Source organism: Dryobates pubescens, chromosome 13 (genome assembly GCF_014839835.1).
Source record: "Dryobates pubescens isolate bDryPub1 chromosome 13, bDryPub1.pri, whole genome shotgun sequence".
NCBI lineage: Eukaryota > Metazoa > Chordata > Aves > Piciformes > Picidae > Dryobates > Dryobates pubescens.
Window position 1 is genome coordinate 3249274 of NC_071624.1, and position 144179 is coordinate 3393452.

The following is a 144179-nucleotide window of genomic DNA, read 5'->3' on the forward strand; positions in this document are numbered from 1 at the left end:
TTGCACAATTTTGTCCCTCTGACATAACAAACACAAAAGAAGCCCTTCAGTCACAGGGAAGTTAGGCCAACTCCAAGCATGCCTGGGAATCCCTCATTGGCAACGGTTTCTCGTTCTAGGGCCTCTGGGGCTTTGTTTTCACTCCTTAAAAGGCACATTTATTTCAGTTTCATCTAGAAGCTCCTCACAGCCTTGCGCTGAAATTCCCATCTCAGATTGGTTATGCCATGCAAATGTACTGACTTATGTATGGAAAAATTTCCTGAGAGATGCTGCACATTGTGATTTTTAGAGCACATCTACAACACATCGTGATCTTTTAGAGCACACATACCAAAAACCCCAAATGTGTGAAAAGCAAGTGTTTCTGGGAGAAGACCATTCCATAGGACACCAGTGAGAAGTCATTAATCTTTTCTTTCTGTATTTATTAAAGGCTTGCCATAGTGTTGCTTCACCACGGTATATATGTTGAAGATGGTTGCTGAAGAAACTGGATTTGTTTTAATTTATTTAGCGAGGTACCAGGCTTTTAGGTGCTTAAATGGAGAGCAAATTTGTTACGTGCAATAGGGAACTGCTGGTTAAAAGATGTAACATACTGTTTCTGAACATCAGCAAGGTAGACTTTAACTACTGCTTGTTCTCCAAGGAACACTGGTAGCTCTCAATTCTTCTTGACATTTGAAAGAGAATTAAACAGATCTATTTACTTTTTGACTAAACAGTTGTTTTGCATAGAAATGTTGGTTTGTGTAGGAATTTAATTAAATTTGTTGAGAGTGATTCATAATTTTATATTTATTTTTTTTCATTTGGGGTTTTGTTGTATCTTTTAAAGGCCAGGAAGCCATCTGGAGTTGGGATAGCATTGCATGTGGTGGTTTGCCTCTCTTGTCATCACCCTTCAGGGCTAATCCGTCTGAGAAGACCTCTGCTTATAGAATATTGTAAAAGTCACAAGTGGTTTGTGGCTTGGGGCTGGGTTTTTGGTGGGGGTTTGGTTTGGGTTTGTTTTTCATACACTAGAGTAGCATTTAAGGTGTGCCATGTGGCCCTTTTAATTTTTATTTGATTTTTAAAGCAGGTGGGAGGAAGGGGATAAAGAAACTGCTTTGCAGCCTACAGCTGAGAAAGCAATGCCATCCTCGGCTAATTCACAGCATACACATTTGCAGAAGGAACCATTCCTGGATTTTGCTGTGAGACACAGCACTCGAACATCTCTGGTGTGTTGTCTTGTTGAGGATGACATAGCCTTTCCCAGAACTTGAGATAGAATTGGCAAGTTCAGCTTGGCTGTTTAGGCTGGTGTGCAGGGTCTGTGACAGCAAGGAGTGTGACAATATCTTTGTATTTGTAGCCAAGAAGGTAAGTCACTTGTGTATTCCATTCAGACTTCTTGTGAGGCTCAACAAATCACTCAAGTCTGTGCTGTAGGTTCCCACTGGCAAAAATGGAAGAAGTGGCATTTACCTCCAGATGAAGAAACACCTCTCCTCAATTGCCAGCACGATGTTGCAAAGTAAAGAAGTTTCCACCTGAAAGGAGAATACTGGCATTTTGGTCACATCAATCTACTTACTTCCCAATATCCAGCTGTAGTGTTAAAATGGTAGGTTAATTTGGGCTGGGTGGGTTCGTACTTTCTTCTGAGCTGTTGTTTAAGCCTGAAGAATTCAAAAGGCATCAAATGGCCTGGTTATAGCAGTGGAGTTTAAAGATTTTGTTTGTAACAGTGGGTAGCAATGTGACCTTTGGAAAGGATGTAGCTTTATGCAGGTGTAGACAAGAAATGTGAGCAACAACTTCGGTATAAAACAGCTTCAGTTCAGATGGTCTCCTGTTAATCATTTTTCTTCAAGTCCACTTTAATCAGATCTACACATTTCCATCAGGAAAAAATAATTTCTTAAACCAACTGTGCTTCTCAAGGCCTTCACAGGATCTTCAGGGGGAAAAGATATGGAGACTGCTTTTAAGAACAACTGGAATTTTGTATGTGTAGTGTGTATATTGCATACTGTCATTCTGTTTTTCCTTTTGAGTGCATGACTAAAAGATGAGTTTGCTTTCTTCGCCTTGTATCGTTTGATTTGTGACAAATGGTGACAACTGCTGCTGTTACTACTCCTGCTTGTCCTGTTTTGATTTCCAAAGGAAGAGCCCCCATGGATTTGCCTCTCATCAGTGGAGCCGCTTCCTTTCCCTTCTATACTTGTACTGGGTTTACTGACAGTGGTGTATTGATTGCTAAGTCGTTCACATCCCAGTGAATGCCTATGTGGAGCCTGCTCATATATCTAATATAAGAGAGCCCAATATTCCTCTCTAATCTAGACCTATTGAAATCAGATCATTAAACATTACAGACTCTTAATAATTAGTGTGTCAGGCTGTGATCATAGCTTTATTCTTTAGAAATTATTTCAAGTCCAAATGTTTCAAGTATGTAATCAGTATTTCCATTACTGCAATACATTGTGAAAGAGTAGTAATATAATTATGTTTGAGTTGGCTTTCAAATCTAAAACTGAAATCCTGTGCTCAGATAATGCATTCCAGTTTGGGGCAAATTTTCTTACAATTATTTTAAGAATAACTTTTCTGGCATAATGCTGCTGAGAGATGAGGGGGCAGAGCTGTGCTGGTGGAAAGCAAGTGTTAGAATAGAATAGAATAGAATAAACCAGGTTGGAAGAGACCTTCAAGATCATCGCGTCCAACCCATCAACCAATCCAACACCACCTAAACAACTAACCCACGGCACCAAGCACCCCATCAAGTCTCCTCCTGAACACCTCCAATGACAGCGACTCCACCACCTCCCCAGGCAGCCCATTCCAATGGGCAGTCACTAGGAGGTGGCAATGCTGCATTGCTCTTGGACCTCACAGTTTGCATCTGGCTGTGGGGGTTTTATAGACAGATGTGCCTCATTCTGGCTTGGCTCATGAGAGAAAAGTCACTCAAAACTCCAGGTAGTGATGTTATTACCTGACCCAAATACCACACTGAATATAGCTTCCAGTGCAAAACTGGTTTCTTTGAGGCACATCTGTCTGCCGCTGATTGTTGGTTGGTATAGTCTGAGCATCTGGTTAGTAGTGAAACGATTTCTGTAACTGAAATATCTTTGCAAATCAGACCCAGTAAGGTGGTCATAAAATCTTCACTGATCAAATGGACATAGGAGCTGCTGATCTTTCATTTTTTGGCAGATATAAAACTAGATTTGTTGTTCCTTTAACAAACTGTTTTAGCTGGTGTGGATGTGAAAGCTTCCTCTGGTGTCCTCTGTGGGAGCAGCAGGCATAACCTCATGGCCACATGAGGTCACTTACTCAGGGAGCACAGATAAATGCCAATTAGTTCAGGGGCTGAGGAGCCATCAGAGCTAGATTTGCTGATGTGTCCATGGGGACATTGGGGACTTTCATATCAACCTGAGAGCACAGACAGAGCAAACATGGTCTCAGGAATATGCAGTACCAAGCAGATCTCTGAAGCAGATTTCAATGGCTTTGTAGTGCAACTAATTCTTGACTTTTTAAGTTTGGATTCTGGGGACTTGCTGAGAGTACCCAGAACCACTGAGGTCTGGGGGGAAGTGAGGAACTTGATGGTGGCTCATTCCTGTTTGTGAATCCTGCCTAAGGTATTCTCCATATCCTAACTGAAGGGCTTTGCCCTGTGAGCATTCTGTGGATGCATGTTTGTGATCTGACCACCTGCACAGCACAGGGAAAGCAGCTCATTCTAGTTTTTGAAGTCATCTTTTTACCTCCTTTGTATAAGAAGCATTGAGTTTGCTTGATCTATCACACATGGATCTGAGTGAGTTGCTCAGAATACTCTGGAGTGTGGCAATGTTATAGACCAGGCTCTGAATTCTTCCTGTTGAAACCATTTAACATGGCTGGGGGAATGAACACAAGAATGGATGACGTAGCTCAGCTACAAGTAATCCCTAGGGACAGGGGGAAAAAAGAATAAATCTGGATTCTAGTCCCCTTACCATACATACATTGGAGCAAAACTGGAACATCTCCCTATAGTGTTGTGGCTTGGATCTTAGGAAGAGGAGTGAGGACAAATTTTCCCATCCTGTGTTCTGTTTGGCTAAATAAAAGAACTCCTAATATTAATGGCTGAGATGAAGTCTGTTTAGCCTGTTCCCTGTGAAACAGCAAGGAATTCGTCCTCCATATTGAACTGTTGCATATGAGGAAAAGGTGCAAGCTGCTAGGCTTGGTATAATCAGCTCCAGACACTATTTCCATCCTTCACCTACATTTAGGGATTCCATACAGGTAAGTAGTCTTGTGTGTACACGGACCTTAATGTCACCCACTGCCGATTTGGGTAGTCACCATGCTGCTCTCCCAATGGGTTGCTGCACTATGATGGGAATGGAGAGGGACATCTCAAGGTGTGGATTCCACTGGTATGCTTAAACTTCAACTACTGTTTGATCTGATGCTGTGCTACACAGGTGGCTCACGTACTTTGTGAGCTGCACTTGTGTTGTTCCTTGTAAGGAGAGGTGCTGGGTTGTAAATTAGGAGTAGAAAGTTTGTAACAAAATTCAGGCATTCTAGAAGGGAATTTGAATGTGATCTGCAATGGTTATGGCCAGGATAGCCTTTGGAAGCCCCTTTCCCCAGCAAACTGCACACCCATGCAAGTTAATTTTAAAATAAATAAGGTGTTTAATATTGGAGACCACAAACAGCACTGAAACAGGCACAGGCATCACAAACGTGCAATGCGCCCATGGTTCTGCATGTAATATTCGCTCTCTGTTGCAGCTCTGTGGGATACTCTTGTTTCCTTGCGAGGAAAAAAGAAAACTCTGAAACAACGTTTCTGAAACAGTTCCCTGCTCTTAACAGCTGAGAAACTTCTAGCTGCTCTGTGCAAGTGGGATGAGTGAGTGTGTATCTGCTACATATAGTACACCTGAGCTATGGTGGGTCTGCAACTACTGGTGCCGCACACAGACTGGGATCCTGTCAGCATGAATGGACCTAAGCTTTAGCATTTCAGGTGTAGCTGGGTACCAACAAGGCACCCACACCGAATCTTTAATCGTCTCTACGTGCTTGACTTTCCGCAGTCAACCTCCTGGAGCTGGTGTCTCCTCCTCTGTCATAGTGATCAAGCAGGCTGTGGGCAATGAAGCTGCTTTCTGAGTGCAGTGTCTCACACTTTCGGCAGACGAGGATTTCACATTTCGGACACATTTTCCCGGAGTGTGGCTGCCTTAACGAGCATATTTCCTCCCTCACTGGCTTCAGCTTTTTGGATCCTTTCCTGTATAAGCATCTCCTCTTGTCTTCAGAAAGCTGACTTCTCCCCTGAGGGCTAGAACAGTCCAAAAGAAGGGTGACAAGTTTAACCTGTACACTTCCTAGGTGAATAAGATTGGCAGAAGTGATTAGTATGTGATCTATGAGTCCTTCCCGAGGCTCTACCTGTGACAGCCTCGGTGCACTGTGTGGTCACCTGCAGAAAACAGAGGAGTCTTGGCTCTATTGCTGTGATGGCAGGGGCAAGGCATTAGTAGAGAGTTGTTACTGTTTTAACAAAAATGTAAATGAAATCATGAGTCAGCTAGCTAGGGAAGAGTTTTCTGCTCACTTCTTTAATGTGCTCTGTGTATGTAAATTACAAACTTCTGACCTAGCAGGTTCTTGCACTTGCTTGCACTAATAAGTATGCTGGCTAGTAGATAAGCCCTATATTGCCCTGTCCTTGAAAAGAAATGAAAGAGCTAAAAGAAAAGCACTCTTGATTGAATTACATACCATTATATTTTATATGAAATAGTACTTCAAAACTAAGACACTAACCTACAGAATCACAGAATATTAGGAGTTGGAAGAGACCTTAAAAGATCATGTGGTCCAACCCCGCTGCTAGAGCAGGATCACTTAGAGGTGGTCACACAGGAATGCATCCACACAGGTTTTGAATGTCTCTAGAGAAGGGGACTCCACAACCTCTCTGGGCAGCCTGTTCCAGTGTTCTGTCACCCCCAAAGTGAAAAAGGTTTTCTTTATGTTTACATGGAACTTCCTATGCTCCAGCTCACACCTGTTGTCCCTTGGTTTAGTTAGACATGAGGTGTTAGATAATAGGTTGGACTTGGTGATCTCTGAGGTCTTTTCCAACTTTGTTGATTCTATGACTGTCCTGTCATTGGACATCACTGAGAATAGCTTGGCTCTGTCCTCCTGACACTCACCCTTTGCATATTTTTGAACATTTATGAGGTCAGCCCTCTGTCTCCTCCAAGCTAAAGAGACCCAGCTCCCCCAGTCTCCCCTCATGAGGAAGGTGTTCCACTCCCTTAATAATCTTTGTGGCGCTGTGCTGGACTCTTTCAAGCAGTTCCCTGAGGTCCTCCTTGAACTGAGGGGCCCAGAGCTGGACACAATATTCCAGATGCAGCCTCACCAGGACAGAGTAGATGGGGAGGAGAACCTCTCTAAACCTACTGCCCACACCTCATCCAATACCCCTTATAAGAGCTTGCAAATCAGGGCTGAACAGTGGACATTATCTGATTTAGCTACCTCACTGAACATTCTGTAGGCCCTGATGATGAGAATGTTTTTGAAAGCCACTGCCATGAAATATGTATGTGGAAATGTATCCAGTAACGTCCAAGGACTGACTCCCTTTCTATTAGTGTGAGAGTGCCATGGGAGGAGGATATTATATTAGTGGTTTTGGGTTTTCTAGATCAAACTGGGGAAAATCCATGTTCATCACTTAGAAATAAGGATCAAGGCCTTGCCCTTGTCTGCCTCCTGAATGCATACTTCAGTTCTTCAGCACCACAGCAAGGTAAAGCCCAAAGCAAAGCCTGTGGTTCTAGTTCTGCAGTTGGATCAGTCTGAGGGAAGAATCTGGCTCTCAGGGTCATTCCTGGCTAGTGTATTTTAATCTTGTGTTGAGCTTGTAACCAGCTGCTGTGGCTATCAAGCTTAATGTAGTTAGCTGAGTAATTGCTGAGACTTGCATGCACTTCCTGCTAAGACGGTAATTTTGTGGTAATTATCAAAGACAGACTCTTTTAGGAGATCTGTGTAGAAAACAGCTCTTGTAATGGATGAGGAAAGACACTTTTTAGAAACTACTCCTGATTTTAGCCTGATGCATACACTAAGTTTACCTCACGCTAGAGAAGAATAATATCAAGTACAAAGAGCCAAGAAGAGAATTTCAAATCCCATAAGAACAATGACAATAACTTAGAGCCAATAGGTGCACAAAGCAGTAAGCTCAAACACATTTCCCCCCCCCCCCCTTTTTGGTTATTTTGGTTGGGGGAAAAAAAAGGATACTTTTTCATTGATTTTTTTTTAAGTACTAAGCATAAAGGCATTATTATAGGAACATAAGCAATAATTATGCTCTAATTCAAGGAACTTAGTAGCACTGACTTTGTTAACAGTGATTTTGTCTGCTGCCTATCAATTGCCACTGTCTATTATACTGTAGAGAATACAGAATTAACCAGGTTGGAAAAGACCTTTGAGATCATCAAGTCCAACCTATCACCTAACACCATCTAATCAACTAAACCATGGCACCAAGTGCCTCTTCCAGTCTCTTTTTAAACACTTCCAGAGATGGTGAGCAGGAATATTGGTGGAACAAAACCTTCCAGCAATCTTACTCCTAGAAACAGTGTCCTAGGTTGTCACAACCAGCAGGACTTGTGTATATGTGGAGGAACAGAGCTGCTGCCCCTCCACGTCTCTCTTGCTGGGTGGGAGGGAGCATAGAGAAATGGTTGTAAGACAAGCATAGAGACACACAAGCTTTGGAGATCTTCGTTTTGTACCTACTTCTGCCAGCGGCTTGCTAGTTTTAGGCCAGGTTGTTAAATTAGACTGTAACTGTTTCCGTGCTTGTGAAACAGTTAACAGAGCAGGGGTAACAGAAGAGTTGTCTGTGGCTCTGGGAAAGGTACTCCAGCAATACTCACAAAATTTCTTGGTTACCAATGTATATAAAGTAAAATCTTGGATGTACTTACAGTTTATTCTTAGGAGACCCAGAGAAGAGGCTCAATCCAGAAAATCTCTTCCTAAACAGTCGCTCTCGCTTTTTTCGGCTGTGCTTCCCATTGCCAATGCTTTCTCCTGTGAGTTCCTTCTTTCCTTTGTGCCAGCTCATTTTGTCTGCCATAAAACCAGCACCTGCTTAGATGAGAGCAGAAGTCTGAGTAGCTTTTTGAAAGTCTCTCCCTTGTTGCATTGCACCTAGTGAAGTCTGGGCTGGGTACTCTACAAACCTGGTTATGTGGAAGGTCCAGTCGAGGTCAGTGAACAGCTTCTTTTCCATCAGATGAAGCAATTACCTGCTTTGAAAAATCCTACAGACATGAGGTGACTGGATATTCTTACTCAACCACTATTCCATGAAATTGTAGAAAGCAGACTTGGGCATGAAGGGTAATAAAAATATCCCTCTGTGCGCTCTCCTTCATGATCAGGCTAGCTGCTGAAAACCAAGAGGGGAGGCGGCTCCTCCGGTAAAAGCGAAGAACCAGCAACCAATGAAACAGTTTTGCGCAGAGAACAGAAGTGGTGAAACAAATGTGAGATGGAATAAACACTGCAAGTGGAAAACCAGAACCCTGAAAAGATGAAGATCCAACTGGGAATTTTAGTTAAGGATTGGAAATCATTTCCTTTTTGTTTTTTTTTTCCCCTTCATTAGTCTGCGCTTCCGTGTTGTGTTGCTTTGTCTCCAAGAATTATCCCTTTGGCCTCTCTGATTGAATTAGTCTCTCTGCTCTACATTTGATACTTGATAATTGCATTAACTTTTGGTTGCTTGGCTCGGAGGCTCACGTTCGGCCCTCCGTATGATTGGAAGCACTTGTCTTTTCCTACTTGGTCAAAATATTTTCTACAAGTCATCTAGGACAAGTCACACAGTTTGTAGGCTGAAAACCCAAACTGACAACTATTTTTGAGCTGCACACTTTTCTGATTTCCCTGCTCGTCTCTTTCTCCGCTTACCCAGCCTTTTGAGAACAGTTCTCCTTCACTAGTAGGATAGACACAGGCAGTAGGGACTCACTGTTATGGTGTTATAATTATTAACCAAAATTATACTTTGACACACATTAAGAAGGAACTATAAATAGGAACAGAGTGACGCACTGCTAGCTTGCTAACAGAACCTAGGTAAGTTACATCTGTTTCTCCCACAGAAATGGGAGAAAAGATTATGAAAGGAATTGCAAAGAGTTTGTAGACCTGTAAGAGGAAACTGTCACTGAAAAAATGTTGTGCTGTAAGGAATGAATAAAAACTGCATGAAAGAAAATTATCTCAAAATTATCAACTTCCATTTAATTTGTTGTAAAACAATCTGCAAGGTCAAGACCAATCTGCAAGGTCAAGACCATTCTGCAAGGTCAAGACCCATTTGGTGCGCACAGTGGTGCAGAGGTGAAGCTTTGCAGAACAGACCAATCCATGGCTAATAAAATCAGCCACTGGGGATGGAGGAACCTACCTCACCTCTGAGAAGCAAGCTTCAAATGCTTCTGACATCGGGACCTTTCAATACTGATTCAACTTCTCTAAAAGATTAACAGAGGAAAAGGTAACACTGAAAGCACAGATCTAAATGTGTGAAAATTGGTGACAAAGCATTGAAGATCTAGGGAAGAGGTCTTTTCTAAAGCCTTTTAGTAATTTAAAACAATAACAAAACAAACAAACTCTCCCAACATATTGTATGATATTTATCTCCTTTCAAAGGTGAAGTTGTCTGGCTATCTTGAGTTTCCAATATGATTAATTCTAATGATGTAGAAAGAATCCCTCCTATAATTTAACTGTATGTTTAAACGTGTTGCCAGATCAGGAGGTTTGAATAACGGACATCTGAATAATTGATTTCTTTGCCTTGCTTTTCTTCTCTCCTTAAATTGTGTGAGTCTTGACCACCAGTGCTCTAAATGCTTAGTGCTTCATCTTTCTTACTTAGCAACAGCAAGGGGGGGTGGGGGTGGTGGGGGTGGTTGGGGAGAGTTGGGGTTGCTTGTTTGTAAACAATGCTAGTGGCTAGCCCTGAGATTTACTTCATTATGTGGTCAGTGTAAATCTATAGACTGTGTATGACTCTTTAGAATGGGAATCCTATGTGTAGATCTGGGAGAAAATACACTACCATCAGAGAAGCTCATCTAACAGCAGTGAACAGCATATTCAGGAACCTCAGTCTTGTACCTGTAGATTTTCTCTAGTTAATTATAAGTACAGTCTAGTATCTGCAGGACTTCAGATGTCAAAACTGCTTTGTGCTGGTTCTTACTGTTGACTGATTTCATTCTTGCACTACCTGACAAGTTCCTTTGTAACTGCCATTATGATTTCAGGGTAAAGTATGAATTGTGGGTGGGGTAAAACAAAACACACACAAACCCCACAAACAACAAAGACCCAAACACACACACATGCATAAAAGCCTCCAAAATTCCACAAAAACCCCCAAACCAGAACAAACGCCCCCACACCCACAAACAAACAAACTGCCACAAAACCCAACAACCAAAAAACCCAACCCAACAATCAAGCAAACGGAACCCCCAAAACCACACCACCACCCAAACAATGATTTACAAATGAGACTGTTAGTTTTCCCTACCCAGGTCTGGCAGGATGCAGGAAACTCTTTTACAGAAATGGAGCATGCCTACAGCCAACCCTGCATTTGCAGCAGCACACAGCATCTCTGACCCAGCAGATACCCTCTGAGGCAAAAGAACCAAACAGAGCAAGAGGCAAAATCTTTGTGGAAGGAACTGTCATGCAAACACACAGAGCAAAAGATGCCAGACAGGAAATGAGGTCTGAAGAGAAGAAATTACATGACTAGCAACTTGGGAAAGATTTCTGTGTCCCCAGGATGCAGCTTTTCTGATCCAGTTTCGTGTCTTAATTAAATAAAACAGAAGATGTTTGAACTAATTCTTATTAATTTTGCCACCACGGGGTGTCTCTGCACTTCTTCTTACACCATAGGCTCTGGCAGACCTTCACGGCAAGCTGAAATGCCAAGGGGAATGTAGGGCTAAAGGAAAATGCCTCCTATCTTAGCTGTGGATTTTATTCACGACCATGAGCCTTCTGGGGTTGGAATGGTGATGCCTTCTTTAGTTGGAAGAAAATTCTTCTTCAGCAAGCAAAGACAGTCTAATGATGCTATTTAATTTGGTTTTGAGAGTTCTCCTCTGTCAGATTAAAAAAAGCTATGGCCATGTGATGTGCATTCATTGTGCACTCTGTTTGCAGCATTGGAAGCATTATCCCTTACACTGGCACACCTCTGCTGCAGTAGGCAATGTCTGTCTGCCATCTTACCTTGGTGCTTGTGTGAGCTGTTCACAGGATCACAGGATGTTAGGGGTTGGACATTGAGTTCAACCCCCCTGCCAAAGCAGGACCATAGAATTTAGTGCAGGTCACACAGGAATGCATCCAGGTGGGTCTTGAAATTCTCCAGAGGAGGAGACTCCACAACCTCTCTGGGGAGTCTGTTCCAGATTTTTCAGTTCTCCTTCAGTCAGGATAAAGCTGTCATGAAGTCAGCATCAACACTGCATTGTGTACTCTGGGTAGGTTTTGTATTAAAAGTGTTTTGTGTTGAGTTTGGGATTTTCCAGAGTGTTTTGTGGGGGTTTTGTTTAGTTGGTGTTTTCATTTGTTTGCTGGCTGGTTGGTCTTTCTCAGGTTCTGTTTGGGTTTTGGTGTGTGGTGTTTTGTGGATGGTTTGATTTTTGTTGGGGGGGTTGGTTGGGGTTTTTTTGAGTTTTAGTCTATCACTGAGTTGCTTTTTCCACCTTCCATATGGTAGAGTCATGAAGTGATACCCCAGAAAGGCAAGACAGTCAAGATAGTGGGTCCTTCTGTTGCAGGAGCTCCTGGCCACACCAGCCACGCATGACTTTTCACTCCCTCAGTATTAAAATATGGTTTGAGTTTGAGAATGAAGAAGATAACATACCTGGCAGCAGGTGGTCACAATATTTGGCTTAAGACTATGTGTGGGTGTTGGTGTGGCTGTATGCTGTAGGATTATTGTACAAACATCTTTATTTAGGGTATCTGAAAGGTAAACTGCCCTCAGAAGAAAAGAGCTGTGGAAGAATTCCTGATAAGAAGTGCTGAGATAAATGGTCTGTGGATGGGTAAAGCTAGTCAGAAATGTCCTGATTGTCATCAGAGCACATCAAGCTGGTTGAAATGCTAGCTTCTCATAGAGAAAAGGAAGTTTGAAGTGGCTTTTGCTTCCATCAGGAAGTTTCCCAGGGCCAGGCTGTTATGAGTGCAATATATGAGCAAGCCCTTAATGATGTGGTCAGATGAGGAAATCTAATGTTTGAAGTGCTGCTCTATTTATTCATGCAAATAATTAGCTTCATAGAAGAGACAGAATCACCCTCCCATGGCAGTAAGTATGATGAGTCTCTAACACAGTGAGCAAGCTCTCAGGCAGATGTGGGAGAAGTAAGAGGGGCTCCTGTGACTAAGATACTTTGAGGTGTTTCACCACTCCCAAGGAGGTGGCTCCCTTTCAGGGCTGATAACTGAAGGCTTGCATCTCAATCAGCATCCGGGCCTGCATTTGAGCAATAAATGTGTGTCCTCACATGTAGGCACCTTTGCCTATTGCTTTGAAGAACAACTCCTTTTGTGTGTGTGTGTCTTCCATATGCAGAAAACACAGATTTGATCTGATGGCACCAATGCAATTTATCCCCAACAGGTACCCCGAGATCTGAAGTTGAGATTCTTATAAAAGCTCCTCTGTTTTCTGGGTAAGCCCTTGCCTTACTTGGGTAGATCCCTGGTAAACATTTGTGCTAGATACCACTAAAATTGATGGAAAGTTAGTGAAGGCAGTGGAGTATCCTTTTGTAAGTAAAACGGAACAAGCTATCAATATCAGCAATGATGAGCTGCCACTTCTTGAAAAACCTCTGTCTAGCCTTCTTTCTTGGCCTCTGTTTAGAGTATGTGATGGCCCTAGTTCAAGTGCAAAGGAGTGTGTTCTGCTTCAGAAGAAATTTTGTTCTGTACAGGGCAGGAAGTGTCTCAGAGAAGTGCTAATAGGCATTCAAGGAGGAGTTGAATGTCTGGCCCTAGGCTGACCGTGAGGCAAAGGTTGCAAGCGGTCAAACCCAGAAGCATGGATGCTTGGCAATGGCTGTATTTCATCTGAGACACACAATCATGTAAGAAGCAATAGCTGACCTAGTAGCTGGTCTGCCTTTGATTTGCTTTGTGTTATGGGCAGGAATTACATTCCTGACAACTTGCTTTCATTCATGAGTGCTCACCTGTGGTGGCACAGACTGCACTGCAATATCTCTCCTGATTTTCCAATTATATTTTTCCCCCTTCCTAGAGAGGAGAGGGAGAAGGGAGAAAGAAGGCGGTCACAGAAACACACAAAGGTTTTTATCTAGGTAACCGCCCCAAGCCTCCTGGCTGGAAGGAGCCCAGCTCTGGTGACCACACCCCGGGCAGGCGTTTCTTGCTCCACGGGTGGAGGCGGGATGCGGGCAGGAGCGAGAAGCTCCCTTGGCGTGAGTCGCTCTAGGACTTTCTCCTGCCTGGCGTGAGGGTAGGGAGGGGGTACCTCTGTGCCTTCCCCTCCTTGCTAGGCTGTGATGTGAGGCACAGGCATGCTCAGTAGCCGGTGCCTACCCCTCCTATCTCAGCAACAGTGCCTACAGCACTAGGAGACTGCTTGCAGCAGAGCCGAGCGGAAAGCCATCTTTGCTGGAGAGGGAGGGAAGGCAGCCGCCCCTGAGCCGCTCGGCACCCGCTCGCCCCTCACCATGTGAGTACCGGCGCGGCCCGGTCCCGCAGACCCCGCTCCCCGCCCGGCCCCGCACAGAGATGCGTGCGGGACGCCGGAGGCCACCGTGGGGAAGGGAGAGTTGCTCTGCGGAGTTGGGAGGAGCCCCGCCGTTACCCTGTTGCTTCGGTACCCGAGGGGGATTCACTTTCGCGGTCCGGTGCCGGTCCGGTGCCTATGGGATGGGCAGAGGGATGAGCAGGTGGGGTGAAGGGATGGACACGAGAATAAGATGTCTGAAGGTGATGTGGCTTTTGTGGATGGCACCCGAGCGGCTGCAGGCTCTGAGCAAGGCTTTCCAGGGCGTGGGGCTTGGCGTGTGTAATTCAACCAGCCCGAGTCTGTAGCAAGCGGCATCAAAGTCTGAACCTTCTGCTGCTGCTATGAACCTGCGAGCGCTTCGGTGGGGCTCTCCCTGCTGTTTATCCGGCTGCCAGGCAGCACTGGAGAGCGTTGTTGACACGTTTCTCTAATACTCAAAAGGAAATGCTGAGCCAAGATCCTCAACAGGTTCAAGTCAGGATTGTTTGATAGCCTGAGTCACTCAGCGCTGCTGATCCACAGCTGATGGGTCCTGTTTATTTTCAGTGCTTAATGAAATGTTCTCTCTCAAGCACTAGCTGTCTGATCAATTCAGCCTTACCATCTCCAGTACCAATGGCTTCCTGTCAGCAGTGCTTGATAATAATCTTCCTTCTTCTTTGCATCTCTTCAAATCTCTCTTCCAACTCTTTACATTCAGAATTAATGAAAGCGTTAACATCCTCTGCTAGGCAGTGATGAAACCCCTAGAGTCAGCTCTGACACCAGAAGTGTGCTGAGGTAAGTAGAAATTGTTCAGACCCCTGTTCATTCACAAAAGGATTCAGGCAGCTAAATGCATACTTTCCTGTCATCTGAAGTCATTGCTCATTCCCAGTGACTCCTAAGGGACAGCCAGAGAAGATGTCAAACACCACATGTGAGAGACTGTTTGGAAGCAAATATCTGCTGATATTGAGTGGTCTTGGGAGCGCTTGGTTGATTCAGAGAAATGAAGCAAGGACAGAGTCCTGGCAATCTGTGACTAAATTACTTCTAAAACGTTTCCAATAACCGTGAGGGATTTTCAAAACAGTATTTACAATCACATATTCTGAAATGCTGGCTCTTTCCTTCGTTGCTATTTCCTGTATAGTATCCCAGACAACAAGCTTTTGTCCATGTTGTCTAAAATGTTTCCAAAGCAAGGAACTCTTTGAAAGTCAAAATAATTGCTATCTAAAAGAAGCCAGTTTGTTGTGTCTGTTGCCTAGCTGTGTTTGTCAGGAGCCAGATGATGACATCAAATACTTCCCTTTGTATGTGAGCTGCTCTTCAGTGATTGATATAAGAGATTTCTGCTGCAATCTAAGCTCTTTAGACACAAAGCAATAACTTGGATGATGTTTGACTTGACCTGTGTGTATTGCAGTCTTGGTGTCTGTGAGAGGATTTGTAAAAGAAGCAGGATGGGTGATGCTAATATAACTTGGTCATACTTCTGTAGAGGACTTGCATCAGACTTCTGACAATAACTAGAAGAAAAAGGAAAGCAATTTTTGTCTGTTTTGGCAACATAGACTTTCAGTTTGATAATCAAAACAAAGCCAAGACAAATAAGCAGTTTGTCATTGGCAGTATCAGCTGGCTTCTGGTTCACTGCCAGATGTAATGAAAACTTTTTTTTTCTGAACATCTGCATGAATATCATGTCCCAGTAGCTTTTGAGTTACTGATGAACAGCAGAGATAAATGTGTATTAGCTACTGACTTGTAGCAGCAGCTATGGCTGTAGCTCACTCTACAATAAGAACTAATTACTACTGAGCACATGTTGTAGTTTGAGCTGGGTGCCCCCCTGGTGCATTCACTTCCTGTGTCCAGAAGTCCAGCCCAGAGGGATGGACACAGGAAATTGTGTATTTCCTACCATAATTCTTTGCACCACTATAAGATCCAGTGCGGAGTCTGGCACTTCCTCTTTCCTTCCCTCTCCGAGACTTGGTAACTGGGGGAGAGATCTCCCGGCCATGGCCTGATTGGGCCCAAGGCCACAGGGGGATGGGCAGTCTCAGGCCTGGCCAGCTGAGACTAGCCCAGCAGAGGGAGGGGGAAGAAGGAGCCCTGGGGGTTTTGCATGCACCCTCAGGTGGGGATGGGATCTTTCTTTGTCACTGCGCTTTGGGTTTTCTGTAACATTCACTGCTTTCTATTTAAACTTTCATCACTTTTGCAATCCGTTTGTCTGAGTCGTTATTTCTGCCTGTGGTGGGGAGGGGACCTGCCCCAACCCATTACATTTTGGCGCGCCAAAGAGAATTCCAGTGAAAGTGAGACACATTGATGGCAGAAATAACGACTCAGGCAAACGGATTGCAAAAGTGATGAAAGTTTAAATAGAAAGCGGTGAATGTTACAGAAAACCCAAAGCGCAGTGACAAAGAAAGATCCCATCCCCACCTGAGGGTGCATCCAAAACCCCCAGGGCTCCTTCTTCCCCCTCCCTCTGCTGGGCTAGTCTCAGCTGGCCAGGCCTGAGACTGCCCATCCCCCTGTGGCCTTGGGCCCAATCAGGCCCATGGCCGGGAGATCTCTCCCCCAGTTACCAAGTCTCGGAGAGGGAAGGAAAGAGAAAGTGCCAGGCTCCGCACTGGATCTTATAGTGGTGCAAAGAATTATGGTAGGAAATACACAATTTCCTGTGTCCATCCCTCTGGGCTGGACTTCTGGACACAGGAAGTGAATGCACCAGGGGGGCACCCAGCTCAAACTACAACAGCACCAAATACATTGTGGATACTTCTGCAGCTACTGCTATGGAGTATTGCAGACACAGGCTCTTCTCATGTGCACATACAGACAAGAATCAATAAAGAGCTTCACTAGATCAGATGGCAGCTCCATCTACCCTGGTTCTCTGTTCCCTACAGCAGCTTGCAGGGAATGCTCAGAGAAGATGACATGGTATTCCCAGAACACTTTTCCTGTTTCCAATGATTTAAGGCTCAGGGAGTGTCTGAACCTGAGGAGATGTCTGCATTTCATGACTCCCAGCAGGTTTTGGTGTTCTTTCAGGAAGGGTTCAGCTGTTCTATTTGCAGTGTCCTGTGGGCAAGGAGCTCCATAGCTGGACCATTCAGGGTGTGAAAGCTGATTCCCCATTGGTTTTCATCTAGCAGGGGCTGTAAAATCTTACTTTTGTATTGAAAATCAGAGAACAGCATTCCTTGTTCACCACCTTCTCTGTGATTCATGATTGTGTGTCACCTCAGGTAGCAATCTCTCCCAGTGGTCTCTGTTGCAGTGAGTACAATCCAGATAAGATACACTCAGGTAACAGACATCTTTTCCCTTGGTGCAGGCAGAGGATAGGAAACTGTGGCATAAGGTTGAATGAAAGGAGAAGACTATAAGGATCTAAAACCAGAACGGAGAAGGCTTGGACCATGCCAGTGCACCTGGGAAGATTGTTCCAGATGTAAGGAAGAGCATACAAACTTATTTAGGAGGAGCAGTGAAGGGGCATGAGAAGAAAATGGCACTCATAGGCTGAGGTGCTTATAGGCTTCGTTCCTTTCTGCAAAACAGACTGAACAGCAGCAGGTGAAGTGCATGGGTTTGTGTCTCTTACAATGGTCACATCTCACTAGGTCTATGTAATAGAGCCTTAGAAGCAGCCAACAAGGATACATATAATAAAAGCTCATGGCATCTGTTGTTTACAGATAGGTCAGTGACCAGACAGCAGGGTGCCTTTGATTACATTAACCCAATACAAATGTGATCTATTGCGGGCTACAACTTTTGTGAGATGAGCAGAGCACCTGTCTCCCCCTGGGGCAGAACTGCCTCACTGTATCTCATTCCTTGGCTAGCAGTTAGAGCTTTCAAAAAGCAACCAAACAAAACCCCAACAAAAAAACCCAACCACCAAACAAACTAAATCCTTCTGCCTGTTTTAGAGCAGCAAGGAGTGTGTCCTGGAGGGGATGGATGGGATTCACACGGTTCCACCAATTGTCATGAGTCTGTTCTGCTGAATGTCTATTCAGTTTTTCTGAAAAGAGTAGCATGACTATGATCTCCTGCTGTTAGTAGAGCAGTACTTAGCCCTCCTTTTGTGGGTGTAATTTTATGGAACTCGGCAAAATCTCCCTACCCTGCCCTTCTGCTATCCTGCTTCACAGAGATAAACAGATTTAGTGCTCTTCTTTACACAGTGCTGACCCACTGCTTTTAGGGAATTTAGTGGCTTACGAAAGTGCACACAGCCACAGCACATCCTAGGAAGCTAGAACCAGCATGGAATGGAGGGGTAAATTTTTAAAGTGGTACAGCTATTCCATGCTGGTAAATGTCAGTGTTCCCTTAGAAACACATTTGAAAAGAGCTCTGGAAATCCACAGTGGCAGGAAGATCTGAGTCCACTGAAACTTTCCAGGGTTTTACATCTGGTAGCCAGCTGCCTCCGACCCACAGAAGCTAGATTCTGTCTTTGCATTTTCTGATGTTTTTTTTTCTCTCTCTACAGTTATCCAGAGGGACTGATGGTTTGAGGGTCTTGTAATATTGCTTCACGCAAGCATAGCTCTGTGGGAATGAGTTCTTATTCAAGCAATGTAGTGGAGCTTGTAGTGAAATCAACCATGCTGTACTCAGTAGAGCAAGCAAGGCTGTGTGCATGAGAGGAGGATGCTGAGAAGGGGAAAGGACCCCATTTTCAATATGTTTCTGTTCTGACCTTTGCTGCTTCTAAGCCTCACAGCTCTAAGAGCTTTAAAGTAATGGCATTAGAAGTGGAGGCTTTTCTTGACACATCAGCAGAGTGATGATGTGTTTTGTTCATTGTTTGCTTCCCTTGACTTGCTTTTTTTGTGGCATCATGCAGACAGGAATCTTCTTCAGGTATTGCATTAGAAATGTTTCCAGCTCACATTGTTATTACTGATACACTCACTTGCCATTTGAAATAAGGCTGGCCCAAGTTGGTCATTTGGATATTTGGATGCTGAGTGTTTGAAAGTGTAGAGATAAACCTAAGTGTTGTCTTGAGGATCTCAGTCAAGAAAATAATCCCCAAATGGGAACAACTGGCAATTAAATGTCACAAGTGCAGATAAAGTGAATATTTGTCATGATAAACATTTTTTGAAACAGGCCAATATGAGGTAGATGAAACCCAAATATCTTTAGTTAGGTGGTCCCTTTCCTTGTGATTTATCACTCATCCATTCTGCTGTGCATCAGCCACAACTTTTCAATCCTGTTAACTGCCAGGTGTTTGACATGAACAGTTCCAGATGTGGAGACGGGACACTTTAAGTGGCTGAAGTGGAAGCTGAATAGATGTGCCAAAGGAGCATTTCCCTTTTTTAGATGATATTTACATAATTAATGTCCTCCTGAAAAATCAATGATTAGGCTGTATAGCACCAGGCAAACCTGTGTTTGTGCGCATGTGTGTGTACAGAATGCTCCCAGGGTGAACAGGCATGGCTGAAGAAAGGAGAGCAATGCTTTAAACCCATTCTCTTTCCCTTCCACTGCCTTTCTGCCATCATTTATAGGATGCAGAAGGCCTGGAAGATTCTCACTGACTGCTTTAGTCAAATGTTCATGGTGCTCAGGAATGAGCAGTACAGACTGTCCCAAATAAGTTCAAATTGACTGAGCTGCTCATTTGAAGCAATTACAAATTAGAGAATATCCTCTCACCTACGTCATTCAGTACTCTCTGCTGTCATTATTCGTAGCCATTACCAGCAATTAACTAGGCTGGTGTTTTTTAATGATGCAATTCCTATTTCCCTGATGTCTGTACTTGAGCCTTCTAAACTCCTTTCCATTTTCCACTGAACAACCACCAAATGATTGCAAGGTGTTGTCTGGGGTTTTTTATGTAACTGCCCAGTAATGACACCCTTATGTTTTTCTGTGTAAAGTGGTAACTCATCGAAATAGATCTGTCTGTGCATTTGCAAGGAAGTGTTTGTCAGCTGCAATTATGTTGAAACTTCTCTACTGGGTGAAATAATTATAACGGAGGTTCCTGACCAAATGATCTGAATTACTTGATCACATCAGGTGCAAAATTCAGTGCAAAACATGCAGAAAATTTAATCTATTTCAGATTAAATGAGTAGGAAATTTAATTAATTGTTAATTTACACCTGCTGGACCAAATATCCCAGGGTCAAGAGAGAAAACTTCAGAAAATAGAAATTCTTCTGTGATGACCTATTAGAAGATCAAACTCATTGTTTCAGGAATTGTGATTTTGTTTGGGTTTTGGTTTGCTTTCAAGGTACCTTCTCATTTATTGCAGCGCTCTTGAAATGCAAGCCGCTAAACATATCGGACTCAGGTGCAACAGAGTAGTAGTTTGCTCGTGTTTTGGAAGCACCAAAGGGTTGACAGTTTGTGCATGTGAGGAGACAGGGCTGGGAACTTCACTGGATTTTTTTTTATTATTACTATGAAACTGTCTATACCACAGTATCACAGTATCACAGTATAACTAAGGTTGGAAGAGACCCCAAGGATCATCAAGTCCAACCTGTCCCAACAGACCTCACAACTAGACCATGGCACCAAGTGCCACATCCAATCTCCCCTTGAACACCTCCAGGGACGGTGACTCCACCACCTCCCTGGGCAGCACATTCCAATGACGAACGACTCGCTCAGTGAAGAACTTTTTCCTCACCTCGAGTCTAAACCTCCCCTGGCACAGCTTGAGACTGTGTCCCCTTGTTCTGTGTGTACATGTGTACCACGCAGAATTGAGACAGCCTCTGCAAAAAGCTGGAGACAGAGACAGAACTGATGGGTGGGGGGAGTATGCCAGAGGCTGTGATGTGTCCCACTTCATGAAACAGTGTTCTTGTGACGGAGTAGGAAAGGAAGTCTCCAGATTTTACAGAACTCCTTACAGAGTCTACGAAAGGGCTGAAGAGCAGAAATAATGGTAAGTGTTGTACTGAACTCTTGTTGGTGCCTGATACTGGATAGATGCTGATTTTCTTTTAAGGTGTTTGCACCAGATCCAGAGGGGAATTTATATATTGAACTTTCACAATTTTAATTGGAAAAGGAAATTGCAATATTGAACAGTATCAAAAATGCAGTCATTGTAGGGAAAAGGTTTTGCTTATTTCCTGTTCTGGGTGTGGGAAAATGTGTTACATTGCAAACTTATCAAAACACTTCCTTGCAGTGAAGCTGCAAAAATGGCTTTAAATAGCTTGAGAGCTTGAGGCTGGTGAGAGGCCTTGAGCACAAGCCCTATGAGGAGAGGCTGAGGGAGCTGGGATTGTTTAGCCTGGAGAAGAGAAGGATCAGAGGCGACCTCATTGCCCTCTACAACTACCTGAAAGGTGCTTGTAGACAGGAAGGGGTTGGTCTCTTCTCCCAGGCAACCAGCACCAGAACAAGGGGACACAGTCTCAAGTTGTGTCAGGGGAGGTTTAGACTCGAGGTGAGGAAAAAGTTCTTCACTGAGCGAGTCATTCGTCATTGGAATGGGCTGCCCGGGGAGGTGGTGGAGTCGCCGTCCCTGGAGGTGTTCAAGGGGAGATTGGACGTGGCACTTGGTGCCATGGTCTAGTTGTGAGGTCTGTTGGAACAGGTTGGACTTGATGATCCTTGGGGTCTCTTCCAACCTTAGTTGCTGTGATACTGTGATACTGTGAAGGACTGTGGTGCATGTGTTCTGGAGAGAAGGTTTTTGAAGTGTTTTTGGAGATATTGAAAAATCTGGCTGGATGACCTCCTGAGCCATTTAATATTGTGAGCCTTGCTTTGAACAGAGGGTTGGACTAGATGTCCAAAAGGTCCTTCCAACCTCAGCACTTCTGTGATTCTGTTTCAAAAGGCCACTCAACATTAAATCTGCTGGAATTAACTAAACAATCATTTTGCTTTCTCCCAAACACTTAGAATTTGAGCTTTTATCTATGATAATTGGTAGCACTTTCATCTTCAACCTGTTGGTATTGAATGCTGCATAAACACCTGTAAGAGAAGGGGAAACATAGTATTTGGGAAAGGCGATAATGTGGGAGTTTAAAAAAATATTAAACATGCAGATCACTGGAACACAATATTAAATTTGGCTTGAATGCAAAAGTTCATAATCCTCCCACAGAGAGCAAATCCCAGATTCCCTGCAAGCAGCATTCTTACCTTTCATATTCAGTGCAATCTTCTCTAGATTGGTGCATGTTCCCATCTCTACACTACATCTTGCAATAGCTTGGTAGCTGGAAAAAGCTGTTCTGTTCCCCTGTAAATGTTGTCTTGGTAGTGCAGAGTGCACATTTTAATAAAATCATACATGCCTATATCAAGTTAGAGTGTCCAGATCCCTAACAGAGGAGAAGCAAATCACATGGTCACGTGCAGCAGACTGGAAGAAAGAGGAACTGCTGGTAGTAGGCAAAGGTTACTAGGGAGCAGTGTGCTGACCAAGACAGGAGTTGTGACCTGCTGCTGTAGAGCTGTGGCTTTTGCAGCTCAGTTGGTAACTTCCAGAAATGGGGAGTTTAATCCCTGGTTTATGTAGCAAGGAGGTGGCTGTTGAGTTAGCACAAAGAACTGTGTAGCCTCAGAGCACAGCTGCAGAGATGGAGAGGTATGGGAGCATTATGGGGAATATCAGCAGAAAGTCTTTCTTATATCCATACTGCCAGCAAGGACCTCTTGGTTTTGGGCTGTCAGAAGCAGGCCAGGCCCTTAGACCAGCATCCTCCCTGACTCTCCAGATCTCTTTCCTCAGTCTAGATTTCACATACCTCTGGAGAAGAGGTGAGGAGCAAGCTTTCCCAGTGAGCCCTGTGAACTGCAATTCTTGCTGGAATTAATCTCCCAGCCTTTGAAGTGAGCGACACACCTACAGTACTTGGCTCTACTGAAACACACATACAAGAGCAAGTGTGGATCTGTGAAGAAAAGGATTTGGGAACTGGCTCTGTAGGCTTCTCAGCCTGGAGTGCTGGCTGAAGTGCTGGCTCTGGGAGCTGGGGGTTGTTGTAATGCACTAGCTGCCCTTTTAGATACAGGTCCTGAGTCAGGCAATATGTCAGCATTTGAGAAATATATGGGTCCTGGTAAAGCCTACCTAGAAACTATCAAAATCAGTAATTATCCCTAAACCCACTTGTTATCTGCTTCAGGAGGTTAATGTTTAGAAATTACATTTGTTCATTTGAATTCACATACAAAAGTAGCTGCTCTTTATTATGCTAGCAAATCTGCCCCTTCTCAGAGCCTTAATTACAGTGTGCTGCAGTAAGGCAAAGGGCACTGCTGCTTGAAAGCATAAACCTGATCTGCCTTTATCCACCAGCTGCTGGCACAGACTATCACATGGTAGTGTTTTCTCCATTATTTTGTAGTTTAGAGGGGAATTCTAAGACCAGACATTTCTTATTGCTCTTGAGGATCCTGAACAACAGTGAAAATAAGACAAAAGTCTATTTTCCTTTCTCTCTCACACACATACGTTCTTTTAGGTTGATCTATGGGAAAGCTTCCTGAACGGCAGTTGGGGTGGCTGGTAGCTCTGACAGAGAATGGTTTCCCCTTCTCTTTCCTTCATATATCTCCAGTAGTATCCATTTCCAGTGTGTGCACAGAGAGAATAGCTGCACCCAACAGTTGTCACCCGTGGTGATAGTTCAAGTGGGCATAGGGGAAATGAAAGCAAAGAAACAAAGAACTTCAATCAATAGCAGCAAAACTGAAGTTGTCATCTAACCCTGAAAGGCACAGAGCACTTTGCACTATCAGCCAGCAGTCAAACTAATTGGCATAGTGTTTTGTGCTGCTGAACAGGCTGAGCATGATCCAATCTTACAAAACAGTTACCACGAGATAATTGGGCATGTCTGTCAGTACAAATGTAAAGATTCCTAAGTAGGCATCAGTCTGAACATCGATAAACAAATTCTGTCAGAATGACCTTGCATCCTTTGTGTAGGCTGAGAGCGGTGGATGCTGCAGGCCTGATTTGCTAGGACTGGTTGTGTACAGATACAGCTTTGTTTGTTTACTGTCAGTGCACTGAGTGACAAAACAGTTCTTCCAGAAGGTTTTGGGTATCTGGTTGTTTCCTACACTTCAAAGGCTGACTGGGATTTGATAATGACTTATAGTCCATTTGCTCAAGAATCTCAAGGCAAAATTCTCTGAGCTGGTGTCAGTGCTGTGGTTGAGAGCCTTTCTGCTGATTGGGATCTCTGGAGAGCTCAGCTTGAGAGTGGGTGCTGCCAGGATGAATCAGCAGATATCTTCCTGGAAGCAGTCAACAGTCTGGATATCCCAAGTGTTTAGTAGAGATCCTACTAGGCTGTAAAGTCTGCTTCTGAAATATTTGACGGCTTCTTTCCAGCAAGGAGCTGTACAGTCATTCCCTGACAGCTGTGATATTGTCTCCCACACACATATGAAGATGACACAGTGACATTTTTCAGCAACTTTGTTTATTAGATGATATAAATACAAAAACATTTCAAGTCACTTAACATTTTTTTTTAATGCTTTTCTCTGTGCATTAAACATTTTAGGGAGACCAGGAGAAGGGAATGGAAAGCCAAAATAGGTGTCTTGGCATGTTGGCACTCAGCTTCACATTTCTCATTTTGGTTCTGAATCGTTTCATGTACATGAAGCAATATGTTTTCTTGTATTTCATCTTCATAGTTGATGCATGGTTGCAGCAGCAATGTTAAGACCCTTGCATTAGCATATTCATTGCCCTTATGACAATCAGTTTTGTGTGGTTACCACTAGGGGAGGATGAGAAGATTTCATTGTACGTATGAATAATCTCCTAACAGAAGTCACAGTTGCTCTTCTTGTTTAACCCCCAGCTGGCAAAGCCAACTATGAACTATGCAAGTTGATATTTTTCTTGTTTCTGACTCTCAGCCCTTTGCTGAGGATCTCCTCCACCACCACAGTTTAAGAAATAAAGCCCCTTTTTAGTCCTGAACCTCCTTTCTCAGCCCTTCCTATTGTATGACCAGTCTGGATGGTCAAACTTGTCATGCTGAAAGAAGACACATCAGCTTAGATTAAAACATAAGCATTACTGAACCAGACACTCTCTATATTTGAGTGGAGGAAAGAGCTTGACAAGTCAGATAACATATTTGGATGATTCAGGAGTGAGACTGCACCATGGAGAAAGGAGCATTGTACCCAGAGAGGAGAGCTCTTCTGCTCTTCTTTCAGAAATGCCCTTATTCCTGGGCACTGCCAGTCAACAAATGGTGCTGAGATTTCCAACCTCTGCTTCATGTAACTAGTACAAGAATTGCAGAAACCTTAAGTTTGATTGCACTGAATTATTGTTAGTATTGAAGTCCCTTAGAAGTGCTTACCCAGCAAAGGGAAAAGGAAACCAAAATACTATAGAAGTTAGATTCAAAATCATCAGAGATATCATGGCTACTGGCTCCACAGTAGGCTCAGCTCAGCAGTAAATACTGTGTACAAGGTACTTTCCCTCTGAGAAGCTGCAGTAGCATTCCATCTAACTTGAAAGAAAGCATTTAAAAGAGTAAGGAAAAAAATGTAGTTCAGAAGCATGAATTAAGCACCACACACTTTGCTGAGTGAAACCAAAACATCCCCAAACAGCATAAAACATGGACTAAAACTTAACCAGTGAATAATACTACACTTTTTGGTTGGTTGGTTGGCTGGTTTTTTATTTGGTGATGGTGCTTGTCTCTGGGTTTGTTCTAGCATTGCTTCTCTTTGGGATTGAATCTGGTTTACAGTGAAGGCAGCTCTTCCCACATGCTGGACTAGAGTGATTGTGCTTCAGTGTGTAGATATATGCAAAACTCCCCTAGCTGGAAGAATTTTTCTCAAAGGCTTATGTTTATTTTTAAAGTCTTTGTTTTGAAACTCGTTGTGTAGGTTGCTTATGGGATCAGGCACATAAATAGCCAAGGAATGTGCTTCATAAAGAATTCTTCATATCTTAAAAAAACCCCCATCATCTGGGATTTGGAACAAAAAAAGAGAAACTCCTTGTATTTGAAGGGCCACGGGGTATTGTGATTAAGAGACAGGGGAGAGCACATGGAGAAGAGGAAGCAAATATAGGTGTTTACACTTACAGCTTGCTGTGTGGAGCCAGCATTCAGTCTCTTGACAGCACAGTCACATAACAGTCTCCAGCAGCCAGGTGTCTTGGGTGGTGACTCACACACTGAATACAGTATTCTGTTGCTTTCACTGTGGTCCCTTTTCAACCTGCAGATGGTCTACCTCAAAATGTGCCTTTTCCCTGCAACTTCTCAGTGGTGAATGTGACTTGCCTGCCTGTATTCGAGACTTTTCCCTTCTTGAGGTGACTTGATTACAGATTCGACAAGCAGCAAATCTGTTCATGCTGACAGAAGGCAGGATTGTAGTAATTCCCTTGTGCTGTCAAACAACAAAGGGAATCCTTTGCTTTGAGCTCAAATTATCTTTAATTTGGTCCAAGTAGAATAACCTGTGTTTATTCTTCTTGGTTGTCTCTTCAAGAGAATAAACTAGGCAAACTTAGCTTCATTCTTCTGTAATAGTAAAGACAGGTTGTAGGCTGAGGTCAGAAGAAAATTTAGGTTGTGGGAAATTCAGGTGAGGGTCTTGACTCTTCCTTATGCCAAAGAGAACTTTCGAATTTTCAGAAAGCCTTTGCATTTGCTGTTCTGACAAGCTCCAACCCTGTAAATCTTTCTTTCAGGAGCAGTAAAGAAAAAGGCGAATTGTCTTTTACTTTAATCTCAATTGTCAGCACCACGGATGCCTCAGCATCTGCAAAAATGCCATGCACTTGTGAAGTGGTGCGATCATTGACCAAGCTGAACAGCCTAATACTGTCTCATAATGGAGACTTGAAATTTTAAACAAAGCTTTCTCTCTCCCAAATTCTTTTAATTAGCTAGTAGAATTCTAAGTGTTCTTTGTATTTACATGCATACACAGAGGTGGTCATGCTAAGCCATCTTTCCCTTTTTCCTAGTTAAAGAGCTTTTGGGACAAAGGCTAAATGGCTTTTTACTGAACATGTTACACTGGGAGTGCAGTGAGGAGAAACAGGATCTGTCCTGCTAAAAAATGAGGCAACATGACAAATCTCCCTAGGCAGTATTCATACTGAAACTATTAACTGCGCAACACCATAGCTTCTACTGCTAACCCATGTCTGTCAATGAGCCCTATAGCAGAGCTGGATCAGGGACCATGTGTCTTTGGGATGGAAGAGATTGCTTCTGTTTTGTTTTCACTACGGCTACAGAGAGACTGAATGAAGAAGATACAAGGATAGAGAGCTATGCAACCCACTGCTACATTAGACATCACACTGCTTTGCTATTGCTCCTCTTGTCTTTAAAGTGGAACAAAGGAAAGATACTGTAGTTGGCTTTTCTTTCCCTTAGAAATCAATCAAACCTACCAACCAAATCCCACCACAAACCAAAACAAAAAACCCAACCAAAAAGTCTCAAGGACTTTGTTTAGTTATCTTTCATTTCTAGACTTCTGTCCAAGTAATGGAGGTTGTTTGGAACTAGGAATTCCTTATAATTACTGTATAACCAAAATAAAGTTTTTCTCAAGAAGTCTTTACTTTAAGACAATGTAGTATATTTTGTATTTCCTATTACAACATCGGTTTTATATAGAAATTGCTCTTGGGCATATTCAGATGAATTCTCAGGACACTTAATTCAAGGATCCAAAAGACAGGTAAGTTGACCTTACAAAGGTTATGAGAGAAGATAGTAATACTCTGTGAGAAGTGTGAGATTTCTAGGTGAGAATATATTCAGCACAGGACCAAACACCTCTGCCTAGGAGCATGCAGATTTTGTGTTCAAATTGCCAGTGTTTTTAATGACGGCTGCTTTGGGCAAATGTGTGTAGTGTGCCCAATTTACATAGAATACATAGAATACATAGAATAAACCAGGTTGGAAGAGACCTTCAAGATCATCGCGTCCAACCCATCAACCAATCCAACACCGCCCAAACAACTAACTCACGGCACCAAGCACCCCGTCAAGTCCTCTCCTAAAAACCTCCAGTGATGGCGACTCCACCACCTCCCCAGGCAGCCCATTCCAATGTGCAATCACTCTTTCTGTATAGAACTTTTTTCTAACATCCAGCCTGAACCTCCCCTGGCGCAGCCTGAGACTGTGTCCTCTTGTTCTGGTACTGCTTGCCTGGGAGAAGAGACCAACATCCGTCTCTCTACAACCTCCCTTCAGGTAGTTGTAGAGAGTAATAAGGTCACCCCTGAGTCTCCTCTTGATGTTTCCATGATGCTGTGCAAAAGCTGTTTTGCATGTGAGCATTATGACACAAAGCTTGTTCTACTTGACAACTTCTTAAAACAAAACCCTGTCAGGCTGGTATTTTTTGCATACATGTGCATTAGATAGGTTGTTTGGGGGTAGGCAATTTGCTTGGTTTCTTTTTCAGACTCCCTAAAATGGAGAAGTTGTTTGACAAATTGAATGTTAGAATTCAGACTCTTGGGTTTGGGGCCTCATGTCCAGTCTGCTGAGGTGGCTGTTGTCCCAGTTCAGGTAATCCAGCTTGAAGAGTCATTTCTTCCCAGTAGTACTTTGCTTTATGCATGATGTGTCATTGGTGCTTCTCTGTGGAGATATCCTTTAGAGCAAGTTTAATGACACCAAAACAGTAGCAACTACTTAAAGTAATTTGTCTCTAGCATCAGAGAAACAGAGAGTACTTTCCATAGAGGGACAGTGTGTGGCTGTTGACTGCAGAGGAAGTAGCCCTGCTCATAAAAGCTAAAGGCTGTGAGCTGTATCATACCATACTAGGTAGAAGAGAATGCATTCATCACCTTTCTCATTCCTTCTTGTCTGCACTCTGTAATACACATAGAAGTAAAGCAAATGTATTCTTGGAATATAGCAGCAGTCCTGTATTAGCCATATGCAGTTGGCTGAAATCAAGAGGATTGTGTGAGTGGTGCCTAGGTTCTGGTTCTCTCACATCCGGTACTCCAGGGCAGAGCAACAACAGGGATCAGACAAGCAGGAAGCGATTTGAAAGTAAAGTGAATGTGCAAGGTTGGAAACCTTGAAGATGAGGGAAATAGATTTTCCTCTAAAAACACCTGTCTGCAAGACAGAGCTTTTTAAGTGAATTTCACTTAAACAAATGGTTCCAATAGGCTAAACCAAATCACAATACCCCTGTGTCTCAGAGATGGTGGTACTGGCAACCTCAGCACTGCACAGATTTACACTATATAAATATTGACAAGTGCACCAAAGAAGAATTAAAATCTTGTTGGAAAACTAAACCAGATACATTCATTGTGGATTTATTTATTATTTTTTTCTGCAGAATTAGCAACTAGCAGTAGGAATCAGGAGGGAAGATAGAACATCCTGATTTCAACTGAGTAGTGTAAGCAGATGAAAATGATTTACGCGGTTCTCTTACGTGCTTGAGCTTTACAGTATCACAGTATAACTAAGGTTGGAAGAGACCCCAAGGATCATTGAGTCCAACCTGTCTCCACAGACCTCACGACTAGACCATGGCACCAAGTGCCATGTCCAATCTCAAACACCTCCAGGGACGGTGACTCCACCACCTCCCTGGGCAGCCCATTCCAATGACGAACGACTCGCTCAGTGAAGAACTTTCTCCTCACTTCGAGTCTAAACCTCCCCTGGCACAGCTTGAGACTGTGTCCCCTAAATGAATGCCTTCCCTTTGCTGATGTTCTCCAAATTTGTCTCACAGAACTGAATTAGTGAAGGATTGTATCTCCTTCATAATGCTCAAAACCTGGACATTTTAAAAGCAGTTAAGATTTCTGTCCTCTTCATGAATGTTTCATCTCCCAAAGGACTAGGAAATAAAGCAGCCTGCAACAATCCTTACTCACTCGGGAGGTGGCTTCATGGTGTTGGCTTTTGCTGTCCATGGTTCTTCGTAACCCCTGCAAGCGTGCTTGGTATTTGGTGATACATATGTGGTTATGTGGTGAACAAAATAGATGCTGGTAGAAGGAAATCGATTCTGGTTCAGTGAGGAACACATAAAATCAGTTACTGGGGTAAAACATAACCATCTCTGCCTTGCTCTTTATTTTTATTTTTTCTTTCCTTCCCCCCCCCCCCGCCCCTTGTCTCTTTTCTTATCTTTGATCTATGACTAACTCTGACTACCCTTGACTGTCTTTTCTCTCCTGTAACTACTCTCACTTCTAATTTGAAATCTGATTTCTTAAATGTTAATAAATGGGGGGGGGGGGGGAAGTAGTCATGCTGTGACACATGAAGGGAACAGAAGCTGTGGACTGGGGAAAATATGCTCTCTTCTCTCACTAGAAAAGATCTTTGAAGAGAGAAGATAAATTCCCTATGGAACGATCAAAGCACATGAATTTAATGGATTATGACAAGGTGAAAAAAGAAAATACCTGGAGAAAATAGTAGGTTCAAACATAAAAGAAGGAAATAGGAAAGGGTGCCTTTTTGTTGGAGATAAAGGCTAGTTAGATGGCTAGCTAAGTACTTCAGATTACATGTTGTAGCTAAAGGGCTGTTAGCAAGAATAGGGATTTCTTTCCTCTTGCCTGGCACAGCCTCCACTACAGTTGAGGTAGCCTTGGTGCTGCAGTCCTGAATTCCTGCTCTGTTGCAGTGCTCTGTGCTGGTGACTACAACCTAACACACCTTGTAGCACAACCAGACCCTCTCAAACTGATGCAAGACTGAGGTAATTGTAACAACTCTTGAAGTTACTTTAATAGTCTGATTAGGTCCTGCTAGGGTAAAAACATAAGGAGTTGATCAAAGAACAAAAGGCAGAAATCCTGCTAGTGAACTAGGAAACGTTCATGGGTGGAGAACTCTGGGAAAACTTTTGTTCAGGTTATTGTTATCAAAGATCATCTGTACTGCTATAGGTATCTATGTACCTTCTTCATTGCTGCAGGGTTTGATTCCTCACAATCACACAGAAACAGAGAGCTGCAGCTATGACACAAAGACAGATCTTCAGAGATATCCCTCTCTGTGGCATACACATCAGTGGGAATCAGATATTTGAAATGCCTCTCAGGAAGCTGAGATCAAGTGACATTGTACAAGGCTATGTGGGATTTCTGTGGCTGAGCAGAAGCCACACCTCACTTCTCTCCCCACCAAGCAGAACTCGGAGAGGACGTTGTCAGTGCCTCAGAGGCACCAGGAGGTTCACCTGCACTAATTAAAAAGTAAGCATTGACTCTACTGAGAGATACTCAACTATCTGTAGGTGTTGCTGTTTGCCCCTCTGGTTTATTGCTCTGTATGTTTGTGCAGTTGCATCTTCACAAACGTGCTGTTGTTTCCTGGACTGACAGTGATGTCTGCATTGAGTGAGAACCCAAAGTTTGCTGCCTGCCTTTCTTGACAACACTCACTTGCCCTCTCTCTTGGGTCAGTTGCTCATCACCTTTCTTAAGAAACAACCTGCCCCTCTTGTCTTTCTGTCTACAGAAGACTGGAGGCAAGAAAAGTTTGCATATGTGGAACACCTCTGTGTTGATGATCTGATGAAGAGCTAGTCAACACTGGAGTGTGTTTAGAAGTGCAAGCCCTGCCTGAGACCGTATGCTATGAAAGAGGTGTTGTTACCAGTGAGGGAGGAATAAAGGCCCTGGTAAATCCTGGTCTCCCAGACCTCTTTCGTCATTAATGTCACTTGGGCTTTGTGTGTGCTCCTTTGCTGTGTGATTTATTTTTTGATGTATTTTTCTTAACTTCCGGGAAGTGGCTGAACTGCATCACTTCAAGCTCACAGGCAACTTCAAACTAAATATACATGTATGTATAAACTTAACTAAAAATAAAATTGTAAACCATTCTTTTTGTTAGACAGCTTCACTTTAAACTAGAAATTATTTTTCTTTGTTTTACAGCAGCTGCATGAGCTATAGTGTCTCCTTGTACGTCCCCATGATGCAAGAGAACTATGAAGAGGAATAGATTCGAGTGGGTTCACAGTCCATGCAGAGCAGTGCAACATGAGTACAAAATTCAGTTACTAATAGCAAAACACTTCCAGTATCTGTTCTTTTAAAGTCTTGTTTAGTTGGGTGTCTCAGGGAAACAAAAAGTGGTGGGAACTGGACACAGCAAGATTCGCTGGCTAGACCAAAATGTTTTGATTAGAAATGTTAATACTGTATACATCTAAAAGTGAAAAGACCTTGACTTTGATAATTGATATGTAGAATTCTTGATAACAGGATATCAATTCTTGATAACAAACTCTAGACAGTAGTTGAAGCGCAGCTGCCACTGAGTGACTTACGCAGTATGTCTAGTACTGCTACAGTTTTGGGGCCTTTGCCAGCTCTGTGTGAGGTTCATGGTTCTCCCACCTTTTCTAGGAGAATGAGTCTGTAACAGTCCTTGTTGTGTCATGAGAAAATTGTACACTTTTATGTTGTGCCTGGCACCACAGTAGGATCTTTTGGTTTAGTATCTAAGATAGATATTTGGAGTTGAGGAACTTAATAAACCAGGTTGTTGAAGAGAGGCTTTTTTCTTTTTTACCACCCATCTTAGTTGAGCAGCTAAGTCACTGGTGCTAAAATTTCAGTTTTCAACCTTTACTTTAGAATGTGTCACTTCCACAAAGCAGTAATCACAGTGTTGCCTCTCTGGCACATGCTATTCTGTCAGGCCCAGTGCAAATGACCTCCTCTGAGCAGTAAATGGGAGTGCGACTCTCAGAGACCATCTGTGGGTACAGAAGTGCAGTGTCTCCTTCTCTTCCACTTCTTCCTGATTCTTAAAGCTAGGTATGGCTTTTCCTTCATATACTCTCAAATTTACCACCAATCATTTCCATTGTGGTGCTGATGTGTGAAATATAACAACGTAAAAACCTTGCTCCAGTAGGGTACTACTATGAGACTATGCTGGCAACACACACAATTAGCCACATTAAAAGAGAAGAAATTAATAGCTGAGAAGAAAATGTATGAAATTAGTGAGGAACAAAAACCTCAATTTTCATTTGGAAAAGGAAATAGAGAATGATTCATTATGAAACCATGTGCTCCAAAGGAGGAAGATTTGAATTATTAAAAATGTACCTAAACAGGTCCTGACACCTTCATCTCTTTTATTTTCACTGCCATGGATTTTCTTCACATGCAGTGAGAGAATTTACACTATGGGAAGCGTTAATGGTTTCACACTTCCTACCCATTTTTAGCTGCCTAATTTATGGAAAGCCATTACTAGGTGAGTCATTGCTTTCACAGTATTAGTGTGGCTGAGATAGAGCGCTGAGTGTTCCTTTAATTTCAATATTTGCTTGAAAGGAACAACAGATTCACATTAAAACTGTTAGTGTTTGCTATTACAGTGGAGTTCAGAGTCCTGCTCTACTTGATCATGTACAAATACTGAGAGAGATGCTCCCTGTCTCTATAAGCCAACAAGCTAAACAAACATGAAAGACAGAGACTTCATTGTAGATGCTCTGTCAGAGTGTCTCCTTGTTCAGAATTTGTGCCTAATTGGATGGGAGTTAAAGATTTGCAAAGATTACAAAGAGAAGTAATACAAGGAGTCTCAATGTAAAGACCAGTCCATCCTGCAACAGCTATCGCAGAAGCATGTTTAAGTTCTTGGTAATCTTTGAGATTTTGGTGATGCATTCACAAGTTACAAAACATAGCAGCCAAGCCTGAGGATCAGGGTTTTCCCCTAACAGTAAATGAATCATGGGGGGGAAGACATTTGGGCTGTCTGTGTCATGAAATGCAATGTGTAAAATACTCTAGCATTAAAGAAGGTGTCAATTTCATAGCCAATGCACCTACATAGAATAAACCAGGTTGGAAGAGACCTTCAAGATCATCGCGTCCAACCCATCAACCAATCCAACACCGCCCAAGCAACTAACCCACAGCACCAAGCACCCCATCAAGTCTTCTCCTAAAAACCTCCAGTGATGGTGACTCCACCACCTCCCCAGGCAGCCCATTCCAATGGGCAATCACTCTTTCTGTATAGAACTTTTTTCTAACATCCAGCCTGTATCTCCCCTGGTGCAGCCTGAGACTGTGTCCTCTTGTTCTGGTACTGCTTGCCTGGGAGAAGAGACCAACATCCATCTGTCTACAACCTCCCTTCAGGTAGTTGTAGAGAGTAATAAGGTCACCCCTCAGTCTCCTCTTCTCCAGGCTAAGCAACCCCAGCTCCCTCAGCCTCTCCTCGTAGGGCTTATGTTCCAAACCCCTCACCAACTTTGTTGCTCTTCTCTGGACTCGTTCCAGCAAGTCAACCTCCTTCCTAAAGTGAGGGGCCCAGAACTGGACACAGTACTCAAGGTGCGGCCTAACCAGTGCAGTGTACAGGGGCAGAATGACCTCCCTGCTCCTGCTGGCCACACTGTTCCTGATGCAGGCCAGGATGCCATTGGCCCTCTTAGCTGCCTGGGCACACTGCAGGCTCATGTTCAGTCTACCGTCGACCAGCACCCCCAGGTCCCTCTCAGCCTGACTGCTCTCGAGCCACTCTGACCCCAGCCTGTAGCTCTGCATGGGGTTGCTGTGGCCAATGTGCAGAACCCGGCACTTGGATGTGTTAAATCTCATGCCGTTGGACTCTGCCCATCTGTCCAGCCTGTCGAGGTCCCTCTGCAGAGCCTCTCTACCCTCCAGCAGATCAACTCCTGCGCCCAGCTTGGTGTCGTCAGCAAATTTACTGATGATGGACTCGATGCCCTCGTCCAGATCATCAATAAAGATGTTAAAGAGCAAGGGGCCCAGTACTGATCCCTGGGGCACACCACTGGTGACTGGCTGCCAGCTGGATGTGGCACCATTCACCACCACTCTCTGGGCTCGGCCCTCCAGCCAGTTCCTAACCCATCTCAGTGTGCTCCCATCCAAGCCATGGGCTGACAGCTTGGCCAGGAGTTTGCTATGGGGAACGGTGTCAAAGGCCTTGCTGAGGTCCAGGTAGACTACATCCACAGGCCTCCCCACATCCACCAGGCGGGTCACCTGATCATAGAAGGAGTAACAAAGAATTCAGGAAGATTTCTTCAGTGAATAGCCTTCATCAGGCAGTAACATAAAATTTACAGCAAATCCTGAACTGATTGTTTTAACTGATCTATTCTATAAAACTCTTGTTGCAAAAGGCATGTGTTACCTGTTATGAGTCTTTCACCCAGTTAGAAGCTCTTAAACATGTACTTGGTTTTATTGCTATTATTTATTCATTTCTTTTCTGGTAAAGTTTTTCTGAGGTGTTTGTTTCAGCTCTATGTAGTGACCCATGTCTCTGGTACATACCAAGTAGTGCAACTATCCACCTGTAGTCTTGTTCAGAAGTCTACAGTTCAACTGAATCGGTGGGGACCTGCAGCTGGATTAACTATGGACTACTGTCCTTAAGAAATTACAAATTTTGGGTGCTATCTGTAGATAATAATGAAATGAAGCATCTCTCTCTCTGTGTCTCTTTCTCTCTTTGTTTTCCACTGGAAAGACTGTGGGGGATGAAACTAGAGAACTGATGTTACAAGTAATTTATTGCTCAGGGTTCTTTTTCTCTCCCTGGCTTCTTTCTAGTCTGTCAGCTTATTTTTTTTTTTCTCACACCAATTACTCTGAATAAATTACAAAACTCTTCATAACAGTGCTTAAAGAGAGGTATGTTTGCTGTATAAACTCTGAGGCAGATTTTCAGCTGCTACAAAGTGAACCAACTTTGAGGCCACAAGGTTTTTTTGGTTGGCTTTATGTTTGGTCATGTTTTTCAGCTAAAGATCATTTATATATGAGCTATACACTTTCTTGCAGTGCTACAGGCTGGGGTCAGAGTGGCTGGGGAGCAGCCAGGTAGAGAGGGACCTGGGGCTACTGGTCGATGGTAGGCTGAACATGAGCCTGCAGTGTGCCCAGGCAGCCAAGAGGGCCAATGGCATCCTGGCCTCCATCAAGAACAGGGTGGCCAGCAGGAGCAGGGAGGTCATTGTGCCCCTGCACACTGCACTGGTTAGGCTGCACCTCGAGTCCTGTGTCCAGTTCTGGGCCCCTCAATTTAGAAAGGCTGTTGACTTGCTGGAATGAGTCCAGAGAAGGGCAATGAAGTTGGTGAGGGGTTTGGAACATAAGCCCTATGAGGAGAGACTGAGGGTGCTGGGGTTGCTTAGCCTGGAGAAGAGGAGACTCAGGGGTGACCTTATCACTCTCTACAACTACCTGAAGGGAGGTTGTAGACAGATGGATGTTGGTCTCTTCTCCCAGGCAGCCAATACCAAAACAAGAGGACACAGTCTCAGGCTGCGCCAGGGGAGGTTTAGGTTGGGTGTTAGGAAGAAGTTCTATACAGAGAGAGTGATTGCCCACTGGAATGGGCTGCCTGGGGAGGTGGTGGAGTCGCCATCACTGGAGGTGTTCAGGAGGAGACTTGATGGGGTGCTTGGTGCCATGGGTTAGTTGTTTAGGTGGGTTGGATTGGTTGATGGGTTGGATGCGATGATCTTGAAGGTCTCTTTTAACCTGGTTTATTCTAAGAGCATTGGCTCAAAAAGGTACAGTAATTCTCTTGTTCACTGAGCAACATGAGTCTTATTTTTTCCCTGTGTTTTTTTAAATGCTTGAAAGATATTTAAAAACAAAAGGAAAATGTAGAATAAGGAATGAAATGGATAAAGCTGGGAGACAGTGTGGTACTGGTGGCTTCTTAAACGCTGTTAGTGAAACAAATTAGATCCTGTAAGTCAGCTGGTGTATTTACATGTTGTCACATGCACCCACATGTGCACCCTTTTGAAAGAGGTGTTAGAAAAGAAATCTCAAATGACCTTTAAAACCTATCACCATACTGAACACATGAGAATGGTTAATGAGTAACATAAGCAAGTACAATAAAACATTCTTGAACTGCTCTCTTGCAGTATGAGTCTGTGATGGAGATAGAAGTCCACTGGAATTGACTTTTATAGAAGATTCAAAGTACTTTGAGTATTTAGAATTGAAGTGTTTCATAACCTGGTATTGTGGTAAAGACCTCATAGTTGGGAAGTCAGCAGTTAGGTAGAGAAGAAGCACAAGTTATTGTTGCCAGCTGAGGAGCAGTTTGGAAAAGAATATCTGGAGCTATTGGTTACTGTGGTTGGCTGTACGCAGGGGTGGTTTGGACCTCACCACATCTGCAAATGTTCTGATGCTCACTAAGGTGAGCAAAAGGTGGATAAAAGCTAGTGGATGGATAAAAGCTAGTGGATGTGGCAAGAACTGGGCATACTACAAGTCAGCAAATCTTGCAAGATGGAAGGGAAGGCAGGTTGGAGGTATTTTTTTGTAACTGATTAGTGATGCATCGATTTTGGATGTGAAGCCAGACTTCACTGGTTTACTTCCTCATAGATGAGTACATAATATAGTCTGCAAAGGTTGCTTTTTAATTAATCACATCAGAAACCAGGGAATAAATTGAGTCATTTGGAATATTGCTGATGTTTTAGACCAGTAAAAGGTATAAGACTCAGTCTCAGTAAATCACATTATGGACCCTACCATGCAAAGGCAGAAATTGTACACAGTGAAGAAATATGATAATATACAATGAATATTTGTTCTTTACATAAATAAGCCAGTGGATGGAGTATTTCTCCTGCTTTGGTGCATTTCATTTCCAAGACCACTAATGTACAAATGATAAAAATAAAGCAAACAATTGCTAACACACTTCTATTGGCACCTGCACTGAAACTTATGCTTCATTCTGTAATGTGTACCACAGAGAAACTGGCAAGTCCAATACACATCTTGAAAGTAAGAATTGTCAAGTCAATAAAAGCATTGGTGTAATCAGACCTTCCTCTTCTTCCTTTGACTCAATATGTTCATACAAGATTAGATGTTCTGGAAAGTGTCTGTGTTTAATGCCTACTTTATTTGCTGCATCTTTTAACTGAATCAAGCAAAAATGTTCTTTACTTTCAGACATTGGCAATTGTCTCCAATAGCCCCACAGGACATCTAACGTGGTAAGATGGAGGTATACTCTACTATTAAAAGCCCCTTGGACACTGCCTGATATATTGTGGCATTGTGACAGTAATATTTCACTATAATTGCTTTCTTAAGATGAGTGCTGTAATTGCTGTTATTTTTTCTGTATGAGTTAAACCAAATATGTGTGATTCATGCATATTCACTGGATGGAATTCTGCATTTACACAACTGGAAAGCTCTTCAGATTACATGCAATTCATCAAGGCATTTCCCACAAGCAAAGTACACGTTAGGTTGTCCACCTTTTCTTTACAACAGTAGGAGAGTAATCGTACTGAATTGAAAAAGACATCTCTGAACTACTTGCACAAGCCATTGGGTAGGTAAGTACATAATATCTCTAGACTCATTAGTAAAACTGTTAGTGCAAGACCGAAGGATGAGTTGAAGGGGTTTAAAACAGGCAGTGAGACAACTCTGCTTTGAACTGACTAGGTCCCTTCACAGGTTAAAATGTACTTTGCAAAAGATTTTTGTAAGCAATTCCTGCAGAGTCAGTGAAGTCTCTACCAAACTTAGCAATGAAAATTACTTCTGTAACTTCTGGACTAAATTGCTCTATAGAAGTTCATTGCATCTGTAGAAGTTCAGCCAATCTAGGACTTCATGGATAAAATAAAAAGCTTGCTGTTAAGGTTTTCATGTAGGCACCAAGATTCTTCACATTCACAACTTGCAACTCTTTCTTTTCTAGAAATTATAGTCCCTCAGGTGATTCATGATTGAGGAATCTATGCTTACAGATATGTTTTAGCCAGTCCTTACTTAGAGGCCTTGATATTGCAAAGCAGGCTTGCCAGGACTTATGGCTCTGTCTGGTGCCCCAGGAGCTTTGCCTGACTTGGAAGTGCTAAATGAACCACCAAATTGTCTGATACAAATATCGCTGGGGGCAAAATCTGACAAGACTGAGGCAGACAGACCTTTTCAAATCTGAAGTTAGTCGTGCTTGGAGTTAAGGGAACGGTCAAGATGAACTCCTGAGGCCTTTTCCAGATAAATTTTGGTTTCCATTATTTTATCATGGAAAACATAAAAGCAAAACCTCAGTCAAAAGGATGGCTACTGCTGGAAACACAGTCCTGTCAATATCTGTTGCTTACATCGGGAACTGGCTGAACTTGTGTGGTTAAGCCTCACCTCCCTTTTTCTTAGTTCCCCAAATTTTTAACTATCAGTCATTGTCACAAATAAAATTTAATGTAATTATCAGCTAGTTTACTTTAGGGGAATACCTTATTGGGAGTGGAATGCTTAATGCCATGTGTCAGCTGTGCATTTGACATACAGCAGTCTTCTTTCTAGGCTGACATTTCTATCTGTGAGAATTATAAGCCATGAATTTTAATTGTATCCTCTTAAAACACTTATAATTCATTAAGTTTTACTGCATTCAATGACCATGTTGATTATCTGGAACCACAATGATTCTGGGGCTGCTCATTGTCAGGTCACTAATCTCTATCCTGCACTCAGCCTATCAGCCCCAGGAGAGTGACTCATTCTCTGCCAGCCTCCTGTTGCTTAGTAGCTGTTTATAATGTAAAAGCGAGTTGGGAAAGTATTGGTGAGGTAAGAGGAAAAGGACTGCAGGCAAAGTGTTCCTGGCTGACTAAAAGGAATTTGTGAATGAGGGTGTTATTTGGCCTTCTAATTGGTGAGAAAATCATCTGTTGCGTCACATATATGAGGTGCATGAATTTACATGTTCTGCCCCTCTCTGTTCTCTGCAGTATCTAGGGAAGTTAGTGAGCCTGTGGGTCTTTAGTGCATGCATTTATTTACAGTTGTGGTATTACTTTCTCTTTTAATATATCTCTTTGTTACCTAGGGAACTGGTTACAGCCCTGAGCATTTCTTCCTGTTTGGTGCGTCATCATTCTCCCTATGCCAGACACAAGGCTCCCAACAGCATTAGAAGAACTGTACAGCTGAAACCTGTTGTGCCAGGCCTACATTACTGCACTGGCACCAGCATGACTCAAATCAAAAAGGATACAGGAGACAGAGGAGGTTAGGCTAGATATTAGGAAAGGGTTATCAAACTGGAATGGTCTGCCCAGGGCAGTGGTGGAGTCACCATCCCTGGGGGTGTTCCAGTGGAGTGTAAACCTGACACTTAGGGACATGGTTTAGTGCTGAGTCAGGGGTTGGACTGGATGATCTTCAAGGTGTCTCTTCTAACCAAATGTAGTCTGTGATTCTGTGTTTCTATCAATGAATGGAATCTTGCTGTAGGTAGGCTGAATTTGTGCTGGACAGGTGGATTTAATTCCCAGTATTTAGTTTGGACAGCTGCAGGAAGTTATTTAACATTTTTATGGAAACAAATTGCATGAATTGCATTTGCTTCTAAATCAAAGCATTTATATGTACCCCAAGCACAGTAGCAGGAAGCAATACTTTGCCCTTCAAGGGATGCAACACACATGGAAAGATGAGAGAGCTTGAGGTGTAGCTTTGAGGGCAGGAAATGTTAGCCATGAGAATGCTTGATGATCTAACTTTTCTCTTTGTTAATACAAACAGGACTTTCTGGTTGAGTGTAAATGGTTTGCTTTGTCCCAAATGTGATTCTCACCAATTGCTTCTTCTCAATTTGATAGTATAAGGACAATTCAGAGTTTGCTTAAGTCTTTGACTTTTAAAGCTTAACAGGTTTTAATTTCAAAGATTCTTCCTCAAGCCTAATGACTTTGTGTTTCCAAAAGTCGGAGATGAATAGAATAGAATAGAATAGAATAGAATAGAATAGAATAAACTGGGTTGGAAGAGACCTTCAAGATCATCATGTCCAACCCATCAACCAATCCAACCCACCTAAACAACTAACCCATGGCACCAAGCACCCCATCAAGTCTCCTCCTGAACACCTCCAATGATGATGACTCCACCACCTCCCTGGGCAGCCCATTCCAATGGGCAATCACTCTCTCTGTATAGAACTTCTTCCTCACATCTAATCTAAACCTCCCCTGGTGCAGCCTGAGACTGTGTCCTCTTGTTCTGGTACTGGCTGCCTGGGAGAAGAGACCAACATCCATCTGTCTACAACCTCCCTTCAGGTAGTTGTAGAGAGTGTTAAGGTCACCTCTGAGTCTCCTCTTCTCCAGGCTGAGCAACCCCAGCTCCCTCAGTCTCTCCTCACAGGGCTGTGTTCCAAACCCCTCACCAACTTCGTTGCCCTTCTCTGGACTCGTTCCAGCAAGTCAACCTCCTTCCTAAACTGAGGGGCCCAGAACTGGACACAGGACTCGAGGTGTGGCCTAACCAGTGCAGTGTACAGGGGCAGAATGACCTCCCTGCTCCTGCTGGCCACACTGTTCCTCATGGAGGCCAGGATGCCATTGGCCCTCTTGGCTGCCTGGGCACACTACAGGCTCATGTTCAGCCTACCATCGACCAGCACCCCCAGGTCCCTCTCTGCCTGGCTGCTCTCCAGCCACTCTGACCCCAGCCTGTAGCTCTGCATGGGGTTGCTGTGGCCAATGTGCAGAACCCGGCACTTGGATGTGTTAAATCTCATGTCCTTGGACTCTGCCCATCTGTCCAGCCTGTCGAGGTCCCTCTGCAGAGCCTCTCCACCCTCCAGCAGATCAACTCCTGCCCCCAGCTTGGTGTCATCAGCAAATTTACTGATGATGGACTCAATGCCCTTGTCCAGATCATCAATAAAGATGTTAAAGAGCACAGGGCCCAGCACTGATCCCTGGGGCACACCACTAGTGCCTGGCTGCCAGCTGGATGTGGCACCATTCACCACCACTCTCTGGGCTCGGCCCTCCAGCCAGTTCCTAACCCAATGCAGTGTGCTCCCATCCAAGCCATGGGCTGACAGCTTGGCCAGGAGTTTGCTATGGGGGATGGTGTCAAAGGCCTTGCTGAGGTCCAGGTAGACTACATCCACAGGCCTCCCCACATCCACCAGACGGGTCACCTGATCATAGAAGGAGATCAGGTTGGTCAGGCAGGACCTGCCCTTCCTGAATCCATGCTGGCTGGGCCTGATCCCTTGGCCATCCTCTAAGTGCTGTGTGATTGCACTCAGGATGACCTGTTCCATAATCTTGCCTGGCACTGAGGTCAGGCTGACAGGTCTATAATTCCCTGGCTCATCCAACCGACCCTTCTTCTGGATGCGCACAACATTGGCCAGCTTCCAGTCCTCTGGGACCTCTCCAGTGAGCCAGGACTGCTGGAAAATGATGGATAGTGGCTTGGCCAGCTCATCAGCCAGCTCATCTGCCAGCTCTCTCAGCACCCTGAACAAGTGGTTACTCTTGAAGCATTGCAAAAATAGTAAACTTCCAAGTTCCACATGAATGCTAAGGAAAACAGTAATACTCACTCAGCAGGCATGGGGGAGAATGTTTCCGTTTATCTACGTAACCCCAAGGGCTGCTTATAATGATGCAACTCATAAGAGATTTCCAGCCAAGCATCTGAGCATTTTAATAGCAAAAGGAAGTCCCTAGAGTGTACAAGACTAAAAGATAGAACCAAGACATACTGGTGTTTTACTGAATTCATAGAAGTTTATGGATTTATTTGGGGGGGGGCGGAATGAGGGTCAGTTTCTGGACTGCAGCAGTTTTTGAATGTAAATGTGTGCACAACATTGATTCAAACACCTCTGCTCAATCAAAAAACCAGATGCCACAGTTCAACCTCAGCACCGATCCACAGAGTATGTCTGCAAGCTTCTGAAATCACTAGGGTATCTGGAAACATGATTTAAATGTAGATCACTGTGTAAAACAAAGATGGTCGTTAAATAGATTATCAGAGTTTTGAGAGAAAGACAGATGGCAAGCTAAAGAAGGAAGCACAGTCTAATGGGAAACTACAGAGCTGTCAGTGGTCCCATGAGGATGAGGAGTCTGAGGAGTTTAAGAGTGTTGGCTGTGATAATATAGACAAATCTTATCTATGCATTTAAAGTGCTCACCACATATTTCAGTATGGTTTGTATAATTTTCTGCTAGGCAGTATTTAATGAATTCACATTAGTTTTGCCAAGTTATTTATTTGGTATAGTAGTCATAAAGATCTTATTTAGAAGGTCTTTAAAACTGGTTTTGTTGTATTCAAAATGTTCTGGAGCTTGGGGCTCTTTCATTCAATGAGACTTTGAAAAGAGAGGTTTGCTTTTATTGCTTTAATAAGAGGAGCCGGGCAGAGAGGGACCTGGGGCTACTGGTTGACAGCCAGCTGAACATGAATCAGCAGTGTGCCCAGGTGGCCAAGAAGGCCAATGGCATCCTGGCCTGTATCAAGAATAGTGTGGCCAGCAGGAGCAGGGAGGTCATTCTGCCCCTGTACTCAGCACTGCCAAACCTTGTGTCCAGTTCTGGGCCCCTCAATTCAATAAAGACGTTGAGTTGCTGGAATGTGTCCAGAGAAGGGCAACAAAGCTGGTGAGGGGCCCAGAGCACAAGCCCTATGAAGGGTAGCTGAGGGATCTGGTGTTATTTAGCCTGGAGAAGAGGAGGCTCAGGGGAGACCTTATTGCCTACTTGAAGGGTGGTTGTAGCCAGGTGGGTGTTGGTCTCCCGGGCAACCAGCAACAGAGCAAGAGGACACAGTATCAAGATGCACAGGGGGAAGTTTAGGCTTGATCTTAGTAAGAAGTTCTTCACAGACAGAGAGATTGCCCATTGGAATGGGCTGCCCAGGGGGTGGGGGCATCAACATCCCTGGAGGTGTTTAAGAAAAGACTGAATGAGGCACTTGGTTCCATGATCTAGTTGATTAGTCAGGTTTGGGTGATTGGTTGGACTTCATGATCTCGGAGGTCACTTCCAACCTGGTTGATTCTGTGATTCTGTGATTTGGCTAAGTGGAATCAAGTTTCAGTGATAGATGGATGTTGAAAACGGGGAGAAAATGTGTTCTGTGTGAATCATGACATTGTGGGAAGGTGGAGCATCTGTGATAAGGACAGTCACTTCCAGATGGTGGCTGCTTCATGGGAGGTCTTCAAGAGCTGAACATGACATTTTGTGAGAAGTAAGGTTGAACGTTTAGCTTTCTGTGCAGGTACTGATGCTGTTCCATCAACATTTCCACATACTGTGTGACTGCTGTTTAAGTAACAAATAGGTGGAATAAAATGTTCACTGTAGTTCTCTTGGCCAAGTAGTTAGAGAAGATTTAAGCTTAATAAGCCTCCTGATAATTGAGCTTTAGTATAAGTAAGAATAGTAATTATGCTACAAAGTTCAGCTGTGATGAAACTGCCACTGAATAGATTGCTATGGCAAGGCTACAAGAACATTTCATTGCTGATGGAAATATGACTTTCTTTCAACTGTCTCATCGTGGCTGGGATTTTTTTAATTAAAAAAAAAAAAAAAAAGAAGTGTTAACAGTTGACCTCCTTTTAAAGTGTAACAAGAATACTGGGAAGTGGAGGGGGAGAAGAGGAGGCTCAGGGGAGACCTTATTGCTGTCTACAACTACCTGAAGTGAGGCTGTAACTAGGTAAGGGTTGGTCTCTTCTCCCAGGCAACCAGCACCACAACAAGAGGACACAGTCTCAAGCTGTACCAGGGGAGATTTAGGCTGGATGTTAGGAAGAAGCTCTTCATAGAAAGAGTTGTTAGCCATTGGAATGGGCTGCCCAGGGAGGTGGTGGAGTCACTGTCACTGGAGGTGTTTAAGAGGAGACTGGATGAGGCACTTGGTGCCATTGTTTAGTTGATTAGATGGTGTTGGATGATAGGTTGGACCCATTGGAATGGGCTGCCTGGGGAGGTGGTGGAGTCGCCATCACTGGAGGTTTTCAGGAGAAGACTTGATGGGGTGCTTGGTGCCGTGGGTTAGTTGTTTGGGTGGTGTTGGATTGGTTGATGGGTTGGACGCGATGATCTTGAAGGTCTCTTCCAACCTGGTTTATTCTATGTATTCTATGTATTCTATGTATTGTTTAGTTGATTAGATGGTGTTGGATGATAGGTTGGACTTGATGTTCTTGAAGGTCTTTTCCAACCTGGTCTGGTCTATTCTATTCTATTCTATTCTATTCTATTCTATTCTATTCTATTCTATTCTATTCTATTCTATTCTATTCCATTCCATTCCGTTCCGTTCCGTTCCGTTCCGTTCTGTTCTATTCTATGTAATTTAGAGACAAATGGAAGCCAACAATCCTTCTAAGTTTCAGTTTGGGCCTCTCAAAAGACAAGTGAAAATATCAGTGTTCCAAATAATGTTGCTTAAAGGTAGGGAAAGCATATCAATCTTACCATTCCTATGACAGTCTTCAGAGTTAACTGACTGCATCCAGCCACAAATTACAGCAGTTTCTTCTGCACCAGTACATGAGTCAGTGAGCTGGGGATGACTGAGTCAAGCTCTACCCTGATCCTTCCCTCCCACTCGCTGCCCAGCTGCTGCCTGTTTCCTCCTTCGGGTATAGCCCATGATTCTGGAAGCCTACACAGAAAGTTATAAAGCATGAGACATAGCTGGAGTCTAACCATAATGTACCACATCAGCATGAACTTCAAAGTACACCAGCTTCTGCTCAGAAATAGAACTCGGCACTCTGCTTAAAGCTGGCCATTTCCACCAAACCTTAGCCATTGGTCTAGAGGTTTAAAATAGAGCTTTGTGGATCTGTAATATTAACCAAACAATGATTTGTACCACCATTGGCTAGTTCAAATGTACTCTGGCTTTAGAATTTTTGAAACATTTCTCTAGCAAACTATTTAGTATTTATGCCTTTCTCCTACAGTTTCCAAGACAGATTGTGTTTCTTATTTTTCTTCCAGTATGGAGAGGAAAACAACAGCAATGATACTGACTGTTTTTGTTGCTTTACTCTTGAGTTGTGTCAGACATATCTCACAAAGGCACTGGCTGAAACTTCATTCTGTTAGGTTTCCCCTCTCCCACAGCCTGGTGTGTTTCAATGATTTTTCTGCTTTATTCCAGTGTTGTTTCAGTTTGCAGTCAGTTTTCTTTCCCTAATTTCAGACAGGTAATTTAGCTTTGTGCTTTCCAGGATTTGATTTCTCTGTTGAATCTTCCTGGGTTTTTGTTTGCTGGTTTGGAGGGGGTTGTGCCAATAAAAGTACTTCCCTAATTATAAACTAAATTTCCCTTAATAAAGTTGTCTAGAAAGAAAAACGTGACTCTTCCTGTGATGGTGAGCCTTTGTGTTATTTTTTCCAGGTGTTTAAGGTAACCTCAGTGTGCAAGACAAAGCTGTAATAGCTGGAGAAAGGCTACTACCTATGTACTTTACAAAGCTGAGAACTCTTAGGGATGTGGTTGGAAGACCTCATCACTTCAAATGGGGTTGATTAAGATAAAAAACATAGAGGGTTGATGGAGTATAAGGCACTTTAAAAACCAAAATTCTAGTTTTTGGGGGTTTTTGTGATGATGTGCTCACTTACACTATTTGAAATTTGCAATCCATGCTGAGCACCAGATTTAATTTATATTCAACTAACTTGACATAGTAACCATTTTGTGACAAAAGAAGATCACAGAATTGAACTTTCTTCCATTTTTATTGCCCTAAGCCCACACCATAACCTGGACCCTTAAGGTTAACACATTGAGAAATGTCAAAAAAAACCAAACAACAAACCACAACCAAAAAAAAAAAAAAAACCCCAAAAAATGCAACAACAAAAATAAGCAGTTGATATTCTGTTAGCTAATGAAGTGAGATCAACATAAGAGCCTGAAACTTGCTAATTCTGAAACCTTGCAACAAGTAATAGGAGATACAGAAAACACTAATTAGGAACTAATTAGGAACTAGAGAGAATACTTCCTTTAAAAAATTTACTTTAGTACAATGTTTTGGTATTTTTCTGTGTAGGCATTGCACTGAAGATGTTTTCTACTGATTAATTATTATGAATATGGATGGATTTTCCACAAGTATTTACTAAACTGTAATTTCTATCTGAAAGGCACCTGATTCAAATTAAGAATACATAGAATACATAGAATAAACCAGGTTGGAAGAGACCTTCAAGATCATTGCGTCCAACCCATCAACCAATCCAACACCACCCAAACAACTAACCCACGGCACCAAGCACCCCATCAAGTCTTCTCCTGAACACCTCCAATGACGGTGACTCCACCACCTCCCCGGGCAGCCCATTCCAATGGGCAATCACTCTCTCTGTATAGAACTTCTTCCTAACATCCAACCTAAACCTCCCCTGGCGCAGCCTGAGACTGTGAATTTAAAGAACAAAATGTCTCCTTTTTTCCCCCACAATGTAATGTTAATGTCAATATAAATATTAAGAGAAAGGGAATTTTATAATACATGACATTTGTATTTGCTTTCAGTCTTTAATTAAACCTTATTTAGTATAAAGATTACAGTTAATTTCAAATCAACAAATAATGACAATTAACCCTTTTCTAAGAAAAGAAGAAAGAGAAAGAAAACAACAAGGACAAAACAAAACCAAAGAAACCCCATGCAAAACAACAATCAGAAAACCCCACAACAAGAAGAGGGGATTAAAACTGGCTAAAGCCACTGCCAAGTCTGAGGAAATGAGCTCCAAAGGAGTTGTTTAGTTGTCTCAGTTCAGTCTCTATGAATATATAGATTTGCAGCTGTGAAAAAAGTTTAGATGTAATTTGATTAGCGATTACCCAGGTCTATAGCTAATTTAATGGAGAGATTTTTTAGGGGCTAAGCTCCCTGCTGACCTCAGCAGGGCAGTGGCGATTCTCTGCTCTGGTGTGCCTGGTAGGGTGCAGTGGATCTGCCCCACAAGCAGTTCCTTTGAGTGCTCAGTAGGACGAGGCTCTTCCTTCCTTCTTGCAGTTGTTCCCAGAGAGACTCAATTTTCTGCTTTGCACCTCTGGGAAGAGATGGAGAGCCCTCATCTCTGCCACTGCTTTTAGAGAAGAAAGTGGAAAAAATGAAAACCTGAAAAAGTGTTAGAACCCAGATTTGGTCTACTCTGAGTCAACACAATTCCTAACTGTAATGCAAGCAGCAATTGAGCTCTTTTAAGTGGATCAGGTACATTACAGGTTAAAATGGTGACTTCCTAGTAGGTTGCCTACTTCATTAGTTCCATACATTTTTGTTAAACCTTCTTTTTGCCCAGTGAAAAGTGAAGTTGAGACTGGTCAGTTGTCATCTACAAGATGTAGTAGAATTAGTTTATATGTGCAGGTGCTTTATTAGGTAGGTGATCATTAACCACTAATGCATGTTAGGCAGCTGGGCTCTATAGTGTAGTTCTGGGGTTTTAATTTGTGAACATGGAATATGTACACTAACACCCTGAGTCACCTAAACCTTAATCATCCCCCAGGCAAATCCACAGATGACTCTGCAAAGCCTGGTCAGTGCTGAACACGTGAACCCCTTCATTGTGTTGACTTTATCTTGAGCCACAGCCTTTGCAAAAGATGACAGCAAGGGGAAAGAATAATAATAATTTAAAAAAATCTGTAGTGTTGACATTTCAGAAAAGGAAATTTGCCTCATGTTACTTTTCTGACTAAGAGAAAGCCCACCTGAGTCACTGCAACTGATGGCTGTGAAGACTGCGGTTTAGAGAAGTTATGGAAATAATGCAACTCTTTCTGGCAAATTCTCATGTTTGTCACAGAAATCATCTGGCTGAACTAATTGGCTTGATTCAAAAATTCAGGTGCTTTGAGCCTTGGAAGTTACACTCTTTTGGCTTAAAGAGAAGATACTGTAGAAGATAAATCAGTCAATCATTGCTAGCATAACAAATGATAATAGTATTAAAGGTAGTGTCTTAAGGTTCCTCAATTTTTCCTCTGTATGCATATATAGCACACCAGATGGTCAATGCAGTCATAATAAACTGGTGGGAATATTTAATTAAATGTGTTCCCAAGACATTAAATGTAGAGCATTATTCTCTGGTGGATGATTAGAGTAAATATTTTGTAACAAGGCAGAGTCCTTGTAGAATATTGCTTGTAGTACATCTAAATCACATTTGAGAACAAAAATGTGTGGAAAGCACAATTTTCCTCAGAAAATTAAGACATATTAAACGATAATTCCTTTTATATACTCAACATTACTCATTATTACCCAATTCTTGCAAATAGCATGAGAAATTGTTTCCAAATACCAGAACAAAAGGACACAGTCTCAGGCTGCGTCAGGGGAGGTTTAGGCTGGAGGTTAGGAGGAAGTTTTACACAGAGAGAGTGATTGCCCATTGGAATGGGCTGCCTGAGGAGGTGGTGGGGTTGCCGTCGCTGGGGGTGTTCAGGGTGAGGCTTGACAGGATGCTTGGTTGCATGGTTTAGTTGATTGGGTAGTGTTGGATGATAGGTTGGACACGATGATTTCGAAGGTCTCTTCCAACCTGGTTTATTCTATTCTATTCTATTCTATTCTATTCTATTCTATTCTATTCTATTCTATTCTAAGCTAAAGTCTGCAGTCATTTAATTTGCAATAGTCACATTTTTTACTGAAGGACTCAGATTAACACTGAAAAGCACAGTTAAAACCAACATCTCTGTCAAAGTATTTTAGTCTGCCCTCTTCAGTTAGGCTACAGTTTGGTAGGACTGTGTCAAATGCATACAGCAAACTGATTAAGAGCAATTTTGTGCTAGTGTTAGCTAAACTGACCTACTGCAGAAATAAAATCCTGTGGGGTAGAATCCAATTAAAAGAAAACTGGGGACTAGGAAATACCTCTAGAAAGCCAGACTCCAAGTATTATCAGAAAAGGTCCCCTTTGCAAATCAGCAGTGGAAAATTTTGTTTTAGCTGTAGAAATAAACAAAGCAAGTTCAAAACCAACAGCAAACCCCCGGTGTTACGGAGCTTTTTTATTTCCTTAAAGATCTTCCATGCCTCAAAGCTTTCAGATGCATCTAAATTTGCAGGTGAACACTGTCAGCATGAGGGACCATGTAAGAGAGGTTTGTTTCTGCAGTTACTGATAGGTCCAAATCTTCACTGACATCTGTAGTGACTACGTGCATACAGTAGCGTGGAAATTTGCATTTGTATCTGATTTTTGTTATTATTTTAGAGCTACATCTCAAGACCACAGAACTATGGAAATGTTCTTATTTGTTTTGTAATTAAATAGAGGGGGCAGTGCTGTGTTGTGTATTGTTTTGTTTTTAAATCCCTTTGTAATCCCAAACTGTCAAACCCCACTTCAAAAATGTAGCCCAAATGGTAGATGCCTTTTGACAGGGTCCAAATGGAAGAACAGTGTCTTAAATGCACATAAGTTTGGTTACAGCAGGAAATACTTACTACATAAATATGGTACCTGGCCAGTAAAATAACACTAAAAAGGTTATGCAGTTGTGTTTTAGCCGAACAACAGGGAAAGGGTTTGTGAAAAGAGATCAAACTGGGAATCATTTCACTTTTTATGTGGATGATTAGTCAAATCTGCTGCTGCCCTGGTGCACTTTCACTGTCCCTTTCCCCTGAGCACTGCCAGCTGACACTGGCTAAAGCTGTTCAATATACTTCCCTCTTTCCTTGCTCTGTAACCTTAAACTGTATGTTTCTCACTAAGTCTGAGGGGTAGAAAATAATTCCTGCTATTAGAAATTGTTTGCAAGCTTTCATTTGGATTCAGTAGCTGAAGAAGAGAGGAGCAGAAAGATAGCAATAAGGAGGCCTGGGCTGCTCTGTCACAGGCTTTTTGGGCTACTGGGCAGGCCACTTAATCTCTTTGTACCTGTTTCCTAGGCATATGCAGGGATAACAGCTTTTCCTTGGCTTATTGCGGTGCTGTTAGGATAGAGACTTTGAAGGGATTAGGTCCATAGCTGAAGGCTTTAAAAGGTTCTTTGGACGGATAAACCAAGTTGCCAAAAGCAGCTATCAGGATCTAATGTAAGCTGTACCAGATCACAGTGGTGGCCTGCTGTCCTCCTGGTATTTAAATTGTGCATCTCCCTTTGCTAGCCTGACTAACACAGAAAAATTTCTCCTATGTAGCTCACGCATATGAACAAAAATGGGACCACGAGTCCATCAGCTTCCTTACAGTCATGCTTGATATTATTTCAGCCAGTGCCGAAATGGAAAATGGTAGCACTGGATATTTTTTATCTTAATTAGAGTTAACTGTTAGAACTGAGTACTAAATTGCTTCCAAAATATCCAGGTGAAATGAGAAATCTTAGTTATGATTTTGACCTACCAGTTCCAGCAAGTAACCAGAAGAACTGAAGATCTCTGAATAAGCTGAAACCACATTACTGAATTCCTAGGACAGCTCCCAAATGTTTCTTCCCAGGTGGCTCCATGCACACACAGACAGATCCAGCACCTGCCTTCCATCAGTCACATTGTTCATGTGCTCACTGAAGCAGCATCTGGCACGGAGGAGAAAAGGGATGTAACTAATGCTACATAAAGAACAACCTAACTGCTGAGGTTCTGAGCATGTGGTATAGTTGCCCTGGAATAAATGGACTCATCATGGTCTCAGAGTGTACCCTGGTGCTCTGACATTGCAGAGAGGTCACTGTTTAACAATGTTTGCTTAAGATTTATTTTTTTTTTCAGCAACAATAATAGAGCTTTGTTCCCCCTTCAAAATTAATTTGATCTGTTCTTGGGAGTGAGGATTCTCAGCATCAGCAGTGGCTTTTTTACTTTTTCTAGAAAACTCAAATAGTGCAGGAGTCTGATGGTTTGGGGCCCGGCGATGGAGCCCAAAAGTCATGCCAGGCCATGAGAAATTGGACTTTAAAGTTGTGATGCTTCATGTATTTCAAAAGAAAACCTCTCTAACATAGTGCTAATGTTTTGTGTAAATGTAATTGAAAAATGATTCTGAGAAATTATAAGCTGGTGTGACACAGTACAGAGGCAATAACAGAAACATTATAGAGATCCAGGCTGGGCTTTCATTCTAGTATTTTTGCATTGTATCCAAGAGAACATCATTGCCTTCAATTATTTTCTTACTAAAAAAACTGAGTTCATAGGCAAACTCTTAATGGATGCCATGTGGAACTGGAACCTCATTAGCTCACGGAGGTACCGCCTTCTGCTGCTGCCCAGCCAGGATGCTTTCTACAGAGCTCAACCTCTAGTAGGGTTGAGCTAGAAGCATGGATGCCCCTCTGTCCCATGCTGAAGTGCTTTGGCAGGCAAGGAGGATACATGATGCAGGTATCTTTGTGCTTGTTTTGTTTATTTTGGATCTTACATGCTGTTAAATAACGACAGAGGGCTCGTGTCTTGTTAACTTGCAAGAACTGCTGGTGGCATTAAAGGCATGTGCTCAAGGACTGACTTCCTAGAGCCTGTGTGCTGTCCCCACTGTTGTGAGTGCTGCTTCCCTTCTGCTTGTGGCAGCTCATTGCTCTGGCCCATAAGGCTGTGAGTGAGGCAGCAGGAGGGCACAATTCCAGAGACATAAGGTCTGGAAAGGGTAGCTCTGCACTGCAGGCAGCACCCAGTCCTGCTTGCTCTTGTATTAGATTTCATGTAATTAGTTAAGATGGGCATGCTAATTACAAGCTTGCTGTACCTTAGCATGAAGATTACCATCTCTCTGCAGTAACTGCTGCTGGTCAGGGCAGCTGTAAAATCACCTATTCTTCCCATCCATTTCTCCTTTACACAGGGAGCGGAGAAGCCCTAGTAAATATAGTTGAAACCAAATTAAATGGTAGCCAGGTGATGGAAGAGATTAAACGGGGAAGTATTTACTTTATGCTAAAGAACAGTTTGAGAAGTGCAAAAAAAGAGATGAAAATTACTGGACAGGAAAGGCACAGGGTAAAGCACTGAGCTTTTGAGTCATCACATGTCTTTGACCAAGAACACCACTTCACTTTAGTCTGTGCTTATTAGTGGAAACACATTTCCAGGAAAAACACTTCTCATGCACTTCCCTTCTGTAGTCTCTGGCATGTAACAGTGCCTAGCTCAAGAGGGCAGCTCTGCTCAGGTGTGTAGCTGTGAACAGTGTGACACAATGTTTCCAGAGACGAAATTCCACTTGTGTTGACTGGGGGAAAGCCTGTTTTCTTGACTGCAAACAAATTTTACAACTTCAATTTTAGTTCTGTTGTTGTACCAGGAAGTCCCTTTGAAGCTGTTCATGCTCCAGGGAGCTCTTGTTTTGTGTTATTTGAGACTGATACACAATATAGTCAGATTTTGATCCTCTGTGGCAACAGTGTAGACTCAGGATAAATTCTACTGGGATCCTGGCCCACGGTCCTTCAGTGGAGTAATTCCATTGTGGGTGGAAGCAGCATCTGGTCTTTTATGTTTGTAATGGCATCTGTGTAGTCCTCAAAGGATGAGCAATAGGTGTATGGCTCAAGTTCCTTTCTTTGATGCTTGAAAATGACGTTCCCACCCACAGTTAACAAACAGAAGTGCCCTGGCTTTACAAATGACTGCTGCACCACCATGAGTCTGTGAGGCTCAATGTTATCTGCAGGGATTTCAGTCCACAGGAGACACTGTCAAACTGAATTTTGCAGATTAAGGTGCTTCTGGGGAACTAACTTTAGTGCTGCAGGTGCTTTGACAGTATACTAATGAGGCCATAATTCCAGTACCATTAATCAGACCTCAGGATGTAAAAGGGAATGATTCACAGAGAAACACGCTTCTCAGTCTGTCACTGTGGGAAGGCATTGGCAATGCATGAGTGGGATCTGTGATATTTTTCAGTTCACATGCTTAGGGATTTCCTCTGCAGCTTCAAGAAAGGTTTTGTTTCTTTGCAGGCAGAAGTGACAAGGGTCCCTTGAAAGGAAAGGTGAGGTTTCACAGGTTGAAGTGTGGGTGTGAAGAACATCTGGCTAAGGTTGAAGGATCTTGTTCAGGCTGGCAGGGTGACTTGTCTGCACAGGCTTGTGTTCTGAGACAGAATCTGTTGTTGGATTTTAGAGGACTTTTGTTTCACATCAAGCTTGGGAAAGTCAGTGTTGGTGCTTAAGAAAAGAGCTCTGTTCACATCATTGATGCCAATATTTATCCAGGATCTGTAGCAGAGGTAAGCCTGGCCAGCTGTTCTGGTGGGGTATCTGGCGACCACTGGTGGGCTTGTTAAGTATTATTGAATTATTGCTGTCTACAACTACCTGAAGGGTGATTGTAGCCAGGAGGGGGTTGGTCTCTTCTCCCAGGCAACCAGCACCAGAACAAGAGGACATGGTTTCAAGCTGTACCAGGGGAAGTTTAGGCTCGAGGTGAGGAGAAAGTTCTTCACTGAGAGAGTCATTAGCCATTGGAATGGGCTGCCCAGGGAGGTGGTGGAGTCACCATCCCTGGAGGTGTTCAAGAGGGGATAGGACGTGGCACTTGATGCCATGGTTTAGTTGTGAGGTCTGTGGTGACAGGTTGGACTTGATGAGCTTTGAGGTCTCTTCCAACCTTGATGATTCTGTGAATGCCTGAGATGACTAACCCTATGCCGTGCGTAATTCTCACCCTCACTTCCTCCTCTATTTCTTTCTCCTCTCCTTTTGTTTCTCTTTACTTGGTTAGCTTCCAAGCAAGTAAAGGAGCAGCGGAGGGTGCCACTTTGCACACAGAGGAAGAAGGCAATGTTACAGCCCTGGCTCCTGTAACATCAACACCAAATACCTTGAGCAGCATCTGTTTTCTCAGTGGGACATAAGCTCTGCCTTACTAGTCAGGCCTGTGATCAGTTTGGCCATTGGCTTAATTTAGGGCAGGCAATCTGAATTCCTTGCTGTTTAAAAAGGCAGTAAAAGAGAGGAAATAGGTTCAGTGACTTTTTCTGTTCTCTGGTTTTCATCTAGGTCTGCCCCAGTTCCTACACAAGGTCCTACCAGTGCTGGGTCTGCAGGACCACCTCCTGCTGCCAACATATCAAGCAACAAACGACTGCAGCAGACACAAGCCCGGGTGGATGAGGTAAGTGGCTCCAGGTGATTTGTTGCTCACCAAAAGGATGGTAATGTGCTGGGGTGGTTTGTTGGTGGTGGTTTGGTTTGGTTTGGTTTGGTTTGGTTTGGTTGTGTTTTGTTTTGTTTCATTTTGTGTAAGATGATTTCCTCCCTAGTGATCCAGCACCTCGTGCTCCTCTAAAGGCAGGGCATCTAGGAAATTAGGTTTACCGAAGGATGGTATTTACAAGGAGTCAGACAACACAGGAGGCGTTCTGGGTATGAGCATCCTCGCGCTCGCAACACCTCTGCAGCATAAATGTAGCCGTTGGTGGCAATACGTTAATTCACCCCAGTGAGTCAGGTTGGAAGAAAATGTCAAAGTGGAATCAGCTCTTTCAGTGTGTTCTTGTGTTCCCAAATGTTAGATGCTAATCTCACAGGCTGTTCACAGGGACAGGCTGTCAGTCTCTCATAGATAGATTCAATCCATGACAATTGTACAGCTGAGGCCTGTGTTCATCACCCAGAGCACTACTAATTAATCATCACAATTTCTTCCCAAGGAAAGGCACCCACATGTGATGCCATAGCAAAGCCTTCAACAAATCATCGAGTCCATCATCAGTAAATTTGCTGACGACACCAAGCTGGGGGCAGGAGTTGATCTGCTGGAGGGTAGAGAGGCTCTGCAGAGGGACCTTGACAGGCTGGGCAGATGGACAGAGTCCAACGGCATGAGATTGAACACATCCAAGTGCCGGGTTCTGCACATTGGCCACAGCAACCCCATGCAGAGCTACAGGCTGGGGTCAGAGTGGCTGGAGAGCAGCCAGGCTGAGAGGGACCTGGGGGTGCTGGTCGACGGTAGACTGAACATGAGCCTGCAGTGTGCCCAGGCAGCTAAGAGGGCCAATGGCATCCTGGCCTGCATCAGGAACAGTGTGGCCAGCAGGAGCAGGGAGGTCACTCTGCCCCTGTACACTGCACTGGTTAGGCCGCACCTCGAGTACTGTGTCCAGTTCTGGGCCCCTCAGTTTAGGAAGGAGGTTGACTTGCTGGAACGAGTCCAGAGAAGAGCAACAAAGTTGGTGAGGGGTTTGGAACATAAGCCCTACGAGGAGAGGCTGAGGGAGCTGGGGTTGCTTAGCCTGGAGAGGAGGAGACTCAGGGGTGACCTTATTACTCTCTACAACTACCTGAAGGGAGGTTGTAGACAGACGGATGTTGGTCTCTTCTCCCAGGCAAGCAGTACCAGAACAAGAGGACACAGTCTCAGGCTGCACCAGGGGAGGTTCAGGCTGGATGTTAGAAAAAAGTTCTATACAGAGAGAGTGATTGCCCATTGGAATGGGCTGCCTGGGGAGGTGGTGGAGTCGCCATCACTGGAGGTTTTTAGGAGAAGACTTGACGGGGTGCTTGGTGCCGTGGGTTAGTTGTTTGGGCGGTGTTGGATTGGTTGATGGGTTGGACGCGATGATCTTGAAGGTCTCTTCCAGCCTGGTTTATTCTATGTATTCTATGTATTCTAAATCCCCATTCCTTTTGTTGGATTTGGAGGACCACGTGCCTATTACAGTGTGGATCCTTAGATTCCTGTAGCACATGTATTACCCTGTCACCTTGGCTGTAATGCCAGTGTCCATCTAACTGCTGGGATAATTGGAATAACTGAGCATACCACTGCTTATGGGGGTAGTCCCTGAGAATACCTGCAGTACAACTTTTTATTTAAGCCCATGGAAGCCTGTCTTGTGAAGTATGATGGTGTAATTTTGTAAGGAACTTCCACCCAGTACGAGGGCATTTGAGGCTTATATGGGTGATAGTCAGGATCCATGTTTTTTTCACCTCTCATTTGGGCAGGAAGCTGAGGTTGGCATGCATTTTCAGTGCATGGCACAGGGCAGGCAGAACCTTGTTTAATAGGGAAATCTCAGAATAAGTATAGCCAAGGGAGAAAAACAGTACTGGGATTTCAGCCCTGTGAAGTCACTAGGATGAAACTGGTCTATAGCACCTAAGGACATCTGCCTTCTTAAGCCTTGCTTTGACCTCCCGACTAGTTTTCCTGGTCGTTTTCTTTCATGTCCTGTGGGAAAGTAATCTGTAGGTGGCACCAAACACCACAGCACTGCGCTACACTCCTTTGGCGATTCTGCTTTGCTCTGCACAGCACTTCAGACCCAAACCCAGAACTCGGCAATACAATCAAGACTTTGTGTAAGAGAATAGTGTAGGTCTTAGTAAAATCCCTGACATTTGTAATGATTTGTCAATGATGATACAGTATTTCAGCTATATCCATGTTGGGTTTTCTCCTGTGGTTTCTCTAGGCATCCTAGATCTTATTATTTAAGGCCCAGATGTTTGGTTTAGTATAGAAAAACATTTATTTGACAAAAATGCAGTTTTATCTGGACAAGTATTCACTGCAGTCCGATTAAATTCAGTAAATAGTTGTGAGGGGAAAAAAGGAAGAGAATGAGTAGGAAATGTTATCGTATTTTCTTTCATCATTTTCAAATGTTTTAAAATTAAGACATCCATCCCATGGGTCTGAAGGAACTGGATTATGTAATTGTAAAGCCACTCTCCATAATATTTGAAAAGTCCTGGCAGTCAGGTGAAGTCCCTGGAGACTGGAATAAGGGAAACATGGCACCCATTTTTAAATAGGGTGAAAAAGAGGACCCTGGAAACTACCATCCTGTCAGCCTCACCTCTGTGCCTGGGAAGATCATGGAACAGATCCTCCTAGAAGCTATACTGAAATACAGGGAGGTGATTCAAGACTGCTAGCATGGCTTCACAAGGACAAGCCCTGCCTAACCAACCTAGTGCCTTTCTAAGATGGTGTAACTCCAACAGTGGACAAGGGAAGATCAACAGGTGTCACCTGTCTGGAGTTTTGTGAAGCCTTTGACACAGTCCCCCACAACATCCTTCTCTCTAAACTTGAGAGAGGTGGATTTGATGGGTGGACTGTCCAGTGAATAAGGAATTGGTTGGATGATTGCATACAAACATAGTGGTAAATGGCTTGATGTCCAGATGGAGAGAGGTGACAAGAGGTGTCCCTCAAGGGTCTGTACTGGAACCAGTGCTGTTCAGTATCTTCATTGATGATATAGACAGTGGAATTGAGGGCACCCTCAGCAAGTTTGCAGATGATACCAAGCTGAGTACTGTGGCTGATAAGAATGAAGGACAGGATGCCATCCAGAGGGACCTGGACAGGCTGGAAAAGTGGGCTGAGGAGAACCTAATGAAGTTCAATAAGGCAAAGAGCCAGGTCCTGCACCTAGGTTGGGGCAATCCTCGATATTAATGCAGGCTGCAGGATGAAGAGATTGAGAGCAGCACTGCATAAAAGGACTTGCGGTACTGGTGGATGAGAAGCTGGATATGAGCCAACAACGAACACTCGCAGCCCAGAAGGCCAGTGGCCTCCTGGCCTGCATACGAAGACGTGTGGCCAGCAGGTCAAGAGAGGTGATTCTGCTGCTCTGCTCTGGTAAGACCTTGCTTGGAGTATTGTGGCCTGCTATGAGACCCCCAACACAAGAGGAACATAGACCTGCTGGACCAGGTCGAGAGGAGACCACAAAGGTCAGAGGGCTGGAGCACCTCTGCTGTAAAGACAGGCTGGAAAAGTTGGGGCTGTTCAGCCTCGAGAACAGAAGGCTCTGGGGAGACCTTACAGCTACATTTCAATATCTGAAGGGGACCTAAAGGAAGGCTTGGGAAGGACTGTTTAGAAGGGCTTGTAGTGATAATATGAGGGGCAATGGTTTGAAACTGGAGGAGGGTTGGTCATAAGGAGGAAGTTCTTTATGATGAGAGTGGTAAAACACTAGAACAGGTTACCCAGGGATGTGAAGCCTCATCCCTGGAGACATTCAAGATCAGACTTGATGTGGCCCTGGGCAGCCTGATCTAGTTGGAGGTGTCCCTGCTGACTGCAGGGAGTTAATCAAGATGACCTTTTAGGGTCGCTTCCAGCTTGATGTAACCTCTGAAAATTTTCATTACAATACATTGTACCAAAATGCAGCTACGTGTCAGCTGAGAAATGAAAATAAAAGTACTTTGGTTTTTTTATCTGATGTGAAGTTAAATTCTTTGAAAGTTTTTGGTTGGAAAAGCAAGTAAGAAAATTTGAGTTGACCAAAAGATTTGACTCTGTAAACAAACAAACCCAAGTGAAACAAGACTTTTTGAGTTTTGTAGCAGCATTTAACCCTATGCCAGTCCTTTCAAAGATTCTTTTACTGCTGGTTTCACCTCACTGTATTTAAATATTGTAAGTTTTTTAATAACTCTGAGGTTTTGCATGTAATAGTTAAACCACTGCTGGAGAAAGAGAACACAACATTGCTGAGATTGGTGTGCTATCTAACACTTAACCATAGTGATGAATTCATACAAGATCATTGTTTAGAGTCATTGGCTTGCTAGGAGACTTTTACCTAACTTAATGTATGAAATGTGCATGAAGGGGCTTTACCTATTGTGTACTGGCTGTGCACACTTCTCACAGAAGCTGTGCAGTGAGGTGGCATGTGCTGAGCTCCCTGATACAACTCAGGGCTCAATTTTCTCAGGCAAAATGTTCCCATCCTACGCTTTCAAGCAGGAGTTCAAGTCATGGCTGGGAAGTCATCTTGTTTGAGAAAGATCTGCAGAATAAGTAAGTTCCTTGGTCAGGAAATCCATACACTTCCCTTTACAGAGGGCCTTTATCTAGGTGATTTCTCTAGTTCAAGCAAGTAAGTCATATAAAATTCATATGAAAAATCATGGCTTGGTCTTAGTGATGACTGGACAAATATCAACCAAATTGTATTATTAGAGGTACTGGTCCCCATCAGATTTTTGTGTCTATAGTGATGTAACTAGTTGTAGGTAAAAGACATGAAAAGCTTTAATGAAACTAGTTAAGGTATTCCATAATAGCCCTTAATTTTTTTAACCCTGAAGGGCATCTGAGCACACTTATAGCTATGCTCATCTTGTTCTTGCTGTGTCTGCTCCCATAGGCATGGGTTTTGAGGCACTGACTAGGTAACTGCCTGCACATACCATCCCAGCAGAAGGCTGGTTTCAGTATGACATGTGATATTCCAGAGTGGGAATATAGGGGTGGGTAACCTTCGGCTTTCTGTGTGTGGAATCTAACATAAGGCTGTGTCTTTGCAGGTGGTAGACATCATGAGAATGAACGTGGACAAGGTGCTAGAAAGAGACCAGAAGCTATCAGAGCTTGACAACCGGGCAGATGCATTGCAAGCAGGTGCCTCACAGTTTGAAACCAGTGCAGCCAAACTGAAGAGAAAATACTGGTGGAAAAATTGCAAGGTAAAGAATATAATTTTTTGTTAAGGATCACTTCATGACAGACATTACTTTCACTTGCAATTAATGGGACTTCACTTGCAGGATGGCACCTCTTAGTGGTCTCTTCTTATCAAGAGGAGAAAGAGATGCCTTGCCTGCTGGGCACCAGGATAATAAGTCAAGCAACTTTGATCTTTATCAGAACTTATCTTTAGATAAATTCTGCAGTACATAAAATTTCGCTGTAAATTTTGATGCTTCAAGCACTGCCTGCATATGGGGATGGGAGAGCATACCCTGTTAATTCACGTCAGTTCCCTGTGGGAACCACAAAACCTGAACAGGTGTAGCAAATTCTAGTAGCAGGAGTAAAGATGCTTTTTCCTTATGAGAGATCATCAGTCTCTTGATCCTTCTTTAGAATGGTAAACTATGAAAAACCCCAACTTGGTTCCACAAACCACTGTGAGAAGTGCAGAAATGACTGTTATTTTAAAGAGAGAGAGATAGGGGAGAGCAGAACTTTGAAGACAACAGAGGGAGCTGGTTGATTAAAGTCTCAGCCTTTCACACTAACAAAGATACCTTCACTTCCCTTTGGTTTGTCAGATCTCCCATCAGGATTTGTTTTTTCTGTACCCAGAAACTTCAGCTTGTTTTATTCATATAAGACTTTTGCTTCTTTCTACGTATGCATCACTAACCTCAACACTATGCCAAAAGTTCAGCTTCATTTCCCTTTCTCTTCAGTACCACCTTTTGCTGATGCTCATTCATTTCCAGCCACATAAATTCACATGTTCCTAAAGGAGAATCCCGCTTGTATCTCTCACCAGTCTGTTGCTTGCTTTGTCTCTTCAATCCACAGTGCTATGAAGTGCAAAGCAAGGCAAAATATTCTGGGTAAGCTACATACACAACCACTTTAGCAAAAGTGGATCTAGGTGAGAAATTCTGCCATGCAGTTCCTCTGGGCCTCTTCTAACTGTTGCCCAGTTGCTTTGACTGACAGTGAGGAAGCAGGGCTTTCGGGATCTACAGGCACAGATTTTGAGTTCAGTTCATTCATGCTGACTGCAGTCACCACGATGACCTACACTACACTAGACCTTCAAACCTACTCTCATTCTCTTTTCTTCATTGTCCCTTCCTGCTTTACTCTGACAAAGAAATCCCCCATGTCCTTCCCCTGGCTTCCAAACACCCAAAAGAAGAGGAAAAATTAATCTCCTGCTAGTGAATGGCTGTCTCTGTTCTCCAGGCATATGTAGGGAGGAGTGAAGGCCTTCATTTGACATGTCCCTGTTTATTGTTTTTCAATCTTCCCACCCTCAATAGGGTAATGATGGGAATTAGATTGCAGTATCTCGGGTGGCCTCGTTAGCATTCAGCAAGTCTCATGTGGGAGCCTCTGCCCCACACAACTCAGTTCTGGTATGGTCTGTGCACAGCTGGATGTGATCTATCTGTTCCTGTGGAAACAGACTTCAACTTTCCAAGGAGCTATTTTCAGCTAACGTGCTGGAAACTCCACTAGCAGGCATGGGCTCTGTCATTCAACAGCAAAAGTACACAAAGCCAGCACAAATAGCTGCTGGGCTCTAGATATCACCAGCTGCCTCTTTCCTGGCTATGGAAACACAGTAAAGAAGTGGTACATGGCCATGTGTGAATGCAGCCACTCAAATTGCCTCTGAAGTTGTTCACCTTCAGAATTTTACTTTTCTTTCCTGCTGAGAATGGACAAGGTTGGTCACTGCATCTTAGTCGATTGGGAAGAACTTGCTAGCTTTGACAAGAGGCTATGTCTATTGCAGAAGATCAACTGTTCCTAATACTGACAGTGTATCTGGGGCCTTAACAAGCCTGTTGAAATGTGTCTGCAGTTAAAAGTGCAAGGAATGAGGCATTAAATAAAAGAAAAAAACACCTAAGAGGTTAATGTCTTTCATGTGAAAACCTGACTATTTTTTTCCATCAAAACTTTCTTTTTATAGATGATGATCATCCTCGGTGTAGTATGCGCAGTCATTCTCATTATAATTATAAGTGAGTAATTAATTTTCTCTTTTGTTTATGATCTCAGTAGCTCTGTGACTTACAAGTGCTTATGTATTGGGGGAAAAAAAAAAAAAAACACCAAAATAAAAGGTGGCTCTGAAATCTTTAAACTGTTTAATTTGTCAAATTGCCCTTCTAGTGTCATGCTGCTGTACTGAGAATTACTGCAAACTCTCTGGACAACTATATAGATGGAATTTGTTGGTATTTAATATATTTTACACTTGCATGTTACATAACTTCCCCTAGGATTAAAGATTCTCCCTTTTTCTCTTTCTATACATTTTTATGCAGTCTCAGATATCTTCCTTTCTTTACAATCAGTGCCATGGTCCTGGTGTTTTCTAGTGAGAACAGTAACATTTGAATCATGCCTATGAAAAGAGGGTAAAACCTCCCCAGCAAACAAGCATCTGATGAATTTTTTTAATGAGTGTAGGTGCCTGGTTCCCACCAAACCAGCTACAACTGGAAATGTTGGTGCTTTGGAAAATCCCTTTGCATTCTGAGTACCTAAGTATTGTTAAAAAAATGCCCAAAGTCTCACCGAATCCTTGCCTCCAAAGATTGCCTCATTGCACACATTTGTCACAGGAAAGATAACATATGAATGAATAATAGCTGTCATGCTGTTTGGGAGCCAGGTATCTTGTAATGACAGGAACCAAACATTTCATTTATGTAACCTCTGTTAGCAACAGGCATTATGTGACATAACTGTAACATTGCATTAATCCAGCCAGTAACCTAGAAGAGATTCACCAGGAGCCAGATTATGGATGTGAATTAATTCCCCAGCTCTCAAATTACATGCCTTGTCTGCATGTTTCCATTTCGTTCTGTGGCTTCTGCAAAGGAGGCTTACAGAATCACCTGTAAACATGACTAAAGGGATTGAGATACATGTGGCGGCTTATTAGTTTTATGAATGCTGGCATCAGAGTAACCCAGAATAATTCTAGGGTTTCGTAACACTGATAGGGCAAGAATGGGAAATGGCTAGATATTAATTAACTATATTAACTGGGTACTCAAAGCAAGTGGCTTCAAGGGAAAGCCAGCCCTCTGTTCTGCATTTTGGTGCAGCAACCTGGGCAGCCAGACGTGCAGCCACTGAATGGATTGCTCTGCATATATGTATCAATGAGCACTATGTGTATCTTAACAAGAAAGGGAAAAGCAGATGAGATAGCCTGTAACTTCTCCTTAGAAGTTAAGGCTGAAATGATTAGTAATAATCATAGAATTGTTTTGGTTGGAAAAGACCTCAAAGATCATCAAGTCAATCATCTGATGTTTCCCAGCCTGCTGGATGCCTGTCCTGGTATATTTGGAAACAGACATAGCAGGTGTGATGGTTGGTTTCAGGATATTTAATCAGAAACTTGACTGTCACATCATCAAACTTGTGTCATGGCTCACCATAGTGAGATCTTGCTTAGTGATCTAGTGAGATTTAAACATTTAAATGTGAGATTAAAGCTTAGTGAGATTTAAATGTTTTTAACATCTGGATCTTTTATTATTTTATTATTTTTTTCAGTCTATTTGATGCTTCTGTTAAAGGTTGCAACTTCAGGAAGGACCCCACGTATTTAACTTAATGATGTATTTATTTATAGTAGCGCTCAAGTAGATGTTTAAGTCCTGTTGACAGCAAGTGTTCAAGTGCTGTCACAGGCAAGGACTGTACGGTGTCTTCAGTCACTGATTTGAATCCGATCAACTCATGCTGGGGCGGCTATAGGAGATAAATTGGGTAGGTCCTCACAGTAACAAGCTACCATGGGGTGGTGCAGTGGCCCAAGGCAGGCTCCTGCTATCCTGGTAGTGGGGCTCTGGAAAAGCAGGCTGTCTCCCTGCTGAAGAAAGAGTTAAAACATGTGGGAATGCAGGCATCGCTAGAGCTGGGGATGGTGGCTAACATGACCACCAGTCCTTGCCCCTTCTCTGCTTTGAGCCAAAATCTCTTGGTTTTGCACCCCAGTTCCCCCTCCTTTAATACAGGAGGGTATTCTTATTTCAGGTAGGAAAGTGTACTGTGTGCAAAGCATCTCATGTTTTTTCAGTGAAGATATATTAAAAGTGTTTGCCATTCTGTGACAGCATGTGCTTTGTGAGCTTAAGTACAACAGTAACTCTGCAATAACTGCTGGTTTTTGTCTTCTCCTCCCCCCCTCCCCCTTTTTTCCCCTTTCTGCTTCCTTCCCCAGTTTATTTCTCCACTTGAAAAAGCAAAGAAGGAAGACTTGGCACAACTTTGTTCATATTGACCAATGATATCAGTGTTCCTTTGTTGAACTCCGCTTTTTAATTCCCAATCTCGTGGGATTTTTGCTTGTAATAACCCATATGCATTCAGTGTGGTGTGTTTTGGAATTCTGTTGTTTCCACGAGAAACTGTACCAGCTAAATACTGCCAAGTAGTTCCATACACTGTCTTATCACCGTGTCTTAAAATGTGTACGCACTGACCTTCAGAAACTGTAGTATATGAAAAGCATCCTAAACATCTTGGAATAAGAGAATGCAGTTATGGGGAAGCTCCTGCTTAAAGGGACACTGTCAGGTGGATTGGACCCAAACCTAAGGTTGAAGCAAATATTAGGGCTGGAATTCTCATTCTGAGTGCGTAAAGTTGGATGGAAAAATCCACTGTTAATTGTAACTTTTTGAGGTAGTATCTGCTGCGCCCATGGAAGAGAGTGGTACCCACAATATTTGTGTAAGACATTTAAACTTCAACACCTAGCACAGATATTTTTTTATTCTTAGCTGTAGTATTCAAGTCTACAAACATTGCCTGCAGAAAATAAATAGAACTGGATTAGCATCTTATGTGGATAGAAATTTTTTCCTTATGGGGTACTCTGTACAAACAGAATAGCCTCAATATGAAAACCAGAAAGAAAACTGTACAACTGAAAAAGCATTAGCTAGAACAATCTTTAAAAAGCCAGGTTAAATGCAGGAAGGGTGATGCAAGCATCATGTATGGCCAAGATCCAGACTCTTTCCAAAAAGTCAAGGCACTGTTTGTCATTCTTGAAACTCCAGTCTCCAATATTGATGGCCCTGACTTAAAGCACATGAACAACTTTGGTGATGTTTGTGGCTTCCCAGCACAACTGTAGGAAGCTACCTCTGCACCACTTTGCAGAAATGATCCCCACAGTGAGGATCATTCAAAATCAAGAAGATGATGATGTGGGTAAACAGAGGGAACAGTAGAGAGAGGCTGAGAGAGGGAAGGGTGCCTAGCAAAGCTTTCCTGGAGAAGAGGAAGGCAAAGAAGCACTGATCCAGAGTGTTGGTGTTAACAGGCTTTTAAAGTATTTTATTTGTGTGTGTGTATATAGTTCATAAATTATAGTGTTGTCTTTTTAAAGCGCTCATCCGAGATATTTTCGTGCTTGATTACTTTAAACCAACATCTTATGTAACTAAGAGAAATTATATATTGCTGTTTGAAAGTTCTTGCATGTTATTGTCATAGGGCTTCTCCCAAATGTTGAATTCCTTGTATTTATTTATTTATTTATTTTCCTCTATTTTAAGCACTGAATAACTTAACCACAGTTGACCAAACTTAAAAAGAATTATCAAATGTTAAGCCAGGAAATTCTGAAAGGGTCTTTTAAGGATAATGCCAGCAGAGTTTCCAAGAATGATTAATAGGATTTTAAAACTAAATAAATTTCTTTTGGTTTTGTGTTGTTTGGTTTTGTTTGGGTTTTGTTTGTTTGTTTCTTTCTTTCTTTGTCTCTGCAGTTTAATGAGAGTATGGACATGGTGACAATAGTAGCGTAAAGATTCCCACTCTGGACCATCTCTCTTGACATGGTCTCCAGCTCAGTGTGTTGCAGTGGATATGTATATACAAACTGTGCTTATGTAGAATTTTTCAGAGAGAATAAGCAGTGCATTTCCCCCTCTATATATTCACTACTTTGTACTCACACACAATGTTTCATTTCATGAAGTAGTAAGTGGTGACTTACTATTTTCAAAGTTACTAATGTGCTACTGGAGTCCCTAATATGCCCTGCGGACCTCAGTCCTTCAGCTGAGAGCAGACATAGACAATTCTAAAATCTCCATGGGCCAGACAGAAAATTATAAAGGACTTGACTCTGGGAGGTGCCACAACTGAATGTTGCACATAATTGAGCCTTCACTGGAAAAGGAATAAGCTGTCCAAATTCAGGACCCCTTTTAAACTACTAAGATATCTGGCTGGTATGAAAGAATTATTTCCTAAGAGTGAGACCCTGCTGCTCATATCCCATCCTCACAGGGCTCCTCTACAAGAATGCTGAAAAGACCCATGAGATGAGATCTCACTGGAGGTGGTACAATCACTAAGGTTTTATGTTGATACAGATCCTTCACATACCCAATGCCTTCTCCTATCACCATCTAATCTGACTATGCTGATATGGCTGCAAAAACACATCAATGGGGGAATCCTCTAGTGACAAAGATGCAGTTTCTAAATGACACTGCTATAAGGATGCAAAGTTTTGCATCCTTCCAGCTAACATATCTCAAGCCAGTTAATAATCAAAGTGGGAACTTCAGGGAGAGTTGAGAAGAGACACTGCTGGTTGTGGAATGTGTGCTCATTCTCCATTAAAACAGTAACTGATGGGATGACTGCTAAATGTTGGTGAGAATTTGCAAGGAAAAGTTTAGACAAGAAACTTAGCCTTTAGTGGGTTGTAAAATGCTTGTGTATTAATGAAATATGCTAAATTAATGTTTTACTCCTTTAAAGTTGTTTGCATGTAGAGTGCTTGTGGGTGTTCAATGTTTGCTAGTTGTGCTGTGGTTGATTGCGATAAGTAAGCTAAGGCATGTAACATTTCAAATTCAGCCCAGGAAGCATGAACAACTATGTCCTTCCCTAATGCACAGATCTGATGCTGCTTCTGCAGAGGATGGTAATTTAGGGCCATTCAGGGTCATAGATTGTGCAACATCATCACCTATACATGGACTTGTACAGAGGACAATCTATATAAGCCCAGTTGGAGATCTTATTTGTGTTGAAGCCAGGATTGATTGCCTTCCACTCACTGCCTCTACATTTAAAATGTGCAGTTACAACTGCCTACCTGTAACAGTAAATTTCCCATGAAAAGGTTTACTTATTCTTGTTTAGTCAGCACTGCTTAGATTTTCAATTACTGAGTAGAATTTCAACTACTACTCTTCATCACTAACTGCCGCCTAGGCTTTAACCCTGGGCTGGTAAAAAGGCACAAAAGGGCTTCCTTTCACCTGCCCCCCAGCAATCTCTTAGGGGGACACAAGGATGATTGCTTTCTGACTGCCATTTTGGGGACTGAATTGAAGACTTCTTTGCCAGTAAGCAAGGATTTTCACAGTTCTAGCCAGAGTTAGGCATCGAGGGTTGCATATCCCGTCCTTCCAGGAAGCACTTACTCTTGCTCTGATTTCTGGGCCACAGCTGTACAGCAAATATGCCAGTATGACAGGATACTCATAAGCAGCATAGCTGAAATGGGATGGTTAGGAGCTGGGTCTGTGCTTGTACTACAGCTGCTTTTTGGCTTGCCAAAGAGTGCCCGTCAGCTCCTGATGTTGAAGAAGTGTTACTTGCATCCACAGGCTAGTAAAGTCCTGCTTGGGCATTACAGCTTCTTCCTTGTAATTCAGCTCTCCTCATGGTAACATAAGAGTGGCTTTAAACCTAAACAACTTGGTACATGGAACTTGCAGGAGCAAGCAACGTGGAAGTCCAAACAGGGCACTTGACCTGATTCTCCCCTGACAGCATTACATAACAGCACAGTGACTCCAACATAATCCAATATTATAAGATGGAGGAGGGGAGAATCTGATAAAGATTCTGAACATAACCTAGGGTCTGTAAGACAAGAAGTGATTTAGAAATGTAGACAGTTTGACTTTTATATCTGACACTAATTCTACTGGAACCTGCATGAGGTTAGCCCTGGAACAGTGCAGGCAAATAAACTACTTGGCTGTGTTGTTTTTAAATAGGGATCTGCAATAAGTGACTTAAACACATTGATGGAAGAACAGAGCATTATTAACTGTACAAGGAACTAATTAGAGCTGCCACAATCTGCTGTTTTGTCTGGGTAGCAAGACCTTTTCACATTCTTGTGTTTCTGTGTCTCATTTCTGTCACTGCTCCTCTAACAAGGCTTCACCTATCTTTATGAACAGCTGAGCAGCATCTTGTCAGAATACAATGGATTTTAGCTCTTAAGATCAAGTTCATGACTTGACAGCTGTGTTAGAACATACCTGTAACATGGTGCTTGACATCTGCTTCTCGGAAGTGTAACTACCCTGAGAGACTCAAACTTCAGGATCTTGTAGAAGCTCAGATGTTGCTCAGCTCCTTTTCATGATCTTACAGTTTTTCTCTCTTCCATGAGAGGTTATCCACTCAGTGGGAGAATGCATAATCTATTAGTTTTTTTATAATAGTGCCTTGATCACACATGGTGTTAGACAAAGAAACTAGAGAGCACTTGGGTGTGATCCAGAATTTAGGTCTCAACCCTGCTTCTCCTGCCCTTTAAACAGGTAAGAGAGCTAAAACTGTAGCCATATAAGGCACTGGGCTTGCTCCCAGTGTACACAGTGAGTATTGGAGAAAGGCCTCGAAGAGAACAAAGTCTCTTTGGTCTGGATTCATGCCCTGATTTGAACTTTAGAGCCATAACAGATCATAACCTTTGGGCCTCCTGTGTAGTCAGAAGAGTGAGATGATTTTCCAGACAATTCTCCCTCTCACCTCTTTTTAGGTGATACATTTGAGCATGTGTTTCATGCAACAGAAAGCACAAGCACCATAGAATCATGTTCTTTAAGAGCAAAAACAAAAAGGGAGAGAATGTAGTTTGAAAAAAAATGAATTGTATCTGGAGAAATGATTGGCAGAAGATTTCTCAGATAGTGACATTATTTTCAGGAGGGACACTAGACTGGGGTGTATGAAACAATCAAACCAGAACCTCACAGCAATGGTTCTTTCTTCATCTAGTTTCCTTCAGAAACACTTCTCTATTCCACTTCAAGACGGGATTTTGTTTTCCTCTTCAGCTTATTTCCCTTATTTCATTAATGTATACCTCCATTGATGTGCTCAGTAGCTTGTTTTCTCCATTGAGAACCAGAAGACTGCCTTTAAACACATACATAAAGGAGATCTGAGCCACCCAAGGAGTTTACCTTTCTTCCTGATGCACTGACATTTGAAAGCTACATCTTACAATAAAGAAAAACTGTGGCAGTCTGGTTACATGCCATTTTGGTGGAGTAAACACTTGATTATTCAACAATGAGTCATTTCTGCAGTAACCTCATTCTGTCATGGCTGTATCACATCTGCTAACTCTCCAAAGCAAAAATCATAACCTGTGCTGGTTTAAAACATGAATACCGTATTGTGGTTCATACGTAACGCTCTATTCAACCAAAGAAGCCATGTGCTGTAAGTTGGAAAGGGCAAAGTACTTAAAGAGAAAATATGAAAGAGAACAACAAAGATAATCAAGAAAAAGCTTCTCCATTCTTCAGCTCTTCCCGCTGCGTCTAGCTTCTCCATTATTTTTCAAGTCTCTCTTCATTCTCTTAGGAAGCCTTTTTGATTTTGGAGTGTAGCATATTTGGACCATAGCACATTGGGGCTTGGGTTGTTCTTCTGCCCTCTGAGTTGACTCCCTGCCTTCTGCCATGCCACCTCAATCAGAGCTGAGGCAAGCCTGAGTGGAGCAAAACTTCCTCTATATAACATCCCGCTGTCCTCAAACCTGCATCCACTGATGGGATTAGACCCCTGGTCCAGAGTTATGTGATATCAAAGATGGCTCCCAACTGCCAGACAACAACATTTTTGCTGATACTTCAGTTGTAATGCTGGAATTTTAATTAAATGTATTTGGCATTTATTATAGTAGTAATTTAAGCAATTTTGATGGAAGAGAGGAAATGGCAAATAAGGATAGTGTGATAAGGACAAAGTAGTAAACTGGGAAACGGTTTAAGTGAAATACAGCCACCATTCAGTAAGCTCCTTTTAGTGGCTATACATACAAGCACCTTTCATATGTCAAAATTAAGCAGTGCTAAGCCATTGAAGTGCATACGGACCGATACTTAAAATGACACATGGCAGTCAAATTTACTTCTTTTCCCTTTTTTTCTTGTAAACACAGGAGATATGTGCAGTAAGAATGATCTAGTATTTTTTTGCAAAGAGCACCCTTTGGGAATGCCATTCAAAGACATGATGCTGTTGTCAGCTACAGAAGTGATTGAGGACTTCATTCAAGGGCTCCAGAGTGCTTGGTGCAGTAAAGACAGGTGCTGAATACCCACTTTGTGTAATAGCACTTCAGTCTGCAAGTAATGAAGTATTTTTTGACACCTCATGCTTATTTTCTTACTCTTGTTCCACTCTAGTATCTATGCTTGTCCTCCAAAAAAACAGTCTAAGCAGAGGATGGAAAAATCACTTTGCTGAGTCCATTGTATTCCTGTCATGTATGTGAACACATGGTGGGGGTCTGAGCTTTTGTAATAAAAAGAGTTTAAGAGGTATCAATATTTTAGTCTGTCCTTTGAAGTAAGTTTCTCTCCCTGACACACTGCAGGTTTGTTTAAAGTAAGAGTAAATAATGACAGCTGCTGTTGTCCTCTTTGTAAGATAAATCTTTGAGACAGTGTATTTAATGCAGTCACAAATTCATAGATGCAACAGTGCCTAACTGTTTTCAGAACTTCAGCTAACACTTACAGTAATGACCTGAAAGGTTGCAACAGTTTCTCTGTTAGTCACTGCAGTGTTGGTTGGGCCTGAAAATTCAGTGATCAGCATGGCTACTGTGCCACTAGCAAGCCACAGGGTATTAAAGAATGCAAGTTCAGCCTTTCATGAAACTTAAAGGGAAAAAGGATTCTCAATAAAAGTAGAAATGTGTGCTACAGGCCATGGGTATACAGTTTAACCATTACTATTAACTGTTAGGCATTGTTTAAGCTATTACTTATTTAGTAACTCTACAAGTAGTCAAATAATTAGCTTTCAAACTCATTTATTGATGAAAGAGTATTTTTTTCTAATTCAAAATTCTAATTTCAATCTATGTTTCATTTGTTTTTTTCCCCCACAGATTTAGAATAAAATGCTAAGGTAACTAAGACACGCTCACAGGTCAGCACAATAAAATGTTACTGATAGCCCCCTATTGTAATGAAAAAGGTTATTACTTTGTCATGTAAATGAAAAGTCCTCCCTCCTCTGGCCACATGCATAGTAAAATATTAGTCACATTATGTGTATCAGCACCACTGAAAGGCTAGAATTTAGTACCTCCTACTCCAGAGAGGAGCTTAAAAACATCCTTTGTCTGTTGCATTTTGAGGGGGAAACACCAACTGTTGTAGAGGTTAAATTTTTATTTGACAACTATTCTTTTTTTCTTCCCCCTTTCCAAATAAAGTGCTTATGCATGCAGACAAGCATTTGCCATTTGGGTGAGATTTCCAAGTATGAAAGAGATGAAACACAGCCAGTATCTATGGTGAGCAATCTTGTTTGGCAGCATAAAAAGTTCTCTTAGTGGCAACAAATGAACTCTTATTATAAACTTGTTTTAGTCATTGCAGGAAATTAGTTTGTAGCCAGCTAATTAGTATTTTTTTCTTAATGACTTGTGCTTGAGTCTTAACACAGAAAATCAGCTTCTGGAGGTGCTATTCAGTTCAGCACTGTAAACTTAAAATGGACAGATAGTTGAGTACTTCCTGCTCTCCAGCCCAGAGTGAAGAGCAAAGCATGCCCTGTTCTGGAAGCAACTTCAGCATGTGCTTAAGCATACTGAGAATTTCTGTTTCAGACAACAGCCCCCCCATTTGTCTTTACTAAATCCAGGTCTAATATGGAATCTGTGCCATGCTCTAATTCAGGAGAGGAAAAACCTTTCCTTTGAATGATGGAAAAATTAGGTTGGAAAGGACCCTTGAGGTTTATCTAGTCCAATCCTCTGCCCAAAGCAGGGCCACCTTTGTGCTTGGATCAGGTTGCACAGGGTTTGTCTTGATGAGTTTTGAAAAGCTCCAAGGCTGGTTACTTCACAGTGAATTATTCTCTGCTCTACCAACGCTGCACTTACCTGTGTCTGTGTGTTGTATGTTTTTGCCCGTTATTTTATTTTTTAATTAGTTTTTGCATGCATTGATCTGATTACAGTCAAATTCAGATCTAGTGGAAGTAAGTGTAATCCCCCAAGTTTCAAAGAGCTTTTACTGATATCAAAAACTTTTCTTTTTTCCTCATTTACATTGGGCTAAGCCAGATCTGATAACACTAAGGTTGCCAATGCATTCTCTTCCCTCTGTGTATGTCAAGCCTGTACCTCTGACACTGAAGTTGAGAGTAGGCACAGGATCAAATTCAGGACATCTGGTAAAGTCTCATTCTGCACTGTATGAGGTCAGTGACAAAAACCTGATTTGCTACTAAGTTACTAGACTGACACCAAAGAAAGAAGATTTACTGAGATTATTGTTTCTCCTGGCAAGTCACCTTAGCAATGTCACCCCTCTTTCAAATGCTGCCAGAATGGCAATGCAAAACAAACACCTTTCTTCTACCACTTTCCTTTTAGTTATTCAAGCTTTACTTCCTCTAACAGGAAAAAACCAGGAATCGGTTTTCAGTTGCCCTTTTAAAAACTAAACTCCAGACCAGATCTGTAATTGTGTGCTTTTAGAGGCCACAAAAGAGTGTTAGGCAGTGCAGTAACGAACTTGGGAAGGATCTGAAAACCTGTGCTGAGGACAGCATCTCTGCCCTCATAGACTCAGCTGTGCTGAGCAAGAAATTGTGATTTGTGCCTCTGCAGAAAGCATTCTGTTTGCATCCTATTAGAGTTACCTGGGGAGGAAAAAAAACGTTGTGGAGACCAGGAAATTTCTTAAAGTGCTTTACCTGGAGGTCAGTGGGATTCCATTTATAAATGGATGCATGCATTTTGATGCTAAAATTGTGATGACTTACAAAGTTTGATATTACTGTACTTTGGTGTTGACAGTGATTTTTTTTTTTTTTTTGAGTGGTGAACATATTTTCCAAGAATATTGTAGACATTTGTACCATGTATGTTTGTGCCAATAAACCTTGTTTTAAGAATTTGGGTTTTGTATCATTTCTGTTCCAAACACACACAATTTCAGGACAGTCAAGCACCTTCAGCTTTCATTCCCTGTGTTAAGTGCTAAAGACTGTTGGAAATAAAGATTTTCTAGTTCACACTGAGTTTTTATATGTTAAGTCTAGCAGAAAAGAAAAGAAAAAAACCCACACCCCACACTTCTATTGGATAAACAATAATGAACTCTGGACAAAAAGGGGAGGGGAGACAGTGATACAGCCATTAAAGAACTGTGAAAAGGAGCAGATGGCAGAATGGGGTTAGCGTGCTTGACTTTATCCTTGACTTTGTTAGTGGTACCATATGTTTTCCTTTTAATAGGGCACAGTTAACTCAGGGAACTCATTGGCATGAGACACTGTTAGTTTGCAGACCTCATGTACTTTGGACACATTTTTAAATGAAGAAATAAGGATTCTCTGAGATGGATGCAGACACTTGCAGGGTCATCTTCCACCTTGAAACAGCTGAAGCTGGTTTGTAGTGTGATGGCTTAATAGGGCACAGTCAACTGTTGCCATCATTATTTCTAATGAGTAAGTAAGCTTCTTGAAGGGATGAGAGTTGGAACCTGCTTTTCTCCCCTTCCTGGTGACCATACCTACATTTTTAAATAGATAAGCATCACAGTAACTCCTGGGTAGCTCTTTGCCTTCACACATATGAGATGTTATTCAACAGCTCTTCTAATCTTGCTGCAAATCAAGTCAATCCATCTAAAAGGCACAGCACTGCTTGTCCCTACCCAAGCACACCAAAACCAGGTAATGCTTTCTTGTATGACAGTGATTTTTTTTAGTAGAACTATAGGTTTTTCCTTGGTAACTCTTAACATACTTGGCAAAAAACGGAGAGAAGTTAGAGTCTATAAGGAGGAGCTAGGAAAAAGCAACCATTGATTTGATGCAGTGCATGTTCTGGTCTACATGAAATAGCAAATAAGGACAAAGTGAGTACCATATGAATGTGGTACTGAAGAACACAGGAAAATGATCAAAGGCTAAATGAAGCTTATGCTAAAAATTAAAAGAGTACTATGGGCTAATAATCCATTAACACTCCTGTAGTTAGGTTACGTAGGTAGCAGAGCTTTGTTGAAACAAAATGTTCCAATTTCTGACTTTCAATCTTACAAGGCATTCTAGCAAATGATAAAACCAAATTAAGATGAAATAATATGTAATGTAATGGAGAGGTTAAGTGGATATGGCAAAGTCAGTAAGATTACATGAAAAATATGTAATTCTTTTGCATGCTGTTCAGACAGCAGATTTGCATCATTCATGAAAGTTCAGGAACCAAAGGAAGGACTGCTTTTTAGGGGTTATTAAGTTATATATTAAGTTATATATATAAGTTATTAAGTGAAGAGCTCTGGGATTTGCATATGCTTTGGAAAGTCAGTAGAAGATAGTTCAAAGACAAATCAAAATTTGAAGTGATTGTCTATATGCTTTGTGAGCTGAAGTGCACAGAGGTAACTGAATGAACAAGATCACTTAAAGTATTCCTGACAGATCTAGAATTAAAAAGAAAAGAAAAAAGAAGAGAAAGATTAGGGAAAACAACAACAAAACCAAACCAACCAAACAAAAAAACCCCACTCACATGACTAAGGATGGCCAGAACTGCAATCTGAGAGGAAAAGCAGGTGATCTTGAGACTACTAGAGCTCTGGATGAGAGAGAGGTAGGTAGTGATGATGACTATCACCAAACCACCTCTTTTTTTGCTTCCTCAGGTGTTTCAGATGTAGGGCAACATAACCTTGTAACACACATGTGATTCTGGCAGCCATCATCAAAAGCTTCTACCATGATGTGATAGACTTTATATACATTTTATTACGGGAATTTACTGGTACCAAATGGACTGAATTATTATGAATCTAAGGGAACTTTTTGAATAATTTTGCAGAAAAAAACCAATCTTGCCTTCTCCCTTAGCATCCAGTCTAATTTAACAGCTGTTAGCTGAACTGCTTTACAAAGGCAAGTAGGCCTGGCTTTTCTGACTTCTGTTGGCTATAACACAGCTTTACTCTGTGGAATGTCGTCGGTGGATTTGATAATTACTCTTGTAGTACTTATCTGATAACTGGCAAGTTGTTCTTTTTGCTGGCAGATATACAATACAGCACCATGTTATTTACATATTCTCTGTGTTGGCCTAGAGAACACCTGCTCCATAGTCCAACTTCACCAGGAGTCCACAAAGACTTCTCAGTACCATACCATGTAGTTCTCTGGGACATGTAGCAATAGTTACCTGTAGTAAGCCAAAATGGCAGTGCACTGAAAGAGCTAGAGAGATCAAGGGTGTCACCATCATTATATAGCCCTGCACTATGTCTTGTTAAACTTCCTTCCTGATGATCCAAGAAAGCTACAGAGGAGAGAAAACTGCAAATTCTCATTCTGTCAAATGATCAGCGGGGTGGAGAGGAGTTCTTTTTCTCAGCTCAAAATCCATTGACTTAGCTTAACTGTGAGTAGGATGCAGAAAACAAGCATCTGAAACTGCAGTGGCATAAGCAACAGTGGGGTTAATAGTGTTTAAGGAGCTGGGAAAGTAAACCCATTTTATAGAGTTTTCTAGACAAAGGAAGCCTTGAAATACAGAGTTACCAAAATGTATACATTGCACTGCAAATACCAATTGCATCTCCCTTCAAATTATTTTGGAGACACCTACAAGTTTCAGTGACAAAGCTCAGTTTTTTTTTATCACCAGGAACTGTCTGGATTAGTTTTGCCATCCTTTCACCTGCTTATCAGCATCATTTGAGGCTGCACCCTTGGCCCCCTTCAGTCCTCTAGAAAGCTCAATCTGAAAGCTATTTCCAGAGCTGTCTAGAAACTCTTTCTAATCTCCTGGTTGCTATCTGAGAACTATGTACATTTCTTGCCATTTTGGTTGGTATTTTTATTCCTCAATCATCCTGACAGTCCATCTCTGCACAGTTGCTACTTCCTCCATTTATGACCAGACAGGCAAAGCAAAAGCTTGCAGGATGCTGCATGTGGAGGCATAAATGTTTTGTTGTCTGTATTAAAGAAACTGGAAACATTCTTAGACTGCATGGAGGACAGCTTCTTATCCCAGGTGCTGCGTGAGCCTACCAGGGGCAAGGCTTTGCTTGACCTCCTCTTCACCAACAGGGAAGGGCTGGTGGGTGATGTGGTGGTCGGAGGCTGTTTAGGGGCCAGTGACCATGAAATAATAGAATTTTCAGTATTCAGTCAAGCTAAGAGGGCCAGCAAGAAGACCTCCACTCTGGACTTCCGGAGGGCGGACTTCAGGTTGCTCAAGGAAACAATTCAGAGGGTTCCTTGGGAGAAAGCCCTTAAAAATAAAGGGGTCCAGGAGGGCTGGACCTGCTTCAAGAAAGAGCTGATGAAGGCTCAGGAGCAGGCTGTGCCAATGTGCCGGAAGAGGAGCCGCCGGGGCAGACGGCCAGCCTGGCTGTGTAATGAACTTTTAATTGAACTAAGGGAAAAAAAGAGGGTGTATCATCTTTGGAAGAAAGGTGAGGCAACCCATGGAACGTTTAAAGAGGTTGCTAGGGCATGTAGGAGGAAAATTAGGGAGGCAAAAGCATATTTGGAACTTAAACTGGCCTCTGATGTGAAGGACAACAAAAAGTCCTTCTATAAATATATTAATAGCAAGAGGAAGGGCAGGGACAACCTCCACTCCTTGGTTGACATAGAAGGAAATGTTGTAACACAGGATGAGGAAAAGGCAGAGGTACTTAACACCTTCTTTACCTCAGTTTTTACTACCTGGAAAGAACGTCTACCAGACAGCTGGCCTGCAGAACTGGCAGAGGGAGCCAGGGAGCTGCATGGTTTCCCTTTGTTCCATGAGCAAGTGATAGGAGCTCTCCTCAGCAGCTTGGATCCCCACAAGTCCATGGGACCAGATGGGATCCATCCTAGGGTGCTGAGAGAGCTGGCAGATGAGCTGGCCAAACCACTCTCCATTATTTTTCATCAGTCCTGGCTCACTGGAGAGATCCCAGCTGACTGGAAGCTGGCCAACGTGGTACCCATCCACAAGAAGGGCCGGTTGGATGAGCCAGGGAATTACAGGCCTGTCAGCCTGACCTCAGTACCAGGAAAGATTATGGAGCAGGTCATCCTGAGTGCAATCACACAACACTTAGAGGATGGCCAAGGGATCAGGCCCAGCCAGCATGGGTTTAGGAAGGGCAGGTCCTGCCTGACCAACCTGATCTCCTTCTATGATCAGGTGACCCGCCTGGTGGATGTGGGGAGGCCTGTGGATGTAGTCTACCTGGACCTCAGCAAGGCCTTTGACACCGTTCCCCATAGCAAGCTCCTGGCCAAGCTGTCAGCCCATGGCTTGGATGGGACCACACTGCGATGGGTTAGGAACTGGCTGGAGGGCCGAGCCCAGAGAGTGGTAGTGAATGGTGCCACATCCAGCTGGCAGCCAGTCACCAGTGGTGTGCCCCAGGGATCAGTACTGGGCCCCATGCTCTTTAACATCTTTATTGATGATCTGGACGAGGGCATCGAGTCCATCATCAGTAAATTTGCTGACGACACCAAGCTGGGCGCAGGAGTTGATCTGCTGGAGGGTAGAGAGGCTCTGCAGAGGGACCTCGACAGGCTGGGCAGTTGGGCAGAGTCCAACGGCATGAGATTGAACACATCCAAGTGCCGGGTTCTGCACATTGGCCACAGCAACCCCATGCAGAGCTACAGGCTGGGGTCAGAGTGGCTGGAGAGCAGTCAGGCTGAGAGGGACCTGGGGGTGCTGGTCGACGGTAGACTGAACATGAGCCTGCAGTGTGCCCAGGCAGCTAAGAGGGCCAATGGCATCCTGGCCTGCATCAGGAACAGTGTGGCCAGCAGGAGCAGGGAGGTCATTCTGCCCCTGTACACTGCACTGGTTAGGCCGCACCTCGAGTACTGTGTCCAGTTCTGGGCCCCTCAGTTTAGGAAGGCTGTTGACTTGCTGGAACGAGTCCAGAGAAGAGCAACAAAGTTGGTGAGGGGTTTGGAACATAAGCCCTACGAGGAGAGGCTGAGGGAGCTGGGGTTGCTTAGCCTGGAGAAGAGGAGACTCAGGGGTGACCTTATTACTCTCTACAACTACCTGAAGGGAGGTTGTAGACAGACAGATGTTGGTCTCTTCTCCCAGGCAAGCAGTACCAGAACAAGAGGACACAGTCTCAGGCTGCGCCAGGGGAGGTTCAGGCTGGATGTTAGAAAAAAGTTCTATACAGAAAGAGTGATTGCACATTGGAATGGGCTGCCTGGGGAGGTGGTGGAGTCGCCATCACTGGAGGTTTTTAGGAGAAGACTTGACAGGGTGCTTGGTGCTGTGGGTTAGTTGCTTGGGCGGTGTTGGATTGGTGATGGGTTGGACGCGATGATCTTGAAGGTCTCTTCCAACCTGGTTTATTCTATGTATTCTATGTATTCTATGTATCCTCCTACCATATCAGTATTTTTCACAACTGTATTATTAACCTTCACACCCCCATGGCAGTCATCCTAATAATTCAGTTTTACACCCCTTCCTTCTAAAAAATCTCTTTCCCTTTCTCCTATAGTTCAGGACCAATAAAATTCTCATTGGTGGAATGATAGTGAGCAATATCCCCAAGGATTAATTTGATCCAAATTGTTACCTGCACTGACTAGGCCGATAATAGCTAGGTGACCTAAGACACTGCGTACAGTAGGCAATCAACTAATAGTTTCATTTCAGCCCTGTTTCACTCAAAATTCTTGAAGTTTGAATGGATTTTCCTGAGACGTTTAATACACCCAAAGCAAAACTCTTGGCTCAGACATCTCTATTCTCTTTGAAGGCAAATACCAGTTGAAAATGCTATTATTTTTGAGATGCCTAGGGTTGGCAGCTAGATGGAAAAAATACAGTAGGAGTCTTGGCTGATGAGAAAGGAACTCTGGAAATCTGTAGGCGAAAGCAGTTTTCACAAGGCCTGTTTTTAATCTAGATGAAGAAGTACATTTAATCTAGATGAAGGGTACATTTCTTCTGCAGCTGAGCCTAGGACATGAAGCCCTATGGAGTGAGAAAGCAGCTGGCTATAGAAGGAGTACTCATGGATTTCAGTGGTGCTATGCTCATTGTGAGCTTCCTTTGGCTATTTGTAAACTTACCTGCTCTCACATAGTGTCTTCTGATGCCATTAGGACAGCACTGTCTTACAGGTATCCCTGTGTCTGAATTTTATTTAAAAAACGGAGTTTGGGCAGTTAGATTACATGATTTAGTGCAGTATGAACTCTTCTTCAGCCTTGTATAGCTGTACAAGACATCATGCTTATATCATATCTGAAAAACAGAAGGAGCAAAAAGGCACATAATCATTAAAAGACAGTCCTGCAATATACAACCTCTCTGCTCCTATTTGATGCAGACATAAGGGAGGAATCAAGCCTCAACCCACCCAAACTAGCACCTTCTACTCCTGATTGTTTTCTCTTTGCAGACCATAGCAGAGTCTGTTGGAGTTTTGGTAGAGATTGCAGAACTGGTCTCCTTTCCTTAAAATGTGTTGACAAGAGTGCAGTGCCAGAAAGCATGTTGTCTTCTAAACTGTCTTTTCTTTTAAATAAATAAATAGATATTGAAAGAGAAATCTTCTCTTGCTTTTTAAAACTGACTTAATGGAAGGAGGGGAAAAGAGAAAAATAACGTCATGTTTTCAGATTTTAGCTGGCCAGGAGTGGCAGCTGACACAGGTGGCATGGTGCTGTGACAGCATGGGCACTGTCAGTCACCATATTGGTTTTAGTGAATTTATTTCACAAGTGATGTCAACACAGACTAACAAACAATGTCAGACTCTGATTTAAATTTGGTTGAGATTAAATTGAATTGCACTGTCCATCCCTTAGTCATTCTGCTGTGACCGGTATGCATTTTAATAGGTTTTCAGATCCTTTTGGTCTCCTGTACATCAGTTGCCTTAGCCTGGGCTTCAAATTCCTTCAGCATTCTCAAATTTAATGGCATTTTTCTTTGTGGCTTTGGCACTGCCTCATTCTCTCACTCTGCTTTATCCCACCTGTTCTCTGTTTCATAGTGCTCAATGAAACACTGTTCTTTGTAATTTCATGTAACTCTTATGTTCCTCACTTTCTGTGTGAAAAACAGAAATCAGAAGGTTTGTGTCTAGTCACAACAACTGCACACTGACTAAGCCATCAACATCTTTGTATTGACCTGATGCTTCCAGGGCTGCCTCCTGCATACTGGCATTCTTTGTTTTGCTGTTGCTCCAGGTTACTGATTACATTTGTTTCATTTGTTCTTAACAAAGTCTTTCAGTTCTTGTTTAAAGTGCAAGTATATAATATAAATAGATCTTTGTCTTAGAATGAAAGGCTCCAAGTTTCTCATGTAAGTTTTTCTTGTATTCTTGCAAGCATTAGGAAATACCACATCAATGTGCAAAGTACCTGTGGATCCCTTCACAGAACTCAGTCAGGAGCCAGTATGAAGCATGTTACCTGAAGCTGTCTATACAAAGGTTCCCTGTGTCATGTGCTATGTGGGAATGACCTCACCAGTTGAATAGAGCTACTGAACCAGTTACAGATGTAGTCTGACAGTCATAGAACAAACATGACTCATTTAAGAACATTCCCTACCTTCCCTTTTAATAACTGGTTTTACCAAAGTCACTAAACTAGAACTGAAGGGGGAACAAAAAGTTCCCTAGTCAGCTCTGCACAGCGTTCTTGCACGCCACTTACTGCACTGTGGGAGCATGTTTGAAGCAGCTGTTCCTCCACAATTAAATCTTCTCTGATGATATCTGAGCTTTCACAATGTATATCACCTCTAGCAGCAGATACTGACATGCCAATACTAGCAATACTAATACCAGTGATAATGAATGCACACTTCTGCCCTGGGTTTAAAACAAAACCAAAAAAAGCTTTAAAAATGCAAACTATTGGTGTGTTGAGAAGGGATCACGATTCATGATGATGATAATTGTGTTGAGATGAGAACAGGGTTGTGCAAATAAGGAGATTTGTGTCTATTTTGACAAAGCCGTAAAGGCTTGGCTGTGTGACTTCACACACAAGAGTGCTCCACTTCCACATTCACTTTTCTGAACAAGGAACTAAGAAATTAATTCCTTCTATGCCTTTGCTTCTTCACCTTGTGACATATCAATAATCACTTTGGTAAAGCTCTTTTTGAGAAAGGAGATAATAGGAATTGTAACACATCAGGGTGAACTAAAAATTTGAACTTTATTTGTGAAATATTGGTATTGTAAAATGTCAACTCCGCTGATACCACCAATAACCACCACAAAAAAATCTTGATTATCTCAGTGGAACCAAGGCTTCATCTCCACTTAATCTATTACAGCTTGCCAATAGCGTACTTTTCTGAATGTGCAATGCACTAGTCCTCATACTAGGTCTTCTGTTGTTTCAATTTGATTGTAGTGGACAGATCCTACATAATTAACTTAGAATTATAGTCATAGGATGGTTTGGCTGGATAGGACCTTCTACTTTTAAGCCCCCTGCCATGGGCAGGGACACCCCACTAGACTAAGTTACTCAAAGCTCTGTGCAACCTGGCTTTGAACACTTCCAAGGATGAGGCATTCACGATTTCTCTGGGCAACCTGTGCCAGCGCCTCACCACATTCAGTAAAGAATTTCTTTCTTCCACTTAATCTAAATCTACCCTCTTTCAGTTTGAAACCATTACCTTTCATCCTGTCACTACAATCCCAAATAAAGTGTCCCTCTTCATCCTTCCTTTCAGTGGCATCCTAAATTGGAAACAATGGAGAGTATTCACTTCACCAGCAATGGCTGTATCTAGGCAAGGACAGTGCAACTTTCAAGTATATTTTGTTGATGCTCTCCCAGTGCAATTCATCGTGCTGCAATTCACCGTGTGGCTGCGGAAAGCATTCATTTAGGTTTTGGAACTGACATTTGGGTTAACTCAGTGTGAATTACAAGATGTTCCACTGCAAGATTCGAAGTGTGGTTACTTGTAACAGCCTCATGACATGTTGTGGAGTGACATGTCTTTGGTCTTGAGCACTGATTCCTATTTCTGAGGGACTTGAGTCCAAGGCTGTAATGATCAAGTCTGCAGTGAGGTAATGGCTTTTAGATAATGACAAAATGCACTTTAATTGCATTTTAGAGCTTGAGGATGTCTCAGTAGATAGCCAGAGAATGACAAAGTTGATTTATTGGTTATTAGGTTCCAGTGAAGTATAAAATCTATCATTTTAAACTCTCCCATTTTTTGATTGCTTTCTGAGTGCCTTGAGGAGCAGCATGAGAATCCTCTCTGACTAGGCCAAAAGGCCTCAAATTCTGCTGGTGTTCAGACCTATGTTGTTCTTTCTAGAGGTAAGGACACAGAGAGGCTTAAACTGGCCTGACTAGTTTGTAAATTCTTTGCCTGGCAGGTAAGGGCAACCTGATGGCTTAGTTTACCAAAATTGAATTTTTTTTCCCTGTGAAAGTTGCTTAAATGCCACAGTAGGTAACTTACTACTACTATACAGTGGGGAAAAAAATCTGCTGAAACTCAAATTTGCCTTCTATGCTGCAAGAAGAGATGGGCATGTGCATTGGACTAATTCAGAGCAGAGATGATAAAACTTAACAACTGATTTTGGTTAACAGCTGAAGTAGCTGAACCTAGTGTTTAAATACAAGCCTTTACAGTTTAGTAAAACACATGGTTTTTATCACTCCTCTTAACATAAGCTAGGAAAGTCTTCCTAGTGAACCCCAGATAGCACCATATGCAAACTAACAAAGTAAAGGTACAAAGCTTTTCTGCAGAAGGAAATTGTTTTCTTTCTGGTTGTCCAATGAGCAGGAGAACACATAAGGAAATAGTTCAGCAAACTTGTTAAGCACCAGCACTGAGAAAGATACCAGCTGCAAGGGCTGCAGTAGGCCTGCCCAAACCTGCTTTGTTCTAATCAGCTGGAGGAATGCTACAGGAGTATGTGCTGAGTTCCCTGGGTGAGCTTTGCATCCACACTCAGCTCTGTACTTGTCTAGGGAGTTTCTAATATTTTAAAGCTGGCTTGACTGTGTCTTCATAGGCTGTCTCTACAATGCAGATGCCCCCAAGGGTTGTCCCAAGTCACTGTATTCCCTGCATTGTATTAATTTAAAAAAACAGTAAGACTGCTAGTACTGCATGAGAGGGATCAGTCTCCTTAACCAAGTGTTGCTTTCTTCAGTGTTAAATGCAGACAGCAAAAGGTACCAGTGTTATTAACAACAATAGGTGGTTAGCAATGCACTGTGAAAGAGCCTGGCTGGGAACACAGAATAGTCAGTGTAAATTATCCAGACTGATCAAAGGGCTGACAGGCATCTGGATGTTTTTCAAATCCATTGGGAAAAAAAAAAGAAAGCCTGATGGTTACCCACTTTTCTACCTAGATACCAAGGAAACCATGAGCCCTACAGCATTTTTATAATTGCCTGCAGGAGGCATATTTCATGGTTCTGCTTTTTCGGTAAGGTAAGATTTCATTCTATCTTTTCATTTTGCTTTATCTGCCCTTCTTTTTCTCAGATGTATTTCCTTAGCTTTACTGCAACAGAGTGTTTTAAGATGACAGCAGCCTTTCCTTTAATGAGCAACAATTAACTAATATTACTTAAGATTACTACTTCCTGTTTCTCTTTTATGCCCTTTAACATTCTCCTTTAAGGAATGTAAGGTGGGTTGGGGGATTTTAGGTGTTGTGTTTGGTTTGGCTTGGCTTTTTTCATTGTGACTGAATTGAACTGTGTGTTTAATTTCTTCTACTGTGTAGTTACACAACAGAAGCATCGCATTCCAAAGTTCTACTGCTGTGGTAGGTTGAAATTACTCCCCCAAAATAAAATTTCCTAGGCATCAGACTAAAACTGCCACAACTTCTAACAGTATCATGTTACAAGCAGATAAAACATGCCTCCTTATGAAAATGACTACTATGTAGTAGTGATTTTCCATGAAAATCAGGTTCATGTGATCACTTTGATTCTGTCTCCTTGCTTACCTCTCACAATTCACCTAGTAATTTAAAATTTATTGGCCAAGGTCTACAAATGTGAGAGGAAGAAGGCCCAAGGCTGTTTCAAGAAACTATATACCTGCCAAACCATGTACATGAGAGTCTCCCTAGAAGAAAGGGCTGTAATTAACTCATAACCAAATAATCCATAAAGATGGGAAAGATTTCTGCCCTCTGTTTCAGTTAAACTTCTTCTTTAGGGCAAGTTCCCAAACACATTTTGATTCTAACAGAATTTGTATTAAACCCTCACTCCTTGGTTCTATGCATCCATGACAGAGTGCAAAGTGAGATGTCTTTTCTCTTTTTATTTATTAGCATTTATTATTAAAAGAAAATAATGTCTGATTGATTACCAGAAATTTCTCCTTTATTTATGGACACCATCTAAGAAAATTTATTACTGAAGTATCTTGAATTGACTTAGTCTACTCAGGGACTTCTGCAGTGCCTGAAAGCCTTATTAAAATTCTTACTTTGTTTCCCAGTAGTGTGGTCAGGTATGTCAGGCTTCTCTTCCTGAAGCAAGCTCAGCCAGCCAGCATACACCGTCTCCTGAAAACAAAGCCAAGTGTCCAGTAGTAGCAATGCTCAGCTCAAAACAGCTCATGCGTGAACTAACACTAATTAACACAGAACGGTAATGGGAAACTCAGCCTGAAAATGAAGTGTTTTTAATTATGAGACACTCTTCAGAATTATATGGAAAGAGGATCTTTCTCATTTAAAATATGGCTCTTCCTTCCTCACCAACTATAAATCACTGATCTATAATTAGTATTCCTAGTAGAAGGAATGTCTGATTGTCTGGCTTAAGTTATGCTTATGACTGCAATGAGGAGAGCAGTAGGTGTGCTGGAACAGATTCTAGCTAGTGTGCCACTTAGTAACTAATTTCTTACAAATGTTTCTGTTATGTTCTGTTAATGCTAGAATCTGTTTCTTAAAATTGAGAATAAATTAATGAATAGCATGCCTTTAGATTCCTAGTAGCTAAGAACAGCAGCATGACTCCACAGCACAACTGGAAGCCTACCTGGGAACAAAAAAGAGTCCAGCTTCAATCCCATGTCAAAATCTAGCCCATTTTATGCAATGACTAGTTAATAATAATCATAATGCTCACTGGTGGGGAAGCCAGTACCCAGATCCTGCCTCTCTGTCCTAATTCTATTTTTAAAGAAAGGTATGTGTCTCACTCCATTTTTCTAAGAGACTGGTAACAGTCTCTTACAAAAGGAGTCCAAAAGGAGATGGAGTGGAGGTGAGTAAACTGACTCTGGTCAGTAAACACAGAGTAAACTAAGAGTATGCACAGGAATCAGTGATTGTGGGAAGTCTTGCAGGCCCAGCATCAGCTCATAGGCATGGCTCCTTTAGTGTGTTGAGGAACCCAGCTGTCTCAAGGACGTCTGCTGTTTGGCCACACTTAATCCAGGAAATAGTGTGCCTCAGGTATCAAGAGCTGTGGAAATGTTTTTCTGCTGTCTCATTGCCTGTAAAAGAGCTTTCCCATACCCTGTCCATGCTGCAGAAAATGAGTTGCTAATGCACAGCAGACTCAAAGTGGTCAGAGATGTATTTTGCTTCTGAAATCACATTAATGGACTTGAGGACCAGCACATGTATTCACACTGATGAGATACACCACCCCACCACCTCCCCATTTGTATCCTTCTAGTAATTTTTAAACCGGAACAATTTAGGGCTCCTTCATGTGTCACTTTTATACATATCTGAAGCACAACATTGCACTGAAGTTGCCAGCAGAACCTGAAATTCATAAAAGTAACTAGAAACTAGTAGGAAGGGGGACAGAATAACATCTCCATTCCCCAGAACTCTTCAGGCAAGGCTTTCTGTCTGGAAACAGCCATACACCTTTGCAAAGGAGAGCTGCAGCACTTTCAGGGGTGTGCTGCTTGAGTTAGAGCTCTTTATCAGTTTTCTTGTGTTCCTTTAAATTTTAATGCAAGAGTTTTCAAGACTCTATGGATTTTGCTATCTTTCTGCTTGCTAAAGTTTGTTCCTACATTTTGTAATGCTTTGAGAAACCTGCCCATATATTCACTGGTAATGAGGAAATTGGTTTTTTTCCTTCCCTCATCCTTTGTCTGCACCAACAGTAACAGTGACGCCTTTTGCTCATTAGCAAAAAAACCTTTCCGGATCTTTGCAAGAATCAATGACTGTCAGCGTCATTGTAAATGATGAGTAATTAGACTTAGGAAATGAAGAACTAGATGTGGGCTCCAGCTGAAAAATATTGATTAAAAAAAAATAAATTAAAAAACAATATACAGTTCCATTAGTGCTGTGGCATAACTTGTAACAGTTAACTTCTGATAAGCAGGCAAGTGGATAGGGAAGCAGGTACTTGAAAAAGATAACCCCTAATTTTTTTGACAATAGCAAGCCCAAGCAATTTTCAGGCAGTTTTTCCACAAACTGTCAAATTCTTTTTTGTTGTTGTTATTACTTATCAGGACTGATTGAAATACTTTTGCTAAGCAGAAATCCTGTGTTTTTCAAAGTACATTGGGAAAAGGCTCATCAAGGTAAGAGGCAGGAAAATTTTGTCTGAATGAGTAAATGGCTCCTGTGGAAAAGAGAGGAACATCTGATTATTTGCTGTATGAATATACAACTGATACAAGCTGCAGAGAGTAAGAGTCAAGAACAGCCATCAGGAAGAGCTTACCAATGCTAAGAATAATGAAGCAGATAGAGGGAGGTTCTCCTCCCTCCCTGCTCTGCCCTAGTGAGGCCACATCTGGAGTACAGGGTTCAGTTCTGGGCTCCCCACTTCAGGAGAGAAAGGAAATTATTGGAGAGAGTCCAGTGGAGGCTACAAAGATGATAGTGGGGACAGGAGCATCACTCTGACAAGGAAAGGCTGAGAGACCTGGGGCTGTTTAGCCTGGAGAAGAACAGTCTGAAAGAGGATCTTATCAATGCTTATTCAATACCTAAGGGGTGGGTGTCAAGACTCTTTTCAGTGGTGCCCATTGATAGGACAAGGGGAAACAGGCACATACTGGAACACAGGGGGTTCCAATTGAACATGAGGAAATCCTTAGTCCTTGTGAGAGTGCTGGAGCACTGGGGCAGGCTGCCCAGCGAGCTTGTAGAGCCTACTCCTCTGGAGAGATTCCAGCCCTGAGATCCCACACACAACCTGTTCTAGATGATCCTGCTTTAGGAGGGAGGTTGGATTATATGATCTCCATAGGCCCCTTCCAACCCCCACCATCCTGTGATCTGCAATTTTGTGTGTATGTAATGTCTTGGTAACATTGGAAAGTGCAACAAGCAGGAGGGGTTTCAATTAAAAAAGCCCTTTCTAAATAACTTTGTTTTTCATGTAACATCCTTGCAGGGGAGAGGGGGGAAAGAAGGGGGCCCTAATTCTACCAACAAATCTTTAATGATTTCAGAAAGATACTAAACTGGAAAAAACCAAAACAAACAAGGCATGGAGGCGGTTCAGTATCATATGGCCATTTCATAATGGCAATGCATTTTGAGCTACAAGTGCCATTTGTGCAGTTAAAAGCAAATGGCAAGGCCCAAAACTGCCTGCTTGTGAATGGACCTTATATAGGAAGGGCTACTATCATTCATGTTTCATACAGACTGATGTTTGCCTTCTAAAACCACATAGGGACCTAGGTTGAATGTAAAACAGGACAGTGCCCCACCTTAATGACCAATAGCAACTTCAGATGAACGTTAGTGTGAGATGTGGTGTGTGATATGGTGAAACAGATGTATGTAAAAGGCTTGCTTATATATGAATGATTTGTTCTCATCATGCTCTGAGTTACAACTGAATAAAAAAAAAATAAACAAAGTTGGAAAAATTCCCACAACAGCCTTAATGTTTTTGTTACAATCTTTGTGGCCTTTGAAATTATTTACGTAAGCACACAGAAAACCTATTTTACCCATACTGCTAAAACCACTACTTACTAGGGCAGCTAGGTACTTAATAGGTAGAGTGGTCTTAAAAATCAAAAGAAACAATTTCGTCCTGTAGCATTGTGCAACCATTTCCTTTTGCTTTGTTTCTCAGCAGATAAGCTGCTGAGTCATTTGTAATGTTCACTCCTATAGGAACCATGTGCCTGCCTCCTTATTACCCCATACTGGTGTTGCCTGGAATGACTTGGATCTATACACACCACTGCAACTTTCAACAAAGTTGAAAGAAAATTTTGGACTGAACCAGTTCAAGATGCACAATCAAATTTCAAGTGATAATTGTTTTCCACAGTTTTTTGGTAAATTCAACAGAAAGTTATAAAGTCTAAAAGGTGGCAAGAATAGACTTAAAATTATTATTGTAAACTTGATGAAAATAACTGTTTAGTATCCCTTTAAAATAAGCAGAAGTCCAGTAATGCCTCTAGCAGTTACTAGGATGGAAAATCTACTGGCTATTTCTGGTGGTGGCAATTACTGTTTGCCTGCTAGAACTGGCATTCTCCGCTGAAGTGATGAATGTGTCTCCTGTCCCGTTTGTTCTGGAAACTCACTCAGCTTTGGTGCAGTGCTGTAGTTTGCCTCTAGCCCATTGCACTCTGACAGGGCTGGGAGGACCTCATTTTGCCTTGGTTGAAGTGCCTTACTTCAAATCTGTGGTAAGAGGTATTGCCCTTAGTACACAGCCAGAGACAGGGGGGCTGGGCACATAACATTAAAAGCAACATCCCATATAAACCCAGAATGTCATTCTACATCATTCCCACCCAACCAACCCTAAAGCTGAGAATTTAAACAGAAAAGATGATGACGCTTTGGGTGTGGAGTCCTAACAGCAACAGTAAAGTGATCAAACTATACAGAGAATATCTTATTAGGATTAGTCTTTAAATTAGACTCCTCAGAGAAAAGTGAACTAAGAATGGGATCCCCATAAGCTGACTTGTGCATCGCAACAAATCCAGTTGCAGAATCTGGTCCTAATGCTTCCGCTGCCTACCCCCTTTCCTCTCCCGGAGTTAAATACTCCACAGTACTTTACTCACAGGCTGTTTCTGTAACAGTCATAGCTTAAATATCCCTGTACCTAATGGACTTATCCCTAACACCACAGTGAGGGAGGGAAGCGGCATTAACCTCATTTTGCAGATAAACAATGGAAGCCCTGCTGCCTCTCTCCTGCGCTACATCCTATGGTGCAATTGCATGTATACACCGAGTGTAAAAATGCTGTTACGCCAGACTGCTGTGCTCACACCAAGACAGAGCTTTGGCATATCCCCTGTTCCTTCTTTACATAGCCTTGTACAACTATGAAGATAAATGAAGTTCAGAATGTATCACTGGAAGAATACAGCCTTGGAAGATGTGACTAGAAGTGTGCCACTCAACATACTGGACTGTTTAACAGTGGATAATCTTACTGCTTATCAACTCAAATCTCAGCTTCTTTCCCACCACAATTTAGGATGGTACAGGGGCCTGAGCAAAAGACTTTTTTTTAATGTAAGAATGGAGATAACAATACCTTCCACAAGTTCCACCTAAATAGACGGAATGATTTAATTTTTTTGAATGTGAAAAAATGTTTCATATACAGTTGAAAAGGAATCGTACAGTAGTGTACAAGGAACTATTTATCTACAAGAGAACAAAAGCTGCCTTTAATGTCTTGGAAACTCATAATTTAACTGTTTTTTTTTTCAATTATTCAAACTGATACTGGAAAAAGGTACTTTACGGTCTCCACTCCTGCACTTCGGTTTGTGACACAGCAACTGGTGAACACTACACGAGGCCAGTTTCGAAACTTCAGGGCGAGCACCCAGCACGGGTGGCAGCACCACGAAATGAGATACGGGAGCTTCTCCCTTATGTAAGCGAACCGAACCCCCGGCAGGCTATTGGCTGGCGCCGGCAGGGCCTTTCCGAAGGCTTCAGCTGCTGGTCTCCACACCGCAAGCAGCGCAGCCACATCCTCTCACAGGGAGCACCAGGCTCTCCCAGTTGGGTTGCTTTCCCCTTCCTCTCAGCTCGGGGCTCCGCCGTGCTGTTAGCGGCGGCGCGCGGGAGCGTCTTCCAGAGCGGCCTTTTCCTCTTGCCTCCTCCTTTTCCCGGAGGGGCAAGAGCTCTTCCTCATCCGCTTCGGGTAGCGCTCGTCGGGTAGCCCAGCCGTCCCTCGCCCGCCCGAGGCAGCCGACAGCCGTGTGGAGCACCGTGTGCGACACTGCCGGGCTGCGCGTTCTTTCTTCTCGCTTTGCCCCTCAGCGTCGCCGAGCGCGCGCCGCAGCCGTTGGCGGTCGGGCCGCGCGCGCCGCCCAGCCTTAGCGCGCGCGGCCCAGCCACCAACGCTCTCCCGCGCGCCCACCCAGCGGGCGGCCGCGCGCTGACGTCACGGGCGGCTCCGAGGGGGCGGGGTGGAGCAGGTTTCCCTCCGGACTGCTGTAACCTCTGCCCTCTACGGCTTTTCGGTTCGGCGGCGGTGGAGTAGCGCAGGTGGAGGGGACCGGAGCAGCAGCGGCGTGAGGCGGCGTGACACCCGGCAACGGCTGCGAGTGCTCCGGTGGGCTCGAGGGAACGCGTCCGCGGAGGGGGAGGGGAGCGGGGGAGGGGCAGGCTCGGAGGCGATCGTGGCTGCCGGTGGAAACATGGTGCCACACGTGAGGCTTATGTAAAATGAGCGGCGTCCGGCGCCGCCAATGGGAGAGACATAGCTCCCGCCCCCGCCCCTATCTCCTGCTGGCGTCACGCGCCCTTAGCCAATGGCCGCGCGGGTGGGGCGGGCGCTCCGGGCTCAGTCACGTTTCTGCCTGTATGAAGTCGGTGCCGGGCTGCGCTGGGCTGGGTGGACGTGGTGTGTGCGGTGAGTCGGGCTCCGTTGGGCGCTTTCCCCGCGACCGGCCGGAGCTCTGGATGCTCTGTGAGCAACCGGGCGGTGGAGGGGTGGGGGCAGCGGGCAACAGCGGCGGGGGACAGAGGGGCTCTCCCCCACACCCCCCCCCCGCGCCCGCTGGGCCGAGGTTACGTAACCCCCGCGCGCTGGGGCTCTCCCGTTGCCGAGGAGACGGGACAGGGCGGGCGGCCGCGGGGGTCCGGCCCGAAACTCACCGGGCAAAGGGCGAGCTGGGATCCTTTCAGACTAGGGGGGGTCGGCTGTGACACCCCCCCACACACACAGCCCGCCATCTCAGACCACAACGGGGGAAAGGGGCGCCGACGTTGATTTCTTCCTTACGCTGGGGCGCGGGGTGGGAGTCTCCGGAGTGGGTGTGACACCACACTCGCCTATTTCGGACTAGAACGGGGGGAGCTGGGCATGGGGGACGCAGATATGCTCTCTGTCCTAACTCGGGCCATGGCGGGAGCTGAGGACTCTTAAGACGTGGCCATACCACCGCCACCCCCTTCTCAGACGGTAGCCGGGGAAGGGGCGGCGGTGTCCATTACCTCCTTGGTCAGGGCCAGGGGGTGGGAGACTACGGGGTGACCGCAGCACAGCGCCCGCCCTTCTTGGACGGACTGGGATGGAGTAACGGCGGGGAGTATGAGGCACAGACCGAATGCTTGCCCGAGCTCGGGCGGAGGCGGCAACTGGAGTCTCCGAGGGGCGGAGGTGGCCCCCGCCATAGAAAAGGAGGGGGCAGCGGTCCGTCCGGTGTGGAGGAGAAGGAGGAGCGCAGCTGGGCAGCTGTGGTTTCCCCGCCTCGCGGCCGGCGAGGGGCCAAGTGCCTCCGGCGGCGCCGGTCCCTCGATGCTGCTTCGGGGCTCCGCCCTGGCGGCCGTGGTGGCGGGGCGCGGGCTGCGGCCGCAAATCTGAAAGGTCAGCGCCGGGGCTTGGGCCCAGCGAACATGAACACAGGGGAGCACATGGGGTTCGGTCCGGGGTTCCAGAACCGAGGCCTCGCACTCTGCCACTCCGCCGAGAGGGGACAGTGCTGTAGCTATCTGTCCGTGTAGCTTTTTTCACGAGAGGACTGGAGTGGCAGCTAGTTACAGAATCGTAGCGCGCTGCCAACTTGAGTGAGCTACAGGTAGATTAGGCAATAGGTGCTGTGGATTCCTTTGTTGTGTTGCCTGTAGTTGCAAGGACACTTTGTTCCTTGAGACGGTGTGTTTGTGCTGCTGTTGACATGAGTTGCATGCTATTACATGCGTGATTACAAAACAGTTTATGTAAGTACAGTTTCATGCAAATAGATGAGCAGTATGGTTACGCTGACACTTCATAACTGACTTTTTATGATAGGTTAGGATTGGTTACAGTGTTTCTCTGTGCACCACAAAAGCTCAAAAAGCCCCCCAAAGTCAGTGTGAGATCTCAGGTACACGGGAACTGAAGCAATTAGAAATTGCATTCCAATGAAAGAGTGACTTGGCTGGAAATGCATGTGAAGGATTCTGAAGAAACATGTTGATTTTTGGGTTTAGGCTACGAGACATAAATATTTTTTTCCAAATACAAGCATCTGAGCCTTACAGCCTTGCACGTCCGAGATTGAATAGCTACCACTTACATGTTTACAAGTAAATGGGAAAAGGTGAAAGTTCTGTAATGATTCTAGTGGTAAGATTCTATTCGAGTCAAAAGTGGTATGAAAAACTGATACAGTCCAGTGAGAAACTTTGAAGTTGCCAGTGACAATTAAACACAGTTTGTTTACAGGTATTGTTAGTTAGCATTCATCAAAACTGCTAAATTGTGCTTACTGTCAAAGTGGGATCTGAACTGATCACAATGATAGCCATGAGGAGTATCTATCTACCTGAAAGAAAATGTTTGTTTTCAATAATGTAGTGTTTTTGACAAAACATAAAAGTTGTCAAGTTGACAGCTAAGGCTTGCAAGGTGTGGCCCCAGTTCATAAATGGATCATACTAGATGGTTTGAGGGCACTGAACTGGAAGGTCAAACGTGTCATACCTTCTAGGGTGCTTTATTGTGTGTATGTGTCCTTGGTCTTCTCAGCCTTGGGCACAGAGCTGTTTATGTGCTTTACATAGCAGCTCTAGAATACAAAATTTGGGAGCAGGGCCTAGAATTTGATTCATGTTAGGGAGAGTGCCCACGTTGTTGCAGTGTAACATCAACTTCCTTCTTGCTTATGTGTGTTTGTGTCTTCTTGTGATCTTTCTCTTTTGCCCTTTCTTACTGAAATTTGCATTATTTCTGCAAAGTGAGGAAGTTTCACTGGAGAACTGGACCATGGCCTTGCTTCATCCAAGGCTTGCTGTTAGCTACATGACTGGCACTGTCCTGAAGTGTGGATGCCATGTGGCTGGACTGTGGAGGTTGTTAACCTCTCTAGTAAGCCATGATGGAAAAGAGAGAGGCTGGCGGGTGAAGGAAGGGAAGAAGAAAAAATAATACCCTTTACTTTTGGTAGGGCTTTGGCCATTTAAGGTGTTTATTTCAAGACAGAAGGGAGAATGAATTAGTTGGGTAGTTGGCATAAGTGTGCCAACACTGTTGCATGGCTTCATGGCTCCTCCTGTGCTGTGCATAAGTAAAGAGTAGCTTGATTTAACCTGTGTCCAGAATGTAAAGGCATGAAAGCAGGCTTTTTGCTTTTGCAGTTTCTTCTGATTTGGCAGATTTTCTGGTTTTGTTTATGATCCAAACCCAATGCGGTTTTTCAGGGCTTCTTTCTCATTTGTCAGTTAGTAGGACTTATTTTAGGCTTCCTGTATTTAACAAATGAATGCTAGCTGTGAAAATCTTAAGTAGTCTTCATTTTTACAGCTTACTCTTACTCCTTTTGGATTTCCATGGAAGGGCATTAGAGAGACAGCATATTGTGGTAGTTCTTGGCATAATACCTTACTTTCCCACTCTCTCCGTGTCCTCCCCCCTCTCCCACAGCATATGATTAAAGTATATAACAACTCTGTTTATCAAATAAACTCACTTGAGTTTGTCCCTGGATGATACATTTTTGTGGTAGTAAATTTCCCTTCTGAAGAATCATGGGTTTTGAGCAAACTGAGATTTTGATTGCGTTCAGCTATAGTATGAGAATAGAGTGAAATGGGGAAACTGAATGGTAGTAGAGTTCTGGATTTTTCTTCTGCCTCAGACTTTGTTATGACCAGGAAGTATTTGCTTTAGATACAGACTGATAAACCAATCTTTTTTTTTTTTTCTTTTCTTTTTTTTCCCCCTGGGTTCTTGCCACACCCTTATTTCTTTTACGTCTTTACAATATTAAAATGTGCTTTACTGCAGAAAAAAACCACCCTTTTTTAACCCTTTACATTGTAAACACATGAGCAGGTTACTGTGGGGTTAGATTTTTTTGGTTTAATTTAAGAGCAACTAGATTATCACCAGCCAGTAGAACAGGTAAATTATCACTAGTCTAGATCAACTGTAGTATTTTATATAGGGTTGCTATGGTTGGCCTATGTTAAAAGGGAACATCATGTTCTTAGCAAGATGTTGTGTAATATTTGGCATGAGTGTCCTACAGACACTATATTATACTCATGTTACCACATCATAATTACTAGATAATCAGGTGCTTCTGAGAAGGAATTTTTGTGTCCAGTTTTGGTTGCATGGCCTAGAATTCCTCTGTGAGGATGGTGGATTACAGTTTTTTAACTGGATTGCCCCTGTACACTGCACTGGTTAGGCCATACCTCGAGTACTGTGTCCAGTTCTGGGCTCCTCAGTTTAGGAAGGATGTTGACTTGCTGGAGCGTGTCCAGAGAAGGGCAACAAGGTTGGTGAGGGGCTTGGAGCACAAGCCCTATGAGGAGAGATTGAGGGAGCTGGGGTTGCTTAGCCTGGAGAGGAGGAGACTCAGGGGTGACTTTATTGCTCTCTACAACTACCTGAAAGGGTAGTGAGGCAGAGGTTGGTCTCTTCTCCCAGGCAACCAGTACCAGAACAAGAGGACACAGTCTCAGTCTTCACCAGGGGAGGTTTAGGCTGGAGGTTAGGAGGAAGTTTTACACAGAGAGAGTGATTGCCCATTGGAATGGGCTGCCTGAGGAGGTGGTGGAGTCACCATCACTGGAGGTGTTCAGGAGGAGACCTGATAGGGTGCTTGGTTGCATGGTTTAGTTGGTTGGACACGATGATCTTCAAGGTCTCTTCCAACCTATCTGATCTATTCTGTTCTGTTCTTTCCACATCCCGCTTTATCCCTATTGTGCAAGTTTTAAACTGCTTGAATATTTATTACTCTAGCCTAGCTTGTCAAGCATCGAACAGCAAATGGGTCAGTTAGTACCTGTATTATTCTTTGTGATAGAGTTTTACTATTCTGAAAGGCTTTGACTTGAACTTTTGGATATAGATGAGGATGGATGAAGAAAATGATGTTTTGTGTCCTGTGTAAATGATCTGCCCTCTCTCCTGCTTTAACTACTGCCTTAAACTTAACCACTGCTGAAGTGGGGGCCAGGCTGTTAGTGTCACGTTGTTGGTAGTAAAGCTTGCTAGCTGTTAGTAAAGAACAATTCTACCTTCTGACATGTACTGGGATTTTAGCTACAGGTGAGATACTTCCTTTTATGAAGTATGTTTAAATGGTGTAGGAAAAGATAAGGCAGCAGTCAAAAATAAAACCATTACCCTATGAAGCGTGTTCTTTTACTGGGATTTCTTGTGGCCACAGGCTGCTTTGAAATACAGTGTAGCAGAAGAGACCAAAAATGAGGAAGGGTTAGGTGTTTTGGGTAAGTCCCAGAAGAGACTCTGAAGCTACACTTCAGTGCACGTTTTGTTCATTCTGACAGTGAGCCAGCAAGCAGATTGTAGTATGGAGGCACTTGAACACATGATAATCCACATGCCTGAGCATAAGCACAGTGATCTGGTACTCCAGTAAATGGCTTAGTAGATCACCCGGCATGCTTGTGAAGCCTGCTTGTGCTTTGCCTGCCAGCAGTGCTGGAACATGAGCAGATCAGGCTTCTGTGCTTCCATTTCATGTTTCTAAGGTTATCTTTAAAATGTAGATGGGGTTTTTATGTCTGAATGCCTGCACTGGACCTGTGTCAATCCAGTACAGAGTCCTCTTACTTGGTCCTCTCTTGGTCTTGAGGAGGTCCAGAAGGACAGCAACACGATACTAACTCTCATGCAAGTTCCAAAGGCAGTGGATCTAAAGAGCATGTTTTCCTTGCTTATCCACATATGCGAGTGAGGTTATGAGAATATTGTGTGTGTGTGAGAAAGGTATTGTAAGGCCAAGAAAAGTTTTTGTACAGGTGCTTTTAGCTGCTGGTGAAGCAGTTTGGTAGTCCTTAAGGAGCTTTCCAATTTTTCTGAGTTTGCTAGCATGATTTAGCTAGCTTTGCCTATAGCATACAGTAAATTGGCAAAATTAACCTTGAGATAGGAGAATTCTGATTTATAATTATATTTTTCCTTCATTTTCTAACAAATGAAACTAGAACTATTGGGGATGATGAAGGGATAGAAGCTCAATGTACTGGATTGAAAGAGCATGTTTCTTGGGGCAAGAATATGAATTGGTTCTTCAGATTGTGTGAGCTGGCTGCAGAAGTTCAGTGCAATCTGTACCAACATTAATCCTGAAAGGGTGTGATAATGGGAAAGGGGACTCATTTGTACATCAAATTATCTGGAAAAGACTTTGGGGGTTTGTTTCCAGCTGGTTTTGAGTGTGCTATGGCAATTCTTGCTGCTTTATTTTTCTTTTAGATACAAGGAAATCTCCAGCTATTCTATAGATGGCTTTTAAAAGTAGATCTGGCTTTTAAAAAGCTATACTGCCTTTCAAACATCCTGTCCTAAAAGAGAGGCACTTCAGTGTTAAGGAAAACCTGCAGTTTTCTATAACTGAAGCGTAGGGAGGCAAGATGAAGTGGTGAGGATGTCCAGTACTAATCTTTTTTTGTCCTTTTCCCCCCACCCCCTCCTTATTCCTTACAGCTTTTGTGTCTTAGCACATTTATTGTGCTGGACCTTATTACGTGTACTTTTATGTTTCTCCTACTTAGTTCCTGTAATTGTGCAAAGATCTTCAGTATAGAAAGCACTTCTTTCTTTCGATTACGTCTCAACCATGGGTTCCACAGTGGCTTGAGTCCTTATTTCTCAGTCCTAATCCAGCCCACTCACAGGACAAGTACATTTTGTTTGTTAGATCACCACACTTTGTGAAGTGTATTACCATGAAGTGGGGGCCATATTAGTAACAGAGAGTTTGTTTGGCATGGAGTCTTCCAGAACAGGAGTTTAATTCTAACTGAAATATTCAACTGAATGTGAATTGCAGCAGTGTCTAAAGAGCAGCATTACCCTGGTACTTTTGTAAATGTACTACCCCTTGGTGAAATTCTGCCCTTTTTCAAGGGAGGGGAGCAGTAGGCATGCAAATACACAGCTTAATGGAGATGCCAACACATGTTAAAGTGGAAATACAGTATTGTAGATAGTTAAGATCTAGTTTTAGCTGTAGTAAAGGTGAAGTACATGACTGCATGCTGGGATGTGGTAATTTTTCCTTCCTGCCTGTTACAATGCTTCCTCAAATACATGATTTCTGTTATTTAGTCAAAAAGGATGAGAGTTGACATATGTGAATGCTAAAGAGTTCCAACTATTGGTTTCCCACTTAATTTCTCCCATTCCACCTAGGAAGAAAATAGTGTTTCCTGTGTACAAAGAAAATAAATGTATTTTTGAATTCACACTTAATCCAAACAATTTTAATTCACCTTTAAGAATTTACTCTTCCAGTGTAAAACTGGCAGGAAAGAATGTCTAGAAATTAGCATGGAGCAGATAAAGGACTGTTTAGCTTCTTCACAAGGTGTCTTGACATAGGCTGCAATAATCTTATCCATCAGGACTGTATGTCTGCTCTCTACTTTTCTCTTTATGGCAAGCACCCAACCTGTTGGCAATTAAACTTAGTTCTGGGCCATGGTTTATTATTCAAGGTGAAGGAGTAAATTTGCGGACAGACAGAGTCTGTTGGGGATGATTGGTCCAGATCCAGCGTGGAGACTTGAGTAGACATAGTGGGCTTAACAGAACCCAGAATAATGACCTGAGAGGGTAAACTTATCTTTGCTTCTGGTCTGGTAGAAAGGAGAAGAATTTCTGGTAGGCATTGGATGGATGCCTCTGACTGCTTTTTGGGAGAAATGAAGATGAGATTGCTTTGGTACTTGGTTTCTTACAAGAAAGCAAATTATGGGAGCTGGGCTGGGTTAGTCAGCACAACAAAGGTGAGATTGACCCTCATGGAGGTGAACTTGGCGAGTTCAACAATGTGCTGGTACTGTGCTGTTCATAGTAAAGCTGAGTTGACTTTGTCTTGTTCTGTTTCTTCAGGCTAACGTTTTGCTTTTGTTACTCAATGGGGAGAATAAGATGCTTTTGTTGTTTTAAACCAATCTAAAACCAGAAGGAAAATAATAATGGTGCTGTGGGTGCTTCAGGAATAGAAGTGACTGGTGTGATAAGCTTTGGTCCATTCAGGAACCATCACTTCAGTACTGAGGGATTTATTTTTTTAATTTTAAAAATTGGTTTTTTCCTATTTGGCCTTCTGGGACATAGCTGAGGAAACTTCTTTCTATGATTTTTGTTGTTTGTTTTTACCGCGTATACATGAAAGACCTGTAAGTTTTACTAAGCCGGGAACGGCTTTTGCTTTAAGAATGGATGCTTGTATTTTGGAATATGGAACTAAGCTTAGTTGGTTGATCCTGCCAGTAGCATATGCTTGTCTCAAGGCTTAAGCCGTGCATATGTAAGTACACACAGGTGGTACAGTGAAACTGCGAATGGCTCATGAAATCAGTTATGGTTCCTTTGGTTGCTCTGGTGGTGAATGGTGCCACATCCAGCTGGTGGCCAGTTACCAGTGCCGTCCCCCAGGGATCAGTACTGGGCCCCATCCTCTTTAACATCTTCATTGATGATCTGGATGAGGGGATTGAGTCAGTCATCAGCAAGTTTGCAGATGACACCAAGTTAGGAGCAGATGTTGGCCAGTTAGAGGGTAGAAAGGCTCTGCAGAGGGACCTCGACCGACTGGACAGATGGGCGGAGTCCAACAGGATGGCATTTAACAAGTCCAAGTGCTGGGTGCTGCACTTTGGCCACAGCAACCCCATGCAGAGCTACAGGCTGGGGTCAGAGTGGCTGGAGAGCTCCCAAACAGAGAGGGACCTGGGGGTACTGATTGACAGCCGCCTAAACATGAGCCAGCAGTGTGCCCAGGTGGCCAAGAGGGCCAATGGCATCCTGGCCTGTATTAGGAATAGTGTGGCGAGCAGGGAAGTCATTGTGCCCCTGTATTCTGCATTGGTTAGGCCACATCTTGAGTCCTGTGTCCAGTTCTGGGCCCCTCAGTTTAAGAAGGACATCGAGACACTTGAACGTGTCCAGAGAAGGGCAACAAGGCTGGTGATAGGCCTTGAGCACAAGCCCTATGAGGAGAGGCTGAGGGAGCTGGGATTGTTTAGCCTGGAGAAGAGAAGGCTCAGGGGTGACCTCATTGCCCTCTACAACTACCTGAAGGGTGGTTGTAGCCAGGAAGGGGTTGGTCTCTTCTCCCAGGCTACCAGCACCAGAACAAGGGGACACAGTCTCAAGCTGCACCAGGGGAGGTTTAGACTCGAGGTGAGGAGAAAGTTCTTCACTGAGCGAGTCATTCGTCATTGGAATGTGCTGCCCAGGGAGGTGGTGGAGTCACCATCCCTGGAGGTGTTCAAGAGTAGATTGGACATGGCATTTGGTACCACGGTCTAGTCATGAGGTTTGTGATGACAGGTTGGACTCGATCCTTGAGGTCTCTTCCAACCTTAGTGATGCTACTACTATGATGTTAGTACTTTCAGTAGGTTGAATTAACTCTGGAGAATTTTTCAACTCCTATAGCTAATTAGAAATTTGTATTTCAGTGATGTTTTAAGTTTCTAATTGGTTGAAGAAACCACTCCCAATTCAAATATATGATCCTACATAATACTCCTCCTTCTGCTAGGATATTCTCAAATGAGTGAATAGTTGATCTTTGAAGTACACTGTGTTGATATTTGTGTTATCCAAACATTGTTTTAGCAATAAATAAAGATAATGAAACAGAATTTTGGGGTGGGTTCTTGTGTTTATAAAGGGAACAGAATGCAATAAATAGTTACTCTAAGCATTGCTCAAGAACCAACTTAGAAGTTAGGTTACAATAATGTAAGTATTTTTTAATCAGTAGAATTTTCTGGTTTTCCTGTAATTGTCTGTGTAGTCTTTATAAGTGTTCATCTGTGGAGCGCACATTTTGCATGCTTGGAGTTCTATTGCATTACTAAATGGACTCAGCTTATGTTTAAAATAATTCTTTAGCTTTCTTGTAAAACAGTGTTTTGTTTTTGTTTTTAACAGGAATATGATGACACTTTCTGATTTCAAAAGATTGTGATTAGTACATTCATTAAGGTGGGTGTCTTATGCTGTCCCTGGACAGTGGTTTATAATACCAGTTCCTTCTGAGTCTCAATTTGTTTATTTTTCATTGCTGCTTTGTTACACTTCTTCTGAACTGCGATGTCAGAATGCTGAAAAAGCCCTGTTGTACAAGTTAGGAAGCACATGAAAACGATGCAGCTTCTCTAAATCTTTAGGAAACCGAAATTTAGTGCCCAGTATCAAGTACTGCATCTTCATGGTTTGCTGTGCAGAAGTTTGATAACTTCCACTCTTCTGCTTGCTCTTGCAGTTGTAAGAAATTTTAACGATAGTGAAAACTTTGGGGTCCAAAAAGCAAAGCAGCTAGTGTTACTCTGGTAATCAAGGTGATAGCTTAGGGGGAGAAACAATGTTCCGTTCGATACGTGAAAAGCTGGTGACGAAGTATATTAAACTTGATTGGGATATGTGGTGGATCAAGAAAGCAAAGCAGACAATCAGAATTATGGGTGTATTTTTGAAATGAAGACAAGTTTATGGCTATTGAACCAAAAAAAGCAAACACCTGAGTGTGTAAAAGAGAATGCTGGAGGAGTGTCATCTGTGATGCAAAGACTATTTATCCAAGTGGTTTTGTTGCGTGCCATCTGATGATGCGACAATATTGGCCCAAGACAGGAAGGGGAAGGATAACAGTTCTGGGTAGTACTGTAATATTGCAATACAGATGAAATCATAACAGCTTTTGAAGATTAATACTATAGGGTCCAATTAGTCTAAATGATTGAAAGAAAATAAAAAATGCTGGTTTTCTGTGACTACAAAATGTGATTTGGATAGATTATTAAAGCTGACAATGTTCTTTTTTCAATGCTGCAGGAGTTACTTCAGTTGTCTACAGAAAGTGAACTTGGTTGAGATCCTGTAATACAGGTGTGTTCCCTAAAGCAGGCGGTTTATTCTTCTCTAATACTTGAAGTCTTCTATGCTTAGAACAGATATATCTCAGTATTGGATAAAATGTTGTTACAAATTCTGTATTTCTTGTATAATGATGAAATCAGATGTCTTTCTGTAGAAAAGGCCTTTTCCAGATTCCATACATGGATGAACTCTTCCAGTTCTTTGTGATTCAGACATACTCAGTCGCCTGTAGATTTCCTCTGATAAATAATAGAAAACCAGAAGATTAGATTAAACTGCCTGTAGTTCTACTTGAACTGATAAAATGCCTGGTTGGAACAACCTGTGTTTAGGGCATAGATTTGTCTTACCTTTCAGGTGAACTGTAGGAAGGCTTATAATGAGAATTGTAAGTAGTTTACAAGGACTGCTTTTTCTTAGTGTCTTCCTGAATGCATTAACTAGATGAAGCAAATACGATACCAAATTAAAATGGTACGTACTGCTAATGCAGATATTCTTTGCAAACCTAGATTTTGTTAAACCTTTTTTGCTTTATCTGTGAAAAAGTCATGATGGAGGTAATCAAACTAGGGAAGAACTATGTCACTTCATAAACTGTCAGGCAGGACCTTGTGCGTAATTTCTTGTAGGCATTGATTAGTGAAGAAAGTAGAGACTTAACTCCATTAAGGAAATACAGATTACAGAGAGATGACTTAGTGTGAGGGAATTGGAAGAGCTGCCTTTGAACTAGGATATAAATGCTGTGGAAAGATATGCCACCTTTTTGTTGTCCTAGTTAAACATTGCAAAATCTGCAAGTAGTTACATATACAGCAATTTTTAACGCCTTTTGTGGTTATATTTATTTTTTTTAAATCAACTCATCATAAAGAAAGATGCAGAGCATTTAAAGAATCAATGTATGCAGATTTTTATCATAATCTGAGACTTGCAGAACTTGTATCAGCTTTGTGACGTTATGCAGAATGGAATGTTGTGAGTAAATTCTTCCTTAACTCTGGCCAACACAAATGTACTTTTGACAGTTGGTAGACGTGCAGCATTTTAAATTAAGGCATGTTAACATGGGCTGTCTTCCAAAATGGTTAGCTTGGGATTTGAACTTTCTTCCACACATTCCTTCTGCATATTCAAATGAAGCACTTGGTGATGTAATTGTTTGCCACACAAATGTTGATCTTCTTAACTTCTGAGTTTTATTCTACTATTTTTGTGTTACATGGCAGTGGAATGTATCAACAGACTTGGTTTAAGAGAAGAGCTTTCAGAGCTTTTATTTTTCCTGCAGAAATTCTTAGTGTTCTTGGAAAGCCTTTTATTAGGAAGAGTAATTGTGTTGATAGACTTTGTTAATACAGGCATCTGAACATAAGGAGACACTTTACTCTTTTGTTTGTTTTTTTTTTCCCCCTGTAACTGTGAGGTTGAGCAAGCAGTGGAGCAGAGGCTGTGGAATCTCCATCCTTAGAGATATATAGAAGTCATCTGAAGGTGGTCTTAGGCAGCCTGATTTTAGGTGACTGCCTGAAGGGAGTTGCACCAGATGACCTCCATAGGTCCCTTTTGACCTCAAACATTCTGTGAATCGACATTTTATAACTGCCTAGTAAGCTATTTAATGTTCATACCAAGCCTTTGGAAATGTAGATGAATTTAGTTCAGGTATTAAAATGGTATTTGACCAAACTTCTTAAGCACTCAGAGCTCCTGTTGTCTATATGTCAGGCGTTTTATTATCTACTGGAGAGGTTGGCCCTTTTTTGTAACTGGCTGCGTCAGCCCACGCAGACTGTGTACGTACTATACATGTACTTTGTGTGATACCATGCTGAGAGTTAATCAGAAGGGTTATTTTATCTAGTGTAGAAGATTCTGTTGTTTAAGAACTCTGTAAGACCTTATTTTAGACCAAAAGTGTTTAAAATGCAAATTTGTATCTGATTCTTCTGTTGGATGACAGTTTCATGTTTAACCAACATTTATCTGCATAGGCATGGCATAACTGTGAGCATCTCTCTGGTATCTGTTTGAAGAGGACACTGTTGGGGGGCCCAGGTATTTCTTTTATATTTTATAGTTATAGAGGTGTCCGGACTCTTGTTATGGTCAAAGATTTCCAGTAGAAGAGGATGAGACAAGGATTAAATGCATGTGGGAGACTCTGGACCTAGTCACTTCATGCTTTTGATGCTAGCTGAGAGGGAGCTTGATAAACACTTTTACCAGCTTTTCATAGAAAAACCAGGTAAGAAACAAGCATAATTGTTACATTTCATGTTAGTAGAAAGATGCTTCCTCTCCTGCCCCTTTAGTGCTTATTCAGAAAATACATTGTTCTGTGTTTGTTTTATCTTAGAACTGTGTTTTCAGTCATATATATAGAGAGATACACACACTCATTCATAACTGCTTTTTTAATATAAACTGGGAATTACTTTATGTGAAGCTAAACCACTTTTAGCCTGAAACCATAATTCTTTTTAAATTCAGATTTGAATTTCTTCACTGAGGAAACAATTTGATTGGGAGCATCCTTGCTATGGATTCAAGGGCTCTGTCCTGGTGTTTATGCTGACCTTTTTCTGTACTGGTGCTGCTATAAATTCAGGGTGGCACTTGGATAGCTCTGGACCAAGGTTATGCCCTGATTAGTTCCTCTGTTGTAAAAAGCCAGCTGTAAGCAGTGATCACCTTTATAAAGATAGTACTAACTTTCATTTAAAACCAGTCTTCTGTTCAGGAGTCACTTGAAGTGAAAGGTGAATTCTTATGAACAAATTATGAAACAAATGCTGCAGAGTTCAGATTTTACAGAAGGCTTTGTGATGACATAGATAACTGACATAAGTAAAAAATTGACGTGCACCACATTCCTTGTTCAGAAAAAGAGTGAAGCTTATTTATGATGACTTACAGTAGGATGAGAAATCTATTAAAAAAATTTCCTTTCTTTTAGTTCAAAAAATCTTGCAGGAAGTAAAGGAATCTTGTGTGTGTGTGTGTGTCTGTCTTCCTCCTTTCTAAAAAGTACCCCAGTTAATTGTTCTGTCCCTTGCCATAAAGATATGAAGCACTCAATATTTCTGCTGGTGAAGTTGTATTGGCAGGCAAGTTGCTTCTTGGATTATTGCTTGGTTTTCAACATTTTTTCCCGAACATTTTGATACTACAAATCACTTAATTATTGTGTAATTGCACAGGGAGGATGCATTCATTGTAGATGTTAATTTTCAAATTTCTCTAAAACTGCATGATGCGACTAAAGCTCTGCTAATTATGTGTCATACAAGTTAAAAACCCTACCATTTTGCAAAACAATCACCTAAAACCTCTTCTGGTTGATAAGATCTTCAGTAAAATGGAATCCTGACTGTCTCTTACTGAGTCCCCAAATATTCACATACTTAGTGTAGTCATAAACTGGTGTGCCTCTTGCCTCGGTCTGGAACATTGGTAAGTTCATACAAGTTGCAAATTTGGACGACTCAGTCCTTCAGATCTTTGCCTCTTGCTCAGTTCTTGAATTAGATAATTTTGGATTTTTAGTGTTTCATTCTTTAAATGCTGGTACCTAGGTGTGATAACACTGTGTGAAACAAATCTAGAAAAATCATCTCCGAATGTAACCAGACCTCTGCTGAAACAAGATTGATTTATTATATTTCTTTAAATGCCATCATTTCAGAAGAAATTTGCCGCCTTGGTATTCTACAGTTCATCTTAGGAGGATTTTTCTAAAGCATAAAACCGTTCAAACATTTCAAGTGTTTGCCCATACATATTTTAGTGTGTGTTTCTGGGGCTGCTAAATTCAGGCTGCTTACTACAGGATAACAAAGGTACTGTAGCTAATGAATAATCAGAAGACATTTTCTGCACATCTAACCTGGCATATTAATGCCTACATTTGTCCTTTGTGCAGTTATGTTGCCTTTTTCCTATACTGCATCAGCATCCTAAGGATTTCTAGTCTTTGCCAGGGCAACTTTGGGAGGTTTGCTCTGTCTAGAAGAGTAGAATGTTTTTTGTGAGCCAGTTGCCTTAAAATCAAGCCTAAGTGTCACTTGAAGTTTAAAGTTTTTATTCAATGAGTCAAATAGACAACCAACCATAAAAGTTTAGAAGGAAGCAAAAAATTAAGAAAAAACTTACTGAGTTTACTCAATCTCAAAGAGCTCTTCCTCTGGTAAGACATGCAGTTGGCTTCCTTAAACTCTGGTAAAGGGGGAGAACCTCAGACTGGGAAAGTCTTCTAACTTTTACCTTTTCATTCTTGTTTGGAAGTGGGTTGGAAATCGATTCAAGCTTGTAGTTGGGGTGAATAAGCGCAATTTATGATGGTGTTTCAACTGAGTTGAGCTTCAACGTTAATTAATCTCTCTGGGATGACTGACCCTTTGTGCTCCTGAAGTGTTTGCGTGGTGCTTGTGTGCGCATGCAGATGTTCCACTTAAGATCTTCCTCTGTCTGAGGGGAAAATATGGTCAGATGCATCACTTCTCATCTAAAATTACAGGCATAGAGCATGGTGTAGGGTAACTGCCAGTCTCTTTTCAGTTATTCCAATATCTGAAAAAATACCTCCAAACTTATTGCATATGTTAATGCTGCTACTTTGAGGGACCTTGGCATTTTAGTTATTACACAAGTTTTTGTTGTAGAAACATTTCTCCTCTTTGCCCAGAAGCTCTTGGAAGTCTATCATGTTTTGGGTTGGTGGTTGGTTTGTGTGATGTGTTGTGGTGTGGGGGGGTGTTTGGTTTTTGGATTTGGTTTGTTTGTTTCTTCTCATTTGTTCTTCCTGTATTCCTTACTCTCTGGTATGTGCCTTTTGCACTGAAGCTTCTGAGATTTTGAAACGAGAAATTTTGTGCAAGACTTGACTTTTAGGGACATTAATCTTCTAGTCCTATCTAAGGACACCATTCCACTGAAGGTGCTGAGCTAATACTTGAAAAATACCTTTATAAAGGTCGAACTTGTGTCTTTTTCATTACTGGGATACTATTTTGTTTCTGGCACCATTGTCTTTGGCCTCTGAATTGTAGTCGTTGTAATGTAGTTATATAGGAATTGTATAGATACCATGGGCAGAACTGCAGAGGTCTGTGAGGTTGCTAATTAAAGAGACAGAAGTGACACAACTTAAGCATTCCCTGACACACATTTTTGACAGGTTTTAAGAGGAAGAAAATTCAGGTGGTACCTCCTATAGGTGATTACCTATTTCTTTTCTCTTGTGCTCATTGCTTAACATAAAAATAATTTTTAAACTCCTGAAATCTAAACTGTTGCTCAGTTACTCAACTCTTGTTCCAAGAAGCACAGGAAGTTCCTCAAAAGTTACTCTATAGCTTGCATATTCTCTCCCTCCTAAGAAAGCACTATTGAAGTTTCTTACAAATACCTGACAGAAGCTCGCCTAGGTGTCAGGGAGAGAAGAGAGGAGGTGAGATGATAGATAATTTTTGGAGATGGAAAAAAATTACTCATCAGTGGTTTACCAGCTCAAAATTTCAATAATTTCAAGGTGGAAGACACTATATGCTAGCTATGCCACAACTTCATTGACTCTTAAACATCCAAAGATTACAGAATAGACTTGGGTCAAATAATTTTCCAAGGAAAGGTTGTTCCAAAACATATTCATGGCTAATTCTGGAGGCTGAAAATACTATTGTGTGTATAATACTCTGGCTTCAGAATGCAGGATAAATTTCTTGTGCTTGAAGACTGAAACACACAATGTTTGCATTAAGAGTAGGAAAGATGTGATAAAGTCATTGCACATAAATAGCCCAGTTTTCCCTATGTATGTCTTACTGTAATGTTGGGCTAATTAGAGTTTAGGGCTACACTAAATCTGTCTTATGGTAGTTCATGGGTGGGTTGGTTGGTTGTTTAGAGAGCTTTTTTCCTGTGCCTTGGAAGAAATTGTGTACCATAGTTTGCTACCAGATAGTTTTGTTTCAGTTACTGGCAGATGTTTCTCTTGCATCTAAAGCTCTAAGTGGCATTTGCTCAGAGAAATAGGAGTAAAAGGAACATGTGATCTCACCTTAGATTCCTGCATGTCAGACCTCCTTTTCAGATGATAACTGTGATTGTCTTTCTTCCCCAAAGCTTCAGTTTGACCATAATAGGGTTAATTTGTGCAATTTTGTTGTGGATTTTTGAAGTAGACAAAATGTTATAGATGATCTTCCAAAATTAGCTTTAACCTTCCCAGAGAAGCGAGAAAGCTTTCCCATTGCTAGTTCAATAGTTTGCTGAAGTACCTTTACTCACTGAATCTTCTATAGAACTTTACAACCCCAGTTCCCTTTTAAACATAATAATACAGATGACACAGCAGAAATGGCTTCTTGAGAGTAAGTTCAGTTATTTCACCAGACATGATCTGATTTCTACAGTACTTGAAGTAGTGCTAAGAGCATTTCTTGGGTGAGAATGGATCGATGTGTTTATAAAATGTTCCTTACCTGTACAGTGACAGGAGGTTTGTCTTTTATGCTGTCCATATAAGTATTCCCAGTGGCAGCTTCTGTGGGTGGCTCTCCTGATCCCTTTGATGGTTTCAGTTATGGCTAGCCCTGTGCCATGATACTGCAAATGGTGACATAGGTACCACTAATCAGGCTCATTAGGAGCCTGAGTGGAGTATAATACAGGGACAGAACTTCATTAAAATACTTGGGTAAGACAAGTGAAAGTGTGAGCTCTGTCTACTGGGAAGATTAAATATGAGTTGAACTGTCTGCTCTAGTTAATCATTGACCACCAGAGTTTGTGCCATTGTGAAATAATAGTACAGTTTCATCTAACAGTAAATAGTCTTTTATTGCATGTTCCAGTTATGTAATTTGAAGATAGAAGTTGCTTACTTAGTCCAGAAAAAAATCCTACATTTCCAGAAGTGTAATTTACTGTCTGCATACTACTGTTCAGTACAACAGCATAATGTGATGTGAATTTTGTGTGGATTAGAGTACCTGAAGTGAATACGTGCAGAAGTGAAATGTTGATGTTATACTCTACCCAAAGAGGCTTTTTAAATTGCAACAACATAAAATGAATAGTGAATAAACTAATTAAGAGAGAAAAATTATTCATTTATATTCATATACCATTCCTGATAGCTTAAATGAATGTCCTTAAACTACACTTCCTTTTTCAAATGAAAACAGATATCTTGCATATTACTTTGGCCAAACAAGGAGACGAGTAGCGTTTTCTTCTGAAAAATTGAAAATAAATGTAAAATGTCTGGAAAAACAGCAATTAGGAGGGTAAGAAAATAGTTTCAATATTTATTTTTTTTAAAGGGGGAGGAGGGGAGTTGAATCATAATTTGTTTTAAATAAATACTAAGTTAATGTTTTCTGTTACAGCCTTTATTTGTTTGTCTTCAAAAGCAAGTTGCTGCAGTTAATATTGGCAAAACTTAGTTGCAGATTTTTTTCATGGACTTTGCTGTTCCAGAGGTTTATTAGCCAGCAATAGTAATCCTGAGTATTTTAAAGGAACAAGCTTGGTTCTGTTTAAAAAAATAACCTTTATTTTTTCCTGATGATGGATTACATTGTTCAGAGAATCTTAGTTCATGGTTTTGCAGTATTGTTGCCTCTCTGAGTTGATGAAATGGATGGAAATGAGCCAGATTAAATAACTTAATTTTATTTATAAAGTTCAGCTGCCCTCTAGTACTCCTGCTTTGGTGACTCTTCAGTATTATTCTGATCTTAATTCATTTGTGTACACTGATTTTGAGTCTGGTGCATTAGAATTTGCTTTAAAAGCAGGCAATTTTGTTTTGGTTTAAGCCTGTTTTTCTAAACAGTCATGATTCCTCCCCCTCTGATGTAGTGGTAGTGAGTAGGTAAAATTATTCTCAAGCTTGTGCCTTAATCTTTATTGCTGATAAATAGGTGGGTTTGTATCCTCATATGTTTGGTCTAGCTACCTATGTGGCTCTTGTATAAAGAAAGAAATGGAAAAATTAGTAAAAATTACAAAGCTGCTCTTAAAAGGAAAAAAAAAAACCCACATATTAAAAAAAAAACCCAACCTCAAACAAGTAAGGAATCCTTTGATGTCTGGATGTCTGAAAGGAAAATTTTTTGTTTGTTTGTTTTTGTTCAGGGTAAACTGGAAGCCAGGAAAATGGTATCACTGAAAAATGTAACAGCTATTGTCCAAACCCAGGGAGTAAAACTGTCGAGTATTAAGTAGGAGACCAGAAAGCAAGTGAATGTTTAACCTTTTAAGGAGTTTTTCCACACGTATTCCACTTGATCTTTTCCACAATAAAACACTGCTAGGTTTGCAATTTTATTTAACTTAAACTTTTCACTGTTCAAATGACAAATATATTAACCATGAATTTCATTTACCATTTTGAATGTCATCAATCAGTGAGATTTCCAGATTTGTCAGCAGTGGGAAACAAAAAAATAACTGTTTTTCTTCCTTCCTTCCCTTCCTCCTCAGATTTGTGGGTCTGTACTTCCAAACAGAATTTGTACAGAGAGAAAATGCTGAATATGGCTTGATTTGCTCTTGATCTTGGCAGTGTTTCTAATGAGTGTCCCATGGACTCTATCAAGTTCAGGGGGTTCTACTCTAGCACTGAGGAGCAGAACCCTGAGCAGCAACCTGGTATCAGTGAAAACATTTCTTCATCGTTCTCTCCAAAAGAGCAACAGAAAATGAGTGATTATTCTGGACTTGCAAATAACCATAGCCAGATGATTGCTGAAGACTCAGAAATTCAGGCAAAGCCTGAACACTCTCATGAAGTTCTTCAAGAAGATATTGAAATGAGCAGTGGATCCAGTGGAAATGACTTTAGTGGAAATGACACAAATGAAAACTATTCGAGTGGGCATGATTCTCATGGCCATGAATCTGATGAAAATGGGAAAGAGTCAGCAATGCTCATGGAATCTTCAGACTGTCACAAAAGGTAGTAACTAGTATGAAATAAATTTCACTTTTTGTCACTAAAGGCTAATTTCTGGATGATAATAATGACGCAGAGCGTATCTTCAGGTTGAAGCAAGTGCTAAAAAAATGTGTAATGTAATATAATTCATAAAGAGGTGGTCTTTGGAGTTTTGGGAGGCCAGCTTCATTTTAATCTTCCTTGTCTTCATTGTGTGTTTAGCCTTTTTTTTTGGTTTTTTTTTTAGTAAGCCAACTACTTTAATTGTATATCAAAAAGTTTTGGTCTATATTTATGTGTAAGGATGCAACTGTGCTTAGCATACAAAGCAAAGCTATGGTAAGATGAACCTTCTTAGACAAATGGGTAACAGCTGTGGTTTCTACTTGCTGTACCAGGTGGAAGCTTTTGGAGTCTGTTTTTCTTCCTAGATAGCCAGTCATTCATAGGGAAATATAAAGCTGAAGTTAAGTTACAAGTTATTTGCTAGGTGTACTAACATTAATCTCTTTCTGTCTTTCCTTGTTCTAGTTCAAGCTCAAATGCGTTTAGTCTGATGATTGCAAACTCTGAACACAATCAGTCTAGTAGTGGATGCAGGTAAATTAATGTGCATATATTTTCAGAAATTTGCATGTATCTTTGGCTAAGTGCTGGAAATTAAACAGTATGGGTTTAGGGGTTTTGGTTTGCATTGACTAAACTTGAAGGGGTACACAAGAAATCTGATCTGTGATTCTCTTCCTGACCATAATCAGTAGCTTGTCCTATTAACCACTTGGTTGACTTAGGGCTTTTTTTTTGTTGTTGCTATTCCATGTAAGTTGTGTGATAACCTTCCAAGTTGTCTTACTTTGTTTTGATTTGGTAGCTTAACTCCCTAATTTTCTTTCTGTGGTTCACTTTGAATATTGCTTCAGTGCTTTTTTTTCTTTTGAAGCTTTTCTTTACATTTTCTGCTCTTCAGAATATAGTCTGAAGCCCTTGGCTGGGGACAACCTATTAGAGTTTCAACATCAGAATTCACCCATTGAGTTGGATGCGTTCTGATGTCCAGCAGCCATGTCATCTCTCTTTCCTGCGTTCCATTCACCAGGATTCAAGCTTCAAGTCTGCAAGGATAAGCAAAGATCAGCTGCAGGAGTCCCTCTTTATAAACTCTGCTTCTGACCCTGATAGCCTTGAGAAATCTGGAAACAGGAGAAGACTGAGAGGGGATTTAATAAATGTTTACAAATACCTGAGGGCTGGGTGTCAAGAGGGAGGGAACAGGCTCTTCTCAGTTGTACCCTGTAAATAGGACAAGGGGCAGTGGATATAAACTACAGCAAAGGAAGTTCCACCTCAACATGGGGTGGAACTTCTTAACTGTGAGAGTCACAGAGCACTGGAACAGGCTCCCCAGATGGTTGTGGAGTCTTGTTCTCTGAAGACTTTCAAGACCCATCTGGATGTATTTCTGTGCGACCTGTGGTGGATTCTATGGCCCTGCTCTGGCAGGGGCATTGAACTAGATGATCTCTGGATGTCCCTTCCAACCCCTAACATCCTCTGATCCTGTGAGTGCCCTGCTGTATTTGTTGGGTTTTTGTGAAGTTGTCTTCAGATCAGGACAACAAAACCTAATCCTGGGCAGATCAAAGCTATCTGGCTATCTCATATGGACGTTAAGACGTCTGTATACTCGTATCTACCTGAAAAGTATTTCTGTCTGATGCAGTTCCTAGAGAAGTGGTAAATTAGAATTACTCCCTTGCACCATACTCTTCCCATTAATTCCATTTTCTTAAATGCAAGAGTTTGAGTTACTTATTTCTGTCTTTCTGATGCTTCTTTGTTTTGGATTATCAGTAAGAGCTCTCTGCTCAGAAACAAATAGGAATCCAGATGGTACAGTGTCTTCCCCAGCTGTCAGGTGCAGTGCTAGAAGGTTACAGAGCAGAACATGATTATCTTTTGTGAATGGGAGACCAAAGATAGATGGAAAATGATCTTTAAAGAGAAGACTAAAAGAGGCTGATAAGCTGCAGGTTTAGTCTTTGACTGAAAGGCTGCTGGGCTTTGGATTCTGCAACCACTTAGCTTGGTGTGTTTAGTTTAGTTCACTGTCCACATAAAACAAAATGGAAAGATCCTGTCTTTATAAAATTGCTTGTTCTGTCCTCTGCAAGTCACGCCTTCCCTGTGGTTGGCTACTGTGCCACTCTCTGCTACTCATCTTTGGAAAAACATTTTTGAGTTGTGTAACATTTTCCAGGGAGGCCTGTCTTCTATATTTGCTGCTGCTGTCAGCTAATTTAGAAAGGTTTCTTTTCTTGCAAAAGTCTGACCATTGTCATGAAGCATGCTCATGGGAGTAGAAAACCAGCATATGTTCAGTCACTTCATGATCTTTTCCCTCTTCCCTATTGCCAACATAGAGCGTTTCTCTGTTAACAAGGCCCAGACTGATTGCATCAGTCCAGACTGTCAAGCCACATGGTAGATGTGATTTTAATATACAGCATGAACATAATGTTTCCTAAGGGAGTACTCTGCTCTTTTGTCTTACCTTGTGCTGCTATTTCTTAGTGCAGAATGAGCTCTGATTGAGTATCATGTTCTTCCTCCCATCACTACGTACTATGAAAAACAATGTGTATTCTCTAGCACAAGTCAGCTTTATCACTTCCCAAGCACTTCTGGTGAAACACTCCCAACACCTGTCAGATGATTGATATATCTGGAATGCTTTACGAACTTCCCAGGAAAATCCAGTGATGCTCTTGAAAGTCACCTGGAAGCTGAAGCCTCTCTATTGAGCACTTCAAACAGGGTGGTGCTCTTGCCAAGACTGTTCTTTCTACAGTAGTTATTAGTTTGACTTCTTAGGCTATCAGCCTTGACAATCAGGTGGTAAGAAACTACCTTCCTTTTGATGAGAGAGAATTTATATTCAGGAAGGTTTAAGAAAAGCTCTAAAATCCTCTAAATAGTTGTGACTGATTAGCTTATTTAAAAAAAAAAAAATCTACTCCAATGAGACAGAGTGATTGTTTTTTTTTTCATTTTAACTGCTTCCTACCCACCTGCCATCCATCTTTCTTATCCTCCCCCTCCTTTTCATCCCTCCTTTTGCTTTTTGCTGTTGTCAGCACCTCTTAATAATGGGGAGAGATACCAGAGTTTTCTGCCAGTGCTGGAAGATCTCTGTAGTCTGACATATACCGAGGCAGCACTCCTGAACATGCACCCAAGAAATGTGAATGCAATTTGTCCCCAGCCTCCTGATGCGTAACCCTGCATTTAGTAAAGTTTCCTTATCTTGCTTAATGTATTGCCATGGTGAACTGGGATACATTGTTCCAAGGATTTTTGTTTTAACTTGATGCTCTCCCACTGCCATTCCCTTTTCAGGGATCTTTCTTATTGAGAACCTGCTGGAACAGGAGGTGAAGACTTGAATGGACCTCCTGCTTATCTCCTTTGAAATCCACGAATATTTCTTTGAGTTTGAATTTGAAAGTAATTAAGCAAGATGCCACTAAAAAGGGGAAGAGGGAGACTGGCCAAAAAAAAAAAGTTTTATGGTGCTTTGGCATATGTTCTGTTTCACTTACAGAGTACACTTTACAATAAAACTTCAGGTGGTGGTAAATCTTTAATTTTAAAAGATTCTAGCTAATCTAAGAGTTATTTTAAGTTCTGAATGTTGCTACTAATGCTGGAAAAGTTAATGTATCTAGCTGTACAAATGTAGGTACATGACAAGTGTCAGTGTATATTTGGGCTTTTGTGAGGCTAAGCATCCAAATGATAATTTTATTTTTTTTGTCTTTAATCTTGCAGTAGTGAACAGTCCACTAAAGCCAAAACACAAAAGGAATTGCTGAAAACTTTACAAGAGCTAAAAGCTCACCTTCCTTCTGAAAAGAGAATTAAAGGCAAATCTAGTGTCCTAACGACATTGAAATATGCTCTCAAAAGCATTAAACAAGTTAAAGGTAATCAAGTATGCTGCTACCTAGATAATACTAACCGGTGGTTGTCTTTGTAAAGCTGAGTTGATTGTGTTTGATAACCTCTCTGAACAGATGTTTTCGTGATGTTCCCATTTGTTAGCCCTTTAAACTTCTCTTTCTTTGAAAGCTAAAGCAGCTCTCTACAGGCTGGATATTTTAGAGAGCTTTTGTTGAGTTAGAAAATCAATTTGGAAATGGTTTACTATTTCATGCTTTTTGAATGCCGAACAGACCGAAGTATGTGATGGCACATGTATGGATATCTTAAGATGGGTAAATACATTTGGGTTACTGAGGAGGAAGCTCTACTGGGGAAGAGCTAATTTGGAGTAGTACCAGGATCTCCCTACTGACCATTCTGTGCTTATGCCATGAAAGATTTTGGCTATTTACTGTTTCCAACCTGGATGTTTATTGATGAGATTCTAAATTCTGAATATAAGTTGTTTAATGTTTTCAATGTAGCCAATGAGGAATATTACCAGCTGTTGATGATTAATGAATCCCAGCCTGCTGGACTGAATGTGTCATCATACACAGTGGAGGAAGTTGAGACTATAACCTCAGAATACATCATGAAAAATGCTGTGAGTATGGTGACTCAAGTCTGCAGTGTGTACAGAAAATGTTTTCTAGAATTGGAATTCTTGGGCACACCTTTGTTTTTTTTCTTTTTCCTCCTTTCTTCCCCCCCCACCAAGGTAAGAATTGGTACTCAGGCCGATTACTGGCCTTCTCCTTCCAGGGGATGCTGAGTAGAAACTGAGCGTTTTCAGACTTTGGCAGTAGCACTTTGATCAAAACTGTTTTTCTCAGTTAGGTCGGAAATAATAAGACTAAATCACTTGAGCCTCTGAATTGTACCTTGTGCGTATGACAATGTACCTCAACATCCATGAGATACAATGCACTGTGATACTGTGTCATCTCAATGAGACAAGAACAACTGAGACTATCAGTGTAATTTTTAGCAGTAAAATAATGGTCTGATCTTTTTATTATTATTACTTTGCATATTCCCAGTGTGTTATGGATATTTTAAGAGCTCTTAAAAAAATAATTGCCTCTAAATGTATTAAACTACCTCCCACTATTATATTTTGCTTAGATGTATGAAGTTCTGAAATCAGTAAAATAATGGCATAGTGGGGGATGTTCCCTAGTTTGAAGTAGGTGGTCTTTGTTGTATCTATGAATAGTAAAGGTTGCCCACAAGGTTAAATAACTAGGAAGTCTAGAGTACAACTGAGAACTTCAGCCAAATGCCATAATCATTGTTCAGTTGGTCTGAAGCGTTCGAGTTTGTGAAATCAGTGCTCTGACAACAGCTCTTAAGTTTGTGTGTGGTGTCAGTGGGTAGAGCACTAGAGGTTGTGACGCAGGAAGCTCTTCTATGTCAAGAAGAAAACAGCACAAAGGGATACAAGTGGAATGTGTGTGGTTCTGTGGGACTTTTTTCCCATCTACTCATTATTTTACTGAGTGGTTTAGAGCACTTTTTAATTTTGCAGTGGATGGACAGGTTAACGTAAGCAGTCTTTCACAAAACAGTTGCATTTTATACATGTAAAACGTGCCTATAACAAGAACAAAGAAGATGTGAACTTTTAGAGCTGGAAGCTCTTTGATTCTTAATTAGTAAATTCATTCTGCATCATAAAATTTTGGGCAATAATATTTAGAGCTTGTAGCCTAGTAAAATGCTGCTGAATTACTCTTATTGTGTAGTTTAAGAAATGTAGTCTACCTGATAAGCAGATTAGTTGTATTTTATTGCTCACTTAATAAATGCCTTTTAACACTTAATTTTTATTTGGAGATTATTCATGTTAGTTCTATGTCTTGTGTTCTTCTAATGCATACTGAATTTAATGTTTTAAACTTTCTAAACTTGATATTTTTGGTTTTTAGGATATGTTTGCTGTAGCTGTTTCTTTGATCACTGGGAAAATTCTGTACATCTCTGACCAAGCTGCTTCAATTCTCCGCTGTAAGAGGGGTTATTTTAAAAATGCCAAATTTGTGGAGTTCTTGGCACCTCAGGATGTCAGCGTGTTCTATACTTCTACTACACCCTACAGGTTACCATCATGGAATATTTGCAATAGAGCTGGTGAGTGATGTCAACAGCAGATATTTCTCTGACCACCTTTGTCGTGCGAGTACTCCAGTTGATTTTTAATATCCTCCCATCCTTCTCAATCTTTCTTTGAAGGTGTAACCCAGATGTTAGAATATCACTGAACAGTACTAGATGTATCATACACTTGCATAAATCAGCAAGGCTTGTCTGCCTGCTAAAAATCTTCCAAATAATGTTGTTTATTGATTCGCATGTCCTTTTCATCTAAATTATGAAGTAGGTATTCATGATGAACAGTGCTTGCTTTCCACTCTTATCAGCAATTTAATGACCACATCTTATCTTTAAAATTCCATTTCTCAGATGCAAGGAATATAATACTCTGCCTCCTTCCTTTTAAAATGGTTATGATTAAATACTGGATGCCTTGATTAGTGTAGAAAGGTACTCGGCGACCATCACGGTGCATTCACCAAGTGTAATCATATCTCTGTTCCTTTAGCCTTAGGAAAACGATTTTAGGCATGCTAATGGTGAAGGATCAGACATCATGGGGCACTTGATATTTGTTTGTGGGAGGGCCGTCTTGCTAGTGTAGCTACAGCTGTTAGGAGCTGAGAAATAGCTGCCAACTATTTTAAATGGACACTTGAAATTCAAGGTCTGTTGTAAATGTTTGTAATTCTGTTGCATGCTCAGTCTGTGGAGTTAAGTTGGTGTGAGCCGTATTTAATAACAAAACCCTAAACAACAATTAATGATAAACATATAGTAAGTAATGTATACATAAAGCAGGTTGGAAGGGACCTTATGTTGACTTTTGTCTCAAAACACGGTCCATGGTGAATTCTGATTGTGATACTGATTACACATATTATTTAGTTATTTCCAAAGCATTTTCTGCAGTTTTATTATGTTTGTGTATAGCTTCAAATTTCACAAATGCACTGAGTGGAACTAAGCACACTGAAGCCTTTGAAAGACCAGAAGCTGTCTTGAAAATCAAATTGTGGCTACCCTGGAAATGGCATCCTAGGCTGCATCAAAAGATCTAGAGAGGTGATTCTGCCACTTTGCTCTGGTGAGACCTCCAGGTCTGGTGCCCTTGATATAGAAAGGACATGGACCTGATGTAGTGGGTCCAGAGGAGGGCCAAGAAAATGATAAAGGAGTTGGAGCACCTCTGCTACAAGGACAGGCTGAGGGAGCTGGGTTTGTTCAGCCTGGAGAAGAGGAGGTTCCAGGGAGAGATGTAATAGCAGCCTTCCAGTACCCTAAGGGGGCCTCAAGAAGGATGGAGAGAGACTGTTTACAAAGGCCTGTAGTGATAGGATGAGGGGCAATGGCTTCAAACTATAGAAGAACAGATTTAGATTAGGTGTTAGAAACAACTTTACCATGAGGGTGCTGGAACGCTGCAACAGGTTGCCCAGGGATGTGGTTGGGGACCCATCCCTGGGGATATTCTAAGTGAGGCTCGACAGGGCTCTGGGCAACTTCATACAGTTGAGGATGCCCTTTCTTACTGCAAAAGGGGTTGGACTAGATGATCTTTGGAGGTCCCTTCCAACCCAGACCGTTCTATGAGAACTGTTTAGATAGGGGTTTGGCAAAAGGCTAAGCTGGTAAGCAGCTGTGATTCGGTTGCCAGTCTCAGAATGCGAGTGATCCTCAGATTTGGTTGCTTATGAAGTACGTTGTTTGGCAAATATGGTGACTTCAGGGAATGTAAACTTCTTGAAGATTTCAGTCTTCATCACTTAAGGAAAAATTGTTTTAAATGTGGTAATCCTATAATTTGTAACCTGTTGTGAAATATGTTTATTTCTTAGAGTCTTCCACACAGGACTGCATGGAAGAGAAATCGTTTTTCTGTCGCATCAGGTAAGACAAAAATATCATAAAGCTTAGTATTAGATTATGAAGCTATGCATTACAAAAGTATTTGACTTTCATAAGAACTTGATAGTGTGGAAATTTCTTACTTTTCCATAATGTGAACATAAGGCAAAAGACACATGTCCTCTGGTTGAATAATCCCTAGAAGCTACAGAAAAAAACACCTCAGTGATTTCAGGAAGTTGCATCTTAAAGGTTAATCAGTGTGAATATTGACCTTTTGGACAATAAAGGAAGCTGATAAGGTGTCTCCTGCTGCTGTGGAACATTCTACTTAGCACCTGCTATGAGTCTTTAATTCTAAAAGACTTAGGTCTAATCTTAAATTTTATCAAATGTCCCATTGAGAAAGATACATGAGGGTAACCTGTCTCTTTTGCTGTCACTAGACGTTGCAGTTCCTTTTGGTTTTGCTTTTTGTTCTCCTTCTACCTCACCCCCAGCTTTGTTCAGTTGCTTTTATTTAGGAAATGCTGGCGACTTCTTATTTCTTGTGCAATTTTAATTTCTTGATGCTTATTGCCATTGGTAGCATTTCTGAAAACAAAAATTGTGGATCCTATTACTTCTGTAATAACTAATTACTTGTCGTTAAGGTATGAGTAAATTCTAAACCATGTACCACTCCAGAGCCATTGGGTTAGATCTATTGTAAAGTATTGCTGGTGTTATTGTAGACTACTTTTATTTTGGTTTTGATCCAGCTAACATTGGATCTAAAGCTTTTTAGTTTTTAAAAAGCTATCCAGTTACAAACTTAATACAAAAGCCAACAACTCAGTTGTGGGGTTATTTTTGGTTTGGTTTGGTATCTATGTAAATGGTTGTTATTTTCATTACTATGCTTTGGATTTTTAAGTAAACAACAGTTTATAAGTAAGGTATAGCTTATAGGTAAGAATTTCTGAGTCTTCATTCTTAATAAATTGGAGTGAGCATTAAGTGAAAAAAGCTCTGTATGTTAACTGAGGACATATAGCAATCTGCATGAGATACAGCTATAAATTCATTCCTTCAAAGGATATAATGTCACAAATCAAGATTTTTGGATCAACAAAATAACCTGTCACAGGAGGTGGGTTTTTCTGTCAAATGTCCATTTAAAGCAATTGAGGATCTTTTTATTTCAGGCAGTAGGAAGGTCAACATTCTTTATTGTGGTTGGTATGCAAATACTATCAGAATTAGCTTCTCTTCTACCTTAAAAAAAAAAAGAAAAGGGGGGGAAAATAATTCAGAAAGCTAAATTCTTAGGTGCTGTTTTAGGAGCTGTCATGCAGTTCTTGTGTCATGAGGAAATTGCAACAGATAAATTGAAACTTCGTTTTGCCTGAGATACAACTATTGAAATAATTAACTCTGCTTATTTATTAGTGCGGGAAAGGAGCGTGAAAATGAGATTTGCTATCACCCATTTCGGATGACTCCTTACCTTATCAAAGTACAAGATCCAGAACTAGCAGAGGACCAGCTTTGCTGTGTGTTGCTTGCAGAAAAAGTACATTCTGGTTATGAAGGTAATTCTTTGAACGCACAAGGAGTATTGTGGTTTCCTGAATGTAAGAACTCTTCTGTGTTCTGATACAGGAATTTCCATGTGGTGTCTCAACTGAATTTCAGCCTAAAAAAGCTGGCTGTCAGTGATCTCAAGTTTTATTGAGGTGAAAGCTAGTTGGTTCTGTTCTCTGCCCTTACTTGAGGGGCTGTGAGCTAGGAAGCTGCATTCCTTTGTGCTTTTAGACTACAGTTAGTATTTAAAAGAAGCATGTAGCTTGAAGTATTTTGTACAGAGATCTCCATTTGTTAATCTGCTTTTATTTTTCTCTCAGCACCCAGAATTCCTCCTGACAAAAGAATTTTTACGACTACGCACACACCAACTTGTTTGTTCCAGGATGTAGATGAAAGGTAACTTAGAAGATGGTTTTTGATATGTACCCATAAGCAAGCTTTCTGGTATTTTTTACAGTTCTTTTTAGGATTAAATAAAGATGTCTGTATGGAGATAAAAAATTACGTGACTGCTGAAGACTGTTTAACTCTACAAGCACGTTCCCCATTTTTCACTAAGCGTGAAAATGTGTTACACTGCGATATTTAAGTGGAAAACTATTTGCCTGTGAACTAGCTCTTCCATATTCCTTCCATCTGGGGAAAACCTGGGCATAAATGCAATGAATGAAACTCACAGTCAGGATAATTCCAGTGCTAATAGTCTGGGCTAAGTCTCTCTTAAGAGGAGAGGCTTGAGAGGACCTGAGTCTCTTTTAATCTGGAGAAGAGCAGACTGAAGAGGGGGTCTCTTCTCAATGCTGATCAATACCTAAAGGGCAACAGGATGGGGCCAGGCTCTTTTCAGTAGTGCCCAGTAACAGGATGGGGGACAAGGGGCACAAATTAGAAGACAGGAAATTTCACCTGAATATAAGGGAAAACTTCCCTGTGAGGGTGTCGGAGCCCTGGAACAGGCTGCCCAGGGAGGTTGTCGAGTGTCCTTTTCTGAGAGATTCAGAACCTGCCTAGACATCGTGATCCTGGGCAACCTGTTTGGGGTGACCCTTCTTTAGCAGTGGGGGTTGGACTAGATGATCTTCAGAGGTTCTTTGCAATCCTTGCCTTCCATGTTTCTATGATTATCTGTATAATTTTTAGTTTTGTGGATTTAAGTTTAGAATTAATAACAAATATGCTGATGTCACTTTCTGCTGGCCCAGATACAGCCAGAGATGTCTCAATTCAAGCTATACTATTCACAGTTTTTGCTGCTTTTGTCTGTGTACAAAAGCTGCTCAGATTCTACTGGATGAAGATTTTGCATTGATTTGACAGTCATGGAAGTTGATTGGATGAAGTATTCACGTTTCAGAGTGAAAACAAATAATGCTTCCTGTGCTCTTAAGGCATGCATAGAGGCTCAGAAACTAACATGTAAATCCTGTTTTCTGGATTGCTTTTGCCTGGGGCATTACAAAGGATGTTTAGGTGATGGAAACGTGAGGTCTGAAAAGAATAGAAGAGAGTTCTTCAGAGTTAGAAGCTTATCTGACTAAGGAAACAATCACAACAAGCTTTCAAGGACAGGGATGCGCTTTGGAATATTGTTGTGTCTTGAAGTGGTTTGAAGACTTGATTTGACAGGAGATTTCACTTAATTCTTGCATTGAAGACACGGCCAACCTTTTCCCTTTCCTGCTTTTTCTCTTGATTGTTTTACTTTGTTGGGTTTTTTTCCCTTCATGATGGTTTCTGATTATGCTATACTTGGGATTTTTTTTTCTTCTTTAAATATGCTCAGTGAAAACCAAGTTGGCTACCTAGTAGCATCTGACTTCTGAGATTGTCTTGTTTTTAAGCATGCTGAAATTTTCTTGGTAGATCTAGATGGGAATGTTAACCTTCAGACAGAGTAGCATCATAATGGCCAATTTTGGTTTTCAGTAGCAATCTTTCTGAAGAGGTAACGCTGTTCTTGGCGAAATCTTTAAGTGCAGAAGAGAGAGTTACTGTTTGACTTCTGAGACAGTTGCCTGCAGAGAGGTCAGGCACTTCAGCACACATGTTTTTTATTGAATGAGAATATCAAAAGGTAGCTATTGGAGATCACTGTAGAGGATGACAGTAGCTGATCAGTGAGGATAAGTTTGGATGCCAAGGTACAGCTATTTTTGGCTAACCTACACAGGCATCGTGGCTTAGTATGAAGATTTCCTGCAGGACAGGAGACAGCATAAAGCTGACAAACTGCTTTTCTATCATATGATTTACACAGACTTTCTAAAGAGGTTAAGCTGACAGAAGAACTGTTTAGTTCATTATAGTTATGTCCCCTTCTTGGATTTTTTCTCTCTCCATCATTCCCACACTTGCTCCAAGCCAGTTTAGCAGGGTGGCTTTGTGTGTGCAAATATGCTGATGGCACAATGTAAATCTTCCCTTTCTGTTGCATCTCCAGTTCATTTATTTCTAGTACCCAACACAAATGGCAAGATCAATGAATTAAAAGGCTTCGCCCTTGGGCTTGAGTGGAGTGAGTAAAGTAAATCCATTCCCTGTGAACTACTAGAGAAATTTCTTTCCTGTTAGTCCAGTGTTACCCCTTATTTTCACATACCATTTTTGAACAATCACCGTGAGGGTTGATGAAATTTTGGTCTGATATTTAGGACTTTGCTTCGTTTATTTCCGTTCTTGTGATCTGTGTAGTTGATTTTGCTTTGGATTGTTTAACTCCTGAGAGCATTGGCAAACAGATAGTTACCGAGATATGCATATGCAGTTTTATTACTCTTAAGTTCTTCAGGGTTAGGTGGAATGCACAAACCAATAGTTTTTCCGAGAAAGCTGAGTGTAATGTTTTAAAGTATACAACTGAACACCTGCTGTCAAGTGAAAATTGCTCATAATATAATCCTGAAAGTGTTGCCTGACTTTATTTTATGCAAGTTAATTCCACAATCAATATGTGTTCATGGGTTGGAAAAATGCTCATTTGTCCTAACTCTGCAAGTGAATTTCTGCACAGAGTATGTTGAGTAAAAATAAGTATTTTCCTGACATTAAGCGGATCATTCTTGTATATGGCTTTGAAATGTATTTGTTACCTGATATGTCTGTGATGGGTATAAGGAGTCCTATTAAGGTTCACAGTGGACTGATCTTTGTAAAGGATTTTAAATCAGTTTCCGATTTAACTTATTCATGTTGTTTTGACACTTTAAATGTCATTCTATAAAACATGAACTTGCTGCCTCTCCTCTCTATTCTTCTGCCATATGTGCATTTGTACTCATAAAATGTGTTTAACTTCAAGTTCTAAATTGTTTTGAGCTATTCCTTATGAGGAAGCGTAATGATGCTGAAGTACTGCCTCTAGTAGACAGTAATTTAAGTACTCTCTAATACAGCATTATATCATCATAAAAATTCTGGTTAGAAGGGACTGCTGAAATTCTCTGTTCCCTCTTTTTGCTTAAAATTAAACTGTTGCCCAGCTCTGGGTCAAGTCAGCTGTGACCTTGCCTCAGTAATGCTTGAAAACCCCCAAGGACAGAGATTACACAATCTTTGTAAGCAACTGTTCGTGTGTTGCACTACTGTTAAAAAGTTTTTCCCTAACATCCAGCATAAGCTTTCCAAGCTGCATTTTGGGGCCATTCCTCATAGTTAATGTTTGACACTGCCACAAAAATGTAACTCTATCTTTGTACCTTCTCTTTCTAGTAGTTGTGGGTAGCGTTTGGATTATCCTTTAGCTTCCTTTTCATGGGAAGAGATGAGCCCAGCCCAGTCTCTACTCATTGATGGTGCACCCTAGATCTCTTATGCTTCCAGAGGTCTTCATATCAGTGTAAAAATGTGTAGGGCTTTTTTTTTTTTTGCATGTAAGTGAATGAATTTGCATCTTTCTTTATGACTAGATTAATAAATAGCAGTTTAAAATGTGATCCCTTTTAAGGTGCTGTATTGCAGCACAAATGAAGGTAGAGCTTGCCAGGTTTTCATGAAGTATGTGGCAAAGAACAGGAATAGTGCCAAACAAAAACCCAGGGTTGTGTTTTCTACTTAAAACATTCTTCAGTGAAGTCCCTAACTGATGTTGTTCAGAGTTGATTGATATTTTAAACTCGTGTATCAGCATAACTTTCTTTTGTGCTTTGAGCTTGGCAGTGTTTTTAAATGTCAGTATGCCAAAATTTTATTTGGTATGTTTCATGTGAGTTTCAGTTGTGTAAGTTTCTTCTTCATCCACAAGGTTTTAAGACTCATTATATAACTCATTGCTTCAATAAGAAGGCGTTAGTTGCTATACTCATATTTTCTGAATATCTTGGCCGCTTTGCCAGAAGGAACCCGCTTAATGTTTTGGGGAACTGTTTTAATTCCAGTGGGTTTATTGGAAGTGCAGCGTTGAAGACATTTGTCCCATAGTGCTTTTTGATTTCCAACACAACACAGATTCTGTCTGTGGTGCACTATGGTTTAAACTCTTAGCTAGTGCTGTCTGATACCCGAGTACCTACTCCTGGGCCTTTGTCAGTGGGTAGGGCCGGGGGAAGGCTATTCAGTACTTGGAGTTGATGTGCTTTCATCTGGCAGCTTCTTACACATTACTGGATAGTATTGAAAGCGTGCCTTCTTCCCGCCCCAAAAGCCTATTTTTGGCAATTGGCCTTTAGGATAAAGTGCATACTGACCTTCGTGAACTTTCACTCATTCTCCATAATGCTTTAAGTGACCAATGAAAACTACTTCATCACATAAATTAGTTACTCACATCTTTAGGAGTGGTCATAGATGATATGCAGGAATTTGGTAATGTTAATTTTAATTCTGTAATCAATAAGCTTGCTTCCTTGCAGCTCCTTTATGAGTTGAACTCTTAACCTAACCTTCCTGTGAGAGAGTTCTTGAGTCCTCGTTAACTAGGCTGTTGCTAGTTCAGCTATAGTAATCCTGTGATCCTTAGGCTTGGCTTGCAGCCCATAGATTGGAAGTCTATTTACCTTCATGATAGTTTTACAAGATTAAATCTTATTAATGCTATTTTTAAATTAGGGTAAGCATCCTCTAGAGCTGGGCAGCACAGAAAAAAACTGCTGTAGCAGACTTCATTTGGTTTGATGACATAATTTCATTTAGCTATCAAAAAAACCCCAACCACTTCACAAACACAACCCCCCTGCCGCCCCCTTGTTCAGAGTAGTGCTGCTGTGATGTTGGCACTGTTTCCCTGGATTTTAACATAAAACTATTAATTCTTCTTGCAGGAAAAAAAGGAAAATATTTAAAATATTAAATAAGCATTTATTCCATTCTGTTAATCTTTGCTTTTCTTTTCCCAGGGCAGTACCTCTGTTGGGATACCTACCTCAGGACTTAATAGGAACACCGGTTTTGGTGCATCTCCACCCAAATGACAGACCCTTAATGCTAGCAATTCACAAGAAAAGTATGTGATCTTTTACTGTGGCAAAATACAATTATTATTTTTTTCTTAAAAGTTAACAATGACTATGAAGACTTCAGCAAGATGGTCTTTGTTTTTCTGTTAAAATAGTAATGCAGAGGTGGATGCTAATTGTGACTGAATTTTTCTGCAAGTAAATAGGGAATCCTTTACAACTAGATTCCTAATGCAAATAGCTGAAAATGAGAAATCACTTTGTTTTGTGATTGGTATGAAAGGTGTTTGCTGTAGAGGGATTGACTGTAAATCAATATTCTATACATAATTTTCTTGAGAATGCAATGATAGAAGTTGTCATACTGTAAATTGTAGTCTGTCTTATTTCTAAGAGAAGAAAATAAACATTCTGGTAATGTTTGTTTATTGAACTGAAAATGTAAAACTGTTTCTTTAGCCTTCTTTAGAGCTCATTGAAGGTCATTTTCTTCACATGGTCCAGTAAATTATGAACATCTGCTTATTCTGGTAGCCTAGCATTTCTAAATATATAAGTGTATCTAATACTTGTTTTATTGCTTTTCTCCTTATGCAGTTCATGGTAAAATGTTGAATCCTTGTGCAAATACTAATCTGAAATCTCCTTCTGAATCACTCATTGCAGTACTTCAGTATGGAGGACAGCCTTTCGACTATTCGCCTATCAGGTTTTGCACCAGGAATGGAGATTATATAACCATGGACACTAGCTGGTCCAGTTTCATCAACCCTTGGAGTCGAAAAGTTTCATTTATTATTGGAAGACACAAAGTTAGAACGTAAGTCAACAAACTAGTATTATTTACTATTGTTATAAACTTGGGACCTTTTTTTTTTTTTAATTTATTTTTGTATTTCCTCCCCTTGGATTTACATAGTGATCCTTAAGAAAGACATAAGGGGTTTTCAGGGAGGAAGTATACCACACACACAAATAGCTTCCTTTTTGAAATTTGGGGTTCTATTATTTGAAGTCCTTCAAATTCTGCCAATGCTAACAAGAATTGCATCAGAAGGAAGTTGTGCTCAGTGTATGGGTATGTAAGGGTATGTATTGGTTGTGAAGGCAATAGAATAAACATTAGATTCTGTTTATATAGATGGTAAGTTGAGGTTGTGGTGTCCCTGTGGTTGAAATACTTGCCTTTTATTGAGCTGGGATGTCTTTGGTTTATGCAGGGGTCCCCTAAATGAAGATGTCTTTGCTGCTCCCAACTATACAGAGGATAGAATCCTTCATCCCAGCGTTCAGGAGATTACTGAGCAAATATACCGGCTGTTATTGCAGGTACACCATGTGCTTTAGTGTTACCCTTCTCATTTCCCACAGGAGAAAAGGCTTTATCTTTGTTTAGCTGTCTACTACTGTACTGGAATTTCTGGCTACAACCCTGGAAATTACTTTGATTCAGGGTTGCCAGACAAGACTTACTGAAGTATGTTAAAGCTCTTGTTGGTATTTTAAGGATTCTGTGTGGGTATGGAGTCCTCACAAAAAAAACCCCAGCAAATCTGAAATCAAACCATTTCTTCTGACATGGAATTACTGATAGTATTTTCAGTTTTGTTTAAAGCTGGCTTGCTGACGTGTGTGTGTGTATTTTGTTGTTAACAGCCTGTACACAACAGTGGATCCAGTGGCTATGGAAGTCTAGGTAGCAATGGTTCACATGAGCACTTAATGAGTGTGGCATCCTCCAGTGACAGCACAGGAAATAACAATGAAGACGCTCATAAGGACAAACCAGTAGGTTTCCTTTCTATTATTTAAGTATATGTCACCCCCCGCCAAAAAAAAAGTGAATTTTTTTACTTTCAGTGTAACTGTCATGTTAGGGATGGCAGAAAGTGTAAAGGGAAAGTCATCTTTCTTTTTTTGTTTAACATAGGAATGTTATTCCTGGGGGAATAAACATTTCTGATGTGGATGAAGTCTCAGTGTACTGAAGCACAGTTACAGGTGTGAAGTCAATGTGTACAAAGAATTTACACCTGTACAGTGCGTGAACTTGAGTCTGTTGTATGCTGTATTTTGGGGGAAACCAGCAGTGTTTTTATGGGAGAAGAAAGTCTGTAATTGCTCTTTTCCCAAACGAAACTCAGAAGATAAAATGCAGCCCTAGCTGCATAACCAAGAGATAACCTGACTGTGGTCGCTTTTTGTATTGCAAAAATGCACTATATACCCTGGGATGGAATAAAGCACAATTTCACTTTTTAAAAAGATTTTGTAGCTTGAACCTTTACCATCGATTGGCCCATTGCTACATCCAGTTGATAGCAAGATGTAACTTTTAAAATTCTCTTAGTCTAAACAGAAGTGCAGCCTTCAGTTTGTGCCTGTGCTTAACAGAGCTCTTCCACAGGCAACGTAAGTCAGATGAACAGCGGTGTACTCAGTGTGGATCCAGGCAAAGGAACTGCACCTTTAACATTTCTAGTTGTTTCGGCTTTCTTGCTGTACTTCCCAAATCTGTTGTAGCTCACTGAGTTGCTTTTAGTTTTGAAAGGCAAAATTTTTCCTTGACTTACATTGCTTGTAGGTAAATTATCTCAAATTTGGTTGCCGCTCCTCTGATCAGGTGTGGCAGACTGCCGCACTTGTGAAGGTACTCACTTTAAGTATGAATGTCGTAGGCAGGTGAAATCTATGCATTTTTTTAACAGATAATTTATCACATTTCAGAGCTATGTAAAGTAATGTTTAAGGAGGTCTTGGTCTTGTGGGAAATAGATGCCTATTTTTCTTTCATATCCATAGATAGGATGTCCTAGTACTATGAATGAGTTTTCACTATCACCACTTGGCTAAACTTCTAGTACAAGCTTTCTCAATCTTAACAGCAATATTTTGTTTACCAAGTAATACTATTTGGTATTTCTAAAGTCTTTTTTGTAACACATCTCTAGATTTTTCCTATCCAAGTTGTTCAGCCATAGTAAACAAACTGCAGAGTAATTGTTTACAAAGAACATAATTCAAATTTCTTCTTTTTGCAATTACCAAAACCCTCATGCTTCACAGTAAAATTCTGCACAGCAGGATTTCTCCTCTGTTCACACTAATTGTAAAATGGAGTTAATTAAGGTTAGGCTCAGTCTACTTAGCACTCAATATGCATGATGGTGTATGCCAGAATTTATTTTGTGTGTGTCCTGCTTTCAGGAGGTTCGTCAAGATGTCCGTAAGGCCAAAAATAAAGGACAGCGTATTTTCACCGACAATAAAGCAAAACTGGAACACAAGAGAGAGCCTTCTGCAGGTAGGACATTAACCATTTAATTCTGTGTTCATCTATTGCACTCATAAAATATGAAAGTAAGATTTTTTTTTTCCAAGTTGAATTCGAATCAGTGCATAATGATTATGCATTAAGTGTTTTCATCAATTAAAAGAATATTTTCCCCAAGTCTCAACTGTGTTCAGGAGAATATTATTTAGCTACAGCTAACATGATAATGGTATAACACACAGTTAGGCCATGTCCTAAAGCTGTTGTTTCCAAATACCTTCATTTCAGCTCATGTTTTCATACAAATTGAACATCTTTTCTGTGAAGTGGAGGAAAATGTTGTGGATGTTGTCTTTTTTGTTTGCATTGTGACCTCAGGAATTTAAAAGTTGTGCTAAGGAGATTTAAATTCTGCATACATTACTAGATTATTCCTCTGATAATTTGTTTTAACTTGTGGGCATTCGAGTTGTCTTCATACTGTGTTTCAACTCTAATTTCTCTTTGAAGCCATGTGCATCAACCTAACTTCCACAAATCCGTAATTACAAGAAAATATTTGCACAGTGTTCATCTATTAGTGTGTCAACCTTTTTACTTGCTTTACAGTGATTAACAGCAGCATCTCTTTTCACAGAAAAACAAAGTGGTCCTGGTGGTCAGGTGAAAGATGTAGTGGGAAAGGATACTACAGTAACAACTGCTCCTAAAAATGTGGCTACTGAAGAGTTGGCTTGGAAAGAACAACCTGTATATTCTTACCAACAGATTAGCTGTTTGGACAGTGTCATCAGGTAAGAAACCAGTGTGTAAACTACTCTTGACTTCTAAAATTAGGGCTTGAATATCTAATATTGTTAAATTGTTGTATTTTAGGTACTTGGAGAGCTGTAACGTGCCTGGCACAGCAAAAAGAAAATGCGAACCTTCATCGAGTGTTGCATCACTTGATTCTGAAGTTCATGAACAAAAACCAGCTGACAGTGCTATACAGCCTTTGGGAGGTATCTGCATCACAGCTTTCTCTTGGATATTTGTTTATTTGCCAGCAGCCAGTTGAATGCCATTTGTTTGTGGAATAGTGACCTGTGTAGCTTAGACATGACCTCATAGCCATTTTCTCAGTGTTACGTGTTGGTGATCTAACTTTTGAGACTCTTTCTTACAATCGCAATACTGAGTATGTGGATTGTGGATGCAATTAGCTTGCTTATGCTATACAAAATGAAGATTTAGGGTTTAAGGATACCAGTCATTGTCAAATGTGAAAACTTTGTTTCAAAGCTGGGACTTAGAAGAACAACCAGCTGAAGAACTTGCAGCAAATTGATTGTAACAAAAACATGCATGCTACACTTCTGTTTCTTCTTTGTGGATACTTAAAAACATCCAGGAACAGCAGAGGGTAAAATGCAGCATCAGACTGCTCTGTGTTGTGTGAGGCACAAGAACTCATTTTGATGTTGAGCCATGAAAATAAAAGATGGAGATTACTGAGGATAACTGTTTTAAAAGGCTGCTGTGGGCAGAAGCATTAGCTTTGTTTGTTGCCAGCTAAGTATAGCTTTGATACAGTCCCTGTCTGGCTGGGGAGCTCAAGTGGAGAATGTTTCATCGCTACTACAATTTTGAGATTGGTAAAGAGCTATACACGAAGGAGATACTTTCAACCTAGTCATCATATGAAGAGGAATTGTCTAGAGCAGCTCCTCAAAAATTGGTCTGGGGAATTATTTTGTATCTTTCCTTTTGATAGGCTTCAAAACCAAGTTGTAATGAAGCTTTTAGAATCAAATTGAAAGGTATTGGTATACATAGAAATAGTGTCCTGTAGAGGGAATTGAAATGCGTAAGAGCTGGAAAGAAAGAAATTATGTAACTAGCATCATGTGATCAGGAGCACAATTTCTGCTGTACTTTGGAGTCTGTGTAGCTCTAGTTCAGAGGAGATGATGTGGGTTCATTACCTCTTTGGTGCACTGAGCACCATGCTCCAGTCAGGGAAAAGGCAGACTTTAGGTCTTAAGTATGTCAGGTGTTCCTAACAGAGGAGGAAGGCTTTAATGCTAGTTTGAGGTGCTGGTATGACCTCTGCTGGATTATTGTGTATAGCTTTCAGGTTAAAGAACTGAAATAGGTGGATGCTTGAAGCAAAGCTGTTAGGGTAACCACAGAGATAAGTGTACAATTATATGGGAGCTGTGTGGGACTTCATCTTAGGCTCAGAAAGGATAGAAACTTTCTTCCAAAGCTATGCCATAAAAGAAAATCAGGAAAGAGCAAGAAGTCCTTCCTTGAAAAGATTCAGTTAGGTTGTATGTGACAGTATCAAAGACTGGATGCACTTGCTCAGGAGTCAGTCTTGGTGGAATGCATAGAGTGTTCATTTTGTGTCTCATGAAGCACAGTTTAGCCTTTACTCTTTTGCAGCATAGTAGCATATAATTTGCATTTGCTTTTGTTTATGATCAGTAAGCTACAACTTTTTCTTTCAATAGATCCTGCTGTGTTGAAGGCATCTGGTAAATCAAATGGTCCCCCTGTGGTTGGTGCTCACTTAACATCTTTGGCTTTACCTGGCAAGCCTGAAAGTGTTGTCTCTCTCACAAGTCAGTGCAGCTACAGTAGCACCATTGTTCATGTTGGAGACAAAAAAACACAACCTGAATTAGGTATGGTTTTTTTGCTAATAAATTCTCTCCAAAATGACAGTCACTGGCAAGTTTAAATTTCACATGTGAACAGCTTGTGACTTACTTTCTTACAGCTAAAAGGTTCCTGTGGAAATGGCATAAATAGGGACAGAATTTGTATTGTAAAATTATTACAGAATAGTAGTAGCTTAAAAATTAATATACAGAGCTCTTTTCTTTTTTTATTTTTAAACTTTGTCTTAATTTTTTTTTTCCCCTGCTGTTACTGTAGAAATGATAGAAGATGGTCCAAGTGGAGCAGAACTCTTAGATGGCCAACTTCTTGCCCCTCCATCCACCTCAGCACATGTAAATCAAGAAAAGGAGCCATTTAAAAAACTGGGGCTCACAAAGGAAGTCCTTGCAGTGCATACACAAAAAGAGGAACAGAGCTTTTTGAATAAGTTTAAAGAAATTAAGAGATTCAATATTTTTCAGTCCCACTGCAATCACTACCTGCAAGATAAACCCAAAGGACGGCCTGGTGAACGTGGTATGGCAATAGTTTTCATGATAAAACTTGTGTATGTAGGAAGTAAATCCTGCTGAGAGAGCATTTCCATTTTTAGCTGTATTGTGGGGCCTCTGAGTAGTGACAGTTGCATGCTATTTTTGAAGTCTGTAGGAGAAGTCTTTCTGGTAATTCTTGAAGACTGAGAGTGGCATATAGCATGAAATATGAGCGCTGACCTTTTGGTAACATTCTGATTGTATATTTATTTTTCTAAAAATCTATGCACTGTTATTACTGTCATACATTGACTTCCAAGGGATGAACCCCATTCTTTAGCATGTTTGCTTTACTGTATCTATGCTTGCTTTTTCTTCTGTCTTTCCAGCTGTCTCTTTTTGAGGTTCATGGGTTTGGTTTGTTTTCAGCCCTTTTGCTTTACATCCAGTTTCTGACATTCCATTATTGTGTGATCAGTGAAACAATCTGTTCATGTAAAGGTAACAAAACAATTATTAAATGTGATCAGTGGAATGGAAATGGCACAGACTAGCCATAATAATGAGATTGTTTTGTTTGTTAGGACAAGGAGATCCAGATGGCATTTTCAGAAGTGCTTGATACTGATCTGACTTTGTTCCTATTTCAGTCCTTACTTGACTTGGAACAGAAGTCAGACACTGCTAAGCATTCCTCACGCCCGCCCTCCCCTCCCCCCCAGATTCATATCACTGATTTTATTTATTTAGTTTTAAAATTTAAATAGTTATGCAGGTCCTTGATTTAGGAAACCTGTTCTGAAACCCTTTACGTCTTTGAATTCTTTTTACTCATTAAGCTTTTAGCTTATCTAAGCTTTAGACCAACTAAAAGTCTGAACAGCTTCTAGTGCTGGAAGGTTTTTATTTTTTTTGAATGGGGTTCCTCACATCTGTAGTCAAATGAACTGAGAGCCTTCACCTAGGGAAAAATTGCTTGGTGCACACCTGTCCTGAAATAAGATTATAAAGGTTGTATGCTATTTTTCTACTCAGGAAATTTTTTCATGTATACTACTTCTCCTTCTGCCTGTTGTGGTTTTGTTGTTGTGTTTTTTCCTGTTTTCAATTATGGGCCCAAATGACCCTAACTCTCTGGAAAGGCATTCAGTCATGTCCCATACTGCTTTTATTGTAATTACTGGAGTAATTAAAAGTTCTCCTGTGTGGGAGACCCTGTTCTTCAACCTTGTTCTGTTTGGGTGACAAACTTGAGCCTGGTTTTATCCATGGCTGCTTTCTTCTCTTCCATGGTGTCAGCATGCTTTTCATTCCCCAATTAGCTCAATTCTTGTGCCAGAGGTAGAAGTGAATCTGACCCCCTTCCATTTGGATAGACTAGGTTCAGAACTGCAGTTTTGAGCAACTTCTAGAGATTGTAAGGTGAAATGGATCCTTAAGATTACAAGTAGGACTCTTCCTCATGTGTTGTTGTTTATTGCAGGTGGCCGTGGACAAAGAAATGGCACCTCTGGCATGGATCAGCCTTGGAAGAAAAGTGGAAAGAACAGGAAATCAAAGCGCATTAAACCACAAGAGTCTTCAGACAGTACAACTTCTGGAACTAAATTCCCCCATAGGTTCCCTCTTCAGGGTTTGAATGCTACTGCTTGGTCACCATCAGACACTTCACAAGCCAGCTATTCAGCAATGTCTTTTCCCACCGTTATGCCTGCATATCCACTTCCTGTTTTTCCAGCAGCAGGAACTGTGCCACCAGCTCCTGAGACTCCGCTGTCTGGTTTTAATCAGCTGCCAGACTCTGGAAATACTTGCCCTGTGCAACCATCCCAGTTCTCTGCACCCCTCATGACGCCTCTTGTAGCTCTTGTGCTCCCCAACTATGTCTACCCAGAGATGAACAGTAACTTACCTCAAACGCTTTACCACACCCAACCCAACTTCCCCGCCCATTCCACTTTTCCTTCACAGACAGTATTTCCAACCCAGCCTCCATTTGCTACACCCAGCCCTTTCCCACAACAGGCGTTTTTTCCAACGCAGCCATTCCACTATAATGCACCAGCAGAGAGTGAAAAGGCTCCTGTCACAGAGACTCGAAATGAGCCATCCCGTTCCTGCACTCCACAATCATTGGGTCCTCGGGACCAGGCTTCTCCGCCTCTGTTCCAGTCAAGGTGCAGTTCTCCGCTGAATCTTCTACAGCTAGAGGAAACCACAAAAACTGCTGAAAGTGGAGCTCCTGCGGGTTTACACACAACTTTAAGTGAGGAAGGAGCCATAGCCAAAATCATGACAACTGATGACTGTAGTGGAAAGGAATCCATACCAGTAAGTATGCTGATGAGTCTGGAGGGTTTTTCTTAATTCATCCCATTCTTGAACATATCTGAAGTTCTTGGGATGTAGAGGTGCCTGAAACGGTTTCCACCCCCCTGCCTGTATTCCTCTCTCTGCTACATCATTTTGTTGGAAACCTTTTCCTTGTGAGATCTATGTGGGATTTTTAATAATAGATGGTTATCAGTCACTATAATGCCAGGAGATGAACTTATAATTGTAGTTAGTAATTCCAACTTCTGCAGACTGAATAAAACAAAATCCAATAATTAAAGTAGACTTAACCTTAAAAGCACTTTGTTGTTGCTCTTCTAAGAGGCTTGGAAAGATATGCTGAAAGAGTGTTTTTTCTACTTTTTGTTTTTCTTTTCAAGGATATGAATGCAGTCTTGGCATGTATTATTGTCAGTTGTCTGTCTTTGAATAACTGTGTAAACGTGCTGGTATATGAAATGAAGTGGACTAGTACTAAATGGACACGGCTAGTAACGAAAGCAGCGTTGGTTTGGGGGTTTGGTATTTCAATTTGTTGGTTTTGTTTTTTTTCCCCTTTCCCCATCTTATGACTAGGCTGAATCTCCAATGGATGCTCAAAATAGTGATGCACTCTCCATGTCTAGTGTCCTGCTTGACATTTTACTTCAAGAAGATGCATGTTCAGGCACTGGTTCGGCTTCTTCAGGTAGTGGTGTGTCTGCAGCTGCTGAGTCTCTGGGGTCTGGATCCAATGGCTGTGGCATGTCAGGGAGCAGAACAGGTAATGCTCTTAGCATTTTAGAGGAGGTGGAGCGTGAGGTATTACAAACACCACTTGATTGTCAAGTGCTATATGGAAAAAAATCTTTGTCTTTAATCCTCGTTGCATAATTTGTTCAAGATTTCTTTATGTTCTACAACATGAAGGTTTTTTATATCGTGGTTGATTTGCAGTGTACAGCCTCTTAAAAATGTGTGCAAAATAACCATTAATATGGAGTTATGATAGAGTAATGAGAAAAGGCTGTATGCCTTCATGTTTCATTTCAGTTTTTAGTTTAAGACAATTAATTCTGTTGAAATTTATTGAAGATTTAGCTTGAGAATTTGAGTTTTAAAAGTATTAATGCAGTTACTTAGGGTGGAAATTTCCTCTTTTAAAAAGTGAAGCAAAGGAGTTGTTGTATTTATATCTTCAGTCCTCTTTAATCATCTTTATTTTCAAAAGCATTTGGATCGTCTGTTTTTGACAATTTATAACAAAACTTCAACGTTTCTTTTTAAAGGTAGTAGTGAAACTAGTCATACCAGCAAATACTTTGGGAGCATAGATTCCTCAGAAAATCATCATAAAACCAAAATGAAGGCAGAAATGGAAGAAAGTGAGCACTTCATAAAGTATGTTCTTCAGGATCCTATATGGCTTTTGATGGCAAACACAGATGACACCGTTATGATGACTTACCAGATACCTTCACGGTAATTCCCATGTCATTGTCCTTCATGAACTGTATATATGTACAAAAGGCCAGATATTGAGAGAGATATGTATGTGTCTCAATAGAAATAGATTAGTTTTATTGTTTAGCTTACTGTCAGGAAGAACTCTTGCAATTTTTTTTTCTTTCCTGTACTACACACTTGCTGGAAGTCCTTGTAATCTGATTAATAGATCCTGGCAAGTATGCTTAGATCTAATGATGGTCTGTAGCATGGATAATCTATGCTCCCTGGCCATTGTTCTTGAGATGCCACATTGAATGGCACACAGCCTTCTTTGCCTTATGTGTTTTTTTTCCTGGGTTCCTAACTTCCACTGTATGTTTCTCTCCATAAATTCCCATTCAAATAGGGCAGGGAAGTAGGAGGCTAAAATCATAAGATTTTGAATAGAAAAAAACCTTCATTTAAAAAATAATTAATAATCCTGAAGGTATTTAAAAGCTGTGTAGTTGTTGTGGTGCTTAGGGACATAATTTAGCCAGTGGCCTGGTTGTGCTGGGTAAATGGTTAGACTTGCTGATCTTAAAGGTCTCTTCCAATCGAAGTGATTCTGTGAGTTTGTAACAGCAAAGAGCAGATATAAAGGAGAAGGGATATAAAAGATATAAAGGAAAAGTCTTCTTGTTTATATTTCTTGGGAGCAGTGAATGGTATTTTGAAAGGAATAGAGCTTTTCAGTAAAGACAAATCTTTTGAAAGGGAAGGAGAGCAGTCTTTCAGTATACAGAAGCAGAGGGATGATAGGGGGGTGGTGATGTCACGAAATAGAGAACACACTGTAAGAACTTCAGATTTTTTCCCTAGGTTTAAAAACACTGTGGCATTCCTCAGTTTTTGTAGCCTGAAGGGTTAGCAACTGGAGATGGGAATTCCAGTGACTGTAAGAGTACCAAGGCCTGCCAAAAAGAATCTAGTTAAAAACAGGAGTATTAAGGCAAGTTAAGCTCACTGTCAGAACATGATGCCCAGGAAGAGAAGTGTAAAACCAACCTGTTCTTAGGTGCACTGTAAGGACCAGAAATAGTACGGGGTTTCCTGATTACTATTGTCATCTTTTATAGATAAATACAGCTTATAAATGGGGGGGGGGGGGCTGGGCTTATTTTGTAGTTTCTGAATCCAGGTGGAGTACTGGGAGGGGGGAGAAGTTTGGCTGCTGAAATAGAGCAGTGTTTTCTAAATCTCTCCCTCTCAGTCCTGGAGTTTAATCTGTTCTTGATGACTTTCTTAAATGTGTCTCTCTAGTTCTGCTTTAGTATTTCATGTGTGCATCTAGTGTCTGTTTTGGATTGTCCTCCCAGTGAAGGGGAACTTGGAACCTACTGCTGCGGTAGCAGCAAATGGGAACTGGAGCTTTTGTTGGTTTCTCACCAGTGGTGCTGCCTGAATTGCTCTGAGAAACTGTCTTCACTGAAAGAATCTGAAAAGATAGTGAGCCAGCAGAGATGCATTAAAGTTGTCTGCAAATACAGAATGCTGTTGAAATAACCACACTTCATTTTCTTCTAATACTAGATTTGTAAGCTTAACATTCCAGAACAAAAATAGTCTTTAAAAATGTTAGTATTCAACTGCGTAATCTTATGTAGGCATAGAGCCTAGAAATTGTTGAAGCTCAGTTTTTAAATACATTTTATTTTAGAGATTTGGAAACAGTTTTAAAAGAAGATAAGCAGAAGTTAAAGCAAATGCAGAAACTACAGCCAAAATTTACAGAAGAACAAAAAAGAGAGCTCATTGAAGTTCATCCATGGATCCAGCAAGGTGGACTGCCAAAAACTGTTGCTAATTCTGTAAGTTTAAATGAGCGAGTTAGTGTTGCATGTATAACTGTGCTTAAATTGTTAGCTGCCAAAGTTATATTTTTACATTCCTGTTGTATGAAAGCTTAATCAATTATGCAAGGAAAAAATTAATTCAAAGTCCACTGCAGTGGTTTCTGGCTTGATCTATTTATCCTAAGTCTTCTTTCCAACAGGAAAGTTAAGTGCTGGTGATAAATGTAAGAGAAATAGTCTTCCTATTTGTACATTCACAGGTATTTGTTTGAAATCCTTTATCAACACACCCAGAAACCTCACTACATATAAGGCTCTTTTGAGCATAGAAATTTATGCTCATGAATTCCTAGAAAGTGCAGAATTAATGAGGATGCACTGTTCCTTCTTTCTATTAGACTTCACATGCAGGATTTTTTCCATTGCCTCGATTCCACAAGTGGATTAAAGGCTTGAAAAGCAAGAAAACAAACAAAGAAGCAAAAAACCCCAACAACAAACAAACGAAACACCAAAAGAACCCAAAACAAACTGTCCTTGCAGTTCTGTGTCTGTATTTTACTTACATACCTAATTGCATTCTCTCTTCCCGAAGCTTTCCATCACTTGTACCTTTTTTCCACATAAATCACCAAATGCAGAGACTCCTTATGCATGAGTGTTTCAAAATCCAGTGTAACAGAATTTCAGTGGAATCCTAATCCTGATGTTAGTGTTACTGCAACACTAATCCTATAGCACTCATCTTGTGTAAGTCTACAGTTTATTCTGTCTGCCGCGAGCATGAGCATATTACAGCAGGGTTAGCAATCAAATGGAGGAAAAGGTGATTGAAAGTGCACATAAAATGTCAACATTATGGGTGATTGATGACATAACAGATTCTAACAGATTTGCTACGTGTTATAAAATGATTGTGTGGGAGAATTGGAGATTGGAATGTATCTGGTGGTTGCAGCACAGATATAAAGGTTACTTAGAAATCAGGGATCACATGCAAGAGGACTGTTTGGAAAAGCTTTTTCTCTTTAACTCTGTGACTATTTCTATAATTTTCTTTTTAGGAATGTATTTTTTGTGAGGACAATATACAGAGCAATTTTTATACATCATATGATGAAGAAATCCATGAAATGGACCTTAATGAAATGATTGAAGAGAGTGGAGAAAACAACTTGGTCTCCCTGAGTCAAGTCAGTGAAGAACAAACATAGCCTTTGAGCCTGTTGTTTTAAAAGCTGCTTCAAAACTACAGCGATGATCCACAAAGGTTTTACTCTTGAATCCAGCAAGATGAATCCAGTTCATAAACACAAATGTGTTTTTCTTGCTCTGGAAGAGTCCTTCGTGAATGAATCTCTTTTTAAATGGTGGCAATCTCTTCCCAGTAAGGACATTGTTGAAGATGGTATAGCTTTTCTTTAAAAAAAAAAAGACAGACTTCTATTTTGCACTTACATGCCTCAAGTATTTCTTTATGAACTATAGAAACTTTCCATTGATGCCTACTGTTTTTTCTAGAGTGGGTTCATGAGTACTGAAAATCCCCTTACGTACATATGGTTCTTCAAATCTCCTTTTGGCAATGATTCAGTGTATAAATTGTTCTAGCAGTTTTGCCTAGTGGCCCTTCAGCATTGTTCTAATATTTGAAGTGGTTCAGCATAGTAGAAGAAATAACCTTCAAGCAAATCAATTTTCACTTGCCCTTCTCATACCAGCTGATCCCATCCTCTTTGTTTATGTCATACAGTTTTGAATGTAAGAACCCTTTTTGTTCTGAGAAATGAGGAACTGATTTTGTATGATGGTCTTGAGTTAAAATACTATGTGAAGGTGTAAGACCATATGGAGGAGTGCTGACAGCCTTGTAGCCTCCTATTTAACTGGACACTGCAATACTATGAACTGTTTGTTACCTTGAAACATAATTTCTGAGAATTTATACACGAGAGATCTTTATGTTTAAAAGATTTGAAAAACTAAGGCCACAGAGGATGATTGAGTGTGCTCCAGTGACTGTTAGACAAGGTTTGGTATAACTTAACCTTTCTTCCTGGTTTGTACTGTCAGTGGGTTGGCCACTAGTTTTTCCTGTGTTGCTAAACAAATGTCAAACCTTGTATGTGACAAGAGGGGATTGGGTGTTTCTTGTCAATTGAAGATAGTTCTTGAAGTGATTTTGAGAACAGCATTGACTTTCACTATATTTGAATTGCATAATCTAAGACTTAATGTGGCTGGAATCTTCTGCTGTCAAGGATTTAATTTTAATGCCTCTGAGATTGTGTTGACTTGAATATGTGTACTTTCTGTTCTTGTGCTGTTTATATGTGTTGGATGTGGGAAAAGAACACAAAGGAGCAACTCTGCTATATTGATTAGTTGAAAGGACATTCGGGTGCAGTATTGCCAGATGTCAGCCATAAGTCTTGAGGTGAAAAAAAGGAGAAATTCAATTAACTTTATTTGTCTTAACATATTTTTAATGGAAAGCATTTTCTTTTTCATTAGGATAACATTTCTATTCACTGAAATTTGAGGTGATTTTCATTCTATAGAAGTACTCCTCTTTGCATACAAAGGGGATGTGAAGTCAGGTCTGACACCACCATACACACGCAGAAGTGATTGGTATTTGCTCAGTGGAAGAAATCATTTGTGTGAAGTAATTGGTTATTAATTGGACAGTGTCTCGAGGAAGCTTGCATTGGAGACAGGTTCTGCAGGTAGTGTGTGAACTTGTGAAACAAGTAGAATCACAAATGAAGAAATAAATATCTGAAGTGTAGCGTGAAGCGCAACCCAGCGAGATGTGGTTCCTGTCTTTAACAGTTTAGCAAGGTCAGACTTAAATATCTGTAAATATAAACTGAGTGAGACATACTCAAATGTGGGTGTCCCAAGTCTGATGTATTAAATGTTTCAATCATAAATGAAGCCAGTGCAGCTATACCAACGTATTGAACATATTTCATTTTTACATGTAAACAGAGATAAGTTTTAATTGGACCAGGGTTTGGGAAAAATAAAAGCTTTATATAAAGGAGTGCATCATAAGCATACAAATTATTTTCAGGGACTTCTCAAATACTTCAAACTTCTTTGCTTTTAGCATGCTTTTTTTTTTTTAAAGAAAAATATACTTTATTCTGGTTTTGTTTTCTTTCTTCCTTTTTCTTTTTTTTCTTCAATGACCATCTTGTAACTATAACTTAGTGAAAGGAAGAGAAAAGTATATTTAGAGCATTTTGTGGATGTGCTTACTTATGGACTTAATCTTGCATCCTTAAAGTGTTTGCATTTACAGGGTGGTATTAAAATATTTTCCTGTAACTTTAAATCTACATGCCTCCATTTATAGATAAGATTCTGAAGCTGTAATTTTTCCAAACTGTTGTAAGATGACTTATTTGTGATGACACTTTGTCAACATGTCAACAATGTTTTCTGTACACTGTGCAATATATTTTGGGTTTTGCCACTTGTGACTAATTTTTATGACTTTGCTTTTTAGAAAACTGGTAAATAAAACAGATATATTTTTAGTTGCCTTCTTTTTGTTCCTTTTGTTCCTTGCTCCACGGAAGCAAAACCAAGAGTGTGTTGCTAACAGCATGTGAAGTGGTGTTTCAAACTGAAGACCCTGCAAGCTGTGAAGTTAGTTGTGGCTTACTGTCCTGAAGTAGCATGTTTGCCAGCTTGTGTGACCTGTAAGTGTAGTGGTCAAATGGAAATTGAGTCTTTATAGTGACTAGTCATTGTGAAAACATGTACAAATTTACTACCTGTAAGAGCTTATGCAGCTGAGTTCTGTATTCTTCAAAACCACCCAAAGACACACTGTATGTCCTTTTTGCCATGTTTAGTATCAGCTATGGATGCCTTTACTCCTGCAGCCCTCTGTGGTTTCATACTGGTAGCATAAAGGTAGAGAATTCCAGTTATGCCCTTTGAGTTTGCTTTTCATAGTGATTATTTACCTTCTGTTCTGGAGTGTTGTGTCTTCAGGAGATTGCTGGAACTCCTTAAGCTAGTGTTCTTTCCTACAGTTTATACTCTGGGTGGAGAAAGTGGGGTGGCTTGAAGATTTCTGCGTTCAGTGGGTTTGGGATGCTGCTTTGGATTGCCCCTCCAGTTTAGGAGATACTTGGGTTACAAGGCTCATTAGGTGTGCTTTCCCCATTGCTCTGTGTTTTGAGAGGTTTGTGTTCTGTTGTGGTTTTTTAAAAAGAAAAGCAAAGCTACAGACAAAGCACACCCCCACCCCCCCCCCAAAAAAAAACCAAACAACAAAACCAAGCCCAATCAAAACACCCCCAAACAACCAAAAATCCTGAGCAACATAGTGTGAACTCTTAAATCTTCTTGTGAGGGACCCAGGTATTTGTCAGCTGCAAAATCAAGGTATTTCTGTACCTCAAAACAGGTCACACGAAGTGCCTTCACACCAAGGGTAGAACTGTAGTGCTGTGCACTCTCTTGATGAGGCATGCATTCTAAAGCATACTTGTTCAATATATCCAAATCACTTCAAAGTCTTCTGAACTGACTCTAAATCCATGAGCAGCAATGTATACGTGAGATCTGAAAACACTTTCATCCTAATAGCCCCTTGGTTCCTTGCTTAGCTGAAGGTGCAGAGGAGAGATGTTTTGACCAAGCAGTATACCGGACTCCAAGGGCCACGCAGGGTATCTGTGTGAATCTGTAGAGAAGGTGATGTGCTACAATTTGCATGGAAGTTTTGACAGTTGGTACACAGCATGAGGAGAACAAATTAGCAGGTAATGTTTCATGGTTATTACTACCCCCAGTAACATTTTGTAGTCATAAGTGTAATGAGCGTAAAGTTAAATATGGCTTCAGGGATTCATATACTCCTTGGTGTTGTGCTTTCTGTCAGCACTGGAAGGTAATGACTTGCTTCAGCTGCAGAGCTGTTGGGAGCAGCCTTTGTCAGTTTCTCCCACCTCAGCAGCCCCTAGGCGTCACTGGTGTCTTGTGATTGTATTTGGTGACTTTGACACTTCTCTTCCTTCTGTCCAGCTTCCTGTGTTCTGGGGCTATTGAGTTTGTAAGGACATTATTTGATGGAAAAGCTGTAGCTTGATTTGCAAATAAGGTGATGATAAAATTCCCAATGAAGAGCTGTTGGCCCAGTGGTAGCGAACACAAATAGAAACTTTCCGCTTGGAAGAGGGAAATGAACTACCGAAAAGCATCGAATTTTAGTCTGCCTAACAGCTGCCACAAATCTGGTGGAAAAAAAATGCTCTCCTAACTGAGAATTCAGATCCTTGTTCTTCCCTGAGGTAAGGTCTGCTGCTTTTCCCTCCTCTTGTCACCAGCTGACTCCCTTTCTGAGGTAAGGTCTGCTGCTTTTCCCTCCTCTCGTCACTGGCTGACTCCCTTTGAACTTTCCTGTGCTTTTATATTTCTTTCTTTTTTTTTTTTTTGGCATAGAGGGAACTTTCAAACAACAACAAAACAACAATGAGCAAACACCAAAACAAGCCTGGAAACCAGAAAACAGAAGAATTCGATCATGAAAGTGCTGGATAAATTTAACAAATGCATTTCTCTAGTTGGCTTCTTAATTTTCCTAGCTGCGGGAAACAGAAGAATAGTCAGCGGCCTGCGCTTACCTCTGCTCCGATCCAGATGCTTGTTGGGACTGGTGAGGCTCAGTTCTGCTGAGCCCTGGGGAGACAGACTCAGTTCCTCCAACCTTCCAGGTGAGAGCCTCATCCCTGGCATGGGTTGTACACTGGTATTTATGCTAATGGTTTAATCTGAACCACCTGCCCTTCTGCTATGGCTTGTGCTCCTGCTGACTGCACCTTTCCAGCTTGTAAGCATAGGCTGCTCTGTTGGGAGCTTGCACACAGCTGCTGGGAGTGTCAGGATGCAAGCAGATACATAAACTGGGCTCAGTGCTCTTGTGTTGTGTGTTAATAAACTTCTCCCACCACCCTTAACTTCCACTTTGAATACTGACAAATCTGTCTTCCCATAGTGTGGAAAAACCATTATATGGTTTTGTTTGGTTTGTGTTTTTGCATGGTTCTCCATGTCTAAGCTGGGTAAAAACAGAGGTTTATGATTAAAATTGTTTAAGTTGCAGTCAGTTTGTGCTGAGCAATTAGGAGTGGCAAGAGCTACAATGTAGGGGTACTACTGCTTCTAGAGTCTTAAAATACTTCCCCCACCCCTGCAGCAACACAAAAGTCTTAAGAAATAAAGTAACATCTTGGTATTTTTCCCTTGTATCAACAGAACCAGAACATGTGTAACATCCTATATTTTAGTGTCAGATAGCATTTAAGTGAACTTTGTTGTATCCTTTTGTTGTGCAATATAACAACTGACTGCTAGAATCGTTTCTTTTCCTGTTTGGGCTAAATGGGGCATTAATTTGGAGGGGGTGGGGGAATT

At 41.5% G+C, this 144179-nt stretch overlaps 2 protein-coding genes across 2 annotated transcripts; both read left to right on the plus strand.

Moving 5' to 3' along the window:
- The first annotated feature begins 13703 nt into the window (after nt 1–13703).
- On the plus strand, nt 13704–65820 carry VAMP2 (vesicle associated membrane protein 2). Its single transcript, XM_054166952.1, has 5 exons — nt 13704–13885; nt 54795–54909; nt 60084–60242; nt 62219–62270; nt 64496–65820. Coding segments are annotated over exons 1-5 (345 nt in total). The 5' UTR covers nt 13704–13883; the 3' UTR covers nt 64513–65820.
- A 35112-nt stretch (nt 65821–100932) lies between these two features.
- On the plus strand, nt 100933–140880 carry PER2 (period circadian regulator 2). Its single transcript, XM_054166958.1, has 25 exons — nt 100933–100998; nt 101848–101901; nt 103890–104143; nt 110389–110863; nt 111374–111442; nt 114671–114825; nt 115309–115430; nt 116755–116956; nt 118759–118810; nt 120200–120342; nt 120655–120733; nt 125668–125774; nt 126394–126547; nt 126948–127056; nt 127384–127515; nt 128935–129031; nt 129639–129795; nt 129878–130005; nt 131500–131673; nt 131927–132187; nt 133628–134475; nt 135055–135241; nt 135747–135939; nt 137606–137756; nt 138806–140880. Exons 4-25 carry the CDS (start codon nt 110490–110492, stop codon nt 138953–138955), a joined length of 4044 nt encoding a protein of 1347 aa, XP_054022933.1. The 5' UTR covers nt 100933–100998; nt 101848–101901; nt 103890–104143; nt 110389–110489; the 3' UTR covers nt 138956–140880.
- The last annotated feature ends 3299 nt before the right edge of the window (nt 140881–144179 follow it).

Excerpts from the sequence above, each read along its gene's own strand:
- VAMP2 (XM_054166952.1), top strand. Across the intron at positions 54,910-60,083 it reads CACAAGCCCGGGTGGATGAG|GTGGTAGACATCATGAGAAT; the intron begins GTAAGTGGCTCC and ends GTGTCTTTGCAG. Across the intron at positions 60,243-62,218 it reads ACTGGTGGAAAAATTGCAAG|ATGATGATCATCCTCGGTGT; the intron begins GTAAAGAATATA and ends TTCTTTTTATAG.
- PER2 (XM_054166958.1), top strand. The coding sequence starts at position 110,490 with ATGGACTCTATCAAGTTCAGGGGGTTCTACTCTAGCACTGAGGAGCAG. Across the intron at positions 114,826-115,308 it reads AAGCATTAAACAAGTTAAAG|CCAATGAGGAATATTACCAG; the intron begins GTAATCAAGTAT and ends TTTTCAATGTAG. Across the intron at positions 127,516-128,934 it reads ACGCTCATAAGGACAAACCA|GAGGTTCGTCAAGATGTCCG; the intron begins GTAGGTTTCCTT and ends TCCTGCTTTCAG.